General features: G+C 36.5%; 3 protein-coding genes and 1 long non-coding RNA gene across 8 annotated transcripts; 2 read left to right on the top strand and 2 right to left on the bottom strand.

Moving 5' to 3' along the window:
• Window positions 1–5,812: 5,812 nt before the first annotated feature.
• LOC148868282 (large ribosomal subunit protein uL4-like) lies at window positions 5,813–10,147 on the bottom strand. Of its 2 annotated transcripts, none has more exons than XM_088967743.1 (2): window positions 8,978–10,147; window positions 5,813–6,095 (listed from the first exon to the last, which is right to left on the bottom strand). In XM_088967743.1, the coding sequence occupies exons 1-2, from the start codon at window positions 10,082–10,084 to the stop codon at window positions 5,928–5,930; spliced, it is 1,275 nt and encodes a 424-aa protein (XP_088823869.1). In that variant the 5' UTR covers window positions 10,085–10,147; the 3' UTR covers window positions 5,813–5,927. The 2 variants fall into 2 exon arrangements, with proteins under 2 accessions (XP_088823869.1, XP_088823870.1); XM_088967744.1 differs by lacking the exon at window positions 5,813–6,095 and adding an exon at window positions 6,627–7,028.
• Window positions 10,148–29,635: 19,488 nt separating this feature from the next.
• Window positions 29,636–77,059, bottom strand: LOC148868281 (regulator of nonsense transcripts UPF2). 4 transcript variants are annotated; one of them, XM_088973194.1, is made up of 17 exons: window positions 76,779–77,059; window positions 76,388–76,454; window positions 75,917–76,004; window positions 75,101–75,303; window positions 60,485–60,829; window positions 59,634–59,738; window positions 59,293–59,420; window positions 54,769–54,945; window positions 54,583–54,664; window positions 49,364–49,654; window positions 49,070–49,267; window positions 47,966–48,067; window positions 39,280–39,531; window positions 38,897–39,115; window positions 36,595–36,765; window positions 31,451–31,636; window positions 29,636–31,109 (listed from the first exon to the last, which is right to left on the bottom strand). In XM_088973194.1, the coding sequence occupies exons 2-17, from the start codon at window positions 76,448–76,450 to the stop codon at window positions 30,108–30,110; spliced, it is 3,612 nt and encodes a 1,203-aa protein (XP_088829320.1). In that variant the 5' UTR covers window positions 76,451–76,454; window positions 76,779–77,059; the 3' UTR covers window positions 29,636–30,107. The 4 variants fall into 4 exon arrangements, with proteins under 4 accessions (XP_088829320.1, XP_088829321.1, XP_088829322.1 ...); XM_088973195.1 differs by having other exon boundaries at window positions 59,293–59,408; window positions 76,779–77,021; XM_088973196.1 differs by having other exon boundaries at window positions 49,394–49,654; window positions 76,779–77,020.
• Window positions 77,060–90,276: 13,217 nt separating this feature from the next.
• Window positions 90,277–93,112, top strand: LOC148868280 (2,3-bisphosphoglycerate-independent phosphoglycerate mutase). The gene is made up of 2 exons (XM_088967572.1): window positions 90,277–90,601; window positions 92,578–93,112. Exons 1-2 carry the CDS (start codon window positions 90,427–90,429, stop codon window positions 92,844–92,846), a joined length of 444 nt encoding a protein of 147 aa, XP_088823698.1. The 5' UTR covers window positions 90,277–90,426; the 3' UTR covers window positions 92,847–93,112.
• Window positions 93,113–99,465: 6,353 nt separating this feature from the next.
• On the top strand, window positions 99,466–100,414 carry LOC148868279 (uncharacterized). Its single transcript, XR_016106641.1, has 2 exons — window positions 99,466–99,606; window positions 99,821–100,414. It is a non-coding gene; the product is annotated as an uncharacterized LOC148868279 (long non-coding RNA).
• Window positions 100,415–115,395: the final 14,981 nt, after the last annotated feature.

Here is a 115,395-nt window from a genome sequence, read left to right as displayed (position 1 = left end):
GAAATTATAAAAAAGCATCTAAAAACATTTATGTAAACCACTGTTGTATTTTGACCCTTACAATGGCCTCCCCTATAATTTAAAAAAAAAAAAGTGTAAATACCTCCTTCCCTTGGCTTTTTGGTAACAAACACATTGAAGTTACAAAAGTAGTCTTTATCATTGTAATGAAGTATCATACACAATTTAAAGTTTCAACTTTACCCTTCACTAATTTATTTTGCAATAACACTTTCGAAGAACAATCCTCCTTATTCTTCTTGGGCAAAGTAAGGCAAAAAGACTGAAGTGAAGTAAAATTAATGCATTACATCAACACCTTTTATTTGGATTACATACAAAAGGAAGGTATTTACACATTTTTTCAAAACAATAGGGGAGGTTTTTGTTAAGGTCAAATCAATGAGAAGTTTCATAGGATTGCTAGAAAGCCCAATGAGGTTTTTATAAATTTCCTCATTTTTAAATGGGATTTAAATTGATTTTAAGATAATTAAAATATATTTAAAAGTAATATTTTATATTAATTTTTTAAATTAGTACAAGATTAATTAATTAATTATATTAAGTTTAAATTCCTTGCAAAATTTAATTAACTATATTAAGTTTTTAGTTTTTAGTAGAACTTAAGTTGGTTTTAAATGAATAAAAATTAATTACAAAACTAATAATTGTTAGATAATTTTATATTATTTTTATATAAGATTTAAATTGATATAGGTTTCCAATTTATGTTAATTATTTTATTAATTAAATCATTTTATTATATTAGTAAAATTATTTATATCAATAGCAACGATTAATAATTATTTTATTTTATTTAAGTAAGTTACTAAATTATTTTTTATTATGTTTAATTAATTTTAAATGGAAGTAGATTATTTAATGTAATAGTATATCATTGAATATTTCAATTTCAATATAATTAATTTTTACTAATAATTACAATTTAATGTAAATATATCTAATATATATATATATATATATATAAAGTTCATGAATTTTGTGAAATTTAATAGAGTAATGGAGATGAGAGAGAATTAGTGGCATTAGTTATTTAGGAAGAGAGTTAATGCCATAATGAGGATACACTATTAAAAGAGAGAGAGAGAGAGAGAGAGAGAGAGAGAGAGAGAGAGAGAGAGAGAGAGAGAATTTGAGTTAATGAGGAGTGTTCAAAGTTTTAAAGGTGATTGATCACTTGAATTATTTTGTTTAATTTTAAAATAAAAAAAAAGAAAGATAAATGCTTTTTAGAATAAACTAACTATAAAAAAGACAACTATCCTTGAAAATAAACCTGAAAGCATGAAGGCGCAAGCTTAGCACATTCCATTTTAATATAGACATAGATTAAATATAAAACTTTCAAAATCCATCCCTTTCATTCATGGCCTTTGGCTCCATTCTCTCTAGGGGTGTTTATGGTTCGGTTAATCGAACAGTGGGGCATTTTTTTAACCAAATTGGTACTACTGGGTTTTGGAAAACTGGTAACCAAAACTGAATCAGAGTCAGTCGGTTAATCGGTTGACCAATTCGATTCATCAGTTTTTTGGTTTTTTGATTTTCACAATACATATTATAAAATATATATATATATATAATAAAAAATTATAAATATATATATAAAATACATAGAAATATATATATATATATACCAATTAATTCGATTAACCACCGATTTTCTATAATGGTTAACCTAAATCGAACTAATACCCTCGGATTTTTAAAAATGTCAAACCGAAACCAAACCAACCAGTTCGATTTCAGTCGGTTCGATTTTTTGTGCTCACCCCTAATTCTCTCATCCATGAAATCCCACACCCAAGACAAATTAATTGGAAGAGAATCAGTGGAAAGTACACGGTTAAAGGTTTTAGAGCCTTTTTATGCTCTAACCCATCACCTACTTTAAATGGCCCTTTAAAAAAAAAATCAAAATTTCATATAGGTGCCTTATTAACAACTAGAAATTTCTCTAAGAAGGCATATTCACTGGCTACCCCCGAATGATATTATGTGTTCTTTCTGCAAACAAATAAACTGAAAATGCCATCCATCTCTTCTTTCTCTGTCATTTTTCTAGAGTCGTAAGGTGTGAAGCTCAAGTTGGCATTTATATTAAACTGTCATTTTTCTACGGGCTTTTCGGTAAAGCATGTATTACACTTTTTATCTTATTTGGGACGCAAGTAAATATGTAATAAACTAACATTCCAACGAACCTCCTGTATATGTCATGTCATCAAGAGAAGCTATAACTACATGCCTGATGCATTCCACCCCCATTACATTCTCATGCATTGCTTATTATTGATGGCCCCCTATGAAATTATCACAAGTAATGTAGGATGCGCGCATTCATCATTCAACTTTTTGGGTAATATCTCGAAACCTATCTATTGAATTGAGCAGCTTCACTTGAGTCGGTTATCAAGACTTCTCACTTCTTTTCACTACATCTCTTGTGCCCTCACGTAAAATTATATTCATGGTAATGGAAGCTGCTTTTTGTTTTGCCAAAAAAAATTATTTTATTTAATCGTTTTAAGCGTATTGGTACAAATTCATACTTCACTTGTCTCGGATATATAAAATCCTTTTTTGAGAAATAAAAATAAAAATGGCATTTCTTAGGACTCATTTGGTTCAAGAGAACAGGGGTTTGGAATTGAAATCGGATTGGCCATTCCAATTCCAGCAATTTGGTTGGGCAGAATCAAAATCTCATTCCTATTTTTGGTGGAATGGCATTCCCTCCCCTCTCTTGGGAATGAAACCCCATTCCTTTGAAAGAAAGAAATGAAACCCAGCTAATACCAATTCCCATTCCAATTCATATCTGAACCAAACAAATTATGAGAATAGACCATTCTAATTCCGATTTTGACTCTAAGGGCCTGTTCATTTGCTTCGAAGTCTAACATCTAAAATTGCAATAATTACATTAAGAAGTATATTGGTGTTGGTGAACTTTTCTTTCCTTTGAACTCTTAATGCAGAGAATGTTGTTTTGAAATCAGAATTTTGAAAATTATCAAATATCCATTTTGGCTCAATATATGAGAGTTTTTGTTTGTCTTTTTAGGAGTATTATTGAAAAACAAAAAGTTGTACGATTGCACTTTAAGAGATAAGACGAAACAAATAACCATTTTTCTTTAAAGTTAAAAGATTTGTCTTAAGAAATAAGAGTTAAGAGGAAACGAATAGGCCCCAACCATGAATATAATTGTTATTGAGATCTACAAATATATCAGTTTTAATGATGATTTTGTTGATAACTTAATACACAAAAACTGAAAATGTTTTGAAAATTAAAATCTTGCACCCCCCCCCCCCCCATTTTGTTGAGTCCATATATGCTCCTCATAGAGTGTGCCTCACACCAACCTCATAGCGTGTTTTGGCCTTATATCAGGAAAATCTCCCCTACTTGTATTTATTATTCATGGGGAGATGTTCCAAATGTGGTAGTGAAGATGATGGTATGAGGGCGCCCTTAGTGAGGAGCAAATCCCAATTCCATTTTGTTTAGGTGCAGCCTGCAATAATAGAATATAAAAAATACGATAAATAATTGATCAGGGTGTGGTGGTGTAGTCTACAGCTTAGTAAGCTAAAAGACCACCCTTTACCCAAAGAAAAAAAAAGGAGTTAAGACCAAGCATAAAATCTTCTTGCACATTTCATACTACAATAAGAACTAGTGGAGGGAGCCCCATGCAAGGGCTATATGCAAAAATATGATATTAATGAGTTGTGAATTAAAAATATTATAATGTGCATATAGAACAAAAAGAGCAAAATTTATGTTATCTATTTGGACAAAAAACAATAATATAGAGAATTTCAATTTACTTTGGGGGATCGGCTTGGTACGGCCCAAGCCCATGTGGAATACTATAATTATGAAAATACTATAGTTATTGAAAATATGGGTAATTAGTATTGTTAAATAACAGTATTAAAATACTGAAATTATTAAAAATACTATAATCATTAACAATGTTTTTAACTGTCAATTATTAAAATACTGTAATAATTAACAGTTAACAGTATTTTAATAATTAATAGTATTTAATAAGTATTTATTAAAATACAGATAATTATTTAAATACTATTAACTGTTAATAAATATTGTATTTATGAAAAGACTATAATTATTGAAAATATGGTTAATTAGTATTGTTAATTAATAGTATTCTATTACTTAAATTGTTATTATTTTATTATTTAAAATATATTGTGCACATTTCCAACTGACCTGTATTGTGTACAATAAGTGTTCACGGTTCAGTTAACTGAACCATGGGGTTATTTTGTGAACCAAACCGATTTGCTCGATTTTTTGAGTATTCGAACCTAAACTGAACAAGTGCAACCGGTTAACCGTGATTCGGTTTTTCAATTTTTTATGCACTAAAATAAAAAAGAGGTCGTCGATCGATCTAGGATTTTTCCCACTAGGGAAGAAGAAGATAGATGAGAGAGAGAATTGAGAGATGAGAAATCGATCCGAGACTCGGAGGCCGATTGGTCTAAGGAAGAAGAAAACTAGAGAGATATGAGATGGAGAACTAAGAGTGAAAGAGAAAGGGAAAGTTGATTTGAAGAGAGGAAGAATGGAAGATTAGAAAAGGTTTGCAAATACTAGAAGACTAGGTAGCTGTAGCTGTTGTAGCTAGTTGTAGGCATGTAGCTGTAGCCAAGTAGCTAGCTCTAGCTACTAGCTGTCTAGCTAGCTGTAGCTGAGTCACCAAAAAGGTGAAAATGCCAGAAAGTCAAATTTAAAAGAGAAAAAACCAAAAATGCTGAGAAGCCTATTCAATTTTAAAAAATATAAAAATATAATATAATATAAAATATATATCAATATACATATACCAATCGGTTCAGTTTTTTTTTTTGATAATTTATACCAGTCGGTTCAGTTAATCACCATTTTTTTTAAAGGTTAACGGAAACCGAACCGACCAATTCGGTTAATCGAGTTTTTGGTTCAGTTTCGGTTGATTTTTTTAATCGGTTTGATTTTTCAATTTATTCTGCTCACCCCTAGTGTACAGGTCCAAATGAACCGTAATGAGTATGGATTTGGATAAGCTGGACCCGACTATTCATATTCGGGTTTTAATTATCAAATATACTAAAAATATTGCTAATTATTAAAATATTATTAATTATAGAAAATACTGTTTATCAAATATACAGTTAAAATACTACATTTACTGTAATTATCAAATATACTGAATATACTATACATTATTAAAATACAGTTAACTGTTAATAAATACTGTACTTATGAAAATACTATAATTGTTGAAAATATGGGTAATTAGTATTGTTAATTAACAATATTAAAATACTGAAATTATTAAAAATACTATAAACATATACTGTTAAAATACTATATTTACTGTAATTATCAAATATACTGAAAATACTGTTAATTATCAATGAACATATTGTTTACTGTTAATTAATGAAAATAGTCAAAATACTGTTATTTATTAAAATACTGCATTTATGAAAATAATGTAATTATTGAAAATATGGGCAATTAGTATTATTAATTAACAGTATTAAAATGCTGAAATTATTAAAAATACTATAATCGTTAACAATGATTTTTAACCGTTAATTATTAAAGTATTATAATTATTAACAGTATTACTAAGCATTTACTAAAATACTGTTAAGGATCCTGTTGGCCTACAAATTCTTGTACACTGTTCAAGCGGCGGACCAAACATGGTCATGAAGTCATCACTCAGACTGAGAATAACCAGGATTACAAGACGTCATATATTCCGGCAACTTCTGAAGAATCTAACTTTCTGAAATAATCTATGCAAAAAGCAGCTGATCCCACAGGTCCAGGAAGACATCTACATGTTGGTTTTGAGTGAAACAGGTTTACATCACAGAGGAGAGAGGGAAGAAGGGGGAAAAGAGGGAGAAAGAAATTGAGAGACTAGGAAGAAAGAAGCAAAGGAAACATGTCCTTCGCATGCAAAGTAAAAGACAGATTCTATTTTGGGCGGCTTCTGCCACTCCACATGAAACGCGTCCTCTGTAGATTCCATTTTCTGGCACCCATTCCATAACAATATAAATTGAGTAGAATTCCACATCAATGAATTGAGAGAACATTAAGTAAATAAAAAACGAATTTGAAATTGAAATTAAATAGTCAATACAATGTAATTAAGTTGTTAAAATTGAACAAAATTGCAACAGTAAATTAAAAACGAGTTTGAAATTGAATAATCAATACAATGCAATTAAAATTTTGAACATTGTGGATCCATTTTGTAATATTTACTTACACGCAGATCATTAATATATATAAATTAAATACTTTTTTATTTTAAAAATTTCTTAGAATTCATTTTTGACATATTTTAGAAAAGTCTAAGACAGCATAAATGGCATTTTTTTTCTACCCATGCCAAGTACCCACACCTTTGAAAACAAATACAATACTCTCTTGTTTCAGACAAGCATTTCATATGGAAATTTCGGGGCTTCCCCTCGGCACCGAATGAGCTTGAAATACCACCGTATAAAATACCATTGATGCAATTCACAATCTAAATTTTACCTATTCAAAAATTGCATTTGAAAATGGAAAACTAACTTCATCAACTTTAAATATCTTAATTCAATATCTCCACTAAACCCAACAAAACTAAGAAGGAGAGGCGAGGTACCAAAACAAAAAATAAAAAATAAGTCTTTATTCCAGCCCTTCCCAAGCTCCCTCCCCTCCTAAAATAAGATCATACTGAAGTAATAACGAACAACAACAAAAAAATGATGTTGAAGTAGATATTGAAAATCCAGACACGAAACAAAAACATAGCAAAGTTCTAATAAAATTACAAAACCAAAAAAAAAATTAACGGTTACTGGGTGACACCCAACCATTTCGAAAAGTTTTCAAATTCAGTGTAGTCGCTGTCCGAAATCATGGTCTGGTACCATGCCTTGCCAGCAGCCTTAATTGCAGAGGCTTCCTCCTATCAAATGCAGGGAAAACACAAAAACTTTACGACGGCACTATCCACAATAATTCATCAAGATAAGTAGGTTTGGCCATATATGTTCATTGGTCTATCAGTACACTTAAACAGAGTAAAAGCCATACAAAATCCGCTTGTGGTAAACAACCAAGTAGTGGAAACTCTAGTTCTAAGAACAATAAATAAAAAAACTTCAGAATATGCAAAATGAGATACAGAAAGATCATCACTAGAATAACACATCATGCTCATGACAATTGGTGTAAAATTAAAATTTCAACAATTTATTAGTAATATTCATGAATCATGACAAATATTTTACATTTGCAGATCGTTTATTGGTTTGAGAACATCTCCTTAAGAGAGATATTCCCAATGTGCAACTGGATGCCATGTGTGCACAGTTTTTGCTTGCAGGAGATCGTATCTCACATTAAATTATACTGTCCTGAACCCTCGAGGACTTAAAAAACCTGAACGGATAAGCAAGAAAAAAAGGCCTCGTTCATTTTCCAGAATGTTGTTTTTCCAGGTAAATGTAATAACCCACTTGGAACAATTTTCCAATGGATCAACTTTTGTGTGCTGGTAGGAGCATTTGAGTCCCATAATGGTTTGACCAATTTTCCTCCTCTATGGGTAAATGACTCTCCCACTTAGGAGAAGGGCAAAACTTATATGGAGAAAGTTTGCTTTATGTGGCCCAACATCTCCCTACAAAAAATTATACAACACATTATACCTCTTCTTCTCGAAGACCATAAAATTTTATCTACCCCTTCTACTTTTTCTTTTCAAAAATATGTCGATTTTCTATGCTTTGATATGAAGTTCATACTTGCTTATGAAGATAATTGGTAATTTACTAGTGAAAGTGGGTTGTGGAATAATAGTTGATGAATAACATGGAACCTAGTGAATTTCCTAGGCAACAAGGAACCCCACTATTGCCTTTGGTGCCTTGAAAACTTGGGGTCTAATATTGACAACGGATGGTTGATGAGCTATAAAAGGGCAATGCAGACATCCTAGGTTATTCTGTGGAAAGAGCCATGAAGAAATTGAGCTCTTGAAAGTGGAGTTACAAGTATCTAGGAAGTAGCATTACAATTATTAATTTCCCCTACCCAATGTTCCTATGCTTTTTCATTGGAAGGTCAAAGGTGAGTAAATAAAAGAAACCTAGAGAGGTTAAAAACATCAAGTGGGACATTGTGTATTTCCCCTAGCAAGTGACACATTGAACATGCAACCTCCCCTAGAAAACGATGAGATGAATTCTGTTTCTGAAAAGATTCTAATGTTCATCAGGTATGATCCCAGGTAAGGTAATCTAGTCAAATTCTAAGAATATTTATGGTTGGGAAATTCATTGTAGAGAAATAGATGTCCAAAATTGCATTCCCCATCAAATTATAAAAACCATTCATTATCTTCTTTTGTCTCTTACCTGGTCACATTATTACGAGGAGATTGTGGGTTTAGGAGAAGTCTTTAAAATTTTGGAATGACAGATTGCGGAACTTCTTGCTTTTAACAAGATAGTATCTTTCTTAATCATAGACGGAATGATGAGTACAACTTGTGGACACTCTTGGGCAGTTTTCATTTTCTGTTTTCTCCAAATCCGTGAATTAAGAATTGGTACTATCTTTACATGTACGAGTACAATGCACAACAAGCTACTCTTTACACCTCAACATCTAAAATCAACTATATTAAATTTACAAAAACGATCAGGTTTTTTTGAATCATCAGAATGATGCAGTATAATTTTGGGTTTGATATAACACAACTAACAATAGAGTATTACCACATACAAAGCTAGAAAACCCACATAATTAAAATCAATAATCACTTGTGTAAAAAAATAACTACGAAATCACAAAGTTAAATATTTATTTACAATCTAATGCATTACCAAAGTAGAAATAGATCAGAAGTACCTTGGGTATCTGTTTCCTCTTTTTGTCGAGTTTCTCCTTCTTTGCCTTGACGCGCTGGGCCTCAGCCAGAAGAGCCATCCTTCTTGCAGTCTTGGCATATGGGTTGAGTTTCAGAAGGGTGTTGAGGTTCTTCAACGGGTTTTTCTTAAGCGGAGCCCTCTTGATCTCCTTCTTGATTGGCCTCACAACGGACTGAACCTCATCAGTGTTAATAATCCTAGACAAATCAGCATTAAACATCTTCGACCTAGGAAGCACATAACCTTTCTTCTTCTCTGATGGTTTTTCGAAGGACCCGTAAACTGAGTCCAACTTCTCAAAAGCAGATTTAGTCCAAATGATGAAGCGGCCGAGATGCCCACCAGGAGCGATCTTGAGCAGGTTAAGCCTCTCGACATTGGCAACTTCGACACCGGGGATGTTGCGGAAAGCCTTCACAATCTTGGAACCCTCAGTGCCATAAACAATGAGAGGACCCTTACGAGAAATGTATCGGCGGTTCCTCATCTTACCCTTTCCTGGTCGGATCGCATGGCTATCCTTCGCCTTCTCGGCATCGGGATAAGCACCGACCTGCTTGAGGATCTTGATCGCGGCAGATGTCTTCTCAACGCCCTCCGCGGAGTCACTGACCACGAGAGGAATCTCGGGAACGTTCTCAATACGATGGCCGCGTGCAAGGACAAGTGAGGGCACGGCCGATGCAGCAATGGCAGAGATGACAGCGAATCTCTTCTGGTTGACATTGATCTTCCTGTGCCACCGGCGCCAGATCTTCGTGGGAGCAAACATGCGTCCACCGCGACACATGTTGCCAAAGGCACCCTGACCGGCGCGGTGAGTACCACCACCTGGAACACGGGGGATACGAGATACGGCACGACCAGTACCCCATGACTCAGCAGAGGTCTGATGGCCGGCGCGCCTGCTGACGGCGTAAGGCTGACGGCTGTTTTTTGATACGTTGGCGTGAACGAAGTTGACAATGTCTGGACGGATTGACGCTTTCATGACGTCAGGGAGGGAAACGGTGTTCCCACCGTCGGTCGCCATGTCGCCGTCCAACGGCTGAACCGTGACCAGAGGTCGAGCTGCGGCGACAGCCATTGACGGGGTGATGGATGAACTAGGGTTTAGTGAGAGGGAGAGGAAGCGAAGAACGAGGTGGTTAGAGACTAATACCTAGGGTTTTAATGGAATATATAGTCAGGAAATGGTAATTCAAATTACAAAAATGACCTGAACATATGTTATATTCAAGCCGGGCCGTCGGATCTCGGATTGGTTACATATGCCTATATGGAAATGTCTAAATTACCAAGGCTGCTTTTATTTGCGATACAAACGTAGAACGGGGTATTTATGGACTCCGGTTCGCGTTTGCAAGCGTTTATTTGCGATACATATATGTATAAAAAATGAGCGCAAAATTCTATTTTAGACATGCATGTATCCAATGAAGAGTGCATTATTGAGACAAATAGTCATTTTGAGTGAGAGTAGATTTGTTGTGCCACCGCCCCCCTCCCATCGCCTTCTAACGGTACTTTCTCACCTCCACTTTCGACCAAGGCATGGTTGTCGGTGATCGAAAACCAGAATCTTGTGTTTTTTTTGACTTGTGTTTTGCTATTTTCATATTTTCATGTCGTTTGGTTGCGGGGTTTCTGTCGATCTGATAAGAGGTTGAAAATCTTCACTTTGATCTACACAAAGTAATGTTAGATCTGTCTTGAGCTTCACAGATCCGGTATTTTGCTTTGAACAATAAAGGTTTTCATCATTTTTTGTTGATTCTTTCTCAAACCTAACCAAGTTTACACATCTTCCGCTCTGTTTTCAACAATCAAGTACATGCATGGTGAAATTCTTCTTCTTTGTTACTCTGCTTCCTAATTAATTGTTTTTTATGTTATCATTCTTGTTTGATGAAGATATCTTCTTGAACATATGATATTTTCATTTGAAAGTATATGTATGATATTTGCCTTTGAATATGTGATCCAGTCTTTGCTACAACTAGTCAAAGACCCCTGTGGGGCCTTTCTTTTTCCTTGTTCTAATTTTTGTGACATAAAAGATTACGAAACTAAGTACTAACCATGAACTTGGCAATTAGGATCTACATCTCCAAACCGATGGATTCATTTGGTGGACAAAGCAGGGTATTGGGCTCTAATGCCATGCATTCTTTAAGGGATTGAAGGGAGAGATTGAATGCTCAAAATAATGTAATATTAAATTGACTTATACTGAAAATAATGCAATATTTAATTGGTTCATGCAACTTTACTCATGGTTCCCTATACCCAATTATTTCCAAATTAAATTGAAAAGTTTGGGCCAACGATAAATTAGATATTTGGGATGACAATGCATCAAGTTTTATCTAAGCATATTAGCAACACTGGGTTATTGAGAACTTGTTCAAGTTTTGTCTAAACATATTAGCAACACTGGGTTATTGAGAATTTGTTCAAGTTTTATCTAAGCACATTGACAGCACTACAACCCATGAGTTACTTTAGGAAGGTAATTGAGAATTTGTTCAATGTTTTGTTTCACTACAATACAAAGAATAGTTTTTTTTTCCTCTACATGTTCTTTGTAGCCTTTGTATAAATCTTTTAATTTGTCTACCAAAATGGCTGCACAAAGCTAACCTATCCCACCAACAACATCTAGTCCATTCCATTCCAGGAAATGGATTGAGTTTGGAAACCAACCTGGAAAAAAAATTAAGTACTTATGATGCATATCTTGGTCTTCATAAAGGATCTAACCTATCTTTTCACAGTCTATGTAATCCAACACTCATTAAATCATTCATCAGATCATAGTTTGGAGCAACACTATTGAAAACATTACCAACCAATTTACTCTTTTCTTCTTCCTTTACCTCCTTGACAGAGAAACTGATGCATTTTTATAAAGCTAGATAGTCTAGCCCCTACCAAATAAGATGCATTTTTTAATACCATTCCATTGCATCAGAAAAGTCCTTTTCTATCTTCATATGATTTTGATGTTTGGATCTAGTGTATGAAGGTGAAATATTAAGGAGGGGGAGGTTTATATTGGGTTGGTTGTTGATATAAACATCTTGTTCCACTTGCTACCAATTTGGCTAGGGGAGGCATGGATAGAGCCAATTCTTGTTGTTTGTTGGAACATTACACAAATATGTCCCAACACAGATATGTCCCAAGATATCTATATCTCGAAGATTTTAGGATTGAAGGACTTGAAGTAAGGGTCCACTAGTACCCAGGTAACTATTGGCACCTTCACTTGAATACTGAAAATATAATAGTATCCATGATAGCAATAACAGAAAAGCTCAAATTCTATGATACTTGAATTTGATAGCTTGAAAATGAGCCAAACTAGGCCCAAGGCACAATCTCCAGTTGTCCTCCTTCTCAGGCCAAGCTGAAAGCAAGACAAAGATTAAACTGAACTCCCCATTTGCCTCTAGTTTTATCTTTGTCAAAATTCCTTACTACTAAAGCTAGTTGTGATAGATCCAAATTTTTAATAGGGTTATTCTTAAGGGACCTACTCTGTTGTTTGTGATTGTCTTTTTTAATAGGGTTATTTTTAGGGTACAGGCTGAGATCCTACTGATATGGGTCTATCCATATTGCATACATCACACAATTTACAAGTGAAGAATCAACAACAAATTGAAAAATAACTCTACTTCTAGAGGATAGAGGTTGATCATATATGGTTAGACTTCTACATAAGCATTGACTTATTAGATGTAGTGGATAAGTGTTGCATGACTCAATTTTCCCCTCACATTAAATATTAGATAGAACTAGGGTGAAACCAACCCTAACCTATATAAAGCCAATCTGCACAGGTCCACACCAATTCTAAGGTTTATATCTGATCGGCTTCAGCCAACTCAGTTGGCTACTCTTGGAGTGGCTAATAAGCTTCAACCTGAAATTGCAGTTCATAATTGTTTTGAACTTTATCTGATAATTCTTAATATATATCACAAATTTGGTAGGGTCTCATGAATCCAACAAGGGGGATACCTCATGATGCAAGATTTACAACTTGAATGTGCAAAGTTTACAACTCTAAATAGTGCTTTCATTGTAATAGCACTCTAAACATTGCGCTTTCCTTTTATAATGACCCATTTCTTTCATAAATATATTGGATAATTCTTATGGGCTCTTTTGACTTGTTAGTCAAGCATGGAGGTAACACATGACACTATGGCCAAGCGTAGGCAGATCAATGTGGCCATTATTTCCATTATGACATATCTTGCAGTGGTTGTCATCGTCAAACAGTATATTGAATCTGTGAGTCGAAGGGTGCGGGAGGTCAAAAGCCTAGGGAAGGGAGTGTTTCTTAACACTGTATTTAGTAGTGAGTCATCTTGTATATTTCAGATTAAGATGAGAAAGCCATGTTTTGATTCCCTTTGTCATTTACTTGTTATCCATAGTGGACTTCAACCAATCATTAACATGTTTGTCGAAGAGCAAGTTGCAATGTTTTTGCACACTATAGGGCATAATGAAAGGAATAGTATCATACATGTTACCTTCGAGCATTCACAAGAGACCGTAAGTCAGTATTTCCACAAAGTCCTGCATGATGTACTTAGATTGTACCTTTTGTTGGTTATACAACCTACTAGAGAACAAGTACCACCGGATATTAGGAATGACTCCCGGTTTATGCCATATTTTAAGGTATGCAACAGATTACTACACTTTTTACCTTAACACCTCCATAAATCGAAATTAACATAATTTAGTTAAATGTAGGACTCCATAGGTGCAATTGATGTGACCCATATCCCATGCAAAGTGCCTGTTGAGGAGCTAGGCAAGTTTCATGGTAGGAAGGGGAAAACAACACAAAATGTAATGGTTGCAGTGACATTCGATTTAAAATTCACTTATGTATTGGTTGGGTTGGAGGGTTCGGCTACTGATTCCATAGTCCTATATGATTCATTGCAAAGGGAATGCAAACTCCACATCCCATAAGGTAAATTAAATTGATACTTTATCCTTTCTAATACTCGAACAATGGACTCCATTGTCTTAACTAATTGCTTGTTGCCAATGATCACTCAACGAAATATAGGAAAATACTACTTAGTAGATGTTGAATACAAAAACATGCCAGGCTTCCTAGCACCTTATCAAGGCACTAGATACCACCTCAATGAGATACGAAGGCGATTGTCGGAGTCCCCTCGGGAGATTTTCAACCACAAATATTCATCGTTGAGAAATGCAGTGTAACGTGCTTACGGTGTTCTAAAGAAGCATTGGGCAATTCTTGATGCAACACAACATTTTGACTTTGACACATAGGTCAAGATTGTGATAGTTGTGTGCTTCACAACCATATCATGGGAGTTGATCCACATGATCGGTACACCCGATAAGGGATCCGTGAGGCAGGCAAGCAAAATATATCCAATGGGGATGAATTTGTGGAAGAAAGCACTAATGCAGATTCTCTTGCACCAAAGCTACAAAGAAATGAACTAGTAAGGTGGTCCACATTTAGGGACCAGATTGGGTCATACATGTTTCGGGACTAGAGGAGACTGTGAAGATGATTAGGAGTTGTAGTATTTGGATTAATTGCACATCATCATTGTTAGAACCAATTTGTGTCGATTGCAGTTCTTATAATGTTTAAAACATCCAATTTATTTGTTTTATTAGATATCCATGACTTACTTGTTAGACAGTTTAACATATCAACAATATTGTTTAAACACCATATTTTTGTATTGCACATGCTTACTTTTATGTTGTTGATTATTAGAGGTATTTTCAATATTTCTTTATGATAATGTATGCACATGTTTGTGTGTTATTTATTTACTGCATGAAATGGAATACTTTTGGCCAGGGATGTTCTCTAGTAGAGATACAATAGGAACATCTATTAGTAATGGAAAAGATGGCAATAAGGGAAAGGATGTGTTGTCTATCTCTCAAACTATGTCCAACAAGGGTGATTGAAGTCGACAAGTAAGATGGAGTGATGCCATGGACAAGGCATTGATTGAGCTACTTGTTGACCAAGTAGCATTGGACAATAAGATTGATAAGGGGTTTTGGACATCTGCATACACATCAGTATGCAAGGAGATGATTGTCTGCTTCAATATTAATATGAGAACACTCCATATTAAGAGTAGAATGAGAACATTAAAACCCATATACATGGAAGCCAAGGAGCTGCTCGAGACTAGTGGCTTCAGCTGGAATGAATCCAAGAATCAAATCATAGTTGACCCAGTTGTTTGGGATGATTACATCAAGGTAAATGTGGCATATTTGGTTTTTTTTTAATTAATGTTTAAAAATTAACAACTGGTAATGATGCCATCTACAATGTGGGCCAATCCACTTGCACTATGTGCTAAAGGTAGGGTGATGGAGATGTTTAAGGAAATGCAAACAGTTTTGGGAAATGAACAGCATATGGGTGACAAGGCTATGATAGGGTTTGAGTCCATGACTGAGTGTAATGCTGATGTTGATGGTGCTGAAGAGGATGACCCTGAGTTCAATGATGATGCAACAACCCCACTGACTGTTGATGAATTCATCTGTGAAGATGGCACTCGATCAGTCTCCAACAACAACCGGAGGGCAGGTTCCTCAAGCTAAAAAAAAAGAGTGCATGGATCAAAACCGAAGCCCAATCAGGACTTTATTAATGCAATTGACAGAATGAACATTACAATGTCAAAAATTGAATATGCACTTATAGTGGAGACTGAGATGGACTTCTTAAATCGTTTATGAAGGAAGTTATGGACTTGGAAGGGTATGACATCCAAGTCCGGAACACTGTCTTTGGGTACCAAGGTGAACATGAGAAGGAAACAAAGATTTTCCTTGCGAGGGACAAGCCATTTAGGGCTCAGATGTTCTTATCCATCATATCTAAGATGTGGTTTTGGTGGAATGCAGTGGTATCTCTTCTCTTATTATGAAGTTTAGACAATAGAACTTTAACACTTCTACCCTTTTTTGTTATAACTTAGGTTGATGCACTTGCTGATAAAACATATTAACTGGTTGGTTGCAACTATAGTAGCTTTTAACACTTTTTTAGTACTTACTTATACACTAATACTTTTGACTTATTGATACAATGAAACTTTCTTGTTATATCTCTTTGTTTATAGTATGTCATAATATGTCTGTTGCTTTGCAATGTACTCACATAAGCTTGTCAAAATGAAGAGGTGTGTAGGATGAAAAAACCCTATGTTGTGTTCAAGGGGAGAAAGCCAGGTGTGTATGACTCATGGCTCGAGTGTCAAAAGCAAGTTGCTGGGTTTAGAGGGAATTCTTATTGTTCATATAACAGTCGAGAAGAAGCTGAAGTTGTATACTGTAAGTGTTGTGAAGTACAACTAGATACAACATATTCCTCTAAGAAGTTGGTTGCAAAGCCATCCACATCAACAATTAGGCCATATCTGATAGAAGGCATCATTGCATTCTTCACTGGGATTGTGGCATGGGGTTGTTTAATTAGCCAAATCATTTGGAAGGTTATATATATATATATATATAAGGGAGGGAGAGAGAGAGAGAGAGAGAGAGAGAGGTGTGAGGGAAAGAGAGAGAGAGGGATGGTTCAAATGCAACTGAACTAAACACTAGGTGTGTGTGTTTGTTGTCTTCTGTTATGGTCATGGGTTTATTTTCATGTATTCCTTTTTATCATATTATCATTAGCAGGTCACTTATATTGAGCAGGAATCACATGTTGGGTCACTTATCATTATCATTATCAGATATGATTTTATCATCTATTATGGATCACTTATAGCAGGAACCACATTTCATAATCCGCTTTCATGTAGCTATCCTCTGTGTTCATTATTAGATCAGATAAACTGATCTCATCATTGTATATTTATCAGCCATTAGCAGGTCACTTATATTTATCAGGCCTCATTGTTTGAAGGCTGACATGACATTCAATGATTTGTGAATGGATTGATTAGTAATTGTGAATGCAAACTGCTATCAGGTATCATTGTTTGGAGGTTGACGGTACCTTCAATGAAGTATGAATGGATTGAGTAGGAAATGTGGATGGATTGTTTAGGGTGTGTTAGAATGTCTCATGTTTGAATGAAATATGAATGGATTGAATATGAATGGGAAGGAGATCCAATAGATGAGCAGATATAGAGTGATATAATTATCATTCTCATATTTGTTATTAGATGAGCAGATATATGGACTGATATTCAACAAAATATGGGTATGCCCATATAGTCTACATCATCTTAATCTAAGGGAGATCCAACCCATCATCTTAATCTGCCCACGAATGTAGTCGATGCAGAATTGGATAATGGATCGGAAAACAAGTCTATGTACGAGCCTGGATTCAAAGAAAATCAATGATGGTGTGGAACTTCTAACTGTCTAAGCAAGCTCTTGTGTAGGATTGCAATAGAATTAAGAAAATGTCTCTCTCCTGCATGAAAATTGTAAGGATTCCTTCACACTAATTTAAGCCAATTTCCGCCAGAAGAAGCCTCTCGTATATAAAGACTAGTATGGATTAGCTACCACTAGCTGAATTGTAGACTCGGGACTATAACCATTTTGGCAAGCTTGACCGATTGACCTCAAACAATATTAGGTCGAGCTCACATGCACATTTGCCATCACTATGGTTGTAACAATGGACGATCCAAATTTCTTGCACCCGGACTGGTGGTTATTATTGGAAAAAGCACACTAGGTAGTTAGAGCATTTATGTTTGCTCTCATAGTTTGCACTGATTTCAAACAAACGATAGCAAATTTGTGCCCTGATTTATATAAATTCCAAACAAATGAGAAGAGTGCAAAAACCATACTAACTTATGAACCGACTTTGCACTCATGAATCGGGATGAGTCCAAAAATGCATGGTACATATTTGCATTTGCATTTGCATTGGAAACAAACACAACCTAAGGATTTCGTAGTTTGTACGATGTGTACTGTATACACATGAGAAGAATGAGGGAGTGGGACTTACGGATGCCGTTTCTTTCTTGGTGTAATGGTGAGAAAACGACAATGTTGATGGGTGTTATTCAGTTGGTTTTCTTTTTAAAAACAGAAACTAGGGTTCAAACCTATGATAGGGAAAATATATGATATCTGAAAATTTTTTGACCATTCAATTGGAATCATAAACATTTTGATTATGAGGGTGTTTGGGACCAATGTGTTTTACTAAAGTTTCGATTCTGATGACATGGATTCAGTGCCACGTCAAAAAAAAAAAAACGAAATCAGTAAAAAAAACTATTTCTCAAAAAAAAAATTGAAATGATTAACTTGGGGATTGGAGAAAATGAAAAATTTTTTGAAATGTAAAATTGAAGTTTCTTGAATCTCCTTGATGATCTTGAATCGTTAAGGTGACGTGGAATATTGAAATTTAAAAAAACTGACTTCTTATTATCATTATAAATATATTATAATAATAAGTCAAATCACTTTAAACGCACCATCAACCTACATCCCGATTTTTTTTGTGTTTTTCAGAAAAATCAGGTGAAATGGAACACTTGTAAAATGGGCCCATTTGTTTTCCAAAACAAAACCAATCATGTTGTACAATACCCTTTTTGTAGTTGTTCCATTGCTTCTATTTAAGCATTTTCATTGTTATGTCAAGTAATCATTGCTAGCAATTGTATGAAAATTGAGGATACACCATTTTAAGCGTTTTTTTTTTCATATCATGTCTTTTCAATTTCCTAAATGTGGTCATTTATTCAGCATTTGAAAAAATGACAACCAAAACCCTAAAAAAATGACAACTAAAGAAATGTGATATCTAAACTTGAAACACCAATGTGGCGGAAATGGGTCATGTTTTCTAGGAAAATGGCATCAGTCCCAAACACAATGTCTTCTCAATTTCCCTAAGGTTGCATTTGGAAATGATGCAAATAAGTGCGAATGCAAATATGTAATGTGTAAAACAGTCCATATAAATTGTAAATTTGGGTTAGTTTTGTACTGACAAATTTACCTTCTTACCAAACAGACTTTTAGCTGTAATGGATGCAAACACGAATTTGAATAAAGCATATGCATTTTTTTTTTCAAAAGTCCACTTGAATGCAAAGTTACTTCTTTTTTTATTGATGTACTTTTACATCTTATTATCATTGTAAATATGCATTGGAAAATATATTTTCTATTACTTTTCAATGCATAAATATAATGTTGCCAAACACAGGCAAAAGTGAACCAGAGTGCAAATTTACCCTGAACCGAAATTTACACTCCATTTGCATCATTTCCAAACACAACCTAAGCATGGTCATCTTTTTCTTTTTCAATGGTTGAAATAAAAAGCCAACCAAAAAAATGTGATTTCAAAACTAAAAACATCGATGTGGTGCTATGAGTCACTACTTTCCAAGAAAACAAGGTTTTAAAACTGTTGTTGATCCATATAAACAATCAAATCATTCGACCTGAAAACCGATCATGTCACCACTCAGGCACTCACCAATTCCATTTTTGGCTTTGAAACATTATTTTGAAGAAAACCATTGACCCATATGGATGAGTCGTTGAATTGTTTACCCGAATAACGATTCCCAAAGCCAAAATTAGTTAGGGTTTTTTGGTTTACTCATTTTGATTTTCCTAAATTTTCTTTGATTCCGTCTAACAGTTGTAACAAGGAAGAAGCTATGAGTTCTAGAAATGAATATGTAGGTATGTATGTATGTGTCCCCTTTTAACCTATATTATAATCTAATGGTTGGGAAGCAAAATGCATTATAAATTAAATTTAACCATTTTGGTCTGCTCAAACCAGATGACTGAACTACTGAGCCATAAACTAGAGGACAAAGTAGTTTCATTTTTAGTTGTTTTTTAAAACTTTGGTTTGTCATATTTATCTTTGTATAAAATGATAAATGAATAATATTAAATATGTCAAATATTTTTTTATATATTTTATATGTTTCTTGTAACATTTTGGGATCTGTTATTATTTAATTGTGACATCATTGGTTGACCCATTTTACCTAAATTGTTGAATGAATGACCTCTGGCATGTGGATGGAAAACAAGTTCACATCTCCGCCCCACAATACATCCCACTCATGTATTAGGAACATCTCCCGATGATAGTAAGGTAGATGATGAGACATCATTGGGAAATGTTCCCAATACACGAGTGGGATGTGCTATGGGGCATTGTGGGGTGCAGATGTGAACTCATGGAAAATACTGTTTTGTTTTCAATTTAGTTATAAATTTTAATTCTATTTTCATCATTAAGAAAAAAAATCTAATTTGTTACCTTATTTCTGTTTAGTATGATAAATATATAATATTAGATATGTACTCAATTATTTTATAGATTTTTTTTGCATTTTATAACATTTGTGTTTCTATCATTTTAATTTTTATTATTTAATTATATGACATAATGGGTTCTTCCATTTGATTTGAAAGGTTGGACTATTGACCCGCCACCTAAACAAGAAAATAATTTCATCTCTAGGTTGATTTTTAAAATTGCATTTCATTCCCTTAATTAATAAAAATATTTCTTACCTATCATACTTATTTTTATATAATACGATATATATATTAGAGATTTGCCAAAATCCACATCCCATTAAAGCCATGCTTGTACAAGATTAAACCTGACCAATTTAATTGTGTATTATTACTTTTTTTTCTTCTTGGCAGGAAATCTTAGTGGTTATAAGATGAAGGCAGGATTCCAACCAAGTTTAAGGTTTTGTTCTAAGAATTCAATAAAAAGTTCCAAATGGTATGATACATCATACATATATATCGATCCAGGGACAGCAACACTCTAAATACTAAGAGCTATATGATTCTATTTATTTTATACCTTAATAAATGATGTGATATGTTGATAGGCAAATTATCAAACCCCAAAAAATTTAAGAAAATAAAATAAGAGTTTTGATATATTGAAATTCTTGATATGTCAATTTTGCGTATCAAGCATATAAATTAATACTTTGAACCATGATCATATAATACACATCTATTAATTAATTTATCAATTTCATTTGTTTCAAATGTTAATAGATATGTCATATATCAATTGATAAATTATTGAAAAAAAACCAATTGAATGAGGCTCTCACAATTTTTGTGTTTTAAAAGTATTGATACTTCATTCCTGGTAAAAAAGGATCAAATGGCTGACCATAAAAAACTCTAAGCCCAATGCTGGAAAGGATCAAATGGCAATCCTTGATCAAGTCTTTGATATGCCAAGATAATCAATTCTTCTCTTCAAACAGTTGACAATTAACTGAGAATCTCCCCCAGTCATAACCCTACCTGTAGGAAGAACTAATTTGTGGTACTACAATGTGGCCCATGCTTCAATTGCATTTACACTAATAGTTTCATTGGGCTTAGCTAACAGCCCGTTTGGTTCGTGGGGTAATAAGGGTATGAAATCAGAATGAGTCATTCCAATTTCAACTATTTGTTTGGGTGAAATCGGAATCACATTCTCATTTCGGGTGGAATGGCATTCCCCCATTTGAGGAAATGGTCATTCCCTACCCCTCCCTTGTGAATGAAATCCCACTCCAACTGATTTAAATGCACATTACAATTCCTATGTGAGCTAAACAGATTATGAAAATAGACCATTCTATTCCGATTCTGAGGATTAATTGTGATTTCAGTTCCTATACCGATTCTGATTACAAACCAAATGGGCCCTAAGATTTTAATGGTCTATGCTTCCCACAATGCATCCAAGCTTATTATCTTATATGATATTAAATGAGGATGTTATGCAAGATTTTTATGATCAATGAGACAATGACAACTTGTAAATGATAAAGCTTATATGTGCATGGCTGGCGTCTGCGAGTGGAACTCCTTCTTCTCCCCTATCATGTTGTAGACTCCCTCTCCAACTCACATTGTAATTAACTCTTCTACTGTACTTCTCCCTTGTAGATAATCCTCATCTCTGTAGATTACCTTTGTAAAGGATAAACTTATCATAGTGAGATAAGCTCTATCCTAGTTAGGTTTCATCTAACCCATCATAATCAAGATAGGACTTGCTTATCTTTGTAACTCTATAAATATCATTAATCAAAGTTGAACAGATCAATTCGACCATTATTCTCATATGGTATCAGAGCCATAAGCAATTCTCTACGAATCTTGCCTCCAAGGGGAAAGATTCTAAGAAATATAATACAGTTGATCTACCTCAATCGGGTAATGGCTTCACCAAGCCCTCAAAATATAACAATAATCCCTACCAGATTTGTGGAGGACGGAATCATTCTGCTAGGTACTGTCAAAAATTACTTGCACATATTGACAGTTTGAAGAACCCTAAATAACCCCAACCCCTGGCGTTTACGGTTGCTTCTGGCGGCAATAAGTAGAATATAGATATCTGGTTTCCTGATTCTGAAGCGATGCATCATCTCACTTCAGATCTTAATAAACTACAAATCCATTTTGACTATGATGGATTTAATCAACTCTCTATTGGCGACAATTCAAGTTTGCTGCTGATAATAATGTCTACTTTGAATTTCATCATGATAATTTTTTTTTTGTGAAGGATCGACGCACCGGGATGATAATTCTTCAAGGGCCGATTAAGGATGGTTTGTATCAGCTTTGTCTCCCTATCACGACACCAGCTTCGTCCCCCTTTGCGTTTGTAGGTATTCATGTCAGACCTGCGATCTGACACCATCGACTGGGTCACCCTGCTCTCAAAGTGACTCGGGCTATTATCTCTTCTCGACATTTACCTCTTACTTCTAGTATTGCATTTAAATTTTGTTCAGCTTGTTCAAAGGCCACAAGTCATGTCCTTCCCTTTGCCAGAAATCATACTATTAGTATCACTCCTTTGGAATTAATTCATTTTGATTTATGGGGACCCTCTCTAGTGCCTTCTACTTCTTGTTATCATTACTATATTCTTTTTGTTGATGATTTCAGTTGGTACAATTGGATTTTTCCTCTCACCTGCAAATATGAGGTTTTTAATGTGTTCTTGAAATTCAAAGCTACTGTTGAATTATTATTTGATGCTAAAATTAAATATTTTCAAAGTGATGGTGGCTCTGAATTCAAGACTTTTGGAAATTATTTTAATCATGTGGGTATCTCTCGTCGTATATCATGTCCATACACATAGGCACAGAATGGGCGAGTTGAACGCAAACATCGCCATATTGTTGAGATTGGTCTTGCTCTCATGACTCATGTTGGAGTCCCTCCTAAATATTGGTTCGAGTCCTTCTCCATTGCTGCTTATCTCATTAATCAACTTCCTACTTTGGTTCTTGGGTCATGCTCTTCGTTTGAGAAATTATTTGGGCATCCTCCGGATTACCTCAAACTCCGTGCCTTTGGGTGTGAATGTTTTCCTCATGTTCGGCCATATAACAAGCACAAGTTACAACCTCGCTCCCTCTCATGTGTATTTCTTGGGTATTCTAATTCTCACAAAGGTTATGTTTGTCTGCATTAGCCTACAGGACGTGTCTTTATTTCTTGCAATGTTATTTTCAATGAGGAACATTTTTCTTTTCTTTATCATGCGGCTACTGCATTGCCACCATCATTGACCCCGCCTCCTCCAATTGGGGCTCCTCCTCTTGTTGCTGCTTTAGATGTTGGTTCTCTAGGTGAAGTCTCATCTTCTCCATCGTGTCCCCTCAGGATGCTACACCATCATCTTCCACTACTGAATCCACCGATTCTACTTTACCACCTTCTTCCTTACATCTGATGACCACTCGAGCTCGTCATGGTATATTCAAGCCAAATCCGAGGTATGCCTTACTTGCTAGTCCCCTTGTTGAATCTGAGCCGACTTGTTATTCTCAAGCTCATAAGGATCATCAGTAGGTTCTTGCCATGATTGATGAGTATAAGGCCTTGCTTCAGAATAACACTTGGACCCTTGTCCCAGCCCCATCTGATAAAAATATTATTGGGAGCAAATGGGCTTTTAAAATCAAGCGCAAGCCTGATGGTTCGGTTGAACATTTCAAAGCATGCCTTGTTGCCAAAGGCTTCTCACAAGAAGCCGACCTTGATTATGATGAAACATTCAGTCCTGTAGTCAAACTAGCTATCATTCGCATAGTGCTCTCTCTTGTTGTTTCCATTAATTGGGATGTTTGTCAACTGGACGTCAACAATGCATTTTTACATGGTAACATTCAAGAAGAAATCTATACGAAGCAACCTGTTGGTTTTGTTGATCCCAGATTTCCAACACATGTCTGCTGTCTCCATCGATCTCTCTATGGATTGAAAACATACACCTTGTGCATGGTTTACCAGGCTGCGTGAATTTCTTCTCTCTCTCGATTTTCTTGAATCCCAGGCTGATGCCTCCCTTTTTATCTTTGTTCTGGCTCTGACATCATTTTAATTCTTATTTATGTGAATAATATTATCATTACAGGCTCATCTTCATCTGCCACTAACACTCTCATTCAAAATCTTGCATCTCAGTTTTCTCTTTGTGATTTGGGCTCTACATTTCTTGGTGTTGAGCTTCATAGATCATCACATGGTCTTCATCTCTCTTAGCACAAATATATTGATGATCTCCTGCATCGAGCACAACTTCATGATGCCAAACCTCTCTCCACTCCTATGTCTACCTCTGCTCGTCTCACAAAGTCAGAAGGTGAACTGCTTACTGATCCCACTTTCTTTCGTAGCATTGTTGGTGCTCTTCAGTACGTTACTATTACTCATCCAGAAATTGCCTTTGCTGTAAATAAGGTATGTCAGTTCATGCAATCTCCTACTACGGTCCACTAGGCAGCTGCAAAAGGATTCTTCGCTATCTAAAAGGTATAATCACTTATGGCTTACTTCTTCAACCATGTCGTACATTCTCTCTTGTTGCTTACTTTGATGCTAATTGAGGAAGATGTCTTATGGATCGATGTTCTCAGAGTGGATATTGTGTATTTCTTGGTCCTAATTTAATTTCTTGGAGTTCTAAAAAGCAACCTACAATGGCACGATCCAGCACTGAATCAGAATATTGCAGCTTAGCCTCTACAGCTGCAGAGGTTTTATGGCTTCACATGCTCCTCCAAAAATTAGGTGTCTCCCTCTCTACAACTCCTTTGATATGGTGTGACAACATGGGAGCTAAATTTCTTGCTAACAACATTGCACTTCATTCTCACTCCAAACACATCGAGTTGGATATTCACTTCATTCGGGAGAAAGTTGCGGCTAAGCTCCTTGATGTACGATACATACCCTCGGTGGATCAAATCACAGATATTCTCACTAAATCTCTTGGTCTTCCACAATTTGAGATCCTTCATTACAAGCTCACTGTGGCTCTACCAATTGTACTTGATAGGGGGGTGTAAACGATAATGCACATATGTGCATGCACGTATGGTGTCTGCAAGTGGAACTCCTTCTTCTCCCCAATCATGTTGCTCTTCTACTGTACTTCTCCCTTATAGATAATCCTCATCTCTGTAGATTACCTTTGTAAAGGATAAACTTATCCTAGTGAGATAAGCTCTATCCTAGTTAGGTTTCATCTAACCCATCCTAAGCAAGGACTTGCTTATCTTTGTAACTCTATAAATATCATTAATCAAAGTCGAATAGATAAATTCGACCATTATTCTCATACAAATGTTTAAAAGACAATTCCCCAAATGACTTCTTAATTTAGTGATGGATGTATATACAGTGGAGATCATCTCTAGGAAACTAAGACAAATGTTAAAAGTTGACAAGTGCGTTTAGACGTTTCACCAAAAGACCATTTAACACTATTGAACACAATTACTCTGTAACTGATGTAACCGTTTCTTGTCACGTACCAATTTTTTTGTGATGTACCGATTTTTTGGCTAAGTACCTCGTCATTTGACCTGCTCCTAGGTGGCCTGTGACTCAGAGAATGATGGAGCTCGCTGGTGGCGAACTACCTGGTGATGAGCTACTTGGTGGTGAACTCCTTGGTGGTAAGCTACCTGGTGACGAGCTCCCTGGTGGAGAGCTACCTGGTGACGAGCTCCCTGGTGGAGAGCTACTTGGTGACGAGCTCCCTGGTGGAGAACTACTTGGTGACGAGCTCCCTGGTGGTGAACTACCTTGGTGGACTCGTCATTTGACCTGCTCCTAGGCGGCTTGTAACTCAGAGGATGGTGGAGCTCCCTGGTGTAGCGCAACCCAACTGCCCTCAGCATGAGGTGATCTCCTTTCCTTTGTAGGCGGCAGGAGCTGAGGGACCTGCGAGAACTCCATATTTTCCTCCTCTTTGTAGGCGGCGAGAGCTGAGGAACCTGTGAGAAATATATCTTTTCCTCCTCTTTATAGGTGGCGAGAGCTGAGGAACCTGTGAGAACTGAACCAGGGAGCTCGTGGGTATTTACCTGGCAGGGACTCTCCGATGCCTAAGTTAGCACTCTGATTGTCGAGAGCTTGAAGATGATATTAAAGGAATGAGAGAGCTAGAGAGTAGGGATTACCTCCATTTTTTCATTCTCTCCCCCTTGTCTTTGGGGTCAGAGTCCTAATATAGTGGTGTCCTGTCAAATCAGGCGTAACAGCCTCTGTCAAGTAAGGCGTAACCGCCTCTATCTCTCTGCCGCAACCGTTACTGCCAGAGCTGAGGTGGCAGGTGCAGGCGGCTATTGCAGAGTACGACCCTGCCAGTCAAGGGACAACTCTCAGAACTGACAGGCACGACGCCGCCTAGCGAGAGACGTGGGTGCAGGTCTCCGGATCTGTCAGGTATGGTTGTCAGGCAGGAGATCTTCCTGCGATATACCGAGCTGCCCCTAAGTGTCAAGCTACCTGTAAGTGTCGAGCTGCCCCTAAGTGACGAGCTCTTCATAATACGTCAGGCTGCCTGTGTTGTGGCGAGCTGCCTATGCCGAGCTGCCCCTAGCTATACCGAGCTCCCTGAGCTATGCTGAGCTGCCTGTGGCGGGCCATTCCGAGCTGTCTGTAAGTGGCAAGCTCTGCCGAGCTGCCCGAGCTTTCCGAGCTGCCCAGTTGTCAAGAAGCTGCACTTGATTTGCATGAGGTGCCAGGTGTCACAATTTCACTGAAGGACCAAATCCGCCCTCATCAGTAACCAAAAAAGAAGATTGAAATACTTCAGCTATTATTCTTGTGTCTTGAAAGTGTTGTTTTTCTGCCCTTCTAATTTGTTAGGAAACGAAGTCCTCGTCATATATAAACCAAACGTTTTATCATAATAAAATGTTTCTGTTCATTTTATATTGAAACAATAGTAAAGTAGAAAGAAATGGGGACTGTCATTTATTCTCTTTAGAAGTTCAAAAAGAGAAAAGGGCTTTCTAAATGTAGGTTAAGAAGGCAAAGGACACAAAGAAGCCTATAATAGTATGGATTAAGATTCTTAAAAGATATTTGGGCTGATCCCGAAAGAAGAGAAAAAGATGAACATAATATAGTAATGGGGTGATGAAGCAATGGCCATTGGATGACAAGGCAGAAGGCTTTCGTTTGTCCGAGAAGTAGCAGAAAAACAACACGAATTCATAATTTTGATATGAATCTCTTCCGTTCTTTTATTTTTTTGAATTTTGCTTTTATGGTGAAAAATGGGATGAATTCATTCAAATCACGAATTCATAATTTTACATAATACAGACAAGGTTTAAAATATCGGTATCACAAAAAGTATATATATACAAGTAGATATGGTAAAAAAGATTTGGGTGTATATTAGGAAAATTTTTATAAATGCCACAAACCTAAGGCTACAATTGGGGTTGGGTTAATCCCAAGCCAACCCGAAAAAGCCAAATTGGGTTGGGTCGAATTGAAGTTCGGGTTAGGATCAGGGTTGAAAAATATGAACTTAACATTAGATTGGTTTAGGGTTGAGGCCTTGGCCAACCCAACCCCGACTGCTTCGTATTTGTATGTATTATGTAATATTTGTATGTATACATGTCACATACATGTATATATGTATGTATATATTTATGTATTATTGTATGTATATCAACAATTTTAAGTTTTAAAGGCAAAATTTTTCAAAAGGTTCAACCATGATACCAAACAGACATGATACCGGAAAAGCTTACAGCCAATCACCCGGTATCAAAAAAGAGGTGATGAATCATGTGATCTTCATCAAAATTCATAGGAGTGCTTTGATTGGTCAAAGCTCTTTTGGTATCACGTCTTCTTGGTATCCTAGATTTTCCCCTTTTCAAAAGCATGATTGTTATGCCATTTATAATAATATTAAAACTGAATTGACCTCAATCCATGAGTACATGAAATAAGAACATTTAGAATAAGAAAGAAGTTGGGCCAACCCGGCCCGCTGACCTGATTGTCAGGTCTAACTAATTGTGACTATTTTTGCATTGTTACTTTGTTAGAAGTTTCCACTCTTTGATCTTTACAAATTAGTCTTTAGTCTTTATTGTTTACTCTTTTATTTGATAAATTTTCAAGCTTTTTATTTTATTTTTGGAATTTTAAGGTTAACTCTTTTAATTTTAGCATTTTTTTATGTATTTTTCTTTATTTTTTAAAATGTCATTTTTTTTGGGATGGCCTGAATTGACTCATGGGTCAACCCTAACCCAAACATTTAGGGTTAGGGTCTAGTATTTGTCAACCCAACCCAAAATCAACCCAAAGTGTTGACCCAACTCAAACCCAACCCACCAACCCAAGTCTACTTAATACCCCTTCACAAAAAGAGAAGGTAAAAGATTTAAACATATCCTAAATTTTCATAAATTGACTCAACCAATATACTCTATTTTTTCTCCTCTTTTAAAAATCCAATTTTACCCTTTGAAAATAAAAGACTTTTAAACAATATACTCTATTTTGGCAACTACTAGTCTTCACAATACATAGCACAGAGGAAAGAAGGTATACATCTTAAATCTTTGTCACGTAGATGTGGGCAATTGGTTCAAGATGTAGAGACTAGAGCTTTCTATTAAGCTTGCGTGGATCAACTTCGGTGTTGTAGAAGAACAATCATATGCAGCTGGATCAAGTGGGGCCAGCGGTTGATATGGTGAAGCAGAAAGAAGAAAAAACATTGGATGGATTTGAAATAAAATTGGGGGCCGGTGGATGAATAGCATAGTAGAGAGGGAGAGGCAGTTTAAGATAAGGGACAGGTGGTTGAGGGTAATAGCAGAAATGAAGTTGGGTGATGATGGCAAATTGTAGGTTGAAGGAACAAACAGAAGAGAAGACAGATGGGCGAAGAGGAAGGAGAAGTGGAAAGAGAGAGAGGTGATCAGCTGTTTTCATTGCTGAAGGAGATGATATTTTGGACAAATTAATCTGTTCACCGTGTGAATTAACTAGTATTCAAATGGTGATGTTTTGGACATGATGAATGATGTTTAGGTTAGTTTAAAAAATTTAAAGAATGATGAAGGGTAAAAATAAAATAGGTCTTTTATGAGCATAAGGTATTGTTAAGTCTATTTGAAAAACTCGGTATATTCGTGTCTATTTATGAAAACTGAGGGTATATTTTAAGTCTTTTACCCAAAAAAGAAGAGTAATATGGATTAACCGTAAGAGTTAAATAGGAAATAACTGAAGACAACGATGAGCATTAAATAGGGATTCAATATCGTATTGTATACAAATATACAATGCATGCATTGGCCGATACATGGGGTACAGGTGAAATGGCACTACATTGGGCGCGTACCAAAAACTTTTACAACTTGAATGATGACTGAATAGTAACATCCTTGACAAACTTGCATATACATGTATATACACGAAAGATAATACAAAAAGTCTCCTTAGAGTCGGTGTGGTTTAGAAGAATCATACACACAAACACCCCCCCCCCCCCCCAATTCAAATTTCACTCACTGAAGCTGTCAAAGAACTTCCTCTGCTAGTACAAAAGCCCTCCCCCTCCCCTAACCCAAAGAAAAAGGAAAAATACTACCATCATCATGTAGGGTGAAGAACACAAAAATCTACTAGGGTGGGGGGTTTCTTCCAAATGGCAAATATCAAATTTGCCCTTACCAAATTGGTAAACCTCAACTAGTTCACTTTCTTCTGCCATAATATAGGCCTCCACCTCCTGAATGGTAATGCTGCCGCTGCCGCACTCCAGCTGACCTTCCACCAGTTCCATCAGATGTGCCACCACGGCTGGAAGTCCTGCTTCCCCCTGTCTGCATCCAATTCATCGCCTGGGACCCCACACCATTAAGCTCCTCCTCTTCCCTGTCATTATACTCTAATATCAACCTCTTGATGTCCTGTTTCTCTTCAAGCTCTGCCGCCTCCTTCTGTTTCGTACTCTGCACCAGTGAGCAACCCTTGGGAATGAACATCTGCTTTGTTTGTTGCTTGTTCCCTCGTTTCACAAGCACTTTTACAAGTATATCCTTATTGTTCCCTCCACCACCCTCTTCATCCATTGTCTCATCCCCACTCTCCCCCTCAACACTTCTTCCATGATGATCCCTAGTAGACCCCTCAAACACATTCATGGGTATCATCATATTCAAGGTTGGCCTGGCACGTAGCTCCAGTTTGCGTGACTCCAAGCTCTCCTGCATTATAGACCTAAGTTCCCGATCAAAGTCAGCTTCTTCCTGTGGATCAACTGCAACCACTTTCTGTCTGACTTGGACTTCATCATCTTCATCAGAAGCACCTGGTGCACCACCATCATCATCATCCTCATCACTATCACATCCATCATCCTGAACCTCTGATTTATCCTCATAAAGCTCTTCTTCGTCATCATGACCCTCTCGGTCAATGCTGTCACTTCCTGAGTCACTCTCACTGTCTCCTGCATCTACATGACCTCTACCATTTTCTTCAATTTCATTTGTAGGGCTTTGCCCATTTTCTGAGATGGTATTGGAGCCTGTGTGACCTGGTGCCTTCCGATTCTCTGTGTCCGAGTGCTTCTCACTGTTGGCCTTGTCAGTTGGGACTGCACGCTCATGCTCCTCAAGTTCTACAAGAGCTGCATTAACTTCTTCAATAGATGAATATCGGGTCATGTTTGAGCGTAAATCTGCAAAAAGATCCTGCAAATTTCCAATGTGTCAATTAGATCCATGTTATAAATAGGATTTCCATAAATGGAACTTCAGAGATGGACCCCTAACAGTTACAAGAGAAAATGAGAAGCTAATACCCAAATGATAAAATTGAAGCTACTAACAACAAGCAATAATAAAAGCATTTGAAACACATCTCCAAGAGTGGCCTACTATGCGCATAAATTTTAAATGCTGCTGTTTTGCTAAATTGGGTGCACCAGTTAGCCTAGCTCAGCTCTCCCAAAATGTAGTCTAGCTGCAAGAGAACACGATTCTATAAAAGGTACATATAGAAGACCTAGTAATAACAAAGTAGCACCTCTAACCTGTAGGTCAAACTCAATATCAAGAGGTATTGAACCTTTGCTGAGAATGTATCTTTGGAAATATATCAAGAATTTGTCAAGTTTCCTTTTGGAAGAACCTCTGTCAAAGTAGTGCCCACATGTCTGCAGAAGCGTAATGACCATCCTGATGCGGAAACAATCTTCCGGTGGATCGAGCACATCTTGCTTTAGAATAGGAAAAAAAGGAAAAATTGCAATTATCCATCAGATCACACATAATAGGCAAATTATTAGTTGAGTAAACAACATGATGGGAGAAGACTTAGAAAGCCATTAGGGAAGCAGTACCCAAGGGAAAAAAAACAAATTTGAATGCTCAGACTTTACCATAAATTGCACTTTTGTACACCAAATGATGAGACACAAACACTTGCACTGACATCAATCATTCCTAATAGAAGCAGACAATACATGTACTACTTACAAAGCATGGTATTTTGCCAATGCATTGACCCATAGGCAAATCTACATGAATGGTTAAAATTTTTTAAATGTGTCAAACATCAAATTCTCCACCTTGTCCTACATTTAACATCAAAATGTGCAAGAGTATATCCGCATATGCATGCATTCAGATAGAATCCCACATCTCCACCTTGTCCTAAGTTGTGGGATCTGATCGAAGTGCAAGCATCTTATGCAAATCAAGACTATTGCTTAATCCAATCATGCATTTCTAATAAATTTGAAGATATCAAACATTGAACCGGAAGATGATATAACAATCTTTAAATTAATATTGATTTTTAATGTGTTTAGTGGTTCCAAAAATCTTACTTGGGCTTTAATCACCAAAAAATCTCTCTTATGCATGTTGAAGTGATTTGGAGAGGGTCATTGCTTGGTGCACTTGTAAAATCTCTAACAATTGTGAAAATACAGGTTCAAGTCTGAGAGTGGCCACTTTGTGTAAAAAATGCCAAAGATCAGGTTCATATCTAGTCCACCCCTCCCAAGACCCTTGTTATCAGGAAACAACATTGGGTGATACCCTCTACATTGAAGGATTTGGGAGCTATTTGCCTGCAATGTAATCAGTATTGACGACTCCACTAATTTGTGACCATATGCTGCACTGCAAGTAATTTGGGCACAACCCATTTTTTACAAACAGAGCACATCCCTAATCATTATATTTTTTCTATCATAACCAATTGTAGTTTCTTTTTCTTTTTACTAGGGATGTGCCTCATTTATCAAAAATTGGATATGCTCAAATCAATCCCCTTTAATTACTTCTTGATACAACCAATCATTCAATACCTCACCTCTTTTTTCAGTATGAAAGTGGGCCAGAAAGCAAATATTAACTGGCATTTTCGTGTATGGATATACAGATTCAAGTTCCCATCATTTTGTAGCTCTGTTTTGCTTGTTTTTCTGGTTACGAAGACATCATACTTGCATTGCGTTTAGGCTTTAGCACAGCTGTTTTTGTAGTAAATTAATAGTAGATAAATGGATTTGATTAATTCAAAAAAGTGAATGAACATGAAGCTTAAGCATTATACATCTTTTAAAACATATTTTTGGTAATAAAAATTTTTCATTAAAAGTAAAAAGAAGGTACAAGAAAGGTGACCAGAAATCACCAGAGGAAAGAAAATAAAGACCTTACACCAAACCCTCAATTTTACCATCAAAGAAGCATTCCAAAACACCTCTCCTACCCATAAAAAAAACCACTGATTACATCCAAACAACCACCGACACCCATCCATCCTACAGCAACTTCAACCTCCAGATAAACCTCTTGACCCAATCCTCGTAATTCTTGACCCCATCACAGCACAAGATAAAACTACTTAATTACATAGCTTCTCCTCCAGCTTGAACCGAAATTTCTTTGCTTTTCTTGGAAATCTTGTTTTCTCACCCTCTTGAAGGCCCAATCCCAAACAAACTCCCCTTTGGTCTGGCAAAAACTTTTGAGACCTGAACAGTTTAATGACTCTTGGACTTCTAAAGCGTCTTACTGCAGTAGGAGTCTTCTTACACTCCTTTGGCTCCTTAGAACTTCCATTAAGCCTCTCTAACTTGAAGACTGCATTCTTCTCCACTATCTGATTTGCAACCACCTTTGCACCCTCTTTGTCATCATCCTCAACTCTAGAAAATTTCAGTCTTTCTTGTAACTCCTTGAAAGTCAAACCCTAAATAGAACCCGGCCACTTCATTATTCAATCCATCTTTTTTCCAATCTTTCACCTCCAATTCTTTAAATACCTTTCTTGACTCTTTTTTTGAGCAAAGTTAACTTTTATTAAAAAGAGACTAAAAAAGGGTACATGAGATGATGTACAGCAGCCTGAAGATGTTGAGGCAGAATTACAAAGGCAAATAACTGTCAGTAAACAAATTTTCTCTAAAAGCCCGACTTTGCTAGGCTATCAGTAACAGTGTTTAGCTCCCTTGGGTCTGAATTGGGACTTTTGGCTTTCATAGAGGATTAAGGGCAGAAGAGTGTGCTGCTGTGACTGAGCTCTTGCTTTCTCTTCATAATATCTGTTTGGATCCCCTTTCCCCAGACGTGTGGTCTCCTAACCCTAAGGGATTCTTTTCGTGTGCTTTCTTCTTCAAGTTTCTTTGTCAATCCCCTGACCCTCAAGCGTTTCCCATCAAGGAAGTTTGGTGTAGGTCTTTATTTTTTTTTTTGAGAAAAGGTTAACTTTATTCGAAATAAGAAAGGTACATGAGGAGATGTACACAGAAATCAGACACTCAAAGAGTTAGTTTGGTGTAGGTCTATTCCCCTAAAGTTAATGCTCTTTGTTGGGAAATTTTCTATGGGAAGGTAAACACCTTGGATAATCTGCAAAACCGGAGACCCAATCAATGCTTATCCCCTTATTGGTGCACTCTCTGCAAATCTAATGGAGAAGATTGCTTTCACCTATCTATTTCCTGCTCTTTTGTTGCTGAATTGTGGGATTAGTTGCTCTCTTTGTTTGTGTGCAGGTGGAATCTCCCTTCAGAGTTACGTTTGTTATTTGAACCATCTACCTTTGTGTGGGCCAGAAAAGGAGGAAGGATAATGTGGAGGCTTACAAGAGCAGCTTTGATTTGGTCTCTTTAAGAAGAGAGAAATGCAAGAATTTTTCAGAAAAAGGAAAGAAGCGTACAAGAAATCAAGGTGTGTGAAGTGCAGGGTGATACATTGGTAAAAAATTGTGGACTGTTTTCATCAGTTTTCCTTTGTCAATCTTTGGAGAAACTGGACGGAGATAGCAAATAGCAGTTCTCAGAAGGTTAGGTGTAGGTGGGGTTGTGAGAAACAAGGTTGGGAACATCTTGACACTTTACTTGGGACCGGTGGGGGAAGGAGATTCTACTAGGGCGGAACTGCTTGCTGCATTACAAGTAATTCAGATTGCTCACCAGCTTAGCCTAGTAAATTTGATAATAGGAGATTCCAAGGTGGTGGTGGGATGACTACAAATTCTGTTCCCTGATTTTACAGGAACGAAATCAAGAAAATTAAATGGTATACAAGGGACATGAATGTAAGAGTACACTGGGACAATAGGGATACTTTACTGGGCTCAGCTGTAACTTGCTTTAATCTGTTTCTTTTGTTCTAAATTTAGGGGAGGTTGCAACTCACACCTCTTAAAGGGATGCTTAATCATTTATCAAAAAAAAAAGTGTTTAGCTCCATAGGAATTCAAACCAGCTTCACATTCATTGAGTCCAAGATATCTCTGGCTTCAGCCAGCAAGTGTGCTAGCCTCCAAGGCCCTCTTTCCTTCTCCCTTAACCATGCTATAGTATTTGTAGAATCACCTTCAATGGTTAGAGAGGACAAGTCTAACCATTTGGCAAACCAAATTCCTGTCAGCGCAGCCAAGACCTCTCTGCCTTTGTAGAGTCTGCCCTCCCAATCGAACCACTGAAAGCCCAACTGATATTCGCCCATCCTCTCTAGTATAACATCTATTGGTTGTATCAGTCCTTGGGGAGGAGTATGGGACTCCTACTATATTTCTTTGAAGATCATTTAAAGAAAAGCCTTTGAAAACTCCTGAATTAACCACCCAAAGGTTACATAAAAAATAATGTTGGAAATTAGGATTAGGTCTTTTTCCTAATCCTTTGCCTTTCCATTGCCACAAGAGGTCCACCACCTACTCCAGAAACACCCAGCTGTATCCCACTAAGTTGAGGAAATAACACCACACCTTCCTCGTGACAGGTAGAGGTGGCCACAAGCCGAGCCTTCCATGAGCTATATAATTTTTATTTAAAAAAAAAAAAGCTTGGCTTATAGTCGAGCTGAACTCAAACTTGTGAGCTATGAACTAAGCCGAGCTCGAGCTTGATACTAATCCTGCGAGTTGAGCTCAAATAGCCCAAGTATTCGGCTCGGCTCAGCTCGAATCCACCCCTAGTGACAGGACAATGAAGGAGAAGGTGTTCAGCTGTCTCTCCGTTACTAAGGCAAAGAGGACAAACATAGTGGAAAAGGTGAGCCCTGATCTTCCGACACTAGAGCCTTGAAGTAGTTGTTAGTGGAGAACTTGCTAGCATGATTAAGTTTCTAAATCCTTTGGTCAGAGGTAGCAAGAGAGATGTAGATCTCACCTAGAGAGTAGCAAGTTTGTTATTTCAGCAATCTCTGCCTCTCTTAAGGCCTTCTGAGGTTTAGGTTCCAATTGGTTCCCGAGGGTGAGGAGCAAAGGCTCAAGGCCATCATGGCTTGTTGGGTTTGGGAGAGATCAAAATTCTAGGGTGAAACTCCCCCCCACCCCCACACAAAAGAACAAACCCATTATTTTATTCACTTCCACTTCTCTATTCACAATTCCCTCTAACTAAAATGCCTTTGAATTGTATTTTTTTTTTCACTCTCTTCTCCAACTCTTAAAGGACTAGTTCTATATTTACTTTTTCTTCTATATACTTTTACATGTACCTCATCTCTTCCTTCAGGCTTATACAACATGAAATTCAGTGATGCATTGCCCATATTATCCATCAGACATGCAGAATGAAGTTCTAAAAGACAAAGCTACACTAGTGAAGTCTTCTATGAATGAACATTGTTAAATTTTGAAGGTTTAGTTTTAGGAGGCATTCTAAATGAATTTCAAGTTGTGATTACAAACAAGGATATAAGCCCATACCTCTGGTGTCCCATGGCCAAAGACAAGAATCAAATAAAGAGTTTCAAAAATAACAGATGAATCTATGTGTTCATAGTTGTATAGCTCTCCTAAGAAACGCATGTGAGCTATGCGCTTTTGCTGCATCCCGTAGTCATTTAATTCCAACCCCAACCTGATCTCCTCCAGAACCTAAAATAGTCAAGGCAGGTGATTGTAACAATGTCAGTAAAAAATATTGACTATTTTAACCCAAAAACAAAACACATCATCATCACATTTTGAGCCTTATTGCAATATTTTGCTTAAGCTGCATGAATCCTTAAGTGTTAAAAATAAACACATGCACACATATATCCCCAAAACAAAGCATACTATCATCACATCTAGTGCCAAAACAAAGCATACTATCATATTATGATTTATGAGAAACAAAGGCAAGCCAACTTACATATAAAAATTAGTATACCTGGTAGAAATATAACTTAGATAAAAGTGACAAAGAGGAAATAGTGAATGCCATGCTCTAGGTAGAAGAATTCAAAGCATTTTCATCTTGGGCTACTGATGTAGGTCCAATAGCTTTGACACCAATTGATGTTGGACTCATATGATACAAGGCTGGAGTGGTAATAAATTTAATCGAAAACTGAAAAGAATTAATGTTTCCAAGATTTCAAATCTAGGGTTTAGGTCTGTAGAGCTAGAGGCAGATTATCTAGGGTTATAGGGCTGTATAGTTTGATTAGGAAGATAATTTGGGATTGAAATTGGAGCAATATGCAGAATTTTTTTTGAGGCAAAAACAAAATAAATAAATAAATAAATATTTGGAACCGAATCTATTCAAACTGTTTTAAAGGAGTATGTACTGTGGTAACTAAAGAATGGGATTGAATTAAGAAGAGTTCTCAGATTGGTTTGGCACAAAAGGATGCGAGTTCTTGAAATGATATAATTTGAAAACTAAGAGTTTCAAAGGGATGAAAACAAACCTAAAATACAGTAGATGGCTGAACCAAAATTGCTTTGCTCCAAGGTTTGATAAAGATGATTTAGAGAGAGAAGTTTGTGTCCAGAGGAACTGTGTAAGAGTTGACAATTTAAGGAAACTGAGAAAACACGTATCTTGGGAAGGGGGGGGGGGTCTATGAAAATCCTCAAATTTCTAGAATCACTCTAGGTCAATGGGGATCACTTATTAAATGTCACACAAGTAGAAAATAATCTCCAATTCACTAGCTTACATCTAGAGTCATCAAATCTCCTTTTTTTTGTTGGTAATGTTTACATTTTTAATGGAGAAATGTGTAGAATTTGCAATGATTTATGTAGAAGTGTCTTCTTCCTTTTCAGGACTGATAATCGCCTGCTTCCGTCTATCACGGTTTACATCTATTACAACCAATTTCCATTTGTAACCCCTCAATACATCCCCCCCTCTTGCCCCTTGTATTGCAAGTGAATCAACCATGCAGTTTGTTGATCTAGGTGTCCAGCCAATTGAGGCTGTAACTTGTCATGCTTTGCTCTTGATTTCTCTCAAGGTCTGCCAGTATTGCCAAGTTCCTTCACCTACATTTCTAAGCCAGCCCACTAATTGTACAAGAGTCACCTTGCACCATATAGGACTGCTAACAGCTCTACTCTTGGAAAGTCCCCGAACCTAATAGGTCCTGTAAAAAATGCTACCACCAAAAACCCCACCAATCCCAGAAATAGATGGATTACCCAAGATGCACCCATTCAATTTTAACTTGAGTTGATTTGGAGGTGGCAGACTCCAAACCCTTGATTATCTCTTACTTGACAGTGCCAACTGAGACACAACCTGCAAACCCATAATGGGGCAAGACATCCAATACACCACTCTAAAGGGTCAGCTAAACTACTTAAAAAATCTAAGAAAACTTGAAATTACAATTCTGAAAATTCCAAACTACTTAACCAATGAACTGTTTAAATGTAAGTAAACTATAAGTAGACAAAACAAACAAATAGGTTGAACCCCCACACACAATATAAAAAAGGGGTAAAATGCCCCCCTATTGTCTACAAATACATAAAACAAAAATCTGATTTTGACCCCCCCCCCTCCAACAGCTATATTCTTGAAATCATTTTTAATATATGGTAAATTTGCACCAACAAACTATTAGATTGCTGCAACCAGAAGAAATGACTTAAGTGTTAAACAGTTCGCATGGAACAAGGAAAAGAATCACTTGATAAGCACAAAAATAATTCATTTCTCCTAATAAGAATCATGTTCATAGAGGGCATGCTATGATGTCAATACAATTCTAGGAGGAAAAGAGTGAACCTCATCAACAACTGCCACTGCAAATTCATCATGATAGCGACTCAGACCAGCAGTAAGTGAAGCAATCAGGTGAACTTGACTATACTTTCCCTTGTGGACCTTCATAAAGCATTTCAGAAGATAGTCTTCACATTCACTCCAGGGAAGCTTGCGCAACTGCCTCAGCACATGCTCAATAGTGGACTTATCAAGGTCTGTGAAAAGTAGTTTTCTGATATACTGCAGGATACAACATAAATGGGAATGAATAATCTAATCCAAAATATAATATATGCATGGGTCCGTTATACCACAGGATACAACATACTCGAAGGCCCCAATTTTAAATAATCAAATTTTGAATAAAGTCAAACATAAATACATTACTTGAAAGTGAGATATACCTGATGCAAAGGTGGACGAACTTTAGAAACTCGAGCTGATCGTTCAGGTGGTTTGCACAGATAATAAGCATTTTCTACTAGGGTGCTATGGCGAGGATCTAAATTTTTTACATTTTTCAAGCGCATCAGTATCTCCAACATATTTGCCATGCGCACTGTTGTCTCAGGAGATCGATACAGAAAACGTCCACATGTCTCAAGAAGATTGCAAGCAACATCAATGTTGTGATGAGTGAAATCATCTAAACATGCCTGATAAAAAAAAGTTGCCCTCCTGTAAGCAAATGCTATCGGCATTCTAAAGTTTAAACTAAATATTGAATTCTTTCTTATTAAATGAAACATCACAAAGACATTGCATTCCCGTAAGCAAGTGTTGCGTAGTAGGGGTGCAACTTTGGCTGGGCCAGCCCAACCTAAAGAAAACAGGGTTAGGTTGGATCGGGCAATCCAAACGTGATGTATTATGCTTATAATTATTTATTAGTGTACATTATGTATGATACATATATTGACTTATACACATAAGTATGTTTATTTGAGCGGCAAGGAGGGAGGATGATAATAAAGGGCGGTTATCGTAAAATATTACTATAATATGATGTCTACATATCGTTATTATATGTAATCTGTTGGTGTATGAATATGATAGTGTGTATTTATGCATGTCTTTGTAAATTCAGTAGGTAAGCTTCCAATACAACCGGTGATTTATAGGCAGGGAAAAGAAAACGGAGTTTGAGCAGCAGTCAACATGGAGGAAGTTTTTGAAGGCTGAAGCAAATAATCTGATTTTTGAAAAGACTAGAGTGGCAATGAGGGTTAGGAGATAATTTTAAGACTATATGTAGAGAACGAATAGGTTAAAGGGTCTCAGGACATAATTGCAACAATTGCATGATTGTCCCGAAATTGTAAAAGGTTTTGAATTGAGGAAATAGGAGTAGGAACTTTGCAATGAAATCTAGCTTGTGAGTCTGTCCTAGATGGACGTAAAGTACAACCAAGTTTGGTGTGTATCAGAGTATGTCTAGCACAAAAGAATGAATATTTTGGTGTTTAAAGAAAACTTGAAAATTATGAAATTTAGCATTCCAGATGGAGTTTTAAGATGAGATTTGGTGGACCAAAATGTTATGAATATCTAAGGGAGCATCCAAATATTGGAGAAATTGGAGATAGCTTGGAACAAAACAACAGAAATAGCAAAAAAAATCAAGTTTTGGTTTAAATTGAAGAATAAATATACTTAAATCAATTTTTAGTCCATAATGATGCTGTTTGAACCCATTTGATGAAGAACTTATGGCCTGTTGATGGCTGTTTACAGATTAAAGAGAAGATAGATAAACAAGGTAGAACCTGGAACCAATCAATAGGCGCCTAGAATCACTTTAGGGTTCAAGGGAATCACTCACCATAAGCACAACATGTAGAAAAGTCGGTAAAATATCATTACAAATATCAGTCTCTTGCTTTTAATTCTAAAGTAGCATATATAGAGACTACAGGGGTGCAAATCCTACTAGAACTAGGAAAAATAAAAATTATAGAATTGCCACTAATCATAAGAAAACAACATAACTCATAATCGATTTGACCAGTGACACCAAAACTTTAAACACAAACTATAACTAAAAATCAAACTACTAGGCCAGACCACAGACAAGTAAAATGACCAAAATATCTTGCTTCCTAGAATTAGAAGAATACAAAAAAAAATTCCAATTGTAACTCTTGGGTTCATGCATTGTTCTCCCTCGGTTCACAATTCAGTTTGAAAGAATTTGAGCATTAAGTCTTGCTCAATCTAATGGTAGAATGAACCATAATCATGAAAATTCCTAAAGCAGCTTCAACAAGCTTGGATTCTAGTGTGGATCTCCTGTACATGACTCAAAGAACCTTCAGAGCAATGCATGTCTGAAATGATATCACCCATAGATTTCTTCACTAAATCATTAGAAAAGAACCTTTTGATTCTTCCATTTGTTCCTTTAGATAATCCTTTGAATGTGAAATTTCAATTGCAACAAATGAAACTTTGCCTTTAATATTCAGCATAGGAATCACCATCTCACTGTACAAAATTGGCACTGGCTCTGGCTGAACTTATGTAGTAAAATTTGACGTGCTTCCTTTTTTTTTTTTTTTGATTAGTTACTTCCATAATAATCTCTTCTGCCATATCCAACACATTTGTACCTTGTGTTTTAACTTCTTCACCTTGTTCAACCACCATAACCTTCTCATAGTCCTGGACTTCCCTTTCCTGCTAAAGAAGTGTGGGGGAAACCGATTCCACCTAGGGTTGGGGCACTTTGCTGGGAAATAGCTTTGAAAAGAATTAACACTTGCAATCAAATTCAAAAAAAGAAGCCTTTTTGGTGCTTGTCTCCTAACTGGTGTACTCTGCAAAGTCAATGGTGAATCTTGTTACCACTTATTAATCTCCTGCCCCATTGTTTATTCTATTTGGGTTGGTTTCTCTGTTCGGTTGCAGGTGGACTCACCCATCAAGCATACAACACCTCTTCAACTATTTTGTCGGTAGCTGGACTAAGAAGAGGGGAAGATTCCTGCGGAGGTGTACTAGAGCAGTGGCTTGTTGGACAATTTGGGAAGAAAGGTAACAAAGAATATTTGCTGAAAAGGAGAAAAGTTGAGAGGAAATCATAGAAGTGATTACTTTTAGGGTGGCCCATTGGATAAAAACAGTCAAGATGTTTGTTGACATTCCCATAGAGACCATTTTGAATAATTGGCAGGAAGTAGCAGCCTCAGCTCCAAGCAGAAGCATTGCTCAAGCTTCTTGGTCTCCACCTTCACAGGCTTTATCAAACTCAATTTTGATGGCAGCAGTGAAGTTAATCCAAGGCCTTGAGGGGTTGCTGGTGTTTTTAGGTTGGAGGAAGGTTCTGTTTAGCTCTGTTTTCAGATCCAATTGGTATTGGAGACTCACTGAGAGCAGAAATTTTGGCCTTGAAAAAGGCCAAGGAACTAACAGGCTGATCATCTAAGGAGATTCAAAAGTGGTAATAGGATGGTTAGGGAAAGAAGATGATGGGCTATGGACATATATCAACTCAGGTAACAGAAGTGCAACAGAAGTGTCTAACTCAAGTGTCTAACTCAGGTAACAGAAGTGCAACTGCAGTGGGTTAAAAGATGTGCCAATTCATTTGCAGACACACTTTCCTAACTAAGGGTGGGAATAAATTATCTGTTTTGAGCTACATTGTCATTTTCTCTTTGGGGGTTAAGAGAGTTTACCTCCCCCCACCATTGTATTTAAGTCTTATCTTTTTATTCATTAATGAAATCCTCCTGTTATTGATCAAAAAAGAAAAAAGTTGATCATAAATATTAGGATATTTCTTTTCAGCATTTTTTTGGAGAGAAGGGTAAAGTATTTCATTAAATAAACAAAACATGTATACAGATCTTGCACAGTAAGGTACTGGACAAGGCAAGATTAACTTTGTACATCCCAAAAAACAATTATTCATAAATTCATACAAAAAGATTTCTATTTTTTTATTGGAATACAAAAAAGATTTCTATGATAAAAAAGAGCTATAAGGTATATTCTTGAATAACTTGTGTATCGCCACCCATGAGTACATCCTACCCCAACTGCCTTTTAAAACTATATCTTCTGAATTGAACTTGTCTTCAAAAAGCCTCCTGTTGCTTTCCTTCCAAATTGACAACAGCATTGCTGCTGGCACTACCCTCCATGCAATCCTTCCTTTCCTTGCAAACCACCCACATTCCAGCTACTTAGCAATACCATCAAGTCCATCAGGAAACACGGCTGAACTCCAAACACCCTCAGAGATTTCATCCATATCTCTCAAGTGAATATATAATGCAAGAAAAGATGCTCCACCCCCTCCAAATTATTGCTACATAGCACACATCCACTGAGTTCCATCACCAAACCTCTCTTTGATAAGTTGTCAACTGTTAAGCACTTGCCCAATACTGCCACCCATAAAAAGAAAGAGACTTTGAGGGGAGAAACCGATCTGCAGACCCTATCTTCAGGGAAAGAATCCTCTTCATCACTGCACAGGTGACCTTCAATTTCAGCAATTTCAACATGAACCTGACCTGCAACTTCTTGATTTTCAGTGTCTAATGGTTATTGTAGATTGGACCTTGGATTCTTTGGTTTCACTCCCATCTTTAAGATCAGTGTAGCCGTGCTGAAAATGCAATAATCGTCCGGAATCTCAAAAGTCATCACTCATCACCTATGGCATCTTCAATTTACTCAAAATCCTGTTCCACCTCAAGGACTACAGAAACATCAGCCAATCTTTGCCTGATGCTAGATTATATCACAATGAATGGCTAGTTATCCAAATATATCCATATACTCTGTAGACATTTCTTGATAGGTAGATTTTTTTTTTTGATAAATGAATGGTATTTTATTCAAAGGAAACAAAGTGATGTTACAATACAGATTGCCCGAGGAGAGGCATGAGCTGGTACCTCTCCTCAACAACAACAAAGTACTACATCAGGCTCAGAAATGAAAGTTTACAGAGCTGCCCAGAATAAAGGTTCCCTTGATACCCCTTTGCTTAGCTAACCCATCCGCAATGGCATTAGCTGTTCTACCCACCCACTGAGAAATAACAGTCATGTTCCTTGAAAACAAATTAACTTTCCTCATAATGTCCCTGTAGCACCAAATAACCGAATCTGGATATTTTAACCAACCCACAACTTTGGAATCTCCTTCAATAAGTAATTTCTGAACTCCTAACTGATCTGCAATCCGAATACCTTGTACCACCGCTAGAAGCTCAGCTCTAATAGAGTCTCCAATACCCACGGAGCCTGAGAACAAAGCTAAGATATTGCTGTCTTTATTTCTCAGCACCCCTCCTATCCCTGAAGGACCTGGACTTCCTTGGCTGCTACCATCAAAACTCAGCTTTGTTCAGCCTTCAGAAGGAGGCACCCACACAGATGGTACCCTGCTCTTCCTAGTACTGCTACCAGCCACAACTATACAATTCCTCCATATGTCATCAAAGGAGTATATTTTAAAGGATTCCAATGATCTGAAACAATGGATTGTCCTGGTCAAAATGCAATCCTTTACGTTCTGAATATTTCTCTCGTTCTCTTGGAAAATCCTCGCATTTCTTTCCTCCCAAATTGTCCACAAAGCAGCAGCTCTAATGCATCTCCACATTGTTTTACCAATTTTTGTGGGCTAAACAAAGAAGGAAGGGTCAAAGAGCTGATCTACAGTTGTAGTCAAATTCCACCTGCACCCAAACAAGGCAAAGATCCAGCTCCAAATAACATCAAAAAAGGAACAGGTTAAAAGTAAGTGAAAGCAATCCTCACCATTAGCCCTGCAAAGTACACACCAGTTAGAAGACAAACACATGGAAGGTCTTCTCTTCTGCAATAGGTCTGAAGTGTTGATTTTCCTATAGAACACCTCCTACCAGAAAATAATCATTTTAGGAGGTACAGGTCTAGACCAGATCTCCTTAGCTGGAAGGACGCACACGTGAAGTAACCTTTTGGATTAGGGGACCAAAGTCTTACATCAGATCTGAGAGGGTCCAGAAAGACACTTCCAAGTAGAGACAAAAGGTCTGAAACACAAGAAAGCTCATGATCCCTCAAGCCCCGACGAAACCCATGGTTCCAATTCAGAGAGGAAGGATAAACAGATGTTGGATGAAAATGTGAGATTGCTTTATTCTTGTAATAAGAAAGGGAATAAAGAGAAGGGAAACTGTCCTTAATGGCAAAATTGCCCACCCAGATGTTTTCCCAAAATAAAACAGAAAGATCGGAATTGACATCATACCTGATAAAGTTGAGGAAAAAAGGAAGGATACTCTAAATTGCTTTCCAAGGAGTTGCCAACATGGATACACCAGCATCCCATCCATTTCCCGAACTGCCATGTATACTCTCTATCACCTCATGCCATAGCCCTTGTTCTAAGGGCCACCTCCACAACCATTTACCTAAGAGAGCTTTATTCTTCAAAACTAAGTTCCCTAATCCCAGCCCACCCTCCTCTTTCCTCCTACATAATATTCCCTAGTTTATTAAATGGTCCTTTTTTTCCTCCCCTGGCTCCCAAAGAAAATTTCTCATTAATCTCTCCAACTTCTTGGCCTCCCTAACGGGAATCCTGAACATAGAGAAGTAATATATCAGCAGATTTGCTAAGGAAGCTTTCAGTAAAGTTACTCTACCCCCTAACGAAATATAGTTCATTTTCCACGAGGCTAACCTTTTCTCAAACTTTTCCAAAACCAGGGCCCAAAAGGTGCTCTCCTTAGGGTTGACTCCTAGAGGTAGACCTAAATACTATAAGGGCCAGGAGGAAATGGGACAACCTAGACACTCAGCCACAGACTCAATAGCCCTCTCATCCAAATTCACACCCACCACGCAACTCTTATCCTTGTTTATTTTCAGATTTGATACTCTCTCAAAGTGTTTTATCAGAGACTTAAGGTGCCTTACTGTTCTCCTATCATCCCCTTCACAAAAGATTATTAGGTTATCAGCAAACTGTAAGTGGGTCACCTTGATTCTGTTCCTTCCTATCATCCAACCTCTCACTACTCCTTCCAAGTCTGCCTTAGAAATCAAACCGCTGAACACATCTACAACTAGGGTGAAAAGGAAAAGCAAATGGGGGTCACCTTGCCTTAATCCTCTAAAAGCTGGGAAAAAATCCTTGACTACCCCATTAACCAAGACCAAAAAATGGCAAGAACTTATGCAACCCTTTATCCAATTACACCCTCTAGCTCCAAACCCACAACACCCTAGGACCTCTAATAAAAAAACTCCAATCCACCAAATCATAGGCCTTTTCTAAATTCATCTTGCAAACAAAACCTTGATTTCCAGACTTTCTCATATCCTCCACACACTCATTAGCTATTAGGATCTGATATGTTATTTGTCTCCCTTGCATGAATGCTCCTTGGGCTTGACTAATGATGGAGGGTAGCACTACTTTAATCCTCAAAGATAACACTTTAGCCAAGATTTTGTAAATGCTAGTCACCAAGCTGATTGGCCTAAAATCTTTAGGATTTTTTGCTTCTTTCTTAGGGATTAGAGCTATGAAAGTAGCATTAAATCCCAAGCTTACTTTGTTATTGTCATCAAATTCCTTAAACACAGCACAAAGGTCTTCTCTTACCACATTCCAACAGTCTTGATAAAAATCCATGGTGAATCCATCTGGCCTAGGAGCTTTGGATCTGTCCATAGAAAACACTGCTTGCCTAATTTCCTTCATCTCCTCCCAAGTAACAATATGTTGCCAGCTTGTACATCTAATAAGATCATCCATGCTTTTACCCTTTATTGGCATTAGCCACCAACTTATTATGTGCAATTTCAACTCTCTATTTTTTTATCAATTAATTTCAACCCTCTATTCATTAGACATATCATACTAATCAGCATATTCTTCCAATAAAACTAACCAATCAAAGAATACTTGTGCATGATTATCTCCCCCAAATTTTGGTTTTCCTTTCCTTGCATTCTTGGAAACATTGCTCATGTAGACATTATCAGATCTAAATTCTTCCACGATCTTCTCAAATAAGACCACAAAAGATCCTTGGTCAGAAAATTGATTGTCATTAATTCCAAACCAATAAGAATGATTTCTACCAAACCCATATAACTGAATATGAGATACCCCAGGCCTACTGGATGGGCCACTTCATGAGAACAAAGTGATAAATCATGAGTTTGCATACAATCGAATGTATAACTACATGCTTTGGTACCAATTAGTGTAGAACTGGAATGAATAAATAATGAATCTAGGAGCGTTAAAATGGATTAGGGGTGGCCAATCATATTAAAAACTAGGAAAATATCCATAGAATTACCATTCTTATAAGAAAACAAAATAATCACTGAACAACTTAACGAATGACTGAAATTTTGAACACTACAATTAGAAAAAATGAGCTGCTGGTCAAACCCACAGAAGTATGTAAAATGATCAAAATACCCCTTTCTGTTTAAAATTTCTAATTTTGACTCTTTGGCATAAGAAGGGATGAGGTAATCAACAACAATGATGATGATAATAATAAAAACAATAACAAAAACAGCAATAACAAGGCAATAGACAATCCCATAACATCAGTACCTCAATGTAACTCATTCCTAACGATCCTACCTTTAGTTGGTCAATCCGCTATGGAATTGGCAGACCCAGAAAGGCAGAAACCCATCTGAACAATATTTTAGTGTTAACAATCTCCATCTGAACAAGATGTTGAAACTTGAAAACTAGAAGCCAAAGCACCTAGCTCTCTAAATATGATGCATCAAACACCATAGGCCAAATGAATATCTCATATCCAGTCAATTACAACCAAGATGCCATGACTATACCAGTTCCAAAATATAGAGCAAATAAGTTAAATATTTTAAAGCAGAAGATTCTGTAGTCAGAATCTCATTATGCCTCCAACAGTTGTTATTCAACAGGTGAAAAGAAACACATAGTTTTGGTTTAAACAACTATATATAACCTCAAATCTCATTATACCTCGAACAGAAAAAAAAAATGCAGTATGAAACAGTTTTCCAGAACAAGAACAATTTGTTCTCTCAAGTTGAATTCATTATCAAGCAAACATTATCTTACCTTCAAATAACCAAATACAAGGCCTCCTGGTGCAATTCTAAACTTGCATAGTTCTCCAATAAACCTTATGTTCCTGATCTTTGTCTCTATGTTCATTTGATCCTGAAGCATGTCATAATCATAACCACGATAATAAAAACAAGAACATGAATGGAAAGAAATATGGAAGATGAATCATGAATAAATGAAAAGATTAGACTGATTGCATCACATGTTGAACCAGTGATTTAAAAGGCGCGCTTCAGGCGAACAGGCGGGGCGTATTTAGGGGTATGCACCTTGCCCAAGTCCTAGGCGCACCCCTTTCAAAAGGCACGTGCCTATGGCGCCTAGGCATGCGCCTAATGCACCTTGCGCCTCAGCCCAGGCGTGTGTGCCTTTTTAAAATTTTGCGCTTTTTGTTTTTTTTAGTCTAATGGCTGGACCAGGGGCTCCGCCCCCGGACCCCTGACCACACCCCTCGAGGCAAGCCCAAGCAAGTCTATCTTCTTAAAAGGCAATGAAAGTTATAAAATCATTATTTTTTATGTGAGAAATAAGAATTTCAGACCCTAACGTAGACTTGTTCGGTCTTGCCTCGAGGGGCGTGGTACAAAGGCGACTCGTAGAATCAAGAATGCAATATGTTTTACATCACATTAACTACTTGAAGCAATGCAATTAAGGAAAAAAAGAGATTGTGGGTTTTACATGCTTGAAAATTCTTTATATGTTTGCTTTTATTTTTAAATTTTCATTTGAATACACTTTACATGTTATGCTTATCTATTTTAATTTTGGATAATAAGTTTTTTAAATCATTTATTTTAAAATTTAAGTTTACATTTTTTATTAACATTATGTTTAATATTTTTTGCAACTTTTTTAAAAAAATTGGCATTTTTTTGAATTTTCTTTTTTTTATTTTTTTGAATTTTCTTTTTTTTATTTTTTAGCTTTTTTTTTGTAATTTTGTGCCTTTCTTAAAAAGGTGCGCACCTCGCCTTGCGCATCAGGCGCAAATTGGCCCTTGCGCTTTTTTTGCGCCTTGCGCTTTTAAAACATTGTGTTGAACAGATGAAGTAACAATCATCAAAATGTTGCATGTTGAACTACAAAAGAGACCTTCTTATTTATCAGGAAATTAAACTCTTCATCCAACATCTGGAGGAGCATAGAAGAAACATCCTTCATGCATGTCGACAGTGTAGCCACCATCCGAGAATAATATGGAAGTAATTCCAAAGAAGTTCTGGGGACATTGAATAATGCACGAACAAGTCTTTTTCGATTAGATTTTGAGTTTAGATAACAGAACTCCACCTGCAAAGAAAGATCATAGTGAAGATGCTGCAGGATTCATAGAAAGCAAATAATAAATATAGCACAGGAACCCAATAAAGCACAGGCTGTGATTACAGTCAACTGATCTATAAGGTCACGGCTCACACAACCAGGAAGCCTCTGCAATAGAGCATCCAAATTTGTCCCTTCAAGTCCTTTAATTTTCTCCTTCTCAATTTCTCCTTTTCTTTCAGAATCCTTTTCTTTTCCCTTGTCTTTATCTGAATCTTTAGTCTTTTCCTTCTCTCTTTCCTCTTTACCCTTCACTTTTTCATCAGATTTCCCATCTTGCGAAGGTCCAGAATCTACACAAGCTTCTGCTCCATCTTGTGCCACATGACCTTGATCAGCCTCAGATGTTGAGTCCTTTGCACCATAATTCAGTACAGTCAATATATATATATATATATATATATATATAACTCTAACAGGGTATAAACAAGCAAGGTATATGATACAGAAATGAAATAATAATATTAAAACATTTATTCTCGGAGTCAGAACCATATCTATCTATTTATCTACTATATATATGTATATATATATATATATATAGAGAGAGAGAGAGATGGATTTACAAGAAGCAAATATCATTGCAGAGAAAATAAAGGACAAAACAATAGAAAATTAGACAAAATAGCCCAGGCTCAAAAAAAAAAGCGAGCATACAAGAGGAGCATACTGCTCTTGAGAATAAAACTCAAAAACAGACTATAGAGTATAAACCAAAAACCAACTACACTGGGAAAAATGCACCAAAGAACAAATCATCCCAAGCAATTTCTCTCCAAGAGCTCATCCACCAAAGAATTGGTCAATAGGAGGAAGTATCCAATCCTGATGTAAATGCATGGGCCTCTGCGGTACAATGGAAATAGCATACAAAGCACTCTATACGCATGTTTCTATTTATAACAATAACTAAATTGCCCTCCATGATCAATCCCTAAGCACCAGGGGAGTAGACAAGTCTGAGACCCAGTAACAAGGCAAGGACCTAAGCTCTAATAGCAATACAAACAGACCTAAATTTGAGCCATCCTTCTCAGTGTTTTAGGCATGCCTGGGTGCACATTTTAAGGCATGTGCCCCACTTGAACCCATGCATATATCTTTTCAAAGGGTGCACGACTGGTAATGCCTAGGCACACCTGGGCTGAGGCGCAAAGCAATCCATGTGCATACCTTTTATAAATGTTAAATGTTCTTTTTACATGGTTTTGTGTTTTAAACCTTTAAAGTAGTTATTAGCTTCTAAATAACCTTTTGTCGGTACGTGTGCACCAGTAATTATCTGTTGACTTTTAAAAAACAATGACCTTGTGAATACCTGAAGCCCTAGTGGTTGCACATGGAATCTCAGGTAGCAAACTTTCCACACTAAACAAGCAATAAAAATAAAACTAATCTCTAATGCCTGACACTAAATAGAATGAACTGCAACCAAATTGCTGAAATCACAAAACAAACTACTTTATGTGTAGGCAAAATCTACAGTGCAGAAACTGCACTAAGCAAAAAAAAAAAAAAAAAAGAAAAAGTGAACCAATGATAAAGTGAGACATCACAGGTGACATCTTTAACGTGATTGGTTATTTTTTGGTTAATTATGCAATTTCTGCACCGTGGTTGGACTCATTTATATATGCCAAAATTCACATCCGAGGTATTGCCCATTTGCACCCAAACCATCAAGCCATCAGCCTTCTGCCTCCATAAAGGTCCTATCCTCCTAGAATCTGGAAGGCAAGGTGTTTGACATCACACTAGTTGCTTGAATTGATGCTAGGAGATAGACAAACATGTTGAGAAAAACATTTAATTTCTTGATTTTTTGGTATGATCCATATTTATTTGCTTTCACTTTGAATTTGAATTTGTTTTATATGTTATATTATGTATTTTAATAAAACATTTAGTTTCTTTTAAAGTTCAAATTTGCATTTTCGTATTAAAGCTTGTTTGTCTTTTGAATTTTTCAAAACTTTGCACCTTGCTTCATTCAAGCGCCCACCTTATCTTGTGCTTTGTGCCTATTGCTTTCAAAACACTATTCCTGGCTGACCCCATCGATATCAAATGGACAAAGGTTACCAATCTGGCAGCTACTCAAGTTGAGCTTAAGTTATCTAGTTCTGGAGGGGTCCCCATTACCAGCCACCAGAAGAGCCTAGCCTTATCTCTGAAACAATCCACATTAGCATCTCTAAAGCCCCTCAACACCACTTTGGTCCATCAAAATTTGCAGCATTGAGAGATCCTTAAACATTTGCATGGGCCCTTCTCCTCCTTACAAAGGATACCATATGCCAAATCAGAAGAAGATTAAAAAATCAAAAGAGAAGAGTCTAAAGGAAGTTCTCAATAGGGAGACAAAGGAGCAATAGCTTGCTAATCTAGGAGTCTGAAAATCATAATCCTATTGTAAATTGTAAAGAAAAAAAAGTTGAACCAAATCGTATCATAAATTGTAAGATTATTTTTATTTTTAAAAACTTGACGAAAAATTAAATATAGATATGCTAAAAGGCAAAATAGAAACAGAAAACTGATTCTATTAAATCCAAATCTATCAACCATGTATGTACCTAAAACAACAGAACTTACCATTTGTACAATAGAAGTCTGAAATAACATAAATAAATCAATTTCTAGTAAGGTCCTTCAAACAAATTGCCCTTGACAAAATATAAACAAAAATGGCATAAACCGTAGGATTTATGAATCAAATCGTAGGATTCAACAAAAATTGTAAGATTTTTAAAGAAAAGGATTCAGACATAAGGCTCAAATCAAAACCCTTGGGATTCATGATTCAAATCGTGAATTGTATCGTAAATCGTAAGATTTTGACAGATTTACAGGCAGATTCTCTTTATCTATTTTTTTTATAGTCAAAAGAAAATACTATTGAAAAATAAAAACAAACTGTAAAAAAATTACAAAGAGCAACCTGGGCAGCCAAAGAAAGAACAAGCCCCACCCCAAGACAAAACAAGAATGAAACTCCTCCACGGCTCCACCCCCAATCAATCAAGATTAAAAAGAGTCTAAACCTGATAACACACCTGACACCAGACTCCCATAATCAGAAAATTGCTTGAAATATGTCTGCAACAGCATTACAGCAGTTGATTTTTACCCTTCCCACCTCTTCCTCTCACCTTAATGCTACTGGAATTGCTCCTCATATTCCTTGAGATCAACTTTGGGACATTTTAGCATCTAAACTCTTTTTTTATCAATTCCTTTTTCTCTATGCTGGTGTGCCCACCTAATGACCTCACAGTCATTTGTTTTTCTTTAATGCCTCACGGTTCCTAAGTTCTTCCCCTTCAACCATCTAGCCCCCTTTTCTTCTTTCATTCTCCTCCAAGTGTCTGAAAATGGCTTCTAGTACCATCTCTTAGGGGTTATGATCATGGTCCGATCATCCAGGCTAGGTTGAGGCTAGGCTGGGCTTTGGGCCTATGCCTTTAAATACATTATATTTAATATGCACAATATTTTATATAATATAACATATAGTATAGGTAGAAAATATATGTTATGATTTATATAAATATAAATATCATATACAATATATTACATGTGTCATTTTATAATATTTGGATATGTAATATATAAATATATTGCAGGCCAGGCCAGCCTAGAAATGACCACCCCCACCCCCACCTTCTCCCCTTCCAGGAAAAAAAAAAACCACTTTCTGGTTACCCGCATCTGATGCTCCTCTGCCATTTTCACCAATATTTTCCTACCTACCTCATGGACTCCATCAACCAGAACCAGGTTATCTTCCATGCTGAATAAACTTGGCGTCAAGTTCTCACCTATCTCCTTGGGTTTTTCTTCAAAACCAGCAATCCCTCAACAGCTACCTATTATAAAGACTTGGTCACAGAGCAACTAATCCACTGTTACCCGCCAACAAGATATTGATCAAAGGAAGAGTTTCTGATTGGAGTCTCTTTACTGGCATTGGTGAAAGATCAAATGGTTACAGATCAGGTGGAAGGGGTTTGGGGGAATCCAGTTCCTCATAGAGTGGAACCCTTTGCTTGGTCGGTCACTTTGCACAGCATATTAGCTGCAGATCAGTTAAAGATAAGAAGCTTTAGCTCAGCCAACTACTGTTTTTATTTAGTTCAGATGAAGAGACAGTTCTCCATCCGTACTACACCTGTAAGGTTGCAAACATTATTTCGAATTTCTATTCTTCACTGCTAGGAGTCGGAGTATTTCAGACAAGATCAACAGCTGAACTCTTCTCAGCCCTGGCCAAGTATCAGAGGCAGGACGAAAGTAAAGATAATATGGATCTGCATCCCTTTTGCTGTTTGTTGGGCCCTCTGGAATGACAGAAATAGAAGATTTGAAGAAAGTCTAGGATTTGTAAATCATGGCTGGTTGAGAAACTAGTGGCGATTTGAACTTCAGTGCTCCCAGAATTTGCCCAAATTAGTAAATCAGATATGGGGAGGAATTTTTGGGATGTTCATGAAATTCATATGTAGTTCCTTTCAGTTTTCACTGCTGTAGTTTTTAAAGTTGTTGACTTGTTGTCTATGGTGAGGTGCCATCTTGTCACCTCCTGGATTGTATTTCTTTCTTTTGTTTAATGAAATGCCTCCTTTTACTTTTCAATAAAAAAAAGATTCTGCACTGATTAAAAAAAAAAAGATTCTGATTGAGCTTCCTCTCCCTCCCTCCAGTCCACTGGACGACGATTCTGATTGAACCTCCTCTGCCTCCCTCCGATCCACTGGACAAATCTCCCACACCCTACTACCAATTTCTTGTAACTGTTGCTCGGCCAATATCAAAGTCATCTCCTCAACACATCTAGTTGTACCAACCACCTCTCTCCAAACCCTAAAGTCAACAATGAGAAGAATGCCCTATTCCTTCTGCCTCCATCAGTCGTTATTAAACAATCCCTAACATGGTTCGGTCATTTGTAGAGAAGACCATGTACAACACCAGTTAGAAGAAATGATCTATTACAAGCTGAAGGGTCTAGAAGAACTGGAGGCAGACTAAAGAGTAAAGACTAAAGACATAGGTTGAAGTAGTCAAAAACGATTTAAGAGCCCACAAGTTAACAATCGAGGTGGCACTGAACATAGTGTAATGGCAGAACAGGGCTCATGTAGCTGGCCACATATAGTTGGGACAATGCTTAGTTAATTCAGATTGTATCCCCTATTCTGCATAGTAATACAATATATTATATAAACAGTTATTATAAGAAAAAACAAAAGAATGCTATTAACAGGTTCTCGCTGTCTTACAGTTGGTTGCTCTTGTGTCTTGGAAGATTGTTCAGCGATCTTAGACTCAGCTTCTCCCAGCAATACAGCAGGAACAAAAGCTCTGAATAGAATATAAGATCTAAGACTATCTGACCAACAGGAACATGCCATAACAGCTAAAATTTAAGACTACCAGTTGACAAGCCTGATCCGACCAAAACAAACCTGAGATCCGGTAGGCATTCATAGAAGGCCCTTGTATCTTCATCATCCCACAATGGCTCAAGAACTGAAGATTCTTTTCCAGCAGCAGGAGATGATGCATCCTCTCCGGTTGTTACCCGAGTTGTGTGACTATCTTCTGGCATTACAGGAGGTTGCATATCCAGTGCTTCTGCTAAACTGAAAAGAAGATCTCATGAGAATATGGAGTGTATGGATATTATTCAGAAGCTACAAAAATGCAGACACAGACACAAAAAAAAAGAGAAAAAAAAAAAAAAGAACAGGCACACGCACAATTCACAATTGCAAGCACACACACAGATAAGATAGATTCATGAATAAGATAAACATGCAATATCCTAAAATTTCTCCAACAGTCAAGCCAATTGTGTGTAAATTTTGGTCTTTAGAAGTGAAGTACACTAAGAGATTATTTTTCCTATCTTTTGACAAGGGTAAGATAAATTGTATTAATCTTGAGTATTAAAGAAAAGTACAAGCATAGCCTGTCTATGGTAACTAGCAATACAGAGGTATTCAGCATCTCAGCCCTGCAAAAAGAATAAAACAGAAAACTATAAAGGACTTATCTTTGTGCAAAAAAGTGTATACCGAATGAGAAGTATCAGGAACATCCTCTAAAGTTGTTATGCACAGATAGACAACAATGAGCCTTCACTGTAGCCTTCCTTAGCACCTCAGCCTCCAAGGACATATTCTTGAAAATTCTTCCATCTTTTAGTTATATCATCCAAATGGTTTATAAGGAGAAGAGGCTTCAAACTGTTTAAAGGGTTAGGATCCATCATGTGGATGGCTGAACCATGCTAGATGGCTGGGCAAAATTTCAAAAAATTTTTTAATCCTTTTGGGAATCGAATTCCCTATGTTTTGAAAAACTGCATTTTTCAGGATTGGTCTTGCACTGAACCGAACCAAATTTGAAACCGAACAAAGTGAGAGATGTGTACCAGATATAGATACCACAAATGCAGATCCCAAGGTGGAAAGTTCATGTCCAAATCAGTCCTAAAATTAGCCTCCACTGAAGATGGTGCAGTGTTATAGGTGAAAATGATTCAGCAAAACTGCAACCTAATTGCTTGGATCGAACTAGGGAAGGTGAGCCTGAAATTCCTCTGAATTTTTCTTGCAAAAAACAGAAGAAAATTGATCTTTATCAGTCCTTGAAAGCCTAGGTCGTGATAGGGTTTCTTGGAAGACAAAAGAGAGTGGTTTCCTAGTCTGGTTCGCTCTCTTCTTCTTTTATCTCCTTATGGAGCACTCTCCTAATCAAATTAGGAGATTATTCAAATCTAATTTGGATCTAGACTCTATTAAGATATAAGTCTTATCCTCTTAATAGGATGGATGCTCCACACCCATTTCCAAACCCAGATTTGACCCAGAGCACAAGACAACTTAAGTTCATAGTTGTCAAGGCGACACTTAGGTGATAAGGCACCCTTTGAGGCTCGGCTCACCTAATCGCAAGTTTTGTACTATGTATTATAAAATACTTTTTTATTCTTTATTTTTTGACATTATAATTATAAAATAAACACTATTAAACTAAAATATTCATTTTGTGTGTTTATATACTAATTTCTTGTTATTATTTTCTTTTTTGTTAGGGTTTTATTAATCAATATAAACATTGCTAAATGCTGTATTGAACCCCCAAAGACTTTAAAACCTGAACCAATAAGTAAGGAAGAACTTAAAATATTGTCTAATCAACACATTTTCTACTACTACTACTACACATTTTCTAATCAACATGTTTTCTTCTTTTCCTATAACAAGAATAAGGGTTCAGCCCCTATATTTTTTGAATTTTCTTTTCCTTCTTCTTTTTCTTCTCATGAATATGTTGATTTTCTACACTTTAACATGAACTCTCTATTTTTCTTATGAAAATTATGAATAATTATTAAGGAAATATGGTTATGGTACCTAGGGAACTACCCTAGGATATATGTTTTCTACATAAAAAAAAACCATCGCCTAGGCGACAAGGCGCCCTCCTGTCGCCTAGCCTCGCCTTGGCGCTTTGAAAATTATGCTTAAGTTGTCATGTGACAGTTTAATCTAATTATTTATGGGTCTTAGGTCCAATTCCTTCAAATGCTCACGACCCAATGACCTCACATAAGTCCACATGGGTTCGGTCCAGCTTCTATGAAAAGGCTTAGCCGAATTTACTGCTAAACACAGTGAACCCCTGAGCACATCACTATGGGGTCAATATGGGCCCAACATTAACAATAAATGATCCTTGAATTTAGCCATCTTATGAAGACCCAAAGATAATGGACTTAAGTAAGATAAATCTCATCAGGCAATCAACCCTATAATGGTCTCTTACACTTAATTTCTTGGCCCATAATGATAACAACACTGCCCGACACGGAATGACCACTCCCCTGGATGCAATGTACAATGTCACACTCTCAGATCGAATGGATCCCGAGAATTAAAACATTTTGCAAAAATGTTCCATAAAACATTAATATATAATATATATCATATAAATATATTTTGCAAAACCAAATCTCAAACACAGTTGAAATACATTGTCGGCAGTTTAAGTTTCCATTAGAGAGTGTAAGCCCTATCATTCACTTTGTCAGACAAAGAGGTCGATACTATCACTATGATCACTCACTTAGGTGAATTCTTAAACTGCCCCAACATACCCAGGTTTTAACACTTGATGGATCTCACTAGTTAGCATATCAAAGACAACTCAATCCAACACCTAGTGTAGTACCATAATCAAGTCTAGGGGTTATGTGTAACTTTCCAGTTTTGCCCATCAATCTCCAAGGTTCAGGGCATAATTGGAAAATAGTCTTGATTCAATGTTTCATCCAAACACACATTGCATGTGCTTTGAGTCTAACCCTAGCAATTGAGACAAGCTGCCCCAACTTCTTTAGCAGCACATCAGTGTCAACCTTGGCAGGATAAACTCTCCAAGTCTATCCAGTGGTTGAGAACATTCTAAACTAACACGAGTCCCATAAGTGTCCAGTTTAAGGGGTAATTTCACATAAACATACCAATATCAACATAAAACAATAATGTACTTTTAATCATTTACAATAAATGTGTCTGTACATCAATCTGATTGGAGCTAAGGGCATACACTATCTAACACAAACCACATTTCCCCTTTTGTTTAGACCTTTAATCCACCCATAGTGATAGAGCATCCATGATGGTTTTTGGGAAGCACTAGCTGATTTGGGAGAAATTTACTAAAATAGTGTATTCAAAAGACAATGGCGAAACAGATTGCCATCTTTATGTGATTGAAACTTGTTTAGTTTATTATATTAATTGAATTTATCATATCATTTTTCTCTAGAATACTTCCTTTTTGTATTCCCTATTTGGAAGTTATCCATTGAGAAATGTCTCATATCCTTTTTGCGGGTGAAACTTGTTTGTTCTTGAGTGCCACATTTCCTAGCTATGGGACTGCCTTGAGATTTATTTACTACATTCTCACATGCACCATGTCTCCTATTCCAGATGGCCCCAAATTACCAATACTACTTCCATCAAAGTTCAGCTTCAACCACCATATTTTTTTTTCTTTTCTAATGATGGTAAAGAAAAGGATAATTGGAAAAATATAAAGGCAGGTACATTTATGGGAAGCATGTATCAAAGAATTCGGAGGTTTCTTCACCTAGGGGTTGAGGAGGATTATACACGATGATTCTTTTTGTACAGCCTTGTTTTTCGGCATATGGTTGTTAACTTATGACTATTGTATAGTTGCAAAAGGGCCTTCGGACTATTTTTAATCTATTAATATATATTATTCCAACCCATTGAGGGTAAAAATAATGCTTACATAAAACCTTCTCAATTTCAACAAATCATTTTGACTTATAGGGGAGCAGAGGTCATAACTTTGACCTAAAAAAGATGATAGAAGCTCATGTCAGTTCATCACAAGACCATCTAGAGGGAAAAGTTATTTGAAGGACTGATGATGACAAATTTGGAAACCAACACCTAGAACTAAGCACTTCAATAGCATATCTTTGGATTTCGGGATCATACTATTTTGTTGCTCAAGAAGTTTGTTGCCATGCATGAATTTGTAGAAGAAATTAAGACGACTATATTGAGATTTGAATTGGATCAAGTTTTTTTTTTTTGAAGATAAAAAGAAATTTCAGAATAGGACACTAAGTCATTTGGAATCTGGATTTTTTAAGTCATCTAGAGTCGGATATGCTTGATACTGTCCAACGAAGCGGAAATATTCTAGAGCATCCCATAAACAAAATCAAACAACATAATATATGTGCACACACCCCCACCCACTAGTAGAAGTTGTGTGGAGAACAAACTTCTAGTTCATAAAAAAACAAATTGTCAAAAATTCAGAATTTACTAGCTCATATAGAGTATTCAATCCAACTGGCTGTCCAAGTTCAAATAAGATATATAATATATTATTCATATAGACTCAAGAACAAGCATCAGCAGGGGGGAACCTACGATGAGACACCACGGAATAATTGATCATAAGATTTTCTCAGCTTTTCATATGAAGTCACATTTTCATCACTGAGCTCCCCTTTAGCATTTAAGATCTTTGAATTTTCGTTCTCCATCTGACGAAGAGACTGTTTAGAAAAGAACAACAGTTGATAAATTGCAAAACGCAAGTATAAAGACAGGAAGAAGAAACAAAAGTAGGATCCGGGGATCCAAATAAGGGAGGGAAGAATAAATGAACAGAAAGGAAAAAAAGCAATAAAAAAAAAAAGAAAAAGCAAAGAAGAAAAGTAAAGCAACTAGAACAATCAAGTGCAATATCAATGGCCTAAAGTTCTTACTGTGTGCTCAGACTGAAGAAGTTCCGCAGCAGCATCATAGTATGTGTAGAATGCCTTCTTGAATATTTTCTTTTGGTCTGCTATGATATTAAAACCCTTAAAAAACTGCAAAAAAAGGTCAGAGAAAATTAAAGATAGAAATATACTGCAGCATACTTTCAAATTCAATGACCACAAGATGTTTAAAAGCAGGTGCAAGACAAAGGGTAGGGTGTTGAGCAGAGTGTTGGGCAATCAAGAAACAGAATGTCCACAAAATGAGTGAAGCATTTAGATGGATGTGTAGAAAAGCTAGAACGAACAGTATCAGAAATTTACTCATTCAAAGGGAACCTAGGAGTAGCTCCAGTAAGTGATAAAATGAGGAGAAGTAGACCAAGATAGGGTGGTCACTTGCAAAGAAGACCATCTACAGCACCTATAGGACGAAGTGATATGATAAAAGTTGAAGGAGATAAAGAGAGAGGGGTACACCAAAAAGAACATAGGTTGAAGTAGTAGAAATTATTCAAGGGCTCATAATTTAAAAATGGATATGGCACTGAACACAATGAAATGGTAAAACAGAATTCGTATGGCTGACCCCATACAGTTGGGGCAAGGCTTAGATGATGATGTTGATGATGAACCCTGAAGAGAATATCAAAACACAAACAGCAAATGACAGTGCACTTATTAGTGAAAAACAATTATTTATAGTGTTTCCGATAAAAAAAAGGAAAAGAAAAAAAAAACTCATAAAGTGTCTTTCGTTCTGATGATCAGACTACTTTTCAAACTTGGAAGTTCTTAGCATATGCTATAAACCAACAATGAGAGCATATATTAATTACACAAAAATAAAAGTGTACCTCTTCATGAATTTCTTGTCCTGACTGAGGAAGCCCAAGGAAAATTCTACCTTGTCGAGCAAAACTAAGAAGAAGAGATAAATTCATCTGAGTTGTATCTCGGTCCTTTAAGTGCTCTAAGCTTGTAAGATCCTTAATAATATTGATGAAAATGCTGGCATCTTCTATAACTCCAACAAAGTAAAGTTCCATGAGAAGTTTTAGAGTGCTGCGTTTTTTCATGGCTTTCAAGCTCCTATCCACATCCAAGTCATCCCCAGATTTTCCAGGAAAGAAGACTTTCAAGAGACCCTGAATCAGGCTAGGCGAGAAATCCTTGTACCTCTGATGAAGCAAGGAACAAATCTACACAATAGAGGTAGAGGAATATAATAATTAGAAGCAAACACAAATATAACTCACAGATTAAATAAAAATACCCCGTTATCCACCTTTCTTCTCCTTGCTATAGACCCCTCCTCTTCTTTAACTGCTACTAATTGATTTATAAGTAACTACAAATAAATTTTCACTAAACATTTAAAATACGTAAATATGTAACACTTATAAACATATAGACTGGTAATTTTAATTCAACAATACAATAACAAAACATTGGGTAATGATCCATTGAGGGGAAAAAAAGGTTAGGTGCATATCCAGTCTACCCCTCCCAAGACCCCAGATAGCTGGGACCAACATTGGGCAATGGCCTAATAAATAGATAAATAGAACATAAAATATACATACATCAGTGTTGCATGGATGCAAACACAGGAATCATAATCCAATGCATTAACTATTAAAATAGTCCAATTATTTTTTTGAATTCTAACATTGTATACCTATAAAAAAATGCCTAGAACTTTATATTTGTATCTTAATAATGGTTTCTGAAAATGGCACCTATTGTGTGTATAATATATATGACACATATAACACATTATATAATTTACGTTTTATATTTAAAATCATATGCCCAGAAGCCTGGCCCGGCCCATGATCACTCCTACCACTTAGGAGAGTTCATGGAGCACTGATGTATGTATATAGATAGACAGATAGATACAAGCAAGTTATTGATCAAATCTCCACTCTTGTTGCATAAGATTCACATGAGAAGGCAACCTTCGTACATCCCAGCTAATATCTAGAGGGGGATTAGCTGGAATAGGCCCAAACCAAACAACATGGTAAACATAAGGATTGAAAGCATCAAAGTCTAAAGCCCAAAAAAATTATCAAAAAAAGGTCTAGAGCCCAAAAAAGTAAGAACAAGAGGAAACACCCAAGGAGAGTGTTGAGTTAGATGGGCAGCCTTTGCAGATCTCGCTTCGGTGCGATGGAGAACGAAGAACACGATTGAAGTGAAGAAAAAGGCAGGGACCAAGTAGTTCTGAAACTAAGAGAGGGAAGAGCAACTATTTTCTTAAATGGAGAAGCTACACAGTGGTTGAAAGATTTCATCGATGGAGTGATTTTTTCAATGAAGACCAATGGTTGGGAGAGCTCTTTGAAAGTCCATGCAGAAAGTATCAAGTGATTTTGAGATCCAATCAGAAAGGATGGTTTGTGGCTGTGACAGGTATTTGGCAAAAATAGAAAACAATCAGTTTGCCTACTTGAAGAAAAGCAGGGGTCAGGCTGGAGATTGGTTGCTCAGAATCTTCAAGACTTTCTGTGGATGAGAGCTGAGGATCTGGCCTAAGGTTAAAACTTCAAGGTTTTACCAAACAGAGAGATTGAACAGGGAGTAATCGTGGGTAGCGCCACCAAAGTGCAAAAATTGATGGTGGAAGAAAACAGAGGGGGATGAGAGAGAATATTTGCTTTGATTCTTTTGAAAGCAGAAAGGGACGTCAAGGACGGGGGTATTATTTTGTTTGGATTAAAGAAAAAATTGCAAGTAGTTTCAGGAGCTTCAATTTTCCACTTTGACAGAAGACAAGCTGTTCTGGTAGTTGAAGAAAAAATTATAGATTTTGATAGCTTCGAGACTGATTCAGGCATTATCTGGCTCCAGAGATGACAGTATCCTCCAGCAGCAAGGAGCTCCACAACGGGGCCTTCATTATCAGATTGTTTGGGCTCCCTTTCAATCCTTGGGAGACAACAGTTTTGGAGAAGGTTGCAACGGCGATTGGAGGTGCTTTCATTTCTTGTGACACCTCGAGGCTCAGTTCTGCAATGGTTGCTGTTGCTGGAGTGAAGCTGGAGGAGGTTCCTCATGCCCTTGATGTTTTCTCGAATGGGGCCTGGACGAAGGTATGGATTATGACGGAACATGAAGTGTCTCTCTGGGGGAAGGTCAAGAGGTGGAAGGTGAGGCTGATGTGGCAGCCTGGCAGGGTGGAGGCCTGTGGAAGCAAAGGAATGAAAGGTCAGTCGAAAGATGGTTCCAGTATAGGTTTCAGCACGGAAGAAGAAAGGTCAGGAGCAAAAAAGAATACTATTTGCATTTTGGAAAAAACAGATACTTTATTTGGCTTTGGAAGGTTGAAGAGTAAGCTCAAGAATTGAAAGGTCATCGAAGATCCAAATCCTTTTGATAGGTTAAACTCGAGCGGATTGGGCGATAAAGTAGGTGAAGAGAGAGGGTCAGGTGTTGAGGGAGTTTGCTCCAAACTAGGTGTAATTCAAAGGGACTTTAGCAACTTGTCAGATTGTCCCGATGAGTTCATTGTTAAAAGGGACGCTCGAGAGTTCAATGTTGAGTTTAATAGCTCTCAGTTGGATGCAAATCAGGGATTTCGCCAAAAAGACTCTTCTCACTCATTAGAAAGGTCGAGAGATGACCAAGTTTTCAAAACTGACTTGCTTTTGGGCAGGAAGGAAAATCGTTTTAGGGACAGGAATAATGGCAAGAGACGGTGCTTAGGGCTTGTAAAGCTAATGTTGAAGAGAAACAAAGCAACAAAGAGGGTCACGATTTAGGCTAGAAAAGGAAAGGTAGAGAGGTGGGTTTGGCTAATAGCCAGGTTTCACAAAAGTGGTAAAAAGAGGATCATTAGTGGTCCAAGAAAGCTACTCGACCACGATCTATCTTCTGTGGTTGGTGTAGTTGGCCTTCTTTCACTGGTCAGTAGGGAGCCTGACGGCAAATGTGTATCCCCAGAGTTCGAAGGAACAAGTAAGACACTTTTTGAGACTAGCTACGATTCTAGAAGCCCCGTTTTGAAGCATCCAGAGGTTGTGGCCTCTGTTGGATCAAAAAGGCTGGAAGGGGGAGGAAAAGGCTCAAGAAAGGATTGTTCACACTGGTAGTTGACATGGAAATTGAGGGCGAGATTGAGGGAAAGGAAATTTATTGTGGTGATGAGCCCATTGAAGGAGAGGTTGAAAGGAAAGTTGAAGAAGGTCGGCATTATGAGGAGGTTGAGATCGAAAGGTTAGGTGTTGAGTTGGGTTGAAGAAGTAATCTTGAAGAGGATGCGGAGGATCATACTAACACGATAATTAACAAGAAAATGTGCAACTTGAGATCTCATAATATTGTTCATGTACATAAGAAAAAAAATTCAAATGCGTGTACATAAGAAAAAAGATGAAGAATAGAACCTGCCCCCCCCCTCCCCTGCTAGTGTTGTTCTCCCCCATCTTGAATGTTGAAGATGGGGTTTTAGGGTGGTGCTGCAGGTGGAGGCAGGCCTGCTTCCAATAGGTAGGGTTCAGAGAGCAGGTATCGAAGGAAGGATTCCAGAGGTAGGGTCAGCCTTGACAGCGGGGGCTTGGTCGGAGTTAGGGCAAGCGTTTTTTAAGCGGGTGGATGGTAGGAAGGTGATTTTTACAGAGGTGGAGGGGGTGGAGGCCAGAAGACAATTCCTATACAATTGCTTGGTGGGTCGCTATCCTAAGGGGGCAGATGTGAGGCGGGTGGACATCTGGGCTAATAGAGCTTGGAGATAAGTGGGGGGTGTGAGAGTGAAAAAACTCGCAGATGGCTTGTTCCTCTTCATTTTCTTGTCCAAATATGAGGCTGAGTGGGTGATCCAGAATAGTCCCTGGCGATTGGGGGGATCCAATGTGTTACTTGATTGGTGGGGGGCGAGTGCTGGATGCTTCTATTCAAAGGCGTAGGACCAACAGGAACAACCGGTGGAGCAAACCTGGATTAGGATTTATAGCCCCCCTCTACTGCTCTAGTGTCCAAATGTGATAAGAGTTGTGGGGGATACCTGTAGAGGGTTCATTCAAACCGACGATTCTCTTAGTGAACTGGCGACCTGTGAATGGTTTCGAGTGAAGATTAGAGATGGTAGCAACATCCTTGAAAAAGTGGACATTGTGGTTGGTGAGGTGATCTTCACTATTCGTGTTTGGTCGAAGACCCTTCCAGTGGCGCATAAGTGGAAGCCAAGTTCTAAGGGTGGGGAGATCGTCCATCAAAGGCGGAAATAGTTGTCGAAAATTTCTAAAACAGTCGTTCTTTGTGAGGAGGGGAACAAAAGTTTCTCTTGCAGAGATGGTCAAGAGAAGGGGTCGATGACCTCCCCACCTTAGAACTTGGAACAGAGTTGGGAGGTGAGTGAGGAAGGTTAGACAGGGGCAGTCCGATCGTTGCTTCGTTGGACGGTCAGGATGAGCAGGTAGGGAGGCAGATGGAAGGGAGGGAGTTTCAATTTTTGAATTCTAAAAGGGGAACATATTAATTGTCGACTCCCTAAAACATCTGATTAAGGAATGCCTGATTGAATTCCAGGTGGCATTTGGGGGAAGGGGTGTAGTTAGGAGAGGGTAAACCCGAAAAGGGGAGTTTCTTTGGGGTTGAGGAAGATGTGGGTTCTTTGTAGAGAAGCAAAAGCCCTATCACTCCACACCCGAATCTTAAAGTGGGACCCAGTGGGGGTCAGACCTTGAAAGCAGCCAGCAAACCAAGCCACTGCAATAGACCTCCGGTCTTAGTTGTTTCGAACTAGTTAATCCAACCGACTAAGGGTCCCAAAGGAGCCCAGCCTAGTTCGCCACCAAACTTGGTGTCTGGTAGGAACTTTCCTACTGAAGCTATTGGAAGTGGAAGAAGCCCGACTGCAGCACCAAATCAAGACAAGTCTGCGAGTTCGTTGGCAAGTGTGTTGTCGTCGAGAGAGCCTCCCTAACTCCCCATCGTGTGATTGGATGACAACTTGGTTGAAGCTACTCCATTAGCGGTTGTAGCTGTCGAGGGGAACACGAATGTTCACTCTGGGTCCAGGTTAGGAGAAGAAGTCATTCACTCACCTGACGTTTTGCAACAAGTTGGTACCTCCTCGGTGGTGAAGGAAAAATCAGGTATGAAATATGTTGAGGCCCCAAAAACAAGTAGGTCAGCTAGCAAGACATTGCCTTCCCCATCTACTTGGGTTAATTCAAAATTGTTGGAGTTGGGAAGCTTTCTAGGGTGTCAATGGAGGGGGTGGAGGAGGAAACAATAAAATATCTAGAGGCGGTAGAATAGAGGGTGTTAATGGAGAGGGTAAACTAGCGGCAAAAACAGGGGAAACTCCACAAAGAAAAATTGGGAGATGTACTAACTTGGGGCCTAATTGACAAAGCAGGGAGTTGTGATGGAGTGTTGAGGGGAGGAAAGAAGTATTAAGAAGGGGGTTGTCGATGCTCTTCTTACTGTTTTTTACTTAGTTTTGTTGATGGAGTTGAATTTTTTATCATGAAATGTTAGGGGGTTGGGGTCGGCTAAGAGGAGATTGATGGTTTGTGATGTTCTCAAAAACTCAAAGTCCCAGGTGGATCTCATTCAGGAATCGAAGCTTGAGTTTCTGGATGCGTCCATTATTCTAAGTACTTGGGGGGCCAGGCAGGTTAAATGGCTTGCCAAACCTTCAGTAGGGAGTGCGGGGGGCTGGTGACTATGTGGAATCCAATGAAATGTTCTTTAATTGCCCACTCGATTGGAAACTTCTCAATAACGGTGAATTTGGAGATGGTTGGGGGAGGTGTATGCCGAGTCACAAATGTCTATGGTCCCACTGAATCTAGCCAAAGAAATGAATTTTGCCTCTTCATCCTTGGGTGATCGGAGGTGATTTCAATGTGATTTTGTCAGCTGAAGAAAAAAAACTCTGGCGGGAGAAGATCAAGAGCAATGAGTCTCTTGGCAGATTTCATTAACAGATTTGATTTGATGGATCTGCCTCTTCAAGGGGCTAAGTTTACTTGGACGAATAACCAAGATTCCCCAACTCTGGTAAGGTTGGATAGATTCTTAGTTTCTTCAGACTGGGATGAGCTTTTCCCTTCTTTCAAACAGCTAGCTCTGTCTAGACCTGTTTCTGATCATTGTCCCATCCAACTATTGTGTGGCCATCATAGTAGAAGCAAAACTCCTTTTAAGTGTGAGAATGCTTGGTTTGAGGAAGAGAGCTTTATCTCTATGCTGGCTAAGGTGTGGGGGGATTGTCATGTTAATGGTTCCGGCTCATTCATCTTAGTAAAGAAGTTGAAGGCAGCTAAGGAGAAAACCAAATTATGGAGGTTGGAGAATAGTTTGGCTTTGGAAACAGAACAAAGGGCATGTCTGAGTGTAATTGATGAAATTGATAAAGCTGAAGAAGTTGGTCCCTTAACCCAAGATCAAAGAGCGAAAAGGTGCTAGGCCAAATCAACCTTTGACAAGCTAGCAATGAAAGATGAAATTAGATGGAGACAAAGAGCCAAAACAACTTGACTGAAAGTGGAGGATAAAAACACTAGTTTCTTTCATAAGATGGCAAATGCCCGTAACAGAGTTAAAGAAATTAGTAAGTTGGAGTGGGAAGGGAATGATCGGAGAGTCAGTTGCTGAAATCAAACTTATTGCTTCTTCTTTTTATAAGCAGCTCTATGAAGAACCTTGGGCTAATAGACCCCTTCCTCTCCATACCCCCTTTAAAAGTCTCACTGAAGATCAGAAAGCTCTTCTTGAAATTCCTTTCACTAAGGAGCAAGGAAAGGAGGTGATCGTTCACTTAAAATGTTTTTTTATAAATGTTGGGACTTTATAAAGCAGGATATCATGAAGGCTTTCCAGTCCCTTCACAGTAGTGCATCTCTTCAAAGAAGCCTAAACTCCACTTTTATTACTCTCATCCCTAAAATAGTTGGGCTGTTAACATAAAAGATTTCAGGCCTATTAGCCTCTCAACAGCTTCTATAAAATTCTGGCAAAAGTTTTGGCAGAGAGGTTGAAAAAGGTCTTGCCTTCTGTTATTTCTGAGAACCAAGGTGCCTTTGTTCCAGGGAGGCAGATGTTAGACAGTGTCTTGACTGCAAATGAGCTAATTGACTCCAGAAAGAGGGATGGTAAGTCGGGTTTGGTTGGTAAGTTGGATATTGAGAAAGCTTATGACCACGTGAACAAGAAATGTCTGGACTTTGTCCTTAGAAAAATGAATTTTGGCCGTAAATGGAGGAATTGGATGAAAGTGTGTGTCTTCTCCTAAACTTTCAGTCTTAATCAGTGAGCAAGTGTCGGAGTTTTTTGAGAGTTCTAGGGGGATCAGGCAAAGGGAACTTCTCCCCCCCCCCTTGCTTTTCATCTGCCTTATGGAGGTCTTTACTCATTTCAGTAAGCTGGCTGTGGAAGGATGCATGTGGGATGGTTTTGAGATCTCTCCAGGAGGGGAGAAGGTTCATCTTCTCCAATTTGCAGAAGACACTTTATGTTTTATTGATTCCTCAGCTCAGCAATTTGATTCTATGTTGGGCATTCTTTGCTGGTTTGAGGTTGTGACTGGGCTCAAAGTTAACCTTTTTTTCTGATAATTGAATAAATTTTATTAGATACCAAAGGTAAGAAGTACAAGCATCCCAAGGAGAGGCACAAGATGCTACCTCTCCAAAATATTCAGATACAGCTTTCCCTACTTACTAGAATAAGTTACAAAGATGCCAAAAAAAAAGGCCTTCCCTGGATACCCCTTGCTTGGCCAAAGAATCAGCCATAGCGTTTGCCAGCCTGCTTACCCATTTAACATCCACTCTCATAGTTCTAGTCAGCCACTTCACTCTTTTGAGGAGATCTCTATATCCCCATATGACAGTTTTCGGATTTAACAGCCACCCTACTACCACCTGAGAATCTCCTTCAATTAGAAGATATTCCACACCAAGCTGGTTAGCAACCTGAATCCCTTGACCAGCAGCAAGTAACTCAGCTCTTGTAGAGTCTCCCACTCCCACCAGTCCTGAGAATAATGAGATAATGTTGCTGTCCTTATTCCTTAGCACACCCCCTACTCCCAAAGGCCCAGGATTACCTTGGCTGCTCCCGTCAAAGTTCAATTTAATGACACCTTTTGGGGAAGGTTCCACTCTACCACACTTCTATTCATTCTAGTGGAAGTGTTAGCCACTTCTAGCCAGTTTCTCCAAAGATCATCGAAAGAGAATTCAGCAAACAGGCACAAGGTCCTCAATCAATGGATTACTCTAGTTAAGATACAGTCCTTCACTTCAGCCAACCTTCTTTCCTTCTCTAGGAAGGTTCTAGCATTCCTTTCCTCCCAAACAGTCCACAATATAGCTGCCCTGATGCACTTCCATATGATTTTACCTCTTCTTGTGTGCCACCCAAAGAAAGATGGATTAAACAACATACTTACATCAGATGGCGGGTTCCACCTACACCCAAATAAACTAAAGCTCCAACTCCATAAGGTTGTAGCAAAGGAGCAAGAAATCAGTAGATGGAAACAGTTCTCATTCTGGGCCTTGCATAGGAAACACCAATTAAGGGAAATGCATAGAGAAGGTCTCTTCTTTTGCAAGTTTTCCAAAGTATTGATTTTCCCATAGAAAACTTTCCAACAGAAAGCAACCATTTTGGGGGGAATAGGTCTTATCCAAACTTCTTTAACAGGGTTAGGGTTGGCCAAGAGGGAATTTAGAAAGGAAGCACAAGTGAAGATTCCTTTTGGAAGGGGGTCCAAAATCTTTGATCAGATTTAGTGGGGTCCAAACAAACTGATTCGAGTAAAAGAAGCAACTCAGAAACACAAACCAGCTCACCATCCCTTAATCCCCTATGAAAGCCAAAGTCCCAACTTAAAGACAAAGGAAGTATTAGACTAGGGAGAAACTTGGAAATTGGCTCATTTTTGTAAAGAGAGAGAGAGAGAATAGAGAGGGAAAAAGATCCTTGAGAGGTTGGGTACCCACCAAACAACCTCCCAGAAACGAATAGAAATTTCAGAGCAAGCTTCATACCTGATAAACCTGAGGAAGTGAGGGAGAATACCATGTATAGCCTTCCAAGGTGTTTTGAGAGTCGCCCGACAAGATATCCCGGCATCCTAACCATTCTATGAGTAGCCGCGTACGCTTGACACCACCTCATGCCATAATCTCTCTCTTCAGAGGCCCATCTCCATAGCCACTTCCCTAAAAAAGCTTCATTCTTCTGAACTATGTTTCCTATCCCCAAGCCCCCTTCTTCTTTGCTTCTATTGACTATCTCTCATCTGATTAGATGATCCTTCTTCACCTCTCCTGGTTCCCACAAGAAATCCCTCATTAGTTTTTTCCAATTTCTCAGCATCCATTGGGGGAATCCTAAAGACAAAGAGGAAGTAGGTTGGAAGGTTAGCAAGTGTTTCCCTAATCAAGGTTACCCTACCCCCTATAGAGATGTAATTCTTTTTCCATGCCGCCAAACATTTGCCAAATTTCTCCACAATAGGGGACCAGAAACTACTCTCTTTAGGGTGCACCTAAGGGAAGCCCTAAGTGGGTTAAAGGCCAAGAAGAGGTAGCACAAACTAAGCACACTGCAATAGACTCTACCACACCATCCTCCAAGTTTATTCCAGCTACACAATTTTTATCCAGGTTTATCCTCAAATTTGATGCATTCTCAAAATCCCTTATTAGATTCTTAAGATTGTCCACCTTCCTTAAGTCACTCCCCTCACAAAAAATGATAATATCATCAACAAACTAAAGGTGGGCCACTAAAACGCTTCTTCTACCTAGTCTCCAACCCTTTATTAGCTCTTGCCCATCTACTTTTGAGATCAATCTACTAAACACATCAGCAACAAGTGTGAAAAGGAAGGGAGAGAGCGGATCACCTTGTCTTAGGCCTCTACTAGCTGGGAAGAAGTCCTTAATCACTCCATTCACTAGGATTGAATAATTACAGGAAGTTAGGCAACCACTTATCCAATTACACCATTTGTCCCCAAAGCCTCACCTTCTTAACACCTCCAATAAAAAACTCCAATCCACTAAATCGTAAGCCTTTTCTAGGTCCAGTTTGCACACAAAACCTTGATCGCCTTATCTCCTCATTTCCTCCACACTTTCATTTGCTATGAGAATCTGATCTATAATTTGTCTATCCTGTACAAAAGCTCCTTATGCTTAACTAATGAGTGTAAGTAGAACTGCCTTGATCCTCCTTGAGAGCAATTTTTCCAATATCTTATAGATACTAGTCACCAGGCTAATCGGCCTAAAATCTTTGGAATGTTTAGCACTAATCTTTTTGGGAACAAGATCTAGGAATGTAGCATTTACTCCAGGACTCACCACATGTTTTTCCTCAAATTCTCTTATGACCCCTATCAAATCTTCTTTGAGTATACCCCAACAATCTTGATAGAATGCCATTGTAAATCCATATGATCCTAGAGCCTTAGCTCTATCCTTAGAGAAGACAGTCTGTCTAGTCTCTTCTTCCTCAATAGTTCTTACCAGCCATCCCCTATCCATCTCATTTAAGATTGGCCAATCCTCATCCTCCACTCTCACCCGATTCTCCAAAAGGTCTTTGAAAGATTGACTTGAAGTGAGCCACAAAGCAACTAGCAATCTCCTCTTGTGATGTTATGTCTGCTCCATCAACCTCAAGATTTACTATCAAGTTTTTCCTTCTTCTCCCATTGGCCATAGCATGAAAAAATTTGGTATTCCCATCCCCTTTCTTGAGTGAAGATTGCTTGTAGCACAGGAAGCTCCTGTAATTCACAGGAATTGAAGAAATCATTAAACTTCCTCATACTAGTTGTAATGGGTTGTCTAGGATTATTTGACTATGTTGTAAATCTTATTACATTAAAGTCCCCCCTAGATACCAGGGGCCTTCCCAGAGGCCTTGGATGCCATAAAGCTCCTCCCATAACTCATTCTTCTCTCTATAATTATTTGGCATGTATACATTTGTTAGCACCCATGTGAAACCATCTTCCGCCATCCTGAATTTTAGGGATATGGAGAAATTACCTATCAGCTCCTCTATTGGCTCTACAACATCCTCCCTCCATAGAGTTACTATTCCCCTTGATGCTCCCCATGAGGGAGCTAAACACCAATTCACTCCTCTTGCTCTTCAAAACCCTCTAACCCACCTTCTATCTAGTTCTGATAGTTTGGTCTCCTGTAGCATCAGAATATCAGGTCTTTCTCTTCTAAGCAACTCCTTAATTAATCTCCTTTTCTAGCACTTCCCAACCATCTTACATTCCAATTGATGAGCTTCATAGAATCATATCACTTTAAGCCCTTAAGGACGCTAACTTCCCATCAATTAGGGGCTTTCTTCCTCTCCCCTCTACCGCTGAACTCAATATCCCCTTCAATATCTGAAATTAGGGCTTGTTCATTTGCTATGAAGTCTGACATCTGAAAGTGCAATAATTACCATAAGAGGTATATTAGTATTGGTGAACTTTTCTTTCTTCTGAAATGCAGAGAATGTTGTTTTGAATTCTGAAAATTATCAAATATCCATTTTGACCCCATATATGAGAGTTTTTGTGTCTTTTTGGGGGTATCATTGGAAAACAAAAGGTTGTATGATTGCACCTTAAGAGATAAGAGATAAGAGGAAACGAATAACCATTTTTCTCTTAAAGATAAAAGATTCCTCTTAAGAGATAAGAGTTAAGAGGAAACGACAAGTATTTCGGATAGAAAACCTAATTGGTTTGGAAATGACAAGTATTTGAAATTTATTTTTGAAAGGGGCAGGAGAAAAACCTAAAAGGTGCATATCCCCTCACTAGTGTTGTCTCTATAAGGCTAATGGTGAGACTTGTTACCACTTATTAATCTCCTGCCCCTTTGTTTCTTCTATTTGGGATTGGTTTCTCTCTTTGTTTGCAGGTGGAACCCCCCCCCGTCAAATGTACAAAGCTTATTCTCTTCTACTTTTCTCAGTTGGCTAAAGAAATGGGGAAGAATCCTATGGAGGTGTACAAGAGCTGTAGTTTGCTGGACTATTTGGAAAGAGAGAAATATGAGTGTCTTCTCAAGGAAAGAAGCAAAGAAGCCTTACTAGAAGCTATTACTCTGAGGATAGTCCATTGGGCGAAATCCATGCCTCTTTGAGGATATTTCTGCTAATGACCTGCATAGGAAGTCGAAGGAAGTGGCTGATTCAGCCCCGGTTTCTGCTGTTATTAGGTATTCTTGGTCCCTGCCATCTGTTGGATTCATTAAGGTGAACTTTAATGGCAGCAGTGAAGGAAATCCTGGTCCCTCTGGCACTGGATAGATTGATTTTCAGGAATGATGAAGGAAGAATTCTTGCTTCCTTTTCAGGTCCAATTGGTGTTGGTGATTCATTGAGGGCTGAAATATTGGCTGAATTTTTTTTTGATAATTGAAATATTGGCTGTAATTGAAGGTGTTATAAGGGACAGGGAATTGAACATTTGGAAATTGATCATAGAATGTGATTCAAACCTAGTCATTGGATGGCTGCAAAAGAGGAGGTGGGTTGGTGGAATTATGTTAATGAGAAAATGAGATTCAAATGGATGGTGTCTTGAATGGAGATTCAATTACAATGGGATGAAAAGAGATACTAATTCTTTTGCAGATGCATTGGCTAAAGAAGGGGTGGGAAGGAGTCATCTTTTCTTGGGGGGGGGGGGGGGGGGGGGGGGGGGGTACTGGCAGCTACAACTTCATCCAAAGCTGTGGTACAAGAATTTTGGTCCCCACCAACACAACAAAGGGTAAAACTGAACTTTGATGGAAGCTCTATAGGTAATCCAGGTCCATCTGGTATAGGAGGTGTTTTCAAAGATAATGAGCAGTGATTTAAAAGGCGCGCCTAGGCGCACAGGCAAGGCGCATTTCAGGGTATGCGCCTCGTCTAGGTCCTAGGCGCACGCCTGATGCGCTTTGTGCCTCAGCCCAGGCGTGTGCCTTTTTTTGAAAATTTACCCCCAATTTGATAATGTAGTTCATTCATACATCCTAATAAAATATCTTCTTAAAAAGCAATTAAAACTATAAAATCATTATTTTTTGTGTGAAAACTAAGAATTTAAGACCTAATGTGGACTTGTTTGGGCTTGCCTCGAGGGCGTGGCACAAAGGCGGCTCGTAGAATCAGGAATGTAATATGTTTTACATTACATTAGCTATGTGAAGTACTGCAATTGAGTGAAAAAAGAGATTAGAGGTTTTACATGATCGAAAATGTTTTATATGTTTGATTTTATTTTTAAATTCTCATTTGAATATGCTTTACATCTTATGTTTATGTATTTTAATTTTAGATAATAGGTTTTTTAAAACATTATTTTAAAATTTAACTTTATATTTTTTTAGTAATATTATGTTTAATATTTTTTTGGCATTTTTTGAATCTTCTGACCTTTTGTATTTTTGCGCCTTGCTTAAAAAGGCGTGCACCTCGCCTTGCGCCTTGCCTCAGGCACAAATTGACCCCTGCGCCTTGGGCTTTTAAAACACTGTAATGAAGGCAAGATAATGGCTTTGTATTCTGGTCCAGTTGGTGTTGGAGATTCTTTAAGAGCGGAAATCTTGGCATTACATCAAAGAGTAAAACTGGCCAAACAATTGGGGCTACAGCAGATTGAGATAGAGGGGGACTCCAAATTGGTAATTGGGTGGATGCAATCAAGGCAGCTGGGAATTTGGCAATATAGATAGCTGATAAGGAAAATACTTAGCATAACAAGGGAGGTGGGTGTTTGTTTCAAGTGAGTAAGGAGATCAGCAAATAGTTATGCTGATGCCTTAGCAAAACAAGGGACTGTAAGGGAGTGACTTTACTGGGCAGTGCTGTAATGTATGATGTCTATTGGATCAACCTCTTCTAATAGGGGTTGACTTCTGTATTTCAGTTTTAGATTATCTTTAATGAAGTTACCATTTCTGATATAAAAAAAAAAAAGGTCATCTTTTCTTGGCCATGTTGTAAACTGACTTTCTTGGGGAGAATTATGATAGCTTATCTCGCCCTTCTCTGATTGTATTGTATATTTTCCTTTTTTTATCAGCTGTATTGTACATTTTCTTTATTAACCTTTAATGAAATTTCAGTTATAGATCCAAAAATAATAATAATGGTTTTTTCCTCCCTTTCTAGATAAGCTAGAAGCAAACAGGGTGTGATTCAAAATGTCAAACTATCTGAGCATCCATTATAGGTTCAACCATTTATGTAACAGGCAACTATGACTGACATAATAGAGTTTCATTATAGGATATCAACAGCAAAAATAAACTCAATGGAAAGTAAGATCTATATACCTGAGTTTTAGTGTTGGAATGGATACCAAATTAAGTATTAATTCCCACTAAGAAAGAAATATTGAGGTTTGCAATGAATAAACGCAAAAGCTAAAAACTGAACTAAGAGACAATATAAACAGAAAATCAAGTTCATAGCCACAAAAAAAATACCTGCACAGCTGCTTGTATGTCTGATGTTCTAAGCTTTGCGTCACAGATAGCAGTGACAGCTTCACTAACAAATTTGCTTAGGTTGACACCACGCAACTCATCCATCATGCTTTCTCGCTGCTCTTCATTTATCTGCTTAAGTTTCTTAATAACTGCTGTATTGCGCTTGATACTAGAATCTAATGTCCTAAGAAAACCTGAGTCTGAAATGTAATTACATTTTATTTAGTTTCTGTATTTTGTATAAAAATAACCCATAAAGTTCTTACACAGAAAAACTTGGTGCTAAATTTGGTCAAATGCAGAAAACTGGTTTTTCAGGCTTTATATGATCAATTAACATTAAAAAAAAAAAAAGAACGAAGAAATACAAGAGATGAGCAGATAAGTCAGTATGAGATATTCCACAAAATGTCATAATATATTATAAGAGTTTTAAAAACATTGAACCATATTAAAGGTCTTCTTGGATAATTTGCATAAAATAGGCCAAGCATTCAAAGCCCCTTTATCTCAGAATAGCAGTTTATATTCTGATTCTGAACCCAAACTCCAACATCTTCGTTGTTTTAAAAAAAAAAAAAACATGTGCAACTTTGGAAATTAAAGTACACATTACTCATCAAAAAAATCAAAGCATATATAAACTTTACAGCGAAAAGCTTTCAAAATCATAATTATGATAGAAAGAAAATCTAATGAATTGATATATTTCCAATATGCCAGTAAGGCAATAGCCTAACAACCAATTTATTGCATCTTTGTTACAAGAAACTATCAGTACCACGAGCACAATCAATTACAATGTTTACTAACCAGGCCTTTCAGGATTCAAATTACTCTGACGTAGAGCAATTTTTGCGTCCATTGACTTTTTAAATTCATCTAGACGAGCAGCAGTTTCCTGCAACATAAAATGGTATTTAACAGCAATACTACTTGAACATGACATCTGTGAAACTTGAAATGTGCTAGATAATGAACAAAATTCACTCAAGTTGTTCATGAACAGAGAAAGGGATCATTGCTTTGATGCTTCATTGATTGCATACTTAACGTATCTCTCAACTCTTTCCAAAACCATTTTTATATCTCTAATTAACCTTAATTCCCCACAAACCCAGTGAATCGAACTCGCTTAGGAAATTAAGACAATTTATGGCATTTTCTTAGTGCCAGCAAAAGAAACTGTTGTTATCTATAACTTAAGATTAAAGTGTGAACAAGGTAACCACGTTTGCAAATAAATAAATAGTAAAAAATAGTAATTAAATAAACGAGACTCACCTCGTCGTCCTGTTTACCATGGTGTTCACCCCCAACGCGACATTCATCTTCCGGATGATCCATCTCTCTAACAAGGAAAAGCAACCAAATCATCGACCAACGTAAAACAGACTCTATTTTGAAGGAATGGACGTGGAAATTTTCGAAAGAAAACCAGATTTGAAATTCTTAAAAGTTTAAAATAGAGTAATTCTGACTTAAATTAAGCTACATCATTCAAATGAAATTCAATTATACATCGATCGAAGGGCAAGAGTGCATCGAATAAAGCATACACTCTCGAGGAAAGAGGAACTAATCTCTTTTATTTATCTAACAATTAAAATATGGAAATTTTGACAATGAACAAATGTTACAAGGTAAACGATTGGATAGGCATTCGGTGATGTACCTTGTGAATATTCTTCTTGCGCAAACCTTTTCTGAAGCTGATTAAGCAGATGGTCGGTCGACTTTGTCGCTGTCGTGAAAAAGACCGACGAGCCCCCGCCGTTTGATCCTCTCCGGCGTTCAAGCGTTTCCGTGTGCTTTAGTTTTGTAAATTGCCAATGTTCGGGGGTTGGATTCCACCGGATGAAATGGGAAAGTGAGAATTATAGTGCAGTAGTTACTGGTTAGGGTTTGAACTGTGGAGAAATAAAAAGAAGAGTATATTAGAGAAATAGCAAGAGGGGAGACCGGGAAGGACATTACTTCCCGTGGGCTTAATGGGCCCATTGGCCCAGATAATTTTCTGGCTCGCCGAAGTTGCGAGTGGGGTTTAGACTTTGGACCGGACCTGAACCTCCATACCACCCACGGTAAACCAGCATTTTTTAAAAATCGTTGATCCGGGCGGTCAAACCATTTAACTCGGCAACTAGTCACCGAAAGGTTCCTTTTTCCACCTAACCCTTTCTAAAAAAACATTGATTCAATCAGCAAACCACCAACGTAAATGGTTGAACCGATAAAGCATTCAACCCAAATAATGGTTTTGGGGTCAATTTTATATTTAATTAATTTTTAATATTTATCGCAATATGTTGATTCATTTGAACCAGATAGGTGAACCATTGGTCAAAATGATTTCGTTTCTGATTCATTGTTTACAATCTTAACCATATATTTTCATATGAAATCAGCCTCATGTGACTATTATTAAGATTGTGTTTGGAAATGTTGTAAACATGTAAAGTGTAAAACGGTCCATATAAATTGTAAAGTTGGGTTAATTTTGCATTGACAAATTTATCTTCTTACCAAACAGACTTTTAAATGTAATGGATGCAAACACGAATTCAAATAAAACACATGGCTTTTTTATCAAAAGCCCACTTTAATGCAAATTTACTTATTTTTTATTGATGTACTTTTATATCTTATTATCAATGTAAATATGTATTGAAAAATGTGTTTTGTGTCATTTGTCAATGCATAAATATAATGTTGCCAAGCACAGGCAAAAGTGAACCATAGTGCATTTTTCAAAAAAAAAGCGAACTATAGTGCAAATTTACCTTGAACCAGGATTTATACTCAATTTGCATCATTTCCAAACCCAGCCTAATAGTTTGTACCTAAAATTAACAATAGTCGACTTTTTTTTTGCAAGTCAACTAGTTATTTATTTATTTATAATTTTCTGTTGTGTATAAAATTCTGTAATTTACTGTCTTCTCTTTTTTTAGACTCCATTTGAAAGGAGTACAAATTTGTAAAATGCAAAACCTTATATTTTGCATTATTTTATATATATTTGCATAATACATATTTGCATTTTTACTCTTTCCAAACGCAGTATTCTATATTTAACCCATGTCGGTAACATCATTGATTGATTGTTCGGCCACGGATGGTGAAGAAAATGGTTCTCTCACCCCAAGGCCTAGGTTTATCTTTATCCTGATAAACCCTAGCAATGTATACTACGGCTGGACTCTCTTTCAGCCTCGGCAATTTCTGGGCTTCTATTCGATTGGAGCCGTCTAAACGTCTCATCATCCATTCTCACCCTATTCATGATCTCGTTCGTTCAATTCAATTACTCATATAGTCATATGATACTATGGAGGGGTAAGCTTGCTAATTGATGGATGCTTGCAAATTTTTTTACAATTATTGCAAGTATACCGAGATTGATCTTAATGGTGGCAACTTTACGTTCTCGTATGATACCAACATTTCTCGCCAGATAGGGCTTTTTTATTCCATTATCATTGTTTGTGCTGCTTTAGGGGACTAGTAAATTTGTAGTGCAATTTTAGATGATGAAGATAGTAATATACGTTCAAATATTATGTCCCAAAGAGAGTAATATTATGTCTATAAAATAATTTCATATTAGAGATGTTCTATATGTTTTCTACAAATATTATGTAATTTTTTGTATATTTTGCGTTTTTGTCTTTCTTTAATTTTTATTATTTGATTATGACATAATAGCCTGACCCATTTGACCCAAATGATTGAACTGCTTACCTAATACCTAGAGAGAAGGACGATTTCATTTTTTGGTTCAATGTTGAAAAAAAAATGAGATTTAAGGTCCGTTTGATTTGCAGACAGGACTGAAAGTAATTTTATTAGTATATTTATTATTTTCTTATTACTTTATTGATATTTTATGAATATATAATTATTATTTTATTAGTATTTAATAATTAATACCTTGGTATTTATTATTAATTTATTACTTTCTTATTAGTTTATTAATTTTTATCATTTTGATTATTGTTTTAGAATTAATTTATTATTATTAAATAATTAATATGTTAGTATTTTATTATTATTTTAATTATATTATATATATTCTTGTACTTAATTATTCTTATTATTTAACGAATAATATTTTAGCTTTTTATTGTTAGTTTTTTTTTATTATTTTATTAGTATTTATCTTTAATTTATGAATATTTTATTAAAATATAATTATATTATTATTACTTGAATATCTTTTATTATTATATTTTATTAATAATTTTTTTATTATTATATTTTATTGTTATGTTCTTATTGGTTTATTGATATTTTATTATAGTATGATTATTTTATAAATATTTTACTATTATTATTATTATTATTATTTTATTATTTTATTGTTGTTGTTGTTATTATTATTGCTATTATTATTATTATCTTATTATTACTTTCATAATATTTTATTTTTTAATTATATACTTATTTTTATTATTATTACTTTGATTATATTATATTAATATATTTATTATTTTATTATTAATATATTATTACTATTAATTAATTAATTAATATTTAATTAACATTAGGGTTTGGGGGCCTTTTGTCATGAGTTATTTATTTCTTGATATACTCTCGTATGGGAATCCCATTCCCAAAGGGAAGCCTAGAATGGCTATTCCCCTAAGAATGGGAATCGACATCCCATTCCACCATATGGGCGTTAGTACCTTAATGAGAGGAATTTGAGTGAGGTGAAAAATAATAGTTAAAACTATATGTTTTGGCTTCATAATTAAAAAGGGACTAAATTTAAATTTCATTTTTTTATATTTTCATGTGGATAAAAGTAATTCTTATTTATGAAACTTGTTTTTATTTTATAAGATGAATATACAATTCTAAGAGATGCGTCCAAATGTTTTTTTGCAAAATTTATGTATTTTTCATATTTGTAAGTTTTTATTATTTAATTATGACATCAAATATTGACAAATTTGACCTAAGAGTTTAATTGTTGACCTGGATCAAATAGGAAATCAATTTCATTTTTTTGGTTGGTTTTGAATTTGTATTTCATTTCCATTGTCAATAAAAACAAATTTTATTTATGAAACTTATTCTTCTTTAATATGATTAATAAAATATCAAAGAAATTGCCCATTTTGTATACATTTTTATTTATTTTTTGAATTTCTTAATATTTTTAAATATTTTATTATTAATTATGATATCATGTATTCACCCAATTAACTTACCCACCAATTTGATGGAAGAATAAATTTGTTTTTTTCGCTAGTTTTAAAAAATGATAAATTGCTAAAACCTCCCCTAAAGTTTTTGAACATTGTTGAAATCTCCCATAAAGTTTGGTAATTGCAATCGCCTCCCTTGAACTTTCTAACACGGTTGCAAGTAGGCCCCCTCTTTAAAATCCTCTAACAAGAGGCACACAAATGTTAAAAATACCCATGCAAGTACTATTGAGGCTGGTTTTTGCATAACAAACAATACAAACTTTATGAACAACAACAAAAAAATAAGTTTAAATTGCAACTTTGAGGGATTCATATGAAGGGAACAATTATAAAATAATTCAATTTTGGAAAAGAGATTGGAAGGGTTTGGGGAAGTGATTGATATGAAGGGAAATTTTGGAAAATAAACATTTTATTCAAATTAACTATATGGTTATTTTGGACATTTTCATACCTCTTGTTTGATGATTATAAGAGAATGGGTCTACTTGCAACTGTATTACAATGTTTAGAGGAGTTGATTGCAATTACCCAACTTTAGGGGAGGTTTTCAACAATTGTCAAAAACTTCAAGGGAGGTTTTAAAATTTTACCCCTTAAAAAACATGGGTTTCATATTGTTAAAAAGTATTTGATAAACATGGGTTTCAAATTACTTTTCAAAATATTTATATTTATACTATTAAAATTAATGTTGTGTCTTTACTATGCAAAATTTAATGATGAAAAAATATATCTTAAATATAGAGTTTAATGAGAGAATATATCCAATTAGTTTAAAATTTTACATTCAATTTCCGTCATTAATAAAAACATTCATTATTTATCATACTTATTATTGTTTAATATGTTAAATGTACGATGCTAAAATGTTTCCCGTTATTTTTTATTTTTTATATTTTTTGCATTTTATCTATTTTTTTATTTTTATTATTTAATTGTGGCAACATGGATTAAAACCCATTTGACCCAAAATGGTTTAATTTCTTACCATCACCTAAATGGAAATACTATTTTTTCCTAAGTAGATTTTAAAAGTACAAGTTTTTATGTTATTGGAATTATTAATTTATTATGTATGGATTTAATTAATATAACTTAATGATGTGAAGAAACAAAAATGTTTTAAATATATAATTTAATGAAGGTGAATGTAAGTTAATTCCTTAAATATTGGATTTAACGAGAGGTAATTGAATGCATTGAATATCTTAAAATTACATATTTTCAACTCATTTAATATCAACAACTGATTACCCTCCCTCAATTTTTATCAATAAATTTAAATATGGAGGGGTAAATTTTGTCCTTAAAATATTCCATAAATATTAAGGAGGCTATTCGTGTTTTTTAAAGTAGTATAGATGTTTGGAACCGTGGCCATTTTTCAAAAAAAAAATAGTGTCACATCGGATCCACATAGACGTTTCAACAAATGCCCTTGTATCTCATTGTTTGGTTCAGTCGATTATTAAAAATTCAAGCATGCCTCGAAATTTGGTGTTTCATGCATCGGTGAGCCATTTCCCCCAATGGTTGATTGATGTTTATCCTATGTGGTGCTTACCAGTCAATACATACATGAAAAACGGTGATGAAAATCACCTTACCAAACAACATGGTGTTGCTCACTGCCTACGTGGTAGAAGCGTTTTTTTTTTTGTGAAAAAACGGGTATTGGAAGCATGGGCGTTTTTTCTTGAAAATCAGTCCCAAAAAGCGCCCATGCTTCCAAACAACATGTTAGTAAGTGTTTGGCATTGGTGCATTACTTCATAGCCATTTTTTGTTAGAAAACGGTGTTGAATCTATTACACCGTTTTATGAGAAATTTGCTTTTTTTTTTTTGTATTGATGCTACCATATATGATGTTTTATGGGGAAAGGCATGAGTTTTATTTGGCATCAATGCTCTATAATGGTTTACATGATTCCACGTGATGGTACTATTGGCAGCAACGATTACGAAAACGAGAAGATGCCAAATTCAACATTTTCTCGAACCACGCTTTCCTGAATTCGGCATGACTGTTTTTTGAAACAACGATTCCAAACAAGGCTGCATTTCTTGCCACACCGTTTTTTCTGATGTTGAGTAATTTTCTGAAGCAACGACATCAATGCCAAACACCGCATTAAGTTGCTTACTTATACCAAGTTAAAACACCTTGGTTATCGTATACCCAATAGCGGTAAAATAACCGAAACCCCCTCCTCCTGTCCTCTGTCTACGACTCCGTCATCCTCTTCCTCTTCCAAACACCCTTCTCTCCTCTCCTCCACCTGCAGCTCCGTCATCCTCTTCCTCTTCAAAATCCCATCATCCTCTCCTCTATCTTGTCATCCTCTTCCTCTTCGAAACCACCTCCTCCTCTCCTCCGCCCCGTTATCCTCTTCATCTTTGAAACTCATCTGCCTCACCATCCTTTTTCCTCTTCAAAACCCCTGCCTCCTAGAGAAGACGACAAAGAGCGTCATTAGAGCAATGACAGAGACTTTGCAACTGAAACCCTACATATGAGACTTAGCAAGACGACAAGAACATGACAAGGAAGGCATCTAATGAGGAGACCTTTTTGACGAAGGTTATGGTTTTCTGGCACCGCCCTATGTCTAGTCTATAGGGTCACAGAGAATGGCCGATGCTACTCAACGGAGGCAACTTCTGTGTTCTTTGCAATTTTGAGATGTTTTTATCAAATTTTCTCTTTATTTAATGTTGTTTTTAGTTGAAAACTTGAAAACCTAATTGTGATACATATTTTTGAATTTTTAGTTTTTGTCGTTCTTTGAAATTTCCATTTTTCTTGAAATTGGTAAGATTTTCTATAATTTCCACAATTATTGTTTTTTTTTTTTTTTTGAAATCGATATGGTTTTCTGCATTTTTTACAACTATTGTTTGTAGATTCTTTTAGTTGAAACATATAAATTTTGAATTAGATTTTTTATTATTTTCATGCTTTTTTGTAATTTTTTATTTTTTGGCTGAAATATATATTTATGATTTTTTTGTTCTTATTTTCTATAATTTTTGCTTTTTTTAGTTAAAATACATTTTTTTATTTTTTATCATTTTATGCATTTTCTGTATTTTTTTTGCTAAAAATACATTTGTGATAGCGGTGCAATTATTTATGTTTTTTATAGCTTCTCTTCTATACTTTTATTTAATTGTTTTATTACTTTCCAAGTTTTTTTTCTACAATTTATGATGTTTTACACTAAATGTACAAGGCAATTGGGGCCATAAAGGCATTTTAGCCATAAAAATATGTTTAATAAGGTTGAATCATCATTCATGGGCAGTTTGGTTATAAAATTTGTATTTATGCTGGCATGGACAACTTCCGACAATGAACGATAGTGGTACTCTAACGGATGGTGAGTTTTGGAAAACAAAGCTTACTGATATGGGTTTTCCTGGACATTTTGAAAAGTTATGGTGAGTTTAAGATAAATGCTGAAAAGCAATTGTGAGTTTTAGACAATTTCACAACTTTTTTTAGCCATTTTGTTAAATATAAACATTTACGCATTTTTTAGGGGGTCATTAACTTTGGTTAAAGTGTTTATCTAGACAAATATTTTTTTACAAACACTTATCATGGTGTGTTATTTTGTTTCTTAGACAAGGTAAAATAATGATAACAAACTGAATAATAGTTTCACTTGGTTTGTTAGCTAGTTCACTCCATATTGATGCGGATTCTATTCTTGCAATCATCGAATTTGGGAAGGGGGGTTATTAGTGGTGTGTGTCACAAAATACCCAAAAAAATTGGGCAAATTTTTTAAACTACCCTTATGGTTTAGCTAATTAACTAAGTATACCCTTACTGTTTGACTATTGTCTAACGCTATCCCTACTGTTTCAGACATATGACTAGTTATACCCTTACCGTTAACATCTGTTAATATTCTGTCAAAACCCATACACACGTGACACTACGTGACATTTAATTTTTTTAAAACCCAATATTACCCTTGTCCCCTTCCTCTCGATTGACAGGTCCGACACCCCTTTCCTCCTCCAACCTCTCTCTCTCTCTCTCTCTCTCTCTCTCTTCTATCTTTCATTCTCTTTCTTCCTTTCCTCCTTTTCTTTCTAAAACAAGACACCCTCCTCCAACTTCTCTTCCCTCATAGAAGAGCAACAAGAACTTTCATAGCAACCATAGCAGATGGAGCCACTGTAGAGATAGACGATAGCGGAGAAGAAATCGTGAAGACCATGTACGAGCTGGAAAAAACTCCTCATGCTGAGATATTCTCTCAACCTTCTTTCCTTTTCTTCATCTCTATGAACCCTAGATGAGATCACTTCTCTTCCCCATGATCTTAACCCTGGATCTTTTCCTCATCGTTCATTTTACTCTTTTTCTCACCATCTCCCTCTTCCCCCTCTCTCATTCTTTAAGAGAAAAAAGTAGAGAGTAAGGCAAAGGTGGTGGCAGCGGCGCTAGTGGTCATTCCTCTACCCAGTGCCGCCGTCGCCACCTCTATCTCCACCCACCTCCGACAACGTTGCCGGAGGCGGAGGCGAAGGTGGTGGTGTTGGGCAGAGAAATGACCACCAGTGCTGCCGTCGCCACCTCTACCTCCGACCACCTCCGACAATGTTGTTGGAGGCGGAGGGTGGCAGCGGGCAGTGGCACTAGTGAACAAATGGCAAGAAGAAGATGATGAATAGTGTTTTTGCACTTTATTGATATTATTTTAAAAAGTTAACATATCTTTGAATTTTTTTAAAATATTCTTTTTATTGATATTAGACCCCAAAAGTTGCCCTTATATACTATTATCCCTTTTTTTTGGGTACAATTTTGTCAATTTTAATATTTACTACATGCTAATGAGGTTATGGTGTTGGCATCTTTTGATCTAAATGGTTGAACAGTACCCATGGCTCAAAGGAGGAATGTATCATAAATTTATGGATAATTTCTTCTATTTTTTTTTTTTGACAGTTCATTTCTTCCATTTTTTTGAAACATCCGCTAGAGCTTTTACCAATCACCCAACCCCGGGTGAATTTTGATAGATTCTTACTTGATTTGTTATGACTTGTATGATGTGGTTGTTTGGCTACATGTTTTTTTTAGTGGATATCATGTCTTGCTTGCCTTTATGGCATCGTAGTTGAACTTTCCTCTCACTAAACATGAACATAACACTATGCGTATTTTTTCGCATAAAGTAACTACTCTCCGTTAAATTGAGTGCGATAATCCTTTTGGACTGCACTCCACCTCAGAACTTGCACTACTACTTTTGCAGATTGACTGGTTCGAGTGCAAATTCTGGTTTTTGCAATATGTTTGGCATTGTTTTACTTGTCTGCGAGGAGAAAAATGGGAGTTAAAATGATATAATCCCCGTCTTTTGTCAAATATAATAAGACAAAGGAGGGGTGCCCATTTTGCAAAGAGTGCAAATGTCATCAATTCTAATTCTGAAGTCGGGGCTCAGTTGTTTGCAGTGCAAGTATAAATTGGATGCAAATTTGCACTGATGCAAAAATTATGACAGTGCAAATGATTTGATTATAGATCCTGACATCTTTTTGTTTCAGATTTCAGCCTGTTTTGTTTGGCTCTAGTACAAATGAAGTAAATTAAGATGTGAAATAGAATAAAGTAAAATCGAAAATAAAATTAAACGATAATTTGTATATTTTTTTATTTGCACTCTTATACATTTATGCTAGTTTAAATAAAATTGCATTGTACTGCAACCAAATACAACCTTAGGCTCAGTTTGGAAGGAGTACAAATACAATTATGTACAGTATAAATATATACAAAATAATAGAAAGTACATAGTTTTGCACTCTACATATTTGTATTTGTACTCCTTCCAAACTGAGCCTAAACTTACATGCGTTGTGCATGTATGCAGGCAAAGCTAAAAGGTAAGGGTCCACTTGTTTTGCGGTGACAAGGGTTTGGAATCAGAATCAGAATGATCCATTATAATTCCAATCGTCTGAGGGAATGTTCATTCCCTCCCCCTCCCTTGTTTTGCGGTGACAAGGGTTTGGAATCAGAATCAGAATGATCCATTATAATTCCAATCGTCTGAGGGAATGTTCATTCCCTCCCCCTCCCTTTGTGGATGAGGTTCAATTCTAGTTGATTCCAATTATGATCCGAACCAAACTGACCGGAGAAATAGACCATTCCATTTCCGATTTTAGTTTCAACATACATGACACATTTTGATTATACTTCATAAGGTAGTATTATGGCTTGATTGATTTACCACCATTACTGTTGTTACTGCTTCCTACTTGATTGTTATTGATCATTGATCGCCATGGCCTCCAAATCCAAGACGGGTGGAGTCCTAATATATAAGGCCATGTTTGGGCGTGCTTATGTTAAAAATAAGTACTTGAAAACAAATGCTTATTTGAATAAGCATTTATTTGCATTTAGCACCTAACTTTTTCATGTGCTTATTTATTTTATATTTGGCTTTTGGTAGTATTTTTCTCCAATAAGCACTCAAATAAGCATTTTTTACTATTTTGTCCTTCATTTATTTTCAAATTTTATGAAAGTACTTGTATAAAATTATTTTTTCAAAAGCACTTTTACGAAAGTATTTTTATAAAAACACTTATGGAAGTACTTTTATAAAAGAACTTTTACAAAACTATTTTTATAAAATTCAATTAAGGATAGTTTAATAAGTGGTGTTTTAAAATTCAACTAGGGATAATTTTGAAAGAAAAAGTTGAATAAGTGCTTAAAAAACTAAAATTTGGGCTTAAAAAATAAACCCTTATTTTTAAATAAGCACTTATTTGTGGCTTATTTCCCAAACACCAATAAGTGCTTAATGGTATTATCCCAATCCAAATAAGCACTTATTTTTAAACACTCCCAAACATGACCTAAGTCCCTGATGCTTTCTATTGGAACTAGCGGAACGGGCCCCCACGGGCTGGGAGACTTTAAATTGGTATCTTATCTTTCTCCAACTAATCAAAGTGTGTGCCATATTCTATGAAAGAAATATAAAATTATAAATGGATTTTTCAAAAATAAAAAATTTGCATAAATGGTCAAAAGTTTGCATATATGGTCAATGTCTTGACTCTTGATATGGTGATTCAAGTAGGAGTGGATTTGAGATGAACCGAACCGAATAGCTAACTATTCAAGCTTGGCTCGCCAAAGTAGTATGAGGTTTGAGTTCGAGCTCAAGCTCGGTTCGAAATAGAACTTTGATCGAACTTGGCTCGAGTTAAAAGCTCGTAAACTCGAGCTCTACTTGAGAAAAATGTTTTATAAATAAATAAATAAATAAAAAAAATATATATATATAATATCTTTTATTCGATACTTAAAAAATTAAGAATTATAATAATTAGTTATTGTTATATATAAAAATAAAAATATTATATATAATATTTTCTATAATAATAATAACAATTATTATTATTATTTTTATTATTATTATTCTATATTCGAACCGGCTCGCAAGCCTCACAAACCAAGATTTATTAGGCTCGAACTTGACTCGATTAATAAACGAGCCTGTAAATTAGGCTCGAACTCAACTCAAAGCTCGATTGAAATCAAGCCAAACCGAGCTTTTCATAAGCCAAGCTTGACTCATGACCACCCCTAATTTAGGGTTTCAGAAAGTACGGTAATCGTTCATTTTCTTTCACAAACAAAACAATCAAACGAATAGGGAAGCAAGTTTGGTGTGAGCAGTGCATTAAAAGTTTAAAACCAACCCAAAGGTTGGATCATATTTTAAGATGGTTAAACGGTTCAACTGTCTTGCTTGAATGGTTTGACTTTTCATAGGCCCTAAGTTTAAACTTACATACAAGTTCACCCAAACAATTTTCATGAGCAATAAAAAGAGCGAAGTATTAAGAGGCCTTTTCTCTTTCGCCACTCCCTTTTTTTCTCTCCCCATTATCACACCAACCAATTCTTTTTTTTAGGGTAAACTACAGACTGCCATTTTGCATTTGAGTTCGGCTTCAGCCAGGGCAAGCTCTAAAAGCGCATCGTTCAAGTTTTGGGGGCCGACAACCCACTTTATTACCTTGTTGACCCAGCCTTCACTTAGTAACAATATAAATAATGTTTTAACAAAAAAGTTTGGGTGGCCAAGGACTCTGTCAATATATTTGGCTCCACCCCTGGTTGGGATCTGAAAGTCTAGGGTCAGTATTTGTCACGGATGAAAGTTTGGGAGCTAAGTGCCACTACCCTTAAAATAGTGGTGGCAATTTGTAATTTATCTTTCTTTCTTTTTTTTTCCTTTTAATCTCCCCACCATATTTGTTGAATCCTACTTCCTACTCCAAATCCTCCCCCATTACATTTAATATTTTCATTTATTAGTTGTTAAATTATTATTTTTATTATAATTATAATTATTTATATTCTAAAATAGAATATAAAGCTATAATTCAATTATGACTTGTAAACGGTTTGAACTTGAAATGATTTAGAGGGTGTTGCCACTTGTACAGTTGTTTTTGTTGATAGAACATTAGAACTATTCACATTGGTGAACATTAGAACAAAAAATATTATTTTTGTTATTATTATAATTATTTATATTCAAAAATAAAATATAAAGTTATAATTCAATTATGACTTGTAAATGGTTTGAACTTGAAATGATTTACATGGTGTTTGGCACCATTTACGTTTATTCAGTAAACATTTATTGATGGTGCCACATAGGCGTTGTCTCAACATTTTATCTCTCTTGCTCTTATGCATACATCGAAAATGTAAAAAGTGAACTTTGGTTTATGTGCATGCCAACTGTTTGTAGAAGTTATTTTTTGAAGCTTCCACAAACAACCAGGCGTTTATTCACTTTTATGCTGAAATGGTGCCTAGTTATCATAAACGGTTGCAATTATTGCATTTCTCGGTTTTACTAGCAGATAAAGTACAAACATTTATTCAATAAACATAAACGAAACCAAACACATACTTAGATGGCGTTTGGAAGCGTGGGCATTTATTGGGACCGATTTTCAAGAAAAAACACTCAATACCCGTTTTTCACACACACACACACAAAAAAAAAAAACACTTTAATTTTGTTTAGGAGTGTTTCAGCCACATGTAGGCAATGAGCAACACTATGCTATTTGGTAAAATGGTTTTCATCACTGTTTTTTATATATGTGCTGACAGGTAAACACCACATAGGATACACATAATCACTAATCAGTCAACCGTTGGGGAAACGATTCACCGATTAATGAAATGCCAAATTTGACGTTTCATGCATCGGTGGATTCCTAATTTACGAGGCATGCCTGATTTTTCAATAAATACCTAAACTAAACAATGAAATATATGAACGTTTATTAAAACGTCTATATAGATTCGATATAACACCATTTTTTTTAAAACGGCCATAGTTCCAAACATCCCCCCTTAAAGGGTGTTTGCCACTTGTACCATTGTTTTTGTTGATAGAACATTTAGAACTATTGACATTGGTGAATATAATCCAGATCTGCTCCCCACACAATACTCCACACAACAATCTCACAGTATGTCTCAGCCTCACATTGAAAACATCTCCCCTACTTATGTTGGTATCTTAATTATTATTCATAATATATATTCCAATACATGGTTGGAACTAATTATAAAATCGGTAGGAGGAGCGCTCGGTAAGGAGCAAATATTTTAAGGGGGGTTGACGTTCACATATCCCCCACAAAGGGCGCGCTACAGCTACAGGCATATTTTAGCGTGCATTGAGAACATCTCCCCAAATTATTATCGGAGAGATGTGTGAATTGTTTTTTTTTTCGGGAATTCCACAAGTTATCTGGATACAACGAGCGTCGGCGACATAAAGCAGTCCCGATGTCCGGCTAAATCACCTAGCGCAGATGTGAACTCAGTGCGCAGTAAATAGAATCATCCTACGTGGCACAGAGTATGATGACGTGGACAACTGTGAGTCTCGTATTCTTCCACCGATAAGTGAGTGAGAGAGAGAGAGAGAGGATCGTTTGTTGCTCTGTCTGGTGTATTTGATCTTCTTATAATTTAGAAGTTCCATTAGAAACCAGAAATCGAAAATTGTGGATGCATGGATCTTCTTCATCTGGGAAAAGTGACGGCACGGAGTCTGTGGTCGAGAACGAAATTACAGAAACCTTCTCTTTCTTCTTCTTCTTCTTCTTCCCCTCTCAGACCCAACTGTTCGCGACGTAACTCTGAACGAACTCCACAAAACGGGGATTCCAACGACGACAATAGCAAAGGTACGTCGCCATTTCTTCTACACTTAGTTAACTAGGGTAGCAGGCAGCTAATTTCTCTTTCCTTGTTTCTCGGACTAAAATAGAAAGGCCAACTAAAAAGAGGTATACCAATTTCTGATCTACTCTATTAAATTGACCATCAAGATGGCGTTTCTTTTTCTAGAATCGATAAGGAACACGATTTCCCATTGTTGCAAGCATATATTTTGCATCTTTCAGGGGTTGGTGTTCTTCTTTTTCTCCTTTGGGGATGTAGTAAGTCAGTATGTATCACAGACTCTTCACATCTCGCTGTACAGAGTCCAGTATGTATGAATAGCTCAAGCTTGTGTGTTATTTAACTATATGGAGCTAAAGAATTCCACATCACTTGGTACAGTTAAGAAAGGTGTATTTAATCTTCCTGCTTTTGATGACAGTGTATTACCTGCCATGGTTTTGATATATCATATATGGCAGAGATTAACTTATGAATCTGCTACTCTTGAACAGGTGGTCATTTTGAAAATCTAGTTTATTGTAACACAAAAGTAGCAATGCTGTGTCATTCAATGTCAAAGTGACAGTGTATTACCACATCACTGTAAGGTACCCAAATGTTTCTGGGCCTAAATTCAATCCTGTCTCTAGTGAGAAATTGTCTTCTTTATCACGAATGAGTAAGCAATCCATGTTTTGGTAAAGACCCTGTTTTCCATAAACAAAGGCCGTTATTTGACTAATAAAAGAAGGCATGTTGAAGAACAAATTTCCAGGATTCTGCAAACTATCATAGAACAGTTGGCCTCATCTCAGTTGTAGGAGTTCCAAAAAGCGTCACATTGCCAATCATGTTTGTGCCTTGGTGCCTGTTGTCATCATGGCTCAAAATATCCCTTGCATTCATGTTTCACTAGTAGTTTTCATTCCAAAATGATTTTTCTCACTCCTAGACTCTGCAATCTTGTTTCAGATGACAAACCTGAAGTCTTTGTCTTTCTTTTTTTTCCCCTTTTTTGGTGGTGGGGTGGGGGTGTTTGTGTGTTGACATTCTCCTCTTTTGAAACTCATGACAAGACACACAAGTTATGCTAAAAGCAATAACTAACATGAATGAAGACCATACTTCTAACCTCAACCTCTCCAACTGCCTAGGAACAGAAGAATTTTCTGTCTTGATGTTACATATATCTGGGCTACAGAAACAATCCTTCTGATCCTCCCACCAGACGGTTTTAGTTCCCGTCAAACACTTAGAAAGGAATTTCAAGCATGAGTGATTTTTTCTCTGTTAACGTGTTCCTTTATATACAAAAAAATGATAAAGCCTTCTCTTTGGTAAATTTGGAAGAAAGTCTGACTGTCTGACTACTATTACAGAGCGGGATTTCTGACTGCTTTGGCATCTTTTGCCCCAAAACCACGATCACTTGTAAAATGCATATGGCTTAACTTCCACAGTGCAGTATGGTACTCCAAGTTCGGAAGAAGCTCCTTAATCCAAAACTGTTCCTTTATTGTTATTCGATCCATTCCAATCTGCTCTGCTCAAAGCTTTTCCATTTAGTGATGCTTCCACGCCAAATTCATTGTTGAATTAACACTGCCTATTCCATTTATTGATGACATGACTGAATAGGCAAGATTTCTGGGAGTGGAAGCTCTATCAAAGAGATGTGCCTAGGGAATACATATAGAACCAAAAAGGGGAGATGGAAGGCACCTTTCAAACCTGGAGCCTTTTCCAACAATAAATATATAGATTCTGCCCACCAAACTAAACAAACTCTATAAAGGATGAAGGATAGAGATTTTTAATTGTTCTTGTTTTCAATCTTCTCTGGTATTTGTTCTGAGCAAATAACAAGTTTCACAATCGATATGGATTTTTAGTATCTTCTTGTTGCCAATCTTCTCTGATATTTGTTCTTTCTTGTGTATCAACTTTCCCCCTTACGGATAATAACTTGCTTTCCTCAACTTGATCAATCTTTTAGGTGACAGGTTCTCAACAGACTGGGATAAAGCTTGGTCTAGCTTCAAGAAGCGGGGGAAGAAGACTTTCTTCTCACAGTTCAATCCAGATAAGTATGTGAGCTGGAACCCAAGGCGTTCCAACTACCCACTGTCTGAGGAAGTTGATCCCATCAAGAGAACTGAGAGATCAAACCTCATGTTATGGACGAGCCCAAGGTTCACTCTGGCAGGGGCCATTGTTGTGGTATCTTTGCTCCTTATCTACACACTTCTAGCTCCAGTCAAGTGATTTCACCTGGATCTCACAGAACAAACCCCTGTACTGTAAGGATTAATATAATGTTTCTCATAAAATGGTTGAAGGGGCTGTTCATAAATTTTATGCGGAATGGAGCAGCTTCTTCTGTTTTTTCTTTTTTGTTCTCTCCATGTAACAATTCGCTTATCCCTATTGAACCCTAGCAAGTTGAAGACATACATGCTTCAGGTTCATGTTGGTTAACTTGAATATTAGTGCTATATAATAAGGGTACATATGATGCCCCCTACACTTGACATGAGACTCATGGGACAATGAGACACATTCATCACACTCAGACGAGCCTGTAATCTTTGGGTAGGACATGGAAGAAAAAACAAAGTAATCAATGATTGAGATCTGATCTAAACAATTCAGTCCAGCGTGAAAATTTTGAAGGATTAGAGAAAGTCTGTTTTGGGAATTGCATTATCCAACAGGTAATTAATACACTCCAAATTGGTCACTCGATTGATTTACTGAAGTGTATGTTCTGATCTTTGATGAGCGCGCTTCAAGGTTGGTAAGAGGTATCCATAGATCTCCACCTCTTTTAATCAACAGGTGCCAAGCAGAGATGACAAATGTGGGATGAGCCGATGGAGACCGGCTTCAGTGCTCAAAAGACTGTGCTCTTCCCATTCGCACAGCCTTTTACACCATATTTTTTTTTTCACGGGAATGAATGCAAGGCTGCAAGGGACTGTGCGAACAGTGTGAACACGGTCTTGTGAGCACTGAAGCCGATTTCGAGCCGATGAGGTTGAAAAGCATACTCATAGTTGATATTCTTAGTTTTGATTGCTCAAATACCTAGTGACTCGATTTCTCAGTAGTGATGTGATATTGTGATGTTGGTTAGCTTAGGTAAGCAGGCCAACGGTATGGAGCATTAGGATGAACTTAATGAAGATCCCATTTCAATCAATTTTCTGTACTCTGAATATGTCATTAAACTCCAAATCCTATTGGGATTACTCCCATTGAACAATGAGTTTTCCTTCAGCATAAAAGAACAGCAGTTTGACAGCCCAATTCCCAACCTAACATAGTTTTTTATTCTTTTGGGAAGGGGCATTCGACCTGGAGGAATTGGAAAATAATGTATTTGAGATGGAAAGAAACCTCTTGGTGTTGGTATGCACGTGTGAATGGTTGTGTCCCACATTAGAAAGAGATAAGATGTGCGAGGAACTTAGATACTAATACAATTGTACAAAGATTGATCCACGACCTAATGGTTTAAGCTTTTGGATTAAAGATGATATTTAACTCTTATGTATGTACTAAGTTTAGAGTAATTGGATAAATGAACAATTGGCAATTCCTATGGCCTAATCCATCCATGGTTTGAATTTTGATGATATCTCTCTGCTAGCAGTTGAGTGTTGGCTTCCTATGATTGTTTAAGGGCTTTTGGTTGGTGCATGTCAAACTTGGTGGTGTACTATCAACTTTCATTTGGAAGGAAATATTTGATGTGAACGATAAGAGATTCATACATGGGGAGAGATTGTTTATATGCTTGTGTGAGTGGCTGTCTACTTACTGAGAGACTTTTGGGAAAGAAAATAGGCATATGCATGTCTGTACCAAAATGCAAACATGAATGAACAAATGCATTACTCGTAAGTTGCCAGATCAAGAGTCTCATAAATGCAAAGGGTTTGGATAGTACCTGAACAAATTTGCGTATTTGATTGTGCTTGTGCGTTGACTCCATTAATTAAAGTGAAAATTAAGGTCAGAATGGCAACTTCCAACTCTTTCAACTTAAGCAATTAGTCTTCTAGTTGAGTGGCTGGCCCCAAATAGACCACAAATCCCATCTCCAAGCACTTAAAAGGATCCTCATTATCGTCTAACAAAGTCACGACTTTTGCAAGTTAAGTTGTTTCATTTTTTCATTTTCCCGCTTTAAATTCTTGTATAGATATCATATCCTTCCTTCCATTGTGAAACCTTCGGACCCTGTTCACACTGGTCTGGCCCACAAGACAAATATATAAACCCCTTAATCTCCAATTTTTCACCAGCTTTGCTCAATACAATTGCTCCATTGTGGGTTCCTTGCAGCTTCTTGTTCAAGGGTTTTCATAGTTATTTCTTACTGTTGGAGGTAAGAATTTCTTCACTTTCTAATCTGCTTTATACATTCTAATACTATCTTATCACTATGTTTTCCCTTCATTTTAATAGAGATTTTGTAGCTTCACTTAGTCCAGTTCAATTTCCAGTAATGGCAACCAAACCCAACCACACCCTCAAGGAAGGAAAAGCAAGCTGCTTTCCTCCCAACTCCGAAGAGAGGCCAGATCAAGGCTAAGATCTTTAGCAACTAGTTTGGTTAATTCAATAAAGTTAGCCTCAAAAGACCGAAAGGAAAATGCCATGAAAAGAGAGTTGCAACATCACAAACTCTATCTCCACAACCGCAGTTCCAAGCACCTATACTTCAGAAGTCCTGATGATGCCTGATATATATAAAATTTCAAACCTCTAAGTACTGAACTCAATTTTCAGTCTGAACTTGTTAAGCGTTTCTCTGCCTTTTCCCATGGTAGTTTTTTTTTTTTTGCCTTAAAAAAAATTCTTTCTTTTTTTTGATAAATAACTGAGAAAGTTGGTCTATTTCATTTTTCTTCGTGTAAGGAGGGCTGTCAGTGGACCAGATATTGGTCCAATCTGATCTGGTCCAGTATGAATCCACTACAGATATATCAGGTCCAATCCAATCCGATGAATATTTTGGACCATTCTGTACTGGTCCAATTTAATGCCTAGACCATCCGAACTATTCAAATTGGTTTTAATTTAGATTGGGTCCAACCCAAACCTGGCCCATTGACACCTGTACTCTTGTCTTATGAGTTATGTCAATGGAATAGATATTGGTTCAAGCCAACCCAGCCCAATATAAATCCATACAAATGGAACAGGTACAGTCTAATTCACTGAATACTTTGGACCATTTAATCTGGAGTGGTCCAATTCAATATGTTTTATTGGTCCATCCAAATCCATTCAAATTGATTTTGATTGTGACAAGTTCCAGCCTAAATTTGGTCTATTGACAACCCCTACATGTAAGCCTAATAAATTGGTGTTGGTGGTGCACAACTATTTTAATGCTTTGATTAGTTTATTTATAATTTGACTTGGACATGTTAAAAAAAAAAAAGGTAAAACATATCTATATTATAAAAATCAAATTATTGTCTTGATTTCATGCATGTCATAAAAGTTAAATCCAAATATCATTCATCATTTTTTTTATTAATGCTTACTTGCACACATGCCAGCCCATAACGTGGCCCAATGTGTGAGGATCTCTCTCTTGGGGGGGGGGGGGGGATTCTCTCTCTGCATGAGGGTCTCTCTCCGCGGGAGGATTTTCTCTCTGCTAGAGGGTTTTTCTTTCACATCTATGGATGCAAGTTTTTCTCTCATACTCTACGTGAGGGTTTCTCTCTCACGTCTATGAATGTGAGTTTTCAGTTATTTCTCTTTATATCGGTGTTTGGTTCTATTCATCCTGATTTTCATTTTCCCTTTGCTCTTTTTCTTATTTCTGTAGGGCCTTGGTCAAATTTGTATTGGGAATATCTTTCGATAAAATGTACGGGAAATGATGAGACATCATAGGGAAATGTTCCCCAAACAAGGTTGAGATGTGCTGTGGGGCATTGTGGGGTACCCCCCTTATAGGGCACTGATGTGGTGGACATTGGAGCCACATGTAACTGATGTGCAGCTGTAATGACTTGTTAGGGCAGTATTGTGAGCAGTTGTTGGAACAGACTTGAACTCCTCTAGGTCACTGATGATCACCCCAGTCTCGAGTGATGAGTAACGGAGTAAGTATCTTTTACTAACAAAGTGCTCCCAACACCATCCCAATTGGCCATTGCAGAATGTGCAGCAGTGGCGGGTTGGATGCTATTGGCACCTTGTGTTGGTAGCTAATCTAAACAATCACCGCTTTTTAAACATGAGAACAGGACGTAACACATGCAGAAGGACGTGGGCCAATAAGAGGCCCATGATTGATGGCTCCATGATAATAGCCAAGGAAGGTTTTGACATTGCGTTGGGTCATGCAGATGCCTGAAGAGCTAGTAGGAGATTCAGAAAATGCTATTGAATGAAATTCTGGAGAAATTGTTAGGCACTGGAAATTAGTAGGTCTCTCCTCTACATCAGGTCCCATGAATATCCCATAAAAGAATATATTCATCATCGAAAAGAAGAAACATGAGGGCCCATCAATGCATTGATCCAGACGGCTCAAATCAGTGTTGGATCATAAGTGACTGACTTGGAACAAAAGAGGAATCAATTACCAGGATATGGTGTCAACGATCCAATCTAACGGTTTTTATTGGGATATGCTCACGAATAAGTGGTTTAAGAAATAAATATCAGTGTTTTTGGGTTTTTTTTTCAAATCATTTATACTTATTTTAAGTACTTATTAGATACACATTCGGTAAGTCACTTAACTAACAAGTATTTATTTTTGTGCAAACGACAATTATAGTCCTAAATTAATAAATACATACATACATAAATCTATTTATCTATATATGTTATTTTATGAATAATATATTGAACTAATTAAACCATTTTAATATATATATATATATATTGAACTAATTGAACCATTTTAATGAAAATGATAATTTTAACCTTCACGATACACATGGACCCATGTGTCACACACATGACACTATTAAATAATTTATTTTATATAATAAAATACAATAAACAACTAAAAAAATAATTTCTTGTTATAATAACAACAACAACAACAGTAATAATAACAATGATAAAATGCTTGATTTTAACAATTTCATAAAAAAATCATTACTAAGAATAACATAGAATTTTACGTAAAGGAAAAATAACGAAAAAATAGCTTAGAACTCAGCACCGAAGAACTGCTGCTGGCTAACTGTGTTTGTCTCTTTCCAAAACTCATATATGCGAGAAAATGGGTTAGAACCCACCACATCAAAGTTACAGCCCAAAAAACGGTGAGAAATGAAAAAAATGGGGGATTTCACTTACAAGAACCGTAAAATCCTCCGTGGTTGCTCACAGCCGCCACCTGGGTTCTATTGTCTTCTCCATAGAGAGGGGCAATATGGGTATTTCAATTTTTTAGGGACAGCTTTGTCCCACAGAGAAAAAATAAAGCACTTATTCTATAAGAACTTAAAACAAGCTGGCCTAGGGCTGCTTATTTTTGAAGAACTTATTTTCAAAATAAGTGATTATTCTCAGGAATAAATATTTATTTTCAACTTATTATTTGCTCCCACCACTTTACAAATAGGGTAAATTACATATAGATACCCTACATTTTGGGGGTAGTGACAAATAGGTTCTTTGAACTTTCAATTACAATATTTGAGTATCCTGAACTCTCAAAAATGGACGCTTGGGTCCATCTGTTAGTATTCCGTCAGTTAATTATTGCATAATCTCAATAATACCCTTTTCGTATTTTCTAGATCATTCTATTGAGTAAAATCATCACTAATGCCATCATCGGAAAATTTGAATGTCATTTGTTGTCTATGTGAGAATGTTATTGTGGGGAGACATTTGGTTACTTGATCTCAGAAATACACGAGAGGGGTGTTTTTGGCATTATGTAATGTTTAACTAACGGAATACTAATGTTGGACCCGAGTGTCTATTTTTGAAAGTCTAGGGTACTCAAGTGTTGCAATCGAAAGTTTAGGTACCTATCTATCACTACCCCCAAAGTATAGGTACCTATCTATAATTTACCCTTAAAAATAAGGAAAAAATCCATATTAGTACTATGTACTTTGGGTTTAGTGCCACTTTGGTCCCCAAATTTTAGAATACGACAATTAAGTACCAAACTTTCAAAACATGCCAATTCAATACCTGTCGTTAACCAGCTGTTAAGTAACATTTGAAAAGATACAAATGCCTTCTGAGTGTTATCTAATTTTCTTTATCAACCATCCAAACATTGACAAAAAATGAACAGTTCCAAATCCTTGCCTCTTTTGTTCAAGAAAGTTGGGGTCACCAGAATGCCCATTGAGACATAATCCCAATTTTCTTGAATAGAAGAAACAAGGATTTGAGAGATTGTTCATTTTTTACCATCACGTAGATGGTTGATAAAGAAAATTAGATAACATTCAAAAGGCATTTGTGTCTTTCAAATGTCACTTAACAGCTGATTTTAAAGTTAGAGTACTGGATTCACACATTTTAAAAGTTAGAGTACTGAATTATCATGTTTTAAAATTCGGTGACCAAAATGGCACTAGGCCCAAATTACAGGGTAATAACCAGAAATTTTCCCTAAAAATAAATACTTATTTAGATGAATATTTATTTTAAGTTATACCAAACAAGGGTTTAATGCTCTTGGGTTTTCGCGTTTGTCTTTTCCAACTGTGGGTCACCTGATCGAATGGTGATAAGTTTTGAACAAAACAGTGAATGATGTATCTTTCAATTCCTTATCCCCACTCCATTTGACTGAATAGAAATTTGAGATGATAATAAAGGGTCAGTATAGCTTTCAATTCTTTAGAATTGATAAACTGTTTTGTTTTTACCTGGCCCTAACTAGACTGGAATTGACAAACTTGTCGATGAATTTTCTCTCATTTTGTTGGATTGGAACATGACCCAAGTAATGGGAATTGAAACATGACCCAAGTAATGGGAATTGAAACATGATCCACAAAACAATAATGTAAGTATATAACCCCCTCCTCCAACCAATTCCTTGTCTGCTTCTCACAGTTCTCTGTTCAAGACTTCCATTCCATTGAAATTCTTTCAAATTTTCTTGATCTTCTTGTTCTTTTTCTTCTTCTTCTTCGAAAGTGTCTTTCTTTATGTCTATTCCTGGTATGCTTTTCATTTGGTAATATAATTTGATACCGTTCTGCCATTTTTTCTATCAGAGTTCTGTTTCTGTAGCTTCCCCTGTTTCAGTCCAACTAACAGCAATGGCAACTACGACTGCCATGCCCCTGAAGAAAGAAAATGTAAACCTTCCGCCCAAAAGAGGCCAGATCAAAGCTAGGTTATTTAGCAATCTGTTCAGAACAGTCACAAAAGTGGCCAAAGGAGGAGGAAGACTGAATAGAAAACGACAAAAGGGTGATGGTGGCAGCTCAAACTCGGTCTCTGCAACGCCAACTTCGAGCGCTTACGCTTCAGAATCTGAGTTCTGTTCGAAATGAAAGGTTACTGTCTGATAAAGCTGAATTAGCTCAACTGTTCTCGTCCTTTGGCTATGTTTTCCTCAAGCAGTAGCAAAAGAATGAGACGTGACAGTAACAGCTAACAGGCGGAGCATTCTAAAATTCGTCTAGTATGCTTAGTTGCTCTTATGCTGGTGGATGGGTTTCCCAGACAATTTTTCTTTTGCTTTTTTTTTTTTCTCGAAAGTGGAGAATGTATAATTGCTAGTCTTGGAACTAATTTATCCCCCTTTTTCCCTGTAAAATTTGTGTTAATTCTTCGATGGATGAATATAATTGACAATAGACTTTTGCAACTCTTAATTTTATTATTTATAGTTTAGGGTTTATTTGGTTGGCAGTCTTAAATCGGATCCCGAATGGTCTATTTCTATAGTTTGTTTGGTTTAGACATAATCAGAATAAAAATTGAAATTAGTTGGAATGGAATTTCATTCCCAAGATAGAAGGAGAGAATTAGGGAATGGCCATCCCACCAAGATTGAGAATAAATTCTAATTCTACTCGACCAAATAATTGGAATTGGAATGATCCATTATAATTTCAATTCTAAACCCCTATTCCGACAAACCAAAGGAGCCCATGAAATCATACCAGCCTTTGTTGTTGTTGTTGTTTGGTGGATGGTTTTCTGCTTACATTTATTTTTGTGGGTTATATTATAGATTACCACCCTGTATTTTGGTAGTGATACTTAACCCCAAACTTTCATTTCAATAAAGATCCTTCTGAACTTTCAAATTTCAACACCTTGCCCCCTCTCCATTAACTAGATCCATAAAAAATTGATTTATTAAAATACCCTTTCATGATTTGTATAAGCAAAAGGACAACATTTCAAAATGACAAAAATGGGCAAAGCAAGGCATTCTATCTCTTTCTTGCCTACTTTGGATGAGAAAGAAAACATAAATAAATAGTTCATATACAAATATGTAAAAGAGAACAAAATGGTCCCATTAATTAAGAAAATGAAATTTTGAAGATTTACAATTGTTTGACAAGCACATGATAGTTAAATGAAAATCTTTTGTTTTTTTAAAGTTAAATGACTGAATGTTAATAAAGGGGTCAAAGTATTAGAATTTAAAAGTTCAAGGGGAGGGGATTATTGCAAATGAAGGTTGAGGAGGCTAAATCTCACTGCCCAATATACATGGTGGTAATCTATAATTTACTTTAATTAAGAAAAACAAAAATAACAATTGCTGAGATATTTCAATACTAAAAATCTTATTTATAAAAAAAAAATTAAAAAAATTCAACTTACTGTCAAATGATGTTTTTCTTATGACTCTCTCTAGTCTCTACAAGGCTTGGCCCTTTTTCTTTCAGTTTTCTTTTGGTGATGACTGATGAGGCTCCACAAAAGTCAGAATATATATATTTTTTGTGGGAATTAGACAAATATCACAAAAGCACTTTTTTTTATGACCAGAGAAAGATGGAGGGGGCCCATTTGAATCTGGACAAGTGGGCCGGGTCAAACCAGACCCACGCCTTCCCCCAAGGTCCAAACCAAACTTTTCCGGGCCATGGGGCTCACCATTCAACAAGTCCAGCTGGTGTGGTCACCCTCAAGCCATGACAACTCACAGACTCCAACAACACTAAACAGAATCAATAACCATATGGAGATAGATGAATTCTCCAAGCAAACTAATTGACAGACAACAACAGCAACCATAAAAGTAAAGCCTTATCTTCAAAACACAGCAATGTCTCTTAACTTTAGAAATGCCTATAAAAGGTCTCAACAATGTCTCTTAATCTTAGAAATGCCGATTCTTTTGTGTGATGTATTCTTTGTTGGTGTCCTAATCCTTACAAGACCTGTCCAATGAATATTCTAAAGGTTCGTTTGGTTTAGAGTTGGAATTAAAATTGGAATTGGAATTAAAATTGAAATGCTTTATTCTCATAGTTTTTATTTTTTAGCTTTAATTCAGACAGGAATTGAAATAGGAATTAGAATCAGTTGGAATGGAAGTTCATTCCCAAGAGAGGAAGAGAGAATGAACATTCCCCTCAAATGGAGGAATGCCTTTCCATCAAGAATGGAAATGAGATTCTGATTCCGCCCAATCAAACAATTAGATTGGAAATAACCAATTCCTATTCCAATTCCATACCCCTATTCCCGTAAACCAAATGGGATCCCAACATAGCTGTGGTTATCAAATATTCAACTTCATTGAGAGCTTTTTGTTGTTAATGCACATCCAAGTTTTCAGTAAAACAAGGCCACAAGTATTTTGAGCTTTAGGCTGTGAGAAACAAAAATGAATATAAAAGTGTTTTCAATGCTTGATATGAAATTATGAATTGCTTTCAAAAACACAATAATCCAAAACCAAAACACTTTTAAGTCCTAAAGCACAAACCCTAAAATTAGGGTTCTGAAGCTAACTAATCCGAATGTAAGGAACCTGATTTTTGGCAGGAGCCCTATTGGCAATAAAATCATTCAGAAACTACATTTGAATTTCATGAAATTTTTAAAACAAAACGTACATGAGGGCAAAAATAGGTGATTTTAATTTCAGTTGGTAAGTTCTGACTCACTTGGATCAAATCCCGCTGCCAACAGTGGGTGGGGGGTGGGGGGGTTAAGCGAAAGGGGATGGACTACCCCTGTTGTGTAGCCCCATGTAGCGAAAAAGATTTAAGTTACATGTTTCATAAGCTTAATGCATAAATAATTACATATTTAAAAAAAAACTAAACATTGGATCCGGATTTTTTAACTAATTAAAATACATCCACCGCGCATCAAGCATCAGAAGAACTGTTGCATTTGGTTGCAGTGTAAATTTACATTGCATCTTTATGTTTGTAGATTTGATTTGTACTTTTAGTTGGTACAAACATGTAATTTTTATTTCAATTGCACCAATTAACAGTGAAAATTTAACCCTTTCTCCTACTTCAATTCTATCTCATAAAGTGGGAATCACATCATCTTCATCCATTCGCAAGAGGGACTAAACCGTTCTTATTTTACTTTCTACAAACAAACATGACAAAATCCATATTTGATGTAGAATTAACCAAAATATACACTCAGCTTATTCACACGCCCATTAGACTTGGCAATTGGGTTGAGCGGGACGGGTCTAGGTTGGGTTGGGTTGGAAAATGCTAGACCTTAGCCCTAGCCTTAAATGTTCGGGTTAGGGTTGATCAATGAATCAATTCTGGTCATCCTAAAAAATTGGAAATTTAAAAAATAAAAAAAAATACATGAAAAATATTGAAATTAAAGGAATTTACCTTAAAATTCCAAACATAAAATAAAACAAAATTTGAACATTCAACAATTCAAGAGTAAATGATAGTAAAGTAAAGACTAAGGGAGTATTCTGTAATGTAGATGAGAAATTGGGTGGTGTGTTTTCATCCACACCACAGGTGCAGGGGTGTGGTGTGGATGAAAACACCATACTCCAACAAGATAGTTGTTCTATAAGGTGTGGTGCATTTCAATCCACACCTTGTGTTTGATTCCATGCATCTCAATTACAACATTTAAGATGGCCTATGCCATTAATCATTAAAAATAATATTTTATTTTTTATTAATATGCATAATATAATAATAATAAATTGTTAATAATTTTAATAATTAATATTATTAATAATTAATAGTATTAAATAACACATAATAATAATAATAATAATAATAATAATAAATTAATAGTAACAGTAATGATATTTGATAATATTAACAACAATATTAATAACATTTAATGATAAGTAATAATATCAATAACAATTAATATTAATAAAGGTAATATTCAAAACTTAATAATTATAAAATAATATTAACATTAATTAATAATATTTAATAATAATTAAGATTTTTAATAATAATTAATAAAATAGTAACTATAATAATTAATAAAATAAAATAATATTTGAAACTTTAATAAAATAATACACTTGGGTGGGGAAGAAAAAGCCAATCCCATTTGGAACAAGCAAATCATAATTCCCATAAACTTAAAGAATTGAGAATCAAGAACACATTCTGATTTCTGAAGTAATTTATAGCCGAAACCCAGGAACCCAATCTACCAATAGTAAGGCTAATCAACTCATCAGAGCTTTTCCTTTTGTTATTGAACAGTGTATTGTTCCTTTCCCCTCAAATAGACCCAATCACTACAACATGAATTGACTTCAAGGCAAGCTTGGAAAGACCTGTGAGGTACCAACTACAAAAAACACGTGGGAAGAACCAACTGCAGAGCACATCCTTTACCAAGCCTAGCATCACCCAACTAGCCCCAACAATTTTAATAAAGTGAAGCCACAATGCCTAAGCAGCTAGACAATGAATGAATAGGTGGACAATTGATCCATCCACCTGTCCCAATAATAGAACGCATCAGCTCAACAATACCTCGTGTTCTTGTACTTTTAGAGAGCTATAGGCTAAGCACTTCAAAGGTCCAACCCTTAATATCCTATCTCTTTATGAACAAATAAAAGGCAATTTCTGGATTCATCTTCATTCCTACCCCCTCATAATTCTCTCTTTTTTTGGCACAATTTCCAGCCCTCAAGCTAATAAATGTTCAGGATTCACATGAAGAAGGTTAGGTAGTTTTTAACAAATGATCAAACAGTAACTCTTGTCTTCTTGACATCATCAACAAGAAAGATATTGAAGGTGGATGCTAGTACACCCATGCTCAGCCAAGGAAAATCAAACTTATCATGCTAGACTTGTGTATGGCATTACATTCTGAAGGAGGTTGCCACTATCCCTCTTCTGAAGTCAAGTTCCATTAAATCATGTCAGTTTTAAAATTATATAGTTATTATACAAACAAAAGCTTTAGTTTATGAGTATTTTCTTGAATATTTTATTTCTCTAAGTATTTTCTTTTGTTGAATATCTAACATGTTCTTTGAATATGTTAGAGAAAAAGAACACCAATGAAAGAAATGATTGAAGTTGCAAAAGCTGGAGAAGGAGCACTTACCGCTGGTGGTTCGATGCAGCAATGGTTGAAGTTGCAGAAACAAGTGAGTGAGCAATTTTGTTTCTATAGATGAATAGAATATATGTTTATTGCTTTTATAATTCTATAGATGAAGAGAAATTTTGTTTCACACAATACATAAACATGCAACCATTCACAAATCAAAAGAATTGAAGAAACACGTATTCGTCAATTAAAAAAAAATGAAACAAGGGTAAGAGTAGAAGGAGATGGAGCACTTACTGTCAGTGGTTCGGTGCAGAAGTGGTTGGAGTTACAAAGGCAAATGGAGAAGAAGGGGTAGTAGCAGTGCTCTGTAAGAGAAGTTGCAATAGTAAGAGAAATTGAGTTTACGTTAGGTAAACATTAGATGCGAAGTATGGGATCAGTCTTCATAGCATACAATGGGGTAGTGTGTTTTGATCCACGAGAAAAACCCGTGGATGAGAAATTGACCCATGATATGGACCGATTCACGAGATAGTGTGGATTGGTCTACACCACAAGTAACCTGAACATCCTATGCCACTGTTGTGTGTTCCAAAACGTAATATCTCATGATCATTTCACGATACAGAACACCACCTAAATAATAAATAAAGAGTAAAAACTTCTAACAACACATAAATAGTCTCGATTAAAGTTGACAACTGAATCGGTGGGTTGAACCATGACCAAACCAAACTCAGTTTTTTCTGAATTGGGTCGGGTCGGGTCATTTTCAAATTCAGGTGGCTAAATATATGGGACCCTCATTCTATTTTTTTCGGGTTAGATGGAATCGGATTCATGGTTGGATCAACTTTGGCGTGTAACAGAAAAAAAGAAAAGAAAAAGGCAACAACTTCTATTCTGATTTTTGAGTCTTTGATAGTCAATTAGTCATTACTTTTGTCTGTAACTCATTACTCAGCCGTCCATGACCATTTGGCATGATGATGCATTGTACAAATTTATTGAATGCAGCATTTTTTAAAAAGCAAATTCCATTTCCTTGCATGTTTTGGGTGGAATCTTCTTGTTTGCAAGACCCCGTGTGATAACTTATATTAAAATAGAAAAAAAGAGTAGTTTAAAAAGGGATGTTTTTGGTATGGCACACATTAAAAGATTCTCTGTTTGGAGTGCAAAGATGCAAATTTTGTACTCGATTCCGTTTTGTATTTTGTTTGTTTGTGATTATGTGATAATAATTTGCATTTCGTGATGTAAAATTTGTATTTATTTCATGGGAATCATAAAATTTGCATCTAAAAAATTGATACAGAATTTGCACCACTTTTCTCTTGTCTTCATTATTCTTTTTATGATATAAAGACCAAACCACTTCTTTGTGTTTTCTACTTTACTCCTTTTAATGTTTCCCCTGCCTCGGTTCTCTTTCACATAATGGGTGGGGTGGGGTGGGGGGATTTTAAGAAAATGCTAAATTTGTTTGATTTTGCATTGATAAATTTTATATTTTTACCAAAAGCATTTGGTTGTGATGGGTATAAAATACATGAAAAAATAATCTATTAAATTATCCATTTAATGATCGACTTTGAGTGCAAAGTTTTCTTCAATTCGGTGTTTATGGTCTTACCAAACAGTCATTTTGTTGGGGAAAATGGAATTACACTGCAAATAAATGGAATTTAAATATAAAATAATAATTATAATGCTTATATTTTATCATTACTTATAACCATGGTTTTCAAAATCAGATCGGATCAGATGGTCGGACCAGAAAACCAAAAACTTGCCAATTAATCCAAAACCACTTTTTGGCCAAAAACAGTTGATTTAGTCAATGAACCGTGATCCAGGCATTCAAACTGTCTAACTATTGAACTGGACAATTTTTTTTGGCTGTTTTTTGCTTTTTAAATTTTTATTTTTTAATAAAACGGGCCATCTATTTGAACTGAACGATCAGATCATTCAACCTACAAACCGGACCCAGAACACCTCCTTGTCCGGTCCGGTATGGCGGTATTAAAAACCTTGCTTACAACAATCAAGTAGGGCGTTATGAACGGTCCTTTTGAGTTATTACTTTGTCTTTTTAGTGATTAGTATATGTTATTAAAAAGGCTATGAATTCTTCCATAGGTGAAGTTGAAGTTGGTTTGATTGTTATACTACTTTATTTGTGTCTAATTCATGCATAGACCTGTTCATGGGCCGGGTCAGGTCGGGCTTTTGCTCTTCATTAACAAGATTTTTTTAGGCTCGAGCCCGAGCCTGGCCCAACCAATGGGCCTATAACTCGGACTCGAGCCTGGCCCTCATAAAAAGCCCGAAGCCCCAAGTTCGACCTAACAGAAGCTGAGATGCAGGGCAACTGAGTTCACTAGTGGTGCGGTTGGCATTGGTGCCTGAGTTCGCCATCGCCGATGCTTGAGTTCATTGGTTCCTGAGAATATGCAATAATACATGAGAATGAAAATTGCGAGAGAGAAAAGAGAGAGAGGAATGGTGGAGAGAGAGAAGATTCACCACCGGAGAGAGGGGCGATTGAGTTCACTAGTGGCGTGGCTGGCGCCGGTGCTTGAGTTTGCCAGTTGCTGAATCCCGAGAATATGCGAGTGCGTGCGAGTGAGAACTGTATGTGTGTGTGTGTGTGTTGAGAGAGAGAGAGAGAGAGAGAGAGAGAGAGAGAGAGAGGACTCACCGCCAGAGAGAGATGACCGGTGTCTGAGCTTGCCTGTTACCTCTGAGACTGAGAACAATGGCTGCTTGCTTGGATTCACGCCGGTTATTGAGAGTGAGAATGAGGAGAGAAAAATAAAAGATGAAAAGAGGGAATAGGAAAGGTTAATCGACTAGGGTTTACAATAAAATACAAAATGTCGGATCGGGGCAGGCTTTTGTGACAAATCCTGAGCCTAGCCTATAAAATAGTCAGGCTCGGGCTTTTAGGCCCGCTGGCTAAAGTTCATGCGCAAGCCCATTCGGGGTCAGGCCGGGCCGGCCCATCGGGCTACCTGGCTCATAAACAGGTCTATTCATGCATTAGTGTCTAAATGAACATATAAATAGATGTGTAAATATTTAATATTTATATAAGTTTTGATCGGCCATGTATTTGATGTAAAATAGTATGTATTACTTTTATCTTGCGTTTTGTTTAAAAGTTATTTACTTGGGTACCGGCAAGTGAATTTACTTGTTTTATTTTGATTCTCAAGTAAGTTATTCGAATATTCTTTTATCCACAAAAAGTCACCGTTAGAATGGACAAAATTATTTCAACATTTTTTTTCTTTAGGTGAAAAAAGTTAGGGAAAATTCTCGATTAATACCATGTACTTTGGGCCTAATGTCATTTTGGTCCCTAAATTTTAAAACTCGACAATTCAGGACTTGAACTTTTAAAATGTGTCAATTTAGTATCTATTATTAAGTGGCATATGAAAAGATACAAATTCCCTTCAAATGTCATTTAATTTTCTTATCAATCATTCAAACGTTGATAAAAAATTAACAATATCAAATTCTCGCCTCTTCTATTCAAGAAAGTTGTGGTCGTCAGAACGCCCACTGAGACATGACTCCAACTTTCTTGAATAGAAGAGAAAAGGATTTGGGACTATTCAGTTTTTCTCAACATTTGGATGGTTAATAAAGAAAATTAGATGACACTTGAAGGGTACTTGTATTTTTTCAAATGCCACTCAACAGTTGGTTAATAGCATGTACTAAATTGGCATGTTTTGAAAGTTCGGGTACTGAATTGTTGCATTTTAAAATTTGGGGACTCAAGTGGCATTAGACCCAAAATACATGGTTTTAATCGAGAATTTTTCCAAAAAAATCATCCACCTTAAAGATGAGTATCACTTATCTAGGTAAATAATACACAGGTAAAGTGATTTTTCCATGTGTTCTATATTTTTACTTGCATGGCACATGCCTTGCCCATGCAAAAAGAGAGTAATTGCAAGTAGGGGTGCAAGTCAGTTGGGTTGAGCTGGGTTTATGGTCAACCCAGGTCCGACTCTAAAATTTAGGCTTAAAGCCCGAGCCCAAACTAAGCCCAGCATGCATTGTAATTTGATGCACTTGGGTTGGGCTTGGGTTGGCCAATGAACCCACTCTAAAATTATGCATTTATGTGAATATATATATATATTTATTTATGTATAAATGTATGCAATATATATTCAAATATGTTTGCACATATATATAAATATATATACAAAATTAACACACACACATATATGTGTGTGTATATAGTTGGGCTGGGTTGGGCCAGATTCGGACTAGATAAGGACTAGGCCCGAATTTGGCCTGAAAAAAAAAATCTGATTTCTTGAGCCCGAGGACTGAAAATCCAAGCCCAACTCATAAAAATTTTTGGACTGCGGCAGTTTGGACTCAGATTAGGCTCGCCCAAGTTGCACCCCTAATTACAAATACATTTTGCTCGTTTAAGAGGAGATGGCGGAGAAGGAAAGTAAACGGATTGTGGATCAAAGTTTTGTGCCCCACTTTAATCACTGAATTATGTTTCATTAGGAGCAAGAGAGTTGCCGATGGAATAGAAAATTATACAAAAAACAAGTATATTTTAGACCTCTGAATGAATTAATAGATTATTAGGATAAGATGGGAAAATTGTGTAAATAGAAGGGTTATGGTAGGAAAAATTCGAACATCAACCAAAGATCCCACGGAAAACTCTTTTTTTAAGGTGATATCCGAATTCGATTTAATAGGATGTCGAAGATTTTCAAATATTAAATTGAGTGGATGAACACTTTGAATTAATCAGCCCATACTGCTCTACATTATTTTCAGATTTCTGTCGCATATCTAGACTGCCTGCCAGTCATTAACTCATTAGTCATTACCCTCTTCGTCGATGAAGCAAATCACAATCCACAGTTATCAATGGTGATTGTGAGGCACTGCTAGCAAGTTAGCTGAGTGAGTGGCGAAGTCTCGGTGTTGATTTTCTGTCGCCACTCCTCACTTATGAATCTCTTTTTACATGAATTACCAGGAAATTGATTAATAAATAATGAAGAATGTGAACGCGTAAAGTTGTGCCTCCGCAGTGAGTTGAATCAAGGGGTGGGTCAATCTCCCAGTCCCACCACGTGTTTGACAAGTTGTCCTGACCGGATCTCTCTCTATTAATGAGAAATTGTCTGGACTATGACATCCGAAAAACTTCTCACAAACGTGATAATCTTATCCAAATTCATGAATGAGTTTTGATTGATTAAAATTTTTTTATACCATGTCTTTCCTAAATCATAGATTTTTCCTTTGGCTCAGTATTTTATATATATTTGTATTCAACATATTTGTATTTATATAACTTCCAAATTAACTCATTATTTTAATAATGATTTCTTTATTCAGCATGTTACTCAGTATACAAACACTTTCTATTCTTATTCTTCTCAGTTGTCCCTAGTCCTTACCTACGAAGAGTTTAATATAGAAATTGACATGACTTGTTTCTTCTACTTTCTTCTTTAAATATCTCACTCAATTGGTCTTTGACTAATTGCCATCTGCCCATCTGCATCAATTGGAGGTTTTAATAATTGGTTTGGTGATACAAAACATAGGCTTGGCAAAAATATTAATTTGCTTGAAGCTCATCATGTAATTTAAATGTAACTAATGATCAAAATATATAGCATTGGCGTGTCGTGTATTCATACCAGTAGACTCTGCATGGATACACTGATACAGAAAAGGTTTGGAGGTTTTGGAGGCTTTAACAGCATTCCTCTAATATTTATAAAATAAAAAGAAATATCGCTTATAGGCTATATGGATATGTACAAATATTTATTTGAGATTATTGGATGTATTGATATTTTGATCCTTTAAGTGTGTTTGGTTTGAAGGAAAAAAAGTACATTTTCCTTTCTTTCCTTACATTTTCCTACAAATCAAACACGGCCTAATATGTGTGATATTTTTTATCTCTGTTAAAAAAAAAAAAGGAGAGGAGTTTTTTGATAAGCAAAGGTTTTCTATTTTTGCATACACAAAGCCCAGAGGAATTAATCAAGCTCCAACCCTAAATTATTTGTTGTAAAGGCTCAATTTGGAAAGAGTATAAATACAAATATATACCGTGTAATATCTTGTATATAATATTTTTAAACCTTGTATTTGCATTGTATATATTTGTATTCTAACTCTTACCATAATGAGCAAAAGAGAATGAACAATCATGGTTCAAAGTATCGACACTTTGAACCATGCACTTTTTATTTTTTTTTATTTTTTTGAATTTCAATTTTAAGAATACTTACATAACAACAACAATTCCTGAAAACACTTATAAACAGGTGTATCAAACAACTAAAGATATGATACAGGGTGTATCTTATTGATACTTTAAACTTATGAAGAATAACAGAATAACAAAGAAATCAAATATGGAAAGAAAAGAAATACAAATTGATTTATGTGGATTTGATGCATCCAGCACAAGGATCCATGTGAAGTTCCACTATTTCTAATCAAATTGAAATACAACCTGGCAGGAAGTTAATATTTATAATGTTGAACTAGGGTTTAAAATTGTTGGTACCCCATCCATGTACGAGTGTCAATGAACTGGTTTTGAGTTGGATCCGTCCAAACCAAAATCAATTTTGATGGATTGGATGGACCAACAAGATATATTGAATTGTACGTATCAGTCTAGATCAAATGGTTCAAAGTATTTATTGGATTAGATTAGACCTGGTCCATCCATAATGAATCTATATTGGGTTGGGTTGGATTGAGCCAATATCTGATCCATTGATAAAAGATAAGATCATAAGAATATAGGTGTCAATGGACCAAATTTGGATTGAAATCAATCTAAGTTAAAACAAATTTGAACAGATTATACAGTCCAGACATTGAAATGGACGGGTCCAAAATATTCATTAGATTAGATTGGACCTGGTCCATTTGTAATGGACTCACATTGGACTGGATTGGACCAAATCCAGTCCAGTTGACATTCCTACATCCTTGTGTGTTTAACACTTTAACTAAAATACTCCTGTATGGACAAATAAAAATATAGTTCTGTCTCACAAGTTTGGATCTGGCCCCGGTCTCAACAGGTATTACAGCCGTAGATTAGAAACATTTCGCCATGAAAGACAAAGGAGATATTGGCCGCAATGGCCATTGGGACCGGTTGTTGGGATTAGATCCGAATTCCTTGCTAGCTCACTTTCATTTCAAGATTTTAACAAAACCACCTTTCGTTGGTGTTGTATCCTCATGCTCCTGGATACAAGACATTTTTCATCACTATTCATCCAATCCACAGAAAGCAAAGTTCCCCCCAAGACAATAGATGCTTTTGAGCATCCTCCAGTTAATGAATTTTACAATTCATGCATGATTTTGATATGAACATTCAAATACTTTCACCATGGTTACAGAATGCGTTTTCATGGAAGAAGTACCAAACACATTTTCTGTTACCATAAACTATCCACAGGACCACATATCTTTGTCTGATTGTCTCCCCAGGTCCGAGTTGCTAGAGAATGAAAGATTGAATATAGGAGCAATCCTGTGATATTAGACTATTAGTCGCTCAAATCTTCCCTTTATTTTATCCTCTGGGTTGTAAGATACAGAGCCGGGACTCTGGTTGGAAAGCTGAGATGGCGGAATTCCGAGATGACAGGTCAAGGAAAGTCTTGGACTTGTCTTGGCTATAAACATGTATGGAGCAGGTAAATGTGAACCTTCGACACTTTAAATTAGTTGTCTCGTTATGTATGTATCTACGAATGTATTGTACATGTTTGTAGAAATGATTAAAAAAATGACAGCACAACTTTACCAATTCATGAATTCAGTAAAAAGTGTAAATTGCAGATCAATACCATGTATTTAAGTATTTTGTGCCTAGTCTCATTTTAGTACTTGAATTTCAAAAAGTGTCAATTGAATACCTTAATTTTCAAAACGTCTTAATTTAGTCCCAAATTATTAATTGCCATTAAGTGGCATATAAAAAGATATAAATGCTTTTTAAGTGACATCTAATTTTCTTTATCAACCATCTAAATATCTTTCGATTTATTCACTACTGTTTTAGTTTAATCTTGATTCTTGATAAAGAAGATGATGAATTGGGTCATATTTTTAAAGATAATTTAATATTTTCATAAGTTTTAAGTGACATATATACAGTTAACTGAGGACTACTAATGGCAGAGATTAAATTAAGATGTTTTAAGAGTTCAATACTAATACCAGAGTACCATATTTTAAAATTCGCATATAAAAGTGATACTACGCCCAAAATACAGAGTACTAATAACGGGTTTGGTCTTTGGACGACAGTTGAGAAGTTGAGTGGGTGTATGTGTATCTTGGTTGAAAATTGAAATGAGTACTCAAACATAAAACCATTTCAGCTGTATACGGCTCTACTGCTCCAACTAGACTGGATTGACGCAGTGAATGATACAAGATGAACCAACCCGGACTACGTCGTGTCATTCCCGAAACCTAAATTTCAATTATTCAATGTAATGAGAAAAGAAAAAAGAAAAGTAGGAGTCAATGAATCGGATTGTGTCGTCCAACCATGTGAAACCTTGCGACCCAAGGAACAAAAATGGGCCCACTAGGAAACAATTTAAAGCGAGGCGTAGTCTTCAGCTGGCTCTGCAGTCTCGGTCTGCTCCAGGTTTGGTCTATTGAACTGGAGAATTCTTTCTTTCAAATACTCTTCTTCTTCTTCTTCTTCTTCTTCTGCCACTTTGAAATTTTCATTCTCGTTCTTTTCTGACTCCGTTAGAGACAGAATCTCTTCAGTTTCGTTGCTTCTTTATTACTTCGGTCTCTTTCTTCCGTTATTTGTTTTCAGAGAAATCTGTACTCTGTAGCTTCCCTTGTATCAACCCGACTCGCGGAAATGGCGAACGAACCTGTAAAGTCCATGAACAAACGAAAAGCAAGCTTTCCCCCCAAGAGAGGGCAGATCAAAGTTAGGATAATTGAGAATTTGATCAAGACGATCATTGTAGCAGCCAAGGCTGGAGGACGACGGGGACGGGGGAGAAGGCAAGACGGTCGCGACGGTGATGGCTCAACCTCTGTCTCCACAACCCCACCTCAGAGCGCCTACACTTCGGAAACCGATGTGTGATCCGGACGAAAACCTACTGTGTGATCTTCTGCAGCTCACTAAATCGAGCTTGTCCCGTGCCTCTGATCTTCATCTCGTAGTCAGATCATGGATGGGAAAGCAACAGATAACAAGCAGATGAGAGTATCCAGAAGTTCAGTTGGTTCAGCTCCAGTTTTTGGGAGCCCTTAATGCTGTGGATACACTTTATATAGGACAGTTTTTCTTTTTAGTCTCACAAATAGAAATTGAAGATGAGTTTTCGATCTTTTTTTCCTTTTCTTTCCTTGCGGAAGTTTGATACTCATCTATTGTTTCTCTGTAAATATTATATCTTGAGTTGAATTTTCTTCGGGTTCTGGTGGGAGAAAGTAAATTTGAGGGAAAGGGGTTGTAATTACTAATTAGTGGGTTTGGCCGTTTGGGGAATGGGAATGACATATTCCTTTCCATGTTCTGCATGCAAATTTGATAAATATGTAAATTAATGGTAACGGTATCAATTGTTGTTGATCCCTGAATTTTAGATTTTGTTTTCTTCTTTGTGATTTGTGAAATTGATTGGGAATTCAGAATTCTTATTGGTCTTTGGTGATTGGTGATGAGAGGACGAAGGAACTGGGATTGGTACAAATCTGGTAGTTGGAGGATGTTTAAGCTAATGATTTAAGGTATTTTCATTGGTGATTCCAAGACTTTAAGAGATCCCCTCTTTCAGTCTTAGAGTGAAAGTCTCTGAACATAATTTATTCAGAGACTTAATTTAATTAACTAGCTCTATGGTTAATTAAATAGTTAATTAAATAATTCTATCCTTACTTTTTACATGTTATCTTAAATTATCCCTACAAAATGAAATGTTAAACTTGCCCTCTACTATTCATCAAAATTTTAAAATAAAATCCAATTAATAAAAAAAATTCAGGAAGATGATAAGCAGATCACTATTCTGTCTCCGTTTCAGTCAATGTTTTTCGTATCCATCTCCGTCTTCTCCATGTCTGTTTTCCGTCTCAGAACAGAATCCCTTCTTTTCCACACTCCTCAATCATCGTCTCTGTTATAGTGATCTCAATAGAAACTATTGTTGCAAATAAGAAAATTTATATGATCCGAAATTGGTTTGAAAATAGATTTTAAAGCTTTTTGCCTGCAGAGAAGAGGCCGTTTGAA

This window comes from Nelumbo lutea, chromosome 2 (genome assembly GCF_056320005.1).
Source record: "Nelumbo lutea isolate HS-2025 chromosome 2, American lotus-T2T, whole genome shotgun sequence".
NCBI classification, from domain to species: Eukaryota; Viridiplantae; Streptophyta; class Magnoliopsida; order Proteales; family Nelumbonaceae; genus Nelumbo; species Nelumbo lutea.
Note: the sequence above shows the minus strand (reverse complement) of the source record. Positions and strands in the feature narration are given on the sequence as shown.

What these genes read in the sequence shown, in the direction of transcription:
- LOC148868280 (XM_088967572.1), top strand. Translation starts at nt 90,427, where the DNA reads ATGGATCTTCTTCATCTGGGAAAAGTGACGGCACGGAGTCTGTGGTCG. An exon ending in CAACGACGACAATAGCAAAG is followed by an intron (nt 90,602 to 92,577) that starts GTACGTCGCCAT and finishes TCAATCTTTTAG; the next exon opens with GTGACAGGTTCTCAACAGAC.
- LOC148868281 (XM_088973194.1), bottom strand. Translation starts at nt 76,450, where the DNA reads ATGGATCATCCGGAAGATGAATGTCGCGTTGGGGGTGAACACCATGGT. An exon ending in GAATGCCTACCGGATCTCAG is followed by an intron (nt 54,665 to 54,768) that starts GTTTGTTTTGGT and finishes TATTCTATTCAG; the next exon opens with AGCTTTTGTTCCTGCTGTAT. An exon ending in TTGTATTTGGTTATTTGAAG is followed by an intron (nt 39,532 to 47,965) that starts GTAAGATAATGT and finishes TTTTTTTATCAG; the next exon opens with GCATGTTTAGATGATTTCAC.
- LOC148868282 (XM_088967743.1), bottom strand. Translation starts at nt 10,084, where the DNA reads ATGGCTGTCGCCGCAGCTCGACCTCTGGTCACGGTTCAGCCGTTGGAC. An exon ending in AGAGGAAACAGATACCCAAG is followed by an intron (nt 6,096 to 8,977) that starts GTACTTCTGATC and finishes AATGGGTGCCAG; the next exon opens with AAAATGGAATCTACAGAGGA.